The 144,179-nt window shown below is 43.7% G+C and overlaps 6 protein-coding genes and 1 pseudogene across 18 annotated transcripts; 3 read left to right on the top strand and 4 right to left on the bottom strand.

Annotated features, from left to right (window-relative positions):
- Window positions 1–38,813: 38,813 nt before the first annotated feature.
- LOC125539930 (transmembrane 9 superfamily member 11-like) lies at window positions 38,814–41,572 on the bottom strand. The gene has a single exon (XM_048703476.1). It carries the CDS (start codon window positions 41,433–41,435, stop codon window positions 39,423–39,425), a length of 2,013 nt encoding a protein of 670 aa, XP_048559433.1. The 5' UTR covers window positions 41,436–41,572; the 3' UTR covers window positions 38,814–39,422.
- A 145-nt stretch (window positions 41,573–41,717) lies between these two features.
- LOC125539932 (protein UXT homolog) lies at window positions 41,718–46,623 on the bottom strand. 2 transcript variants are annotated; one of them, XM_048703478.1, is made up of 9 exons: window positions 46,212–46,623; window positions 46,029–46,092; window positions 45,318–45,794; window positions 44,700–45,076; window positions 44,120–44,337; window positions 43,871–43,972; window positions 42,984–43,091; window positions 42,018–42,072; window positions 41,718–41,918 (listed from the first exon to the last, which is right to left on the bottom strand). In XM_048703478.1, exons 4-9 carry the CDS (start codon window positions 45,000–45,002, stop codon window positions 41,874–41,876), a joined length of 831 nt encoding a protein of 276 aa, XP_048559435.1. In that variant the 5' UTR covers window positions 45,003–45,076; window positions 45,318–45,794; window positions 46,029–46,092; window positions 46,212–46,623; the 3' UTR covers window positions 41,718–41,873. The 2 variants fall into 2 exon arrangements, with proteins under 2 accessions (XP_048559435.1, XP_048559436.1); XM_048703479.1 differs by lacking the exons at window positions 45,318–45,794; window positions 46,029–46,092; window positions 46,212–46,623 and having other exon boundaries at window positions 44,120–44,352; window positions 44,700–44,863.
- Window positions 46,624–46,765: 142 nt separating this feature from the next.
- LOC125539931 (pentatricopeptide repeat-containing protein At3g62890-like) lies at window positions 46,766–49,507 on the bottom strand. The gene is made up of 2 exons (XM_048703477.1): window positions 47,281–49,507; window positions 46,766–47,186 (listed from the first exon to the last, which is right to left on the bottom strand). Exon 1 carries the CDS (start codon window positions 49,456–49,458, stop codon window positions 47,551–47,553), a length of 1,908 nt encoding a protein of 635 aa, XP_048559434.1. The 5' UTR covers window positions 49,459–49,507; the 3' UTR covers window positions 46,766–47,186; window positions 47,281–47,550.
- A 22,713-nt stretch (window positions 49,508–72,220) lies between these two features.
- LOC125534235 lies at window positions 72,221–75,116 on the top strand (annotated as a pseudogene).
- A 4,019-nt stretch (window positions 75,117–79,135) lies between these two features.
- LOC125539929 (molybdate transporter 1-like) lies at window positions 79,136–83,698 on the top strand. 2 transcript variants are annotated; one of them, XM_048703474.1, is made up of 3 exons: window positions 79,136–81,166; window positions 82,593–83,111; window positions 83,209–83,698. In XM_048703474.1, the coding sequence occupies exon 1, from the start codon at window positions 79,318–79,320 to the stop codon at window positions 80,704–80,706; it is 1,389 nt and encodes a 462-aa protein (XP_048559431.1). In that variant the 5' UTR covers window positions 79,136–79,317; the 3' UTR covers window positions 80,707–81,166; window positions 82,593–83,111; window positions 83,209–83,698. The 2 variants fall into 2 exon arrangements, with proteins under 2 accessions (XP_048559431.1, XP_048559430.1); XM_048703473.1 differs by having other exon boundaries at window positions 82,375–83,111.
- Window positions 83,699–85,305: 1,607 nt separating this feature from the next.
- Window positions 85,306–93,232, top strand: LOC125539927. Of its 11 annotated transcripts, none has more exons than XM_048703465.1 (17): window positions 88,472–88,591; window positions 88,719–88,955; window positions 89,132–89,328; window positions 89,445–89,660; window positions 89,779–89,845; window positions 89,971–90,176; window positions 90,294–90,383; window positions 90,489–90,626; window positions 90,772–90,885; window positions 90,991–91,104; window positions 91,230–91,503; window positions 91,688–91,829; window positions 91,953–92,066; window positions 92,179–92,286; window positions 92,361–92,461; window positions 92,602–92,792; window positions 92,899–93,232. In XM_048703465.1, the coding sequence occupies exons 2-11, from the start codon at window positions 88,757–88,759 to the stop codon at window positions 91,473–91,475; spliced, it is 1,587 nt and encodes a 528-aa protein (XP_048559422.1). In that variant the 5' UTR covers window positions 88,472–88,591; window positions 88,719–88,756; the 3' UTR covers window positions 91,476–91,503; window positions 91,688–91,829; window positions 91,953–92,066; window positions 92,179–92,286; window positions 92,361–92,461; window positions 92,602–92,792; window positions 92,899–93,232. The 11 variants fall into 11 exon arrangements, with proteins under 11 accessions (XP_048559429.1, XP_048559428.1, XP_048559422.1 ...); XM_048703463.1 differs by having other exon boundaries at window positions 92,155–92,286; XM_048703469.1 differs by lacking the exon at window positions 92,179–92,286 and having other exon boundaries at window positions 92,361–92,452.
- A 385-nt stretch (window positions 93,233–93,617) lies between these two features.
- On the bottom strand, window positions 93,618–98,279 carry LOC125539926 (protein FAR1-RELATED SEQUENCE 5-like). The gene is made up of 8 exons (XM_048703461.1): window positions 97,781–98,279; window positions 97,526–97,566; window positions 97,223–97,405; window positions 97,066–97,140; window positions 96,890–96,964; window positions 96,749–96,802; window positions 93,971–96,634; window positions 93,618–93,866 (listed from the first exon to the last, which is right to left on the bottom strand). The coding sequence occupies exons 7-8, from the start codon at window positions 95,493–95,495 to the stop codon at window positions 93,772–93,774; spliced, it is 1,620 nt and encodes a 539-aa protein (XP_048559418.1). The 5' UTR covers window positions 95,496–96,634; window positions 96,749–96,802; window positions 96,890–96,964; window positions 97,066–97,140; window positions 97,223–97,405; window positions 97,526–97,566; window positions 97,781–98,279; the 3' UTR covers window positions 93,618–93,771.
- Window positions 98,280–144,179: the final 45,900 nt, after the last annotated feature.

Here is a 144,179-nt window from a genome sequence, read left to right as displayed (position 1 = left end):
ATATGCCGGCTCAGTCTTTCGGAGGTACTCATAGAAATAGGGTGTGCATGTGTGCGTCCATAGGAGTGAGTGTATGCGCGTGTATATAAGTGCTTACGTTTGTCCCGTGTTAAAAAAAACTTCAAATGCTATAACATCATTTGTGTATGACGGCGAATGGCGAAGCAACAGTGAGACTTCAGTTTCAGGGCACGTCTAGCCACTAGTAGAAAACAGGGCTTTGGTTCGGACCTGGCCAGTCCATTAGTCCCGGTTCAGTCACAAACCGGGACCCATGGGGGTATACATCCCGGTTCGTGAGCCCGGGGGCCGGCCGGGGCCTCGTGGGCATTGGTCCCGGTTCATCTGGATCCATTTGTCCCGATTATAGGCATGAACCGGGACTAAAGCTCCACCTTCTGTCCCGGTTCGAGCCACGAGGGGAGGACAAATGAGCTGCCTATATATATCCCATCGCCGCAGCAGAGCACTCCACAGTGCTCTGTTTTTTCTAGCCGACGAGGGGAGGGCATTTGGGTGCTCTAGCTCACCTCCTATGCACATTAGGTGTTCGATGAAATGCCCGAGCCACACTAGTTAAGCTTTCTTCTCTAAAAGCTCGACCTCCAAACTCCATTTTCTCTGAGATTTGCATAGGTTTAGCGGTCCGTCACGTCCTATCCCCGTCTTCACCGCCGTCGATCGCCGGCGCCGATCTCGTCGCCGGCACCACCGTGGTGAGCCTCTTGTCTTATCTTCTTTCTGAAAGAAAAAATATTCTTACTTTAGATATATACTTGTCTAATTTTCTTATTTTTATTATTGCTTGTTATTATATAGTGCGATGGTTTTGGTATCCGCCCCCGTCGGCCCTCGTCCTAGCTATGATTCGGATGTGGTATATATTATTTTTTTATAACTATTTGGTTCATTTATTGTTTATTATAATTATGCCGACCAATGTGACATGGATTTTATTTATGCAGGAGGTAGTTGAACCAGAAATTCCAACCGACCCTATTGTCGAGAGGTTAAATTTAGTTGAAGAAGAAAACAATTACTTGAAGGAAAAAATAAAAAAATGAGGAGGAGAAGATGATATTGGAGTTGCATGTTTCGGATGTCGTCGATGATCACAAGATCAAGATGGATGCAATGCGGTTGAAGATGAGAAAGATTAGAAAATATGCCATTCATACCGAGGCTTGGTATCATTATGCCGTTGGATCAATTGTTACCTTGGTTGTGATTATGATCGCATTTGTTGTTGCATTGAAAGGATTTACATAGTTCCAATGTATGGTCTAAGTAGATGCTCTGGAGAGCAATATGTTGTTCAATTTGAACTATGTATGTACTTTGATTTTAATATGATGATGAACTTCTATTAATTTGGTCACTTATCTATCCATGTGATTCTGTAATGGTTTTTGACACACATAATTATATATAATGCAAGCAGATGAACCGGCAATGGATGTACGGTGACAGACACACATAATTATGTTTCTCGAAGTGGCTGAGGCAAACAAGCAAAATGGTTGCATGAAAAATAACAAATGAAGTCAGAAAGGGTTGAAAATTGATAATGTGGCTATGAATGGTGCATTTTCAACACACAAAAAGTCTGGAGTTCAAATAAGTTCAAAAAAATGAAATCCCTTTGTAACAGATGAGTTTTCGTCTAAAACCCTGATACTTCGAAAGAGATTCTCCATTTTGTACACTAAGTGCATCTAGTTTTTGCCGTAACCATCTCTACTTTTTACCAGATCCTATGTGGGTGAAATGATGATACCATACCAACTTTCAACCTTTTCAGAGTTAATCTGTAGTGCTTTTCAATTGTAGGGTCATTTAGTGCAAAAAATGAACTAATAGCAAAAACAATGAAATAGAAAACTTTTATGAAACTCTGATAGAAGAAATAATAAACTAAAAGAATGAACTAGAAAAAACAATGAACTAAATTTTTTAATGAAACTCTAATAGCAAAAGGAATCAACTAAAAAGAATTAATCAACCTCTAGTATTATTGAAACTAAAATTATATAAAATTTATGCAACTAAAATTATCAAAGTATTTTCTGTTCAAAACATTATAAGCAAAAAGAAATTTCATAAATAACTTTTTGTTAGAAACTTTAATAGCAAAAAGAATTATCATAATTTTTTTAGAAACTAAAATAACAAAAACTGTTTTTGAATATAATGGTAAAACACAATAATATTAAATAGCAGGAAAAAGAATCACTCCAAAATCTATTTTTATAATAAAGTTAATCACAAATTAGTGATTCACACAAATTTCAAAGAATTCAAATATAAACTATTCAAATTGGAAAACTAATGGCACTAACAGAAAATTTATTATTTTTATTACCTAAAATGAAAAAGAATTACTAAAAAACATTAAGTATTTTATTTTTATAGTAAAGTTAATCACAAACTAGTGATTCACGCAAATTTCAAAGAATTCAAATATAAACTATTCAAATTGGAAAACTAATGGCACTAACAGAAAGTTTATTATTTTTATTACCTAAAATCAAAAAGAATCACTAAAAAAGAGTAAGTATTTTATTTTATAGTAAAGTTAATCACAAACTAGTGATTCACACAAATTTCAAAGAATTCAAATTTAAACTATTCAAATTGGAAAACTAATGGCACTAATAGAAAATTTATTATTTTTATTACCTAAAATCAAAAAGAATCACTAAAAACAGTAAGTATTTTGTTTTTATAGTAAAGTTAATCACAAACTAGTGATTCACACAAATTTCAAAGAATTCAAATTTAAACTATTCAAATTGGAAAACTAATGGCACTAATAGAAAATTTATTATTTTTATTACCTAAAATCAAAAAGAATCACTAAAAACAGTAAGTATTTTGTTTTTATAGTAAAGTTAATCACAAACTAGTGATTCACACAAATTTCAAAGAATTCAAATTTAAACTATTCAAATTGGAAAACTAATGGCACTAACAGAAAGTTTATTATTTTTATTACCTAAAATAAAAAAGAATCACTGAAAAACAGCAAGTATTTTGTTGTACGTAGAAAAAGATAAAAAAAATAAAGCAACACAGATAACAAAAAAGCAGGAAAAGAAATAAAAAAAAATGCCACCTACTGGGCCACCACGGCCTGAATACGACTAGAAACTCACCCATGGGCCAGGATTCAGGCCCGCATTAGACCCAGTAGGCCCACAAGCAGATAAAGTGACTTTAGGCCCGTAAGCCTGCATTAGAGAGGAGCTCGATGTGGTCAGCGCAGCAGCGCTTATAAACCACTGCCGAAGCCTCTCGGCTAGCGAGGTGGGACTAAACATCCCACCGCACCGCGACAGTTCCAGCACAAGACCATTGGTACCGGTTCATGGCTCGAACCGGGACGAAAGGTGGCCTTTGGTCTTAGTTCTTGGCATCAACCGGAACCAATGCCACCCCTTTAGTCCCGGTTGGTGCCACCAACCGGTACCAAAGGCCTCTGCTTCCCGCCCTTTGGGTTGCTGAAAAGAGACCGGGACCAATGCTTCGTGTATATAAGCAAGACTTGTGAAAATTTCCACTTCTCATCTCGCAGTTTCCTCCCCGACGACGCCGACGACATCGACGCCGCCAGGCTGCCGCCCCCGACCGCCGTCTCCGTCGTCGCCGTCGCCCCGGCCTCGCCGCACCCTGCCCCGACCTCGACGCGCCCTGCCCCGACCTCGCCGTCGCCGAACCCTGCCCCGACCTCGCCACGCTGCCCCGACCTCGCCGTCGCGCACGCCGAGCGCCCTGCCCTGACCTCGCCGCCGCTCGCCTGCACTGTGAGCCTCACCGCGCCATTCCCCCTCCTCCCCCCCCCCGCGCCCCAACGCCGCCGCCCGCCCCGACGCCGACGACGAAGGCCCTGTTCACATATATAGATTTTTTTTCATATTGTAGTAGTAGATGATGACGATGATGATGTATGTATGTTCATATGCAAAAGTTAGGATTTTTTTCTGTTCACAGAATTTTTTTGGTGATATTATTGTAGAATATGCAAATGTTTCTATGTTCATATGCAAAGAATATGTCATTTTTAATAGAATTTTAATGATTTTTTTCTGTTGTAATTTTGTTCATACAATTTTTATTGTTTTTTCTGTTGTAATTTTGTTCATAAAGTAATTTTTATTGTTTACGTTTAGTTTAGGAAGAAGGAAAAGAAAAAGGAGAAGAAGAGGAGAAGAAGAGGAAAAAAGGAAAAAAAAAGAGGATAAGAAGAAAGAAATAGAGGAGAAGAAGAAAAAAATTGGGTATGTCGTTGTCGATATACCCCCTCCCGATAACTTCAACACGGGGGGGGGGGGGGCGATATACCCCCTCCTGATAACTTCAACACGAGGCGGGGTCGATATACCCCCTCCCCGATAACATCATTTTCCCATGTATCCATCTGTCATTGTCAATATAACCCCCTCCCGGATAACTTCGAAATGAGGGGCGGTCGATATATATATACCCCCTCTCGACCGTGATAACTTATACCACGGGAGCACCCCCCGGCGCTCTCGCTCGACCAAAACTCTCGAGGAGACCTGATACGTCTCCAACGTATCTACTTTTCCAAACACTTTTGCCCTTGTTTTGGACTCTAACTTGCATGATTTGAATGGAACTAACACGGACTGACGCTGTTTTCAGCAGAATTGCCATGGTGTTATTTTTGTGCAGAAATAAAAGTTCTCGGAATGACCTAAAAATCAACGGAGATTATTTTTGGAATATATAAAAAAATACTGGAAGAAGAATCCACGTCAGGGGGCCCACAGCCTGTCCACGAGGGTGGGGGCGCGCCTACCCCCCGGGCGCGCCCCCTGCCTCGTGGGCCCCTGATGCTCCACCGACCTCAACTCTAACTCCATATATTCGTGTTCGGGGAGAAAATAATCAGAGAGAAGGATTCATCGCGTTTTACGATATGGAGCCTCCGCCAAGCCCTAAACTCTCTCGGGAGGGCTGATCTAGAGTCCGTTCGGGGCTCCGGAGAGGGGAATCCGTCGCCATCGTCATCATCAACCTTCCTCCATCACCAATTTCATGATGCTCACCGCCGTGCGTGAGTAATTCCATCGTAGGCTTGCTGGACGGTGATGGGTTGGATGAGATTTATCATGTAATCGAGTTAGTTTTGTTAGGGTTTGATCCCTAGTATCCACTATGTTCTGAGATTGATGTTGCTATGACTTTGCTATGCTTAATGCTTGTCACTAGGGCCCGAGTGCCATGATTTCAGATCTGAACCTATTATGTTTTCATGAATATATGTGAGTTCTTGATCCTATCTTGCAAGTCTATAGTCACCTACTATGTGTTATGATCCGGCAAGCCCGAAGTGACAATAATCGGGACCACTCCCGGTGATGACCGTAGTTTGAGGAGTTCATGTATTCACTGTGTGTTAATGCTTTGGTCCGGTACTCTATTAAAAGGAGGCATTAATATCCCTTAGTTTCCAATAGGACTCCGCTGCCACGGGAGGGTAGGACAAAAGATGTCATGCAAGTTCTTTTCCATAAGCACGTATGACTATATTTGGAATACATGCCTACATTACATTGATGAATTGGAGCTAGTTCTGTGTCACCCAGGCCCGGCCCATAGGCCGGGCAAATGGGGCACCCGCCTGGGCCCCGAGCAGGCAGGGGCCCCAGCCCAGGTAATGTTCCTTAACAAGTACGACGATAAACAGCGGGAAAAAAGGCCCAAGTCGACAGCCCCACGAAGGAATCGATGGCTAATCAGAGTCCGCCGTTTGCACTGCACCCAGGACCATCATTCTCTATTTACTCCGGGACTCCTCTACTTCCTCAAATCGCGAACTCCTAGTACAGCGCCGCCCCTCAAACTCCTCTTCGATTCCAAGGTCTCATCTAGCCATTAATGGATACATAAGGCGTGAATTCATTCCCCGGTTGATTCTCCTTCCTTCTCAACGTTCTGCTCACTCCCCATCAACTAGATGTTGGAGAGACCGAGATGGTACATGTTCTTATTTCCTGTAATCTTGTTCCTCAATTCAAAGATTCCACATAGCCACATCCGCATGGATCTTCTTTTGCTCTTGGTCAGGACCTTACGATAAGGAGCAATTTTATTCACTTCATGGTATCATCTTCTTGTTCGTGATGACTATTGTGGCATGCCGATCAAGCCAGCTATGTAGTACATCAACATAAATCCGTTTCCACGTGCTTTTGTTACTTGTATTAAATATTTTAATGCAGCTTATTTAGTTACATGTCTTCAAGAAAGTATTTTTCTACTAGTATCATGTTAAGTTCTGATCGTCATGGTATTGGTATAAACATGAAATACTCAGTTTGATTTACTATGCCTTAAGTTGGATAGTTTGGAAGAGATGAGTTATTCGTTTTTTATTCAAGAACATGGATATTTACTTTGTTATTGAAGTACAACAATATTTTTGAGCCTTTGTGCATGAAGAAGGGCCCCTTATTCTTAACTTGCTCCTGGGCCTAGTATAGTTGTGGGCCGGCCCTGGTGTCACCCTATGTTATGACTGTTACATGATCGATCGCATCTGACATAATTATCCATCACCGATCCATTACCTACGAGTTTTTCATACATTGTTCTTCGCTTATTTACTTTTCCGCTGCTATTGTTACAATCACTACAAAACCCAAAAATATTACTTTTGCTATCGTTACCACTACTATCATATTACTTTGCTACTAAATACTTTGCTGCAGATATTAAGTTTCCAGGTGTGGTTGAATTGACAACTCAGCTGCTAATACTTGAGAATATTCTTTGGCTCCCCTTGTGTCGAATAAATAAATTTGGGTTGAATACTCTACCCTCGAAAACTGTTGCGACCCCCTATACTTGTGGGTTATCAAGACTATTTTCTGGTGCCGTTGCCGGGGAGCATAGCTCTACTCTTTGAGTCACTTGGGATTTATATCTGCTTATCACTATGAAGAATTTGAAAGATCAAAGAACCAAGATTTTCCCCTCAACTACGAGGGGAGGTAAGGAACTGCCATCTAGCTCTGCACTTGATTCACCTTCTGTTTTGAGTAAGCTTGCGACACCTAAACTTGCTTCTGCTATTAATTCTGATATGTCGCATGTTATTGATGATGCCACTTCTGCTATGCATAATACTTATGATGAAACTACTTCTATGCTTGATACTACTGTGCCACAAGGTGAATTTCTTGATGAACAACTTGCTAGGGCTAGAGAGAATGAAATTATTGAAACTGATAATATTAATGAAAGTGATGATGAAGATTCTCACCCTAGATATGAATTTCCTGTTGTTCCTGAGGGTTATGTTATGGATGAAGAAACTGCTAGAGACTTTCTTGCCTGCAATGATAGAAGTGATCTTAAGAAACTATCAGCTAAGTTGAAAGAAAAATCTCTGAATGCTAGAATAAAATATGATCCTGATTATGCTACTTCACCTATCTTTATTACTGATAAGGATTATGATTTCTCAGTTGATCCTGATATAATTACTTTGGTTGAATCTGATCCTTTCTATGTCTATGAATCTGAAACTGTTGTGGCACATCTTACTAAATTAAATGATATAGCTACCCTGTTCACTAATGATGAGAAAACTCGCTACTATTATATCCTTAAATTATTTCCATTCTCATTAAAGGGTGATGCTAAGATATAGTTTAATTCTCTTGATCCTGGTTGTGTGCGTAGTCCCCAGGATATGATTTACTACTTCTTTGCTAAATATTTCCCCGTTCATAAGAAACAAGCTGCTTTAAGGGAAATATATAATTTTGTGCAAATTGAAGAAGAGAGTCTCCCACAAGCTTGGGGGAGGCTTCTCCAATTACTTAATGCCTTGCCTGGTCATCCTCTCAAAAAAAATGAAATACTTGATATCTTTTATAATGGACTAACCGATGCTTCCAGAGATTACCTGGATAGTTGTGCTGGTTGTGTTTTCAGGGAAAGAACTGTTGATCAAGCTGAATTGCTATTGAAAAATATGTTGACTAATGAAAATAATTGGACACTTCCTGAACCAACTCCTAAGCCAACTCCGAAGAAAAGGGGTATTATATTTCTCAGTCCTGAAGATATGTAAGAGGCAAAGAAATCTATGAAAGAAAAAGGTATAAAAGCTGAAGATGTTAAGAATTTACCTCCGGTTGAAGAAATACATGGTCTTAATTCACCACCTATTGAAGAAACACACGGCCTTGATAACCCGACACAAATAGTAAAGGTAAACTCTCTCTATAGATATGATAAAGCTGAAATCCCTCCTGCTAAGTTTGCTAGCCAATGTTTAGATGAATTTGATAACTTTATTGTTAGACAAGAAAACTTCAATGCTTATGTTGGTAGACAATTGAAACAGAATGCTTATATGATTGAACACTTGGGTGATTATATGGCTAATGTTAAAGGTGAACTTAAACTTATTAGTAAACATGCTTCTATGGTTACCACTCAAGTAGAACAAGTGCTTAAAGCTCAGAATGATTTGATCAATGAATTAAATAATAATAAAAATGATAATGTTGTTAGAGTTATGACTAGAGGGGTTAAAATGACTCTGGAACCTTTGTGTCATGAAGGCCACCCTAAGAGAATTGAGCAAGATTCTCAGAGAATTAATATTGATGCACCTAGTCCTTCTAAAAGGAAGAAAAAGAAAAATGATAGGACTTTGCATGCTTCTAGTGAACCTGTTGTTGACACACCTGAGAATCCCAATGATATTTCTATCTCTGATGCTGAAACACAATCTGGTAATGAACATGAACCTAGTGATAATGCTAATGATGATGTTCATGCTGATGCTCAACCTAGTAATGATAATGATGTAGAAATTGAACCTGCTGTTGATCTTGATAACCCACAATCAAAGAATCAACATTATGATAAGAGAGACTTTGTTGCTAGGAAGCACGGTAAAGAAAGAGAACCATGGGTTCAGAAACCGATGCCTTTTCCTCCTAAACCATCCAAGAAAAAGGATGATGAGGATTTTGAGCGCTTTGTTGAAATGATTAGACCTATCTTTTTGCGTATGCGTTTGACTGATATGCTTAAAATGAATCCTTATGCTAAGTATATGAAGGAAATTGTTACTAATAAAAGAAAGATACCGGAAGGTGAAATTTCCACCATGCTTGCTAATTATACTTTTAAGGGTGGAATACCAAAGAAACTTGGAGATCCAGGAGTACCAACTATACCATGCTCCATTAAAAGAAACTATGTTAAAACTGCTTTATGTGATCTTGGAGCCGGTGTTAGTGTTATGCCTCTCTTTATATCGTAGACTTGATTTGAATAAGTTGACACCTACTGAAATATCTTTGCAAATGGCTGATAAATCAACTGCTATACCTGTCGGTATTTGTGAGGATGTGCCTGTTGTGGTTGCAAACGTTACTATTTTAACGGACTTTGTTATTCTTGATATTGCCAAGGACGATAGTATGTCTATTATTCTTGGAAGACCCTTTTTGAATACTGCAGGGGCTGTTATTGATTGCACCAAAGGCAATGCCACTTTTCATGTTAATGGTAATGAGCATACGGTACACTTTCCGAGGAAACAACCTCAAGTCCACAGTATCAATTCCACTGGAAAATTTTCAACAATTACTATTGGTGGTTTTGAATTTCCTCTTCCTACTGTCAAGAAGAAATATGATATTCTTATTGTTGGGGATGTGCATATCCCCGTTGAGGTAACCTAGTGTTATTCAAAAATTCTCCAGTTTCATGTTATTCAAAATGAGTTTGTTAATAAGACCGGATCTACCTTGTTAGTGGATTCCTTTTGATGAGCATGAGATGGATGAATTTATAAAACACAACTCTCTGTACCCTCTTTTTACTTTCTGTTATTTATATTAGATAAAGCAAAAATAGTATATCCTGTCTGTTTTCTGAATTATCCATGCAATAAAAAATACCCCAAAAATAAAAGTTCTCCAAATGCCCTGAAATTTAAATATGATTTTTTGGAATATTTGAGAATATCTGGCACTGAGAACATATCAGGGGGAGCAAGCACCTGGCCACGAGGGTCTAGGGCGCGCCCACCCCCTAGGCGTGCCCCCTGCCTCATGGGCCCATGGTGGCTTGCTACCTCTTGAGCACTGCGTTGGATTTCCCCGAAGAGGAGAGGATGATGCAGCAAAGTAGCGTAAGTATTTCCCTCAGTTTTTGAGAACCAAGGCATCAATCCAGTAGGAGGCTACGCACGAGTCCCTCGTACCTACACAAAAACAATAGCTCAACGCAACCAACGCGCTTAGGGGTTGTCAATCCCTTCACGGTCACTTACGAAAGTGAGACCTGATAGAGATGATAAATAATATTTTTGGTATAGAGATGCAAAGTAAAAAGTAAAAGCAAAGCAATAATAAAGTGATGGAGATTGATATGATGAGAAAGAGACCCCGGGGCCATAGGTTTCACTATTGGCTTCTCTCAAGAGCATAAGTATTCTACGGTGGGTGAACAAATTACTGTTGAGCAATTGACAGAATTGAGGATAATTATGAGAATATCTAGGTATGATCATGTATATAGGCATCACGTCTGAGACAAGTAGACTGACTCCTGCCTGCATCTACTACTATTACTCCACTCATCGACCGCTATCCAGCATGCATCTAGAGTATTAAGTTAAAAACAGAGTAACGCCTTAAGCAAGATGACATGATGTAGAGGGATAGTTTCATGCAATATGATAAAACCCCCATCTTGTTATCCTCGATGGCAACAATAAAATACGTGCCTTGCTGCCCCTTCTGTCACTGGGAAAGGACACCGCAAGATCGAACCCAAAGCTAAGCACTTCTCCCATGGCAAGAACAACCAATCTAGTAGGCCAAACAAAACTGATAATTCGAAGAGACTTGCAAAGATAACCAATCATACATAAAAGAATTCAGAGAAGATTCAAATATTATTCATAGATAGACTTGATCATAAACCCACAATTCATCGGTCTCAACAAACACACCGAAAAAATAAGATTACATCGAATAGATCTACACGAGAGAGGGGGAGAACATTGTATTGAGATCCAAAAAGAGAGAAGAAGCCATCTAGCTACTAACTATGGACCCGTAGGTCTGAAGTAAACTACTCACACTTCATCGGAGAGGCTTGGATGATGATGTAGAAGCCCTCCGTGATTGATGCCCCCTCCGGCGGAGCTCCGGAACAGGCCCCAAGATGGGATCTCGTGGATACAGGAAGTTGCGGCGGTGGAATTAGGTTTTTGGCTCCGTCCCTGATCGTTTGGGGGTACGTAGGTATATATAGGAGGAAGGAGTACGTCGGTGGAGCTTCGAGGGGCCCACGAGGCAGGGGGCGCGCCCTAGGGGGGCGCCCTCCACCCTCGTGACCGCCTCGTGGCTTTCTTTACGGAGGGTCCAAGTCTCCTGGATCTTATCTGATGAGAAAATCACGTTTCGAAGGTTTCATTCCGTTTGGACTCCGTTTGATATTCTGTTTCTCCGAAACACTGAAATAGGCAAAAAAACAGCAATTCTGGGCTGGGCCTCCGGTTAATAGGTTAGTCCCAAAAATAATATAAAAGTGGAAAATAAAGCCCAGTATAGTCCAAAACAGTAGATAATATAGCATGGAGCAATCAAAAATTATAGATACGTTGGAGACGTATCAAGCATCCCCAAGCTTAATTCCTGCTCGTCCTCGAGTAGGTAAATGATAAAAACAGAATTTGTGATGCGGAGTGCTACTTGGCATAATTTTAATGTAATTCTTCTTAATTGTGGTATGAATATTCAGATCCGAAAGATTCAAGACAACAGTTCATATTGACATAAAAATGATAATACTTCAAGCATACTAACTAAGCAACTATGTCTTCTCAAAATAACATGGCCAAAGAAAGTTCATCCCTACAAAATCATATAGTTTAGTCATGTTTCATTTTCGCCACACAAGAATGCTGTCATCATGCACAACCCTGATGATAAGACAAGCAATTGTTTCATACTTTAGTAATCTCAAACCTATAAACTTTCACGCAATATATGAGCGTGAGCCATGGACATAGCACTAGGGGTGGAATAGAATATAATGAGGGGGTTATGTGGATAAGACAAAAAAGGAGAAAGTCTCACATCAACGAGGCTAATCAATGGGCTATGGAGATGCCCACCGATTGATGTTAATGCAAGGAGTAGGAATTGCCATGCAACGGATGCACTAGAGCTATAAATGTATGAAAGCTCAACAAAAGAAACTAAGTGGGTGTGCATCCAACTTGCTTGCTCACGAAGACCTAGGGCACTTGAGGAGGCCCATTGTTGGAATATACAAGCCAAGTTCTATAATGAAAAATTCCCACTAGTATATGAAAGTGATAACATGAGAGACTCTCTACTATGAAGATCATGGTGCTACTTTGAAACACAAGTGTGGTAAAAGGATAGTAACATTGTCCCTTCTCTCTTTTTCTCTCATTTTTTGGGGCCTTTTCTTTTTTATGGCCTTTCTCTTGTTTTGGGCCTTCTCTTTTTATGGCCTTTTTTTAATTCCTCACTTGGGACAATGCTCTAATAATGATGATCATCACACTTCTATTTATTTACAAGTCAATGATTACAACTCGATACTAGAACAAAGATGACTTTATATGAATGCCTCCGGCGGTGTACCGGGATATGCAATGAACCAAGAGTGACATGTATGAAAGAATTATGAATGGTGGCTTTGCCACAAATACTATGTCAACTACATGATCATGCTAAGCAATATGACAATGATGAATGTGTCATGATGAACGGAATGATGGAAAGTTGCATGGCAATATATCTCGGAATGGCTATGGAAATGCCATAATAGGTAGGTCTGGTGGTTGTTTTGAGGAAGATATAAGGAGGTTTATGTGTGAAAGAGCGTATCATATCACGGGGTTTGGATGCACCGGCGAAGTTTGCGCCAACTCTCAATGTGAGAAAGGGCAATGCACGGTACCGAAGAGGCTAGCAAGGATGGAAGGGTGAGAGTGCGTATAATCCATGGACTCAACATTAGTCATAAAGAACTCACATACTTATTGCAAAAATCTACAAGTCATCAAAAACCTCGGCACTACGCGCATGCTCCTAGGGGGATAGATTGGTAGGAAAAGGCCATCGCTCGTCCCCGACCGCCACTCATAAGGAATACAATCAAATAACACCTCATGTTTCAAATTTGTTGCATAACGTTTACCATACGTGCATGCTACGGGACTTGCAAACTTCAACACAAGTATTTCTCAATTTCACAACTACTCAACTAGCATGACTTTGATATTATTACTCCATATCTCAAAACAATCATCAAGCATCAAACTTTTCTTAGTATTCAACACAGTCATAAGAAAGTTTTATTATTAATCTTGCATACCAAGCATATTAGGATTTTAAGAAAATTACCATGCTAATAAGACTCTCAAAATAATCTAAGTGAAGCATGAGAGATAAATAGTTTCTATAAAACAAATCCACCACCGTGCTCTAAAAGATATAAGTGAAGCACTAGAGAAAAACTATAAAGCTCAAAAGATATAAGTGAAGCACATAGAGTATTCTATCAAATTCCAAATCAATTATGACTCTATCAAAAGGTATGTACAGCAAGGATGATTGTGGTAGACTAACAAGCAAAGACTCAAATCATAAAAGACGCTCCAAGCAAAACACATATCATGTGGTGAATAAAAATATAGCTCCAAGTAAAGTTACCGATAGAAGTAGACGAAAGAGGGGATGCCTTCCGGGGCATCCCCAAGCTTTGGCTTTTAGGTGTCCTTAGATTATCTTGGGGGTGCCATGGGAATCCCAAGCTTAGGCTCTTGCCACTCCTTGTTCCATAATCCATCAAATCTTTACCCAAAACTTGAAAACTTCACAACACAAAACTTAAAGTAGAAAATCTCGTGAGCTCCGTTAGCGAAAGAAAACAAAAGACCACTTCAAGGTACTGTAATTAACTCATTATTTATTTATATGGGTGTTAAACCTACTGTATGCCAACTTTTATATGGATTATAAACTATTTTACTAGCCATAGATTCATCAAAATAAGCAAACAACACACGAAAAACAGAATCTGTCAAAAACAGAACAGTCTATAGTAATCTGTAGCTAGCGCAAGATATGGAACCCCAAAAATTCTAAAATAAATTCCTGGACGTGAGGTATTTATCTATTAATCATCTACAAAAATAATTAAGTAAATAGCACTTTCCAAATAAAAATGACAGCAGTTCTCGTGAGCGCTAAAGTTTCTGTTTTTTACAGCAAGTTCAACAAGACTTTCCCCAAGTCTTCCCAACGGTTCTACTTGGCACGAACACTAATTAAACACAAAAAAACAACCAAAACAGAGGCTAGATAAATTATTTATTACTAAACAGGAGAAAAAAGCAAGGAATAAAAATAAAATTGGGTTGTCTCCCAACAAGCGCTATCGTTTAACGCCCCTAGCTAGGCATAACAAGCGAGAATAGATCTAGGTATTGCCATAATAGTAAGATAGATTATTAAAACCCATTTCATATTATCTACGTTGAACTGGCCAGACCATTGCCGGACTTGGTTCTTCGGGGTTGGCGGAACCTTGGACCCTGTATCAGGGAAGTGCCGTTGGACGAACGAGCAACTACGAATACCCGTCACGAAGCTTCGGCAGTATATCGATGCAGCGCAGCATGGGACGTTCGTTCCAGACAAAGAGAACAACGAGCTCACAATGGCCCTCGAGAATACTAAGGACCCTAGACGGACACGAGGCACGCCAGGATCCGTTTCGTGGAAGGCTGGGTTTCCGGACGCAGGCGGTTACAAATGCCAGGAGAGGAGGAAGAAGTGGAGCAGACCCAAATGAAGATGTTGCACGCAAGGGTACAAGCGATAGAGGAACGAGAAGCACATCGCAGCAAGCAACCTGCCGACGCTTCCCCCGAAGCTACCCCGCCATCTCAGCGGAGAAGCAGTGTGGCTTCCACCGAGCTGCTTCAGCTGGAGCCTGTCTTCACGGCTCCTGCTAGCTACCCCGTGGACTTAATCAAGGAGTCTCAACATTGCTACCTTATGACGCAACAGATGAAATTGAAAGTCAAGGCGGCTGTTGGCTCTGTTGCACCTCCTGAACCTGGCGCAACTTTTTGTTGGAAATATGCCCTAGAGGCAATAATAAAATGGTTATTATTATATTTCTTTGTTCATGATAATTGTCTATTGTTCATGCTATAATTGTGTTATCCGGAAATCGTAATACATGTGTGAATACATAGACCACAACACGTCCCTAGTGAGCCTCTAGTTGACTAGCTCGTTGATCAAAAGATAGTCATGGTTTCCTGACTATGGACATTGGATGTCGTTGATAACGGGATCACATCATTAGGAGAATGATGTGATGGACAAGACCCAATCCTAAGCTTAGCTCAAAGATCGTGTAGTTCGTTTGCTGTAGCTTTTCTGAATGTCAAGTATCATTTCCTTAGACCATGAGATTGTGCAACTCCCGGATACCGTAGGAGTGCCTTGGGTGTGCCAAACGTCACAACGTAACTGGGTGACTATAAAGGTACATTACAGGTATCTCCGAAAGTGTCTGTTGGGTTGGCACGAATCGAGACTGGGATTTGTCACTCCGTATGACGGAGAGGTATCTCTGGGCCCACTCGGTAATGCATCATCATAATGAGCTCAATGTGATCAAGTGGTTGATCACGGGATCATGCATTACGGTACGAGTAAAGTGACTTGCCGGTAACGAGACTAAACAAGGTATTGGGATACCGACGATCGAGTCTCGGGCAAGTAACGTACCGATTGACAAAGGGAATTGTATACGGATTGATTGAATCCTCGACATCGTGGTTCATCCGATGAGATCATCGTGGAGCATGTGGGAGCCAACATGGGTATCCAGATCCCGCTGTTGGTTATTGACCGGAGAGTCGTCTCGGTCATGTCTGCATGTCTCCCGAACCCGTAGGGTCTACACACTTAAGGTTCGGTGACGCTAGGGTTGTTAGGAAGACTTGTATGTGATTACCGAATGTTGTTCGGAGTCCCGGATGAGATCCCGGATGTCACGAGGAGTTCCGGAATGGTCTGGAGGTAAAGATTTATATATGGGAAGTTGTCATACGGTCGCCGGAAAGGTTCGGGGGCATATCGGTATTGTGCCGGGGCCACCGGAGGGGTTCTGGGGGTCCACTGGGAGGGGCCACCTCTTCTGGAGCGCCTTATGGGCTGTATGGAGAAGGGAACCAGCCCAAGTGGGCTGGGGCGCCACACCCCCCTAGGGCCCATGCGCCTAGGGTTGGGGGAAACCCTAAGGGGGGTGCCCCCTTGCTTGGGGGGCAAGCCCCCCTCCCCTTGGCCGCCGCCCCCCCTCTAGATCTCATCTAGAGGGGGCCGGCCCCCTTCCCCCTTCCCCTATAAATAGATGGGTGAGGGGTGTTGGGTTTCGTAGTAATTTCAAAAAAATTCCTACGCACACGCAAGATCATGGTGATGCATAGCAACGAGAGGGGGAGAGTGTGATCTACGTAACCTTGTAGATCGACAACGGAAGCGTTAACTTGGTTGATGTAGTCGTACGTCCTCACGGCCCGACCGATCAAGCACCGAAACTACGGCACCTCCGAGTTCTAGCACACGTTCAGCTCGATGACGATCCCCGGACTCCGATCCAGCAAAGTGTCGGGGAAGAGTTCCGTCAGCACGACGGCGTGGTGACGATCTTGATGTACTACTGTCGTAGGGCTTCGCCTAAGCACTGCTACAATGTTATCGAGGACTATGGTGGAAGGGGGCACCGCACACGGCTAAGAATATGATCGTGTGGATCAACTTGTGTGTCTAGGGGTGCCCCTTGCCTCCGTATATAAAGGATCCAAGGCGGGTGCGGCCGGACCTAGTAGGAGGCACGCAGGAGGAGTCCTACTCCTACCAGGAGTAGGACTCCCCTCCCTTTCCTTGTCCAAGTAGGAGAGGGGGAAGGGGAGAAGGAAAAGGGGGGGCGCCGCCCTTCCCTCCTTGTCCAATTCGGACTAGGGGGAGAGGGGGCACGCGGCCTGCCCTGGCAGCCCCTCCTCTTCTCCACTTTAGGCCCATGAGGCCCATTAACCCCCCGGGGGGGTTCCGGTAACCCCCCGGTGCTCCGGTTTTATCCGAAACTTCCCCGAAACACTTCCGGTGTCCGAATATAGCCGTCCAATATATCAATCTTTATGTCTCGACCATTTCGAGACTCCTCATCATGTCCGTGATCACATCCGGGACTCCGAACTAACTTCGGTACATCAAAACTCATAAACTCATAATATAACTGTCATCGAAACCTTAAGCGTGCGGACCCTGCGGGTTCGAGAACAATGTAGACATGACCGAGACATGTCTCCGGTCAATAACCAATAACGGAACCTGGATGCTCATATTGGCTCCTACATATTCTACGAAGATCTTTTATCGGTCAGACCGCATAACAACATACGTTGTTCCCTTTGTCATCGGTATGTTACTTGCCCGAGATTCGATCGTCGGTATCCCATATCTAGTTCAATCTCGTTACCGGCAAGTCTCTTTACTCGTTCCGTAATACATCATCTCGCAACTAACTCATTAGTTGCAATGCTTGCAAGGCTTATGTGATGTTATTACCGAGAGGGCCCAGAGATACCTCTCCGACAATCGGAGTGACAAATCCTAATCTTGAAATACGCCAACCCAACATGTACCTTTGGAGACACCTGTAGAGCACCTTTATAATCACCCATTTACGTTGTGACGTTTGGTAGCACATAAAGTGTTCCTCCGGCAAACGGGAGTTGCATAATCTCATAGTCATAGGAACATGTATAAGTCATGAAGAAAGTAATAGCAACATACTAAACGATCGGGTGCTAAGCTAATGGAATGGGTCATGTCAATCAGATCATTCACCTAATGATGTGATCCCGTTAATCAAATAACAACTCTTTGTTTATGGTTAGGAAACATAACCATCTTTGATTAACGAGCTAGTCAAGTGGAGGCATACTAGTGACACTCTGTTTGTCTATGTATTCACACATGTATTATGTTTCCGGTTAATACAATTCTAGCATGAATAATAAATATTTATCATGATATAAGGAAATAAATAATAACTTTATTATTTCCTCTAGGGCATATTTCCTTCAAGGGGAGGGTTGCATACAACATCCAAGGCGCAGCCCCTCCCCTCCCCAACACCTCTCCTCCTCCATAAGAGCTTGGCGAAGCCCTGCCGGAGTACTGCAGCTTCACCACCACCACGCCGTCGTGCTGCTGTTGGAGCCCTCTTCCTCAACCTCTCCCTCCTCCTTGCTGGATCAAGGCGCGGGAGACGTCCTCGCTCGGTACGTGTGTTGAACGCGGAGGTGCCGTCCGTTCGGCGCTAGGATCTTCGGTGATTTGGATCACGTCGAGTACGACTCCATCAACCCCGTTCTCTTGAACGCTTCCGCTCGTGATCTACAAGGGTATGTAGATGCACTCCTCTCTCCCTCGTTGCTAGATGACTCCATAGATTGATCTTGGTGATGCGTAGAAAATTTTAAAATTCTGCTACGTTCCCCAACAGTGGCATCATGAGCTAGGTCTATGCATAGTTACTATGCACGAGTAGAACACAAAGCAGTTATGGGCGTCGATATTGTCAATTATCTTGCTGTTACTAGTCTTATATTGATTCGGCGGCATTGTGGGATGAAGCGGCCCGGACCAACCTTACACGTACGCTTACGTGAGACCGGTTCAACCGACTGACATGCACGAGTTGCATAAGGTGGCTGGCAGGTGTCTGTCTCTCCCACTTTAGTCGGATCGGATTCGATGAACAGGGTCCTTATGAAGGGTAAATAGAAATTGGCAATTCACGTTGTGGTTTTGGCGTAGGTAAGAAACGTTCTTGCTAGAATCCTATAGCAGCCACGTAAAAAACTTGCAACAACAATTAGAGGACGTCTAACTTGTTTTTGCAGCAAGTGTTTTGTGATGTGATATGGCCAAAGGATGTGATGAATGATATATGTGATGTATGAGATGATCATGTTCTTGTAATAGGAATCACGACTTGCATGTCGATGAGTATGACAACCGGCAGGAGCCATAGGAGTTGTCTTTATTTATTTATTTATGACCTGCGTGTCAACATAAACGTCATGTAATTACTTTACTTTATTGCTAAAGCGTTAGCCATAGTAGTAGAAATAATAGATGACGAGATAACTTCAAGAAGACACGATGATGGAGATCATGGTGTCATGCCGGTGACAACGATGATCATGGAGCCCCGAAGATGGAGATCAAAAGGAGCAAATGATAATGGCCATATCATGTCACTATTTGATTGCATGTGATGTTTATCATGTTTTACATCTTATTTGCTTAGAACGATGGTAGCTTAAATAAGATGATCCCTCGTAGTAATTTCAAGAAAGTGTTCCCCCTAACTGTGCACCATTGCGAAGGTTCGTTGTTTCGAAGCACCACGTGATGATCGGGTGTGATAGATTCTAACGTTCGAATACAACGGGTGTAAGCCAGATTTACACACGCAATACACTTAGGTTGACTTGACGAGCCTAGCATGAACAGACATGGCCTCGGAACACAGAAGACCGAAAGGTCGAGCATGAGTCGTATAGAAGATACGATCAACATGAAGATGTTCACCGATGTTGACTAGTCCGTCTCACGTGATGATCGGACACGGCCTAGTTTACTCGGATCATGTTATACTTAGATGACTGGAGGGATGTCTATCTGAGTGGGAATTCATTTAATAATTTGATTAGATGAACTTAATTATCATGAACTTAGTCTAAAATCTTTACAATATGTCTTGTAGATTAAATGGCCCACGTTGTCCTCAACTTCAACGCGTTCCTAGAGAAAACCAAGCTGAAAGACGATGGCAGCAACTATACGGACTGGGTCCGGAACCTGAGGATCATCCTCATAGCTGCCAAGAAAGATTATGTCCTAGAAGCACCGCTAGGTGACGCACCCGTCCCATAGAACCAAGATGTTATGAACGCTTGGCAGACACGTGCTGATGATTACTCCCTCGTTCAGTGCGGCATGCTTTACAGCTTAGAACCGGGGCTCCAAAAGCGTTTTGAGAGACACGGAGCATATGAGATGTTCGAAGAGCTGAAAATGGTTTTTCAAGCTCATGCCCGGGTCGAGAGATATGAAGTCTCCGACAAGTTCTTCAGCTGTAAGATGGAGGAAAATAGTTCTGTCAGTGAGCACATACTCAAAATGTCTGGGTTGCATAACCGCTTGACTCAGCTGGGAGTTAATCTCCCGGATGACGCGGTCATTGACAGAATCCTTCAGTCGCTTCCATCAAGCTACAAGAGCTTTGTGATGAACTTCAATATGCAGGGGATGGAAAAGACCATTCCTGAAGTATTTGCAATGCTGAAATCAGCAGAGGTAGAAGTCAAAAAGGAACATCCAGTGTTGATGGTGAATAAAATCACTAAGTTCAAGAAAGGCAAGGGTAAGAAGAACTTCAAGAAGGACGGCAAGGGAGTTGCCGCGCCCGGTAAGCAAGCTTCCGGGAAGAAGCCAAAGAATGGACCCAAGCCCGAGACTGAGTGTTTTTATTGCAAGGGAAGTGGTCACTGGAAGCGGAACTGCCCCAAATACTTAGCGGACAAGAAGGCCGGCATCACGAAAGGTATATATGATATACATGTAATTGATGTGTACCTTACCAGTACTCGTAATAGCTCCTAGGTATTTGATACCGGTGCGGTTGCTCACATTTGTAACTCAAAGCAGGAGCTGCGGAATAAACGGAGACTGACGAAGGACGAGGTGACGATGCGCGTCGGGAATGGTTCCAAGGTCGATGTGATCGCCGTCGGCACGCTACCTCTACATTTACCTACGGGATTAGTTTTAAACCTCAATAATTGTTATTTAGTGCCAGCTTTGAGCATGAACATTGTATCAAGATCTTGTTTAATACGAGATGGCTACTCATTTAAATCCGAGAATAATGGTTGTTCTATTTATATGAGAGATATGTTTTATGGTCATGCTCCGATGGTGAATGGTTTATTCTTAATGAATCTCGAGCGTAATGCTACACATATTCATAGTGTGAATACCAAAAGATGTAAGGTTGATAATGATAGTCCCACATACTTGTGGCACTGCCGCCTTGGTCACATAGGTGTCAAACGCATGAAGAAGCTCCATGCAGATGGACTTTTAGAGTCTCTTGATTACGAATCATTTGACACGTGCGAACCATGCCTCATGGGTAAGATGACCAAGACTCCGTTCTCAGGAACAATGGAGCGAGCAACCAACTTATTGGAAATCATACATAGTGATGTGTGCGGTCCAATGAGTGTTGAGGCTCGCGGTGGCTATCGTTATGTTCTCACCCTCACTGATGACTTGAGTAGATATGGGTATGTCTACTTAATGAAACACAAGTCTGAGACCTTTGAAAAGTTCAAGGAATTTCAGAGTGAGGTTGAGAATCAACGTGACAGGAAAATCAAGTTCTTGCGATCAGATCGTGGGGGAGAATACTTGAGTCACGAATTTGGCACACACTTAAGAAAATGTGGAATAGTTTCACAACTCACGCCGCCTGGAACACCTCAGCGTAATGGTGTGTCCGAACGTCGTAATCGCACTCTATTAGATATGGTGCGATCTATGATGTCTCTTACCGATTTACCGCTATCATTTTGGGGCTATGCTTTAGAGACTGCTGCATTCACTTTAAATAGGGCTCCGTCGAAATCCGTTGAGACGACACCGTTTGAATTATGGTTTGGGAAGAAACCTAAACTGTCGTTTCCAAAAGTTTGGGGATGCGATTCTTATGTCAAGAAACTTCAACCTGAAAAGGCCGAACCCAAATCGGAAAAATGCGTCTTCATAGGATACCCTAAAGAAACTGTTGGGTATACCTTCTACCTCAGATCCGAAGGCAAGATCTTTGTTGCCAAGAAAGGGTCCTTTCTAGAGAAAGAGTTTCTCTCGAAAGAAATAAGTGGGAGGAAGGTAGAACTTGATGAAGTATTACCTCTTGAACCGGTAAGTGGTGTAGCTCAAGAAAATGTTCCTGAGGTGTCTGCACCGACTAGAGAGGAAGTTGATGATGATGATCATGAAACTTCAGAACAAGTTGCTACTGAACTTCGTAGGTCCACAAGGACACGTTCCGCACCAGAGTGGTACGGCAACCCTGTCTTGGAAATCATGTTGTTAGACAACGGAGAACCTTCGAACTATGAAGAAGCGATGGCAGGCCCAGATTCCGACAAATGGCTAGAAGCCATGAAATCCGAGATAGAATCCATGTATGAAAACAAAGTATGGACTTTGACTGACTTGCCCGAAGATCGGCGAGCCATAGAAAATAAATGGATCTTTAAGAAGAAGACAGACGCGGATGGTAATGTGACCATCTATAAGGCTCGACTTGTCGCTAAGGGTTATCGACAAGTTCAAGGGGTTGACTATGATGAGACTTTCTCACCCGTAGCGAAGCTGAAGTCCGTCCGAATCATGTTAGCAATTGCCGCATTCTATGATTATGAGATATGGCAAATGGACGTCAAAACGGCATTCCTTAACGGCTTTCTTAAGGAAGAATTGTGTATGATGCAGCCGGAAGGTTTTGTCGATCCTAAGAATGCTAACAAGGTGTGCAAGCTCCAACGCTCAATCTATGGGCTGGTGCAAGCATCTCGGAGTTGGAACATTCGCTTTGATGAGATGATCAAAGCGTTTGGGTTTATGCAGACTTATGGAGAAGCCTGCGTTTACAAGAAAGTGAGTGGGAGCTCTGTAGCATTTCTCATATTATATGTGGATGACATAGTGTTGATGGGAAATGATATAGAATTCTTGGAAAGCATAAAGGCCTATTTGAACAAGTGTTTTTCAATGAAGGACCTTGGAGAAGCTGCTTATATATTAGGAATCAAGATCTATAGAGATAGATCGAGACGCCTCATCGGTCTTTCACAAAGTACGTACCTTGACAAGATATTGAAGAAGTTCAATATGGATCAGTCCAAGAAGGGGTTCTTGCCTGTATTACAAGGTGTGCGATTGAGCACGGCTCAATGCCCGACCACGGCAGAAGATATAGAAGAGATGAGTGTCATCCCCTATGCCTCAGCCATAGGGTCTATCATGTATGCTATGCTATGTACCAGACCTGATGTAAACCTTGCCGTAAGTTTGGTAGGAAGGTACCAAAGTAATCCCGGCATGGAACACTGGACAGCGGTCAAGAATATCCTGAAGTACCTGAAAAAGGACCAAGGAAATATTTCTCGTTTATGGAGGTGACGAAGAGCTCGTCGTAAAGGGTTACGTCGATGCTAGCTTCAACACAGATCTGGATGACTCTAAGTCACAAACCGGATACGTGTATATTTTGAATGGTGGGGCAGTAAGCTGGTGCAGTTGCAAGCAAAGCGTTGTCGCGGGATCTACATGTGAAGCGGAGTACATGGCAGCCTCGGAGGCAGCACAAGAAGCAGTCTGGGTGAAGGAGTTCATTACCGACCTAGGAGTCATACCCAATGCGTCGGGCCCGATGACTCTCTTCTGTGACAACACTGGAGCTATTGCCCTTGCCAAGGAGCCCAGGTTTCATAGGAAGACCAGGCATATCAAGCGTCGCTTCAACTCCATTCGTGAAAGTGTTCAAAATGGAGACATAGAGATTTGTAAAGTACATACGGACCTGAATGTAGCAGATCCGTTGACTAAACCTCTCCCTAGAGCAAAACATGATCAACACCAGAACTGCATGGGTGTTCGATTCATCACAATGTAACTAGAATATTGACTCTAGTGCAAGTGGGAGACTGTTGGAAATATGCCCTAGAGGCAATAATAAAATGGTTATTATTATATTTCTTTGTTCATGATAATTGTCTATTGTTCATGCTATAATTGTGTTAGCCGGAAATCGTAATACATGTGTGAATACATAGACCACAACACGTCCCTAGTGAGCCTCAAGTTGACTAGCTCGTTGATCAAAAGATAGTCATGGTTTCCTGACTATGGACATTGGATGTCATTGATAACGGGATCACATCATTAGGAGAATGATGTGATGGACAAGACCCAATCCTAAGCTTAGCTCAAAGATCGGGTAGTTCGTTTGCTGTAGCTTTTCTGAATGTCAAGTATCATTTCCTTAGACCATAAGATTGTGCAACTCCTGGATACCGTAGGAGTGCCTTGGGTGTGCCAAACGTCACAACGTAACTGGGTGACTATAAAGGTACATTACAGGTATCTCCAAAAGTGTCTGTTGGGTTGGCACGAATCGAGACTGGGATTTGTCACTCCGTATGACGGAGAGGTATCTCTGGGCCCACTCGGTAATGCATCATCATAATGAGCTCAATGTGATCAAGTGGTTGATCACGGGATCATGCATTACGGTACGAGTAAAGTGACTTGTCGGTAACGAGAATGAACAAGGTATTGGGATACCGACGATCGAGTCTCGGGCAAGTAACGTACCGATTGACAAAGGGAATTGTATACGGATTGATTGAATCCTCGACATCGTGGTTCATCCGATGAGATCATCGTGGAGCATGTGGTAGCCAACATGGGTATCCAGATCCCGCTATTGGTTATTTACCGGAGAGTCGTCTCGGTCATGTCTTCATGTCTCTCTAACCCGTAGGGTCTACACACTTAAGGTTCGGTGACGCTAGGGTTGTTAGGAAGACTTGTATGTGATTACCGAATGTTGTTCGGAGTCCCGGATGAGATCCCGGACGTCACGAGGAGTTCCGGAATGGTCCGAGGTAAAGATTTATATATGGGAAGTTGTCATACGGTCGCCGGAAAGGTTCGGGGGCATATCGGTATTGTACCGGGGCCACCGGAGGGGTTCCGGGGGTCCACCGGGAGGGGCCACCTCTTCCGGAGCGCCTTATGGGCTGTATGGAGAAGGGAACCAGCCCAAGTGGGCTGGGGCGCCACACCCCCCTAGGGCCCATGCGCCTAGGGTTGGGGGAAACCCTAAGGGGGGCACCCCCTTGCTTGGGGGGCAAGCCCCCCTCCCCTTGGCCGCCGCCCCCCTCTAGATCTCATCTAGAGGGGGCCGGCCCCCTTCCCCCTTCCCCTATAAATAGATGGGTGAGGGGAGGGTTGCATACAACATCCAAGGCGCAGCCCCTCCCCTCCCCAACACCTCTCCTCCTGCATAAGAGCTTGGCGAAGCCCTGCCGGAGTACTGCAGCTTCACCACCACCACGCCGTCGTGCTGCTGTTGGAGCCCTCTTCCTCAACCTCTCCCTCCTCCTTGCTGGATCAAGGCGCGGGAGACGTCCTCGCTCCGTACATGTGTTGAACGCGGAGGTGTCGTCCGTTCGGCGCTAGGATCTTCGGTGATTTGGATCACGTCGAGTACGACTCCATCAACCCCGTTCTCTTGAACGCTTCCGCTCGTGATCTACAAGGGTATGTAGATGCACTCCTCTCTCCCTCGTTGCTAGATGACTCCATAGATTGATCTTGGTGATGCGTAGAAAATTTTAAAATTCTGCTACGTTCCCCAACACTTTTCACTGCCGGCCGATTCCAGAAGAATATGTTAGGGTGATGGTGGATGAAATAACTGACGGATTTGAGGACCTCGAGCTTGACCACCCTACGGGTGAAGGGGAGACTCGGCTGGGTTCTTCTCTGAAGACTCCATGCCTATGGCGGAAGGAGCTCATCAACCTTCCCAATTGCACGCCTCCGCCTCCTCCCCCTCCTCCGGCGAGTCAGGGCACTCCGCCTCCTCCTCCGCCTCCTCCTCAGGCGAGTGATCAGGGCACTCAGCCTCCTTCTTCGGCGCGTGGCGGCACTCCGCCTCCTTCTCCGCCTGCGCCAGCAAGGGCAGAAAAGACCCGCCGCCTCCTCCTGATCCACCTCGCTAGCAAGGGCGGAAGAGACCCGCCACCGCTCCGGCTGCTCTGGCGCGTCGTAGTCCTTCTCCTCCGCCTCGTAAGCAACGGAAGAAGACAGCCGTAGCTGCTCCGTCTGCTCGGCCGGCGTCTAGCAGTACAGCCAGAGGCAGGAGGCAATACAGATTTGGTCCATCTCTCAAGCCTCTAGAGAAGTTACCATACGAGAGAACCGTGGAGGAAACCACGAAGATCGTGCAAGCCGAAGTGAGGGAGTTCTTTGAAGGGGTGAAAGTAAAGAAACATCCACCTTCGGAGGAGAAGATAGATCTGGTGAAAGCGAAGCGCACTCTGGCTACCCTGAAGAAACCACCAAAGTCTCCGTCGAAAGGCAACTATGAGCGCATTATTGAAAGTTCATTTATTGAAGCAGAGTGGTCGGGAAGTACTATCAGTGATCAAAGGTTAAAATAACGACGAGCTGGGAAAAAATTGCCTAGCTCGGCGAACAAGCGAACCAATCGTGCCCCCCGCTCAAGGTGTCTAGCGATATCATTGCTAATGATCCGAGGATGGTGCCCGGTTATACCAATCTTGGAGATTACCTGCCCGACGATGTACATTATGATTTCTTGGTGGTGGACGAACACAGATACCATTATGGGAAGCCTCTCGTCAACGATGAAAGATCTCTAACAACGATGATGCGAAGATTCCATGATTGGTACATGAAAACCTACAGAGAGTCTCGGGGGTGAATATTTTGACGCTTAGAGTTAAAGAGGAGCATGAACTCATTGGAGTTAAAGAGGAGCATGAAATAATTTGAATAAAACTCAAATAACTCCAAATTGAAAATAAATTCAAAAGAACTTTGAATTTAATTCTTTGAAACTCCCAACTCATATTTCATATAATTTGAAGAAGTCCTTTTATCTTCTCTCATGAAAATCATTGAGCTGCATGAAGTTTATGAATTGAAATATTTCCTAATGAAATCCAATTATTTTCAAATACCCTTTCATTTAATTTAAAATGGAAGAAGTCATATCATCTTCGCTCAAGGGTTTTGTATTTGAAAAGAATTTGAATTCATGGAGATCAGAAAGCAAATATGAAAGTTTGGGAAAGTCCTTTTATTCCCTCTCATTTAACTTTCAAAAAGTTTCGAATTCACTCACTTTCAGACAATCAATCAAACAATCAGTCAAATCTATCTATTTATTATAACATTCCAAAATTTAGAATTTTGGGATGTTACAAACCTACCACCCTTAAAAGGAATCTCGTCCTCGAGATTCGGAGAGGCTAGCAAGAAATAGGTTAGGGTTTGGGGGTCTCCTCAAATTCCATCAATCATCACCAGGGTCTGGGGTGCTACCACCCTTAGAAGCATGGTTACAGCTCCATCGAAACTCATATACTTCATCCATAATGTTAACAGTGTCGGTCTTCTCAAATCCTCGGAAAATTCCTTCTCTGGCTCTTCCGGTAGTGGCATAACCTTTTTCCTCAATTCTTCTGTCTTTCATCTAGGTAAGGTTATTCCGAGACTGGGTCTTCTTAGCTGACGGGTCTGGCGCCAAAACTAAACGACTATCGATATCTCATGGTGGTCAACAATTTATGGTTTCTCCTGCAGGGAATGGGTCTGGGTTGATCCTCACCGTATAACCTACGGTTGACAAAGCTGCCTTGTACAAGGGAAAAATACCTATACCATTCTAAGGTTTAAACAAGGTTTAATATCGTCGTCTCTCTACTACAGGCAAGTCACTCAGATTTACCATCCCATATAGCAAGGCGAATAATAAGAGTAAGTCGGTATGGTGATCAATCCATCCCGCACCCAAATCATTACCTTGTATATAGTTTAGCGAATCTCGCATTCTAACACTCGGTCATCCTCACAAGCATTGCAGAATTTCTCTTGTCGACGAACCAAGTTCGGATAAATCCATTGATTCTGCAAGCCAAACAAACATCTATCGTTCCTTCACAACTCTTAGGTTTTGTGTAAACTCCTATAAAATCGTCTGTCGACAAAGGTATATCCACTTCCAGTTTTTTTCCTTCAGCAAGAATGTGCTTGCTTCTTGGCAGGTCCTGGGGCCTGTGGGTTATGGCCCATCTCATCACTTGTAGTCCTTGAACTCATCAGCTGGGCAACTGATCATTATTCCAACATCCAACATCCAACTTCCAGCTTCCTAGCATACTTACAATCCATACAATTGTAATGTCTTTCTTCCTTCTATTGGCAGCAAACTAGGACATGATTACTCAGACTCATCATGGAATTTTCATTGATCCATATTTCCAACATCATACCTCCTTTATATCCAATAGTAATTTATCTCTTCATCCTCGTGGAATATCCCTCATACCGAGATAAAAACTTATACTTATGAAGTCCATATTCCACTTCGTGGAACATCATTATCCTTTCCGCGGTCAAGCGTCCTTACAGGGGAATATTGGCCATCTCTGCATGGCACTTCTTCAACTGGGAACCGTGAAACACATCCTAAACTCCTGACAGTCCTTCGGGTAACTCCAACTTGTAGGCCACTTCTCTCATACGCTTCAAAACTCGGTATGGTCCTACAAATCTCGGGGCTAACTTTACCTTAACTCCAAATCATTTAACTCCTCGCAGAGGGGTCACACGAAGACATGCTCTATCTCCCATTTCATAAACTACCTCCTTGAGTCTACATAACTCTTCTGCCTGGACTGAGCTACCTTCTGTCTATCTCAAATCAACTTAACATTCTCTTCTGACTCCTTGATCACATTTGGTCCAAACAACTGACGGTCTCCAACTTCATCCCACATACTCTTGGGGCATCACACATATCGAGACAAAACTCATATTCATTTTGTCCGAAATCCATTACAGGGTACTACCACCCTTAAAATGCACAAATCTTCCATAGACCATATTTCTCATATCCTCAAAATGGTCAAAATTCTTCTTCATGGAGTAACAACTCATAGAATCCATATCAGTACCAACGATGCTACTTCATTCATTCTCAAATGATTACAATCTCTCGCTTCTCCATTACATGTCTCAACTCAACACCTCAATATAAAAGAAAAATGTTCTCACTTCTACTACTCCATTTCTTTTGTTGCAAACTCAACTATCTATCACAAGTTTCCTTCTCCTTGGGGCATTCTCTAGCAAAGTGCCCTGCTCCTTTACAACTAAAACACATTACTTCTGACAAGTTTCGAGGTTCCCTTGTAATTACGTAGCCTACTTGGGTCCTTGGCTTCCTTTTTGGGCAATTGCTGAGGTAGTGCCCTGACTCCTTGCACTTATAACAAGTGACATGACTCAGATCCTTCCTGGAATCCAATCTACTTCTCTTCCTGGACTTTTCCATTCCAATCAGGGCTTCTATCTCCTGTGGGTCATATTCTACTTCCTCTGTCGGGAATTCTACTAGATCCACATTCATACAATTCTGGGAGATGTGTCCTTCTTCTCCACATGAATAGCAAGACTTGGTGCAGGGTTTAATTGGTTCTTCTTTGGGTGTGTCCTCCACATCTTCCTTCATCACAGGTTCTTCTAAACTTTCCATAAGGGCTCCTTTCGTTGCTTCTTTCTTCTGCTGGATGGTTCGTTGTACCATGGGGTAAATGTGACACTGAGCAGGATAGTGGGTAGTCCCTTCACACAAGAAACAAGTAATCTGCATAGTGGGGCATTCTTCAACTGGGTGACTTCCTTCACAATTAGGGCATTCATCCTTGTGTTCTTTATGGGTGTGTCCTATTTCTCCACAAATCTTGCATGCACAAGGTTTCTTCATAACCTTTCCATAAGGCTTCAACTTCTGGGACACAAGCCGAGACTTTGGCAAAGTCAACTTAAATTCTTTCCAAGTGGTTACTCCTTGCCATCCATTGATGGTTTGGTACATCCTCCACCAAGTAGCAGCACCTCTTTCAAAGCATTGAAGAGCATGCTGGGCCATATCCTTTCCGACTATAGGGTTGTTCTCCATATGATCCTCCATGTTCTGAATCCATCGGTCTGTCTCCAATTGACTCATCGGTCCAGAAAATACAAGCTCATCTCCATTCATCCTCTATTGGGTCCAAGGGTTTTGGGGTGAGATAAGAGGGATAGAGAGGGATACACACAATGCAAACAACAGTTTTGAAAAGACAGATTTTTGTTGTGGCTGTCGAAAACATCAAACAAATGACAGCTCACAAACGTCGCATCTAACGTAGGTATATAACAGGGGTTTGGTCTTCTAAGGTCAATAAATCTTCAACGCCTCCAAACTCTTCAAGCCTTGTTTATGTCTCCAATGGCTTCTTCCGGTCATACTTGTCTTTCTCAAGTCCTTTTTGCCAGCTCATCTTTGTTGTCGCAAAGTCTATCGTGTCGTCCCTTAATATTTCTGGAGTTGCATTCCAAACTTCCGGGTTTCAACATCCTTGGCATGAACCATGATCAGACTGTCCTTCAGTTCCTGACGAATCTCCGGTATCTAGAGGTTTTGCTCCTCCAGCTTAGCTACTTCAGCTTCTTGCACCTAAATTCTTCACGAAATGCTTCCCTGTCAAAATACGGCTTCCTGGAGCTCCATCTTAAAATTCTTGATGTACTACTCTAGATTCTGGCGATACACCAGCTAAGGTTAAAACTTCATCTTACTGTTAGGTGCTCCATCAACCTTCTACCATCCAATCCTTCCGAAGAAATGCATGCTTAGCTCAGCTCGGTGACCATAGTATCAGTGGCGATGACATCACGGATAACCGTGTTTCTGCCCTTGTCATTGCCATGAGCTATCTTCCATAGTTGATATCTCCTACCTTAGGGTTTTCTTGACAAAACTTTGAGTTCTCCATTCTCCATGTTCCGCTCTTTCTCCCATACACCTTGATCTCGGGTGTTGACAACTTCCATAATCTGTTAAGTTCCATCAGGGTAGCCTTCCTAGGTCATACAAATCTGGGGATTCTTCAGAGCCTTCAAATTCTCCTAGTCTTCAGAGTCTTCAACCACTGTAGTTTCCGTTATCATAATGTATGGTAAAATCCTCTTCATTCCGAATGGTCTTACTTGTCTGATATCTTGTACTTCTTGGAGTGATCTCTTCAGTCGAATCCTTGTGTGGTCAAAAGGGAAAAAGGGATATGGTCTCACTAAAAAGGAATTTTTGAATAAGCTCAGAAGAGAAGAGAGGTAAAAGATCTTTTTGAAAGGGAAAGTTGTAGAGAAAAATCTTTGCTATGGGCTTGCCAGTTTCTAGGGTCACGTCCTACAGTCAACATGTGCTCTAATACCATCTTGTAGCGACCCGACCCGAATGGATCAAGTCTCTGTGCTTAAGTGTCATCCCTGGATCGGTATGCTGACACACACAGTACTCGAAGGATTTATAACAGAGGTAAATCACATGTATAGAGTAACGTAAATACTATTACCTCAATCCATATAGCGGAAGCAACAAGGTTGTGGATTCCCATCAACACCAACGGCAAAGTTGAGTGTAGAAATCATAACCCTAACGTATCACTTACTCGTCGTAAGAAACCTGCAACATGAGACGTTGCAGCCCGAAACGGGTCAGTACATTGAATGTACTGGCAAATTCACACCATAGAGAATGATGAACAATGTCTATCACTACATGCATATTTGGCTGGTGGAAAAGCTCTATGGTTATAAGGTTTTTGCGAAAAGCCAATTTTTCCCTACTGCAAAGGAATACATTTTAATTAACTATCATGGTGGTTGTTGAACATTGAGAATGGTTGACAGCATTCTCAATCCCAATTAAGTAACATCATTAAACCCAACAATATTCATTTAAAGTAACATGATGAGATCAACAGGATAATCCAAGAACTAGATACTCAAGATGTCCATAACCGGGGACACGGCTAATCATGATTAGCTGCAGAGGTTTGCGCACTTTTCCCCACATGACTCGATCGCCTCCGTTTGTTTTCTCGCACTACATGGTGTTTGAGAAACGGATGACCGAGACATAGTCTTTCAGAAGCGCTAGCACCTTACGTGTGGGGTAGACCGTACCACCTACAACCCCTACATCTGCTAGTCCACCCCGTAAGAGTTCGCACAACTTAGTCAACTATGCCAGAGCCCATAGTAGCATGTGGCTGCACACGGAAGTTACTAGCATGAATTATCTTATGATCCCTTTGAGCCTGGGTGGCGGTCCGAAAAAAAACAGGCAAGTCCTGATAGACATCAGGTGCCTCAATCCACCCAGATGTGTGTTTAAGTTGCCACCTTAGATAAACCATTAATTAACCATACTCACATCTGTCATGGATATCACTCACCCAATCCACGTCTACTAGCATAGCATGGCATAATAAGCAAACGTAGAAGTAACTCCCAAAGGTTTCATAATAATACAGGTGATAGGTACTACCTCATCTACTTCCCATCCCACAGTTTAATTAGATCCTAATCATGCAATGTGAGAGGATTGATCTAATGCAATAAAACATGGGTTGTAGAAAAGGTATGATCAAAGTGTGAACTTGCCTGCAATGTTGATGAAGATGATTCGCACTCAAAACTCTTGATAGCTCTACTCGTCACACTCCGGTCAATCTATCGTAAGCAAACAATAGTAACCACACATAAGCCATCACTCAAAAGATCAGAAAGAACGAAGAAGTCGATTCGGAAAACATCAAAACCAAGCAAATAGCTCTTGCAACATAAAACAATTTCTAACAGTACCAAAATTATATGAATTTGGCCTTATTAGAATGTTTAGGTCAAGAGCTTCGATTTACAAAAAGAATCAACTCAAACGGAGCTACGAAACTCAAGTTATGATCAAACGAAGTTTGAATTCAAATCTGATCTAATTCAAATTTTAAAATTTTCAAAAACATGTTTGGGTTGGATTAATGGATATAGGGGATCATAACGAAGACGTGAGCGTTGGTTTCGTTTGATTTGGATAAACGAGTAAAAAGTTGTGATAGATTGAAGATCAGGGACTAAACTGTGAAGAAACTAATTACACATGGGTCCCTGGCTGTAAATAAACAGAAAAAGAAAAATCTATCTAACGAACGTTCGCTCTAGAAGCTTATAAGACAAAAACCGTTCACTCCAAAGGCATAACTAGTAAACGCTCACTACATAACTAAACAAAAAAAATCAGATCTAGGTTTTCTGTGGAAAACCGATCTAGGTTTTTTTTAACCGAAAGAAAAAGAAAAAAACGGCGGCTTTTACCGGCTCGGGCGAAATAAACCGGCAGCGGTGGCGGTTTTCCGGTGGCTCTCCGGCGAGGCGGCGATGGCGGCGGTTACGGTGGATCTCCGGCGAGGGCGGCATGGCTCCGGCGATGTGCAGGCGACGACGGCTACGTGAGGCGGCGGCGTCGGCGGCGCTAGGAGATGCGGCGCGGGGCGGTGGCGTGGCGCGGACAGCAGCGGCGACGGCGGCGGCAACAGCAGCAAAGGGCGGCGGCGCTTGGTGGCGGCGATCTCCGGCTGCAGCGCGACGGGGAAAAGAGGAGAGGAGGCGGGGCCCGGGGCGGATTTATAGGAGGGGAGGGGAGGCGAAGGCGTGGGGAAGGGGCAAGGCAAGGCGGCGCGGAGGCGGACTCCGGGAAGGAGACGGCGGCGGTCGTGCGGGGTTCGGTCTCCCGCTGGAGATCGGGGACGACCCGGTGGTGGGCTGGGCCGCGGCCTGGCCTGGGAGCTGGGCCGGCCCAGTCGGCGGCGGGGAGTATTTTTTTTAAACAATTTCCAGATAAACATAATCATAAAAACAAAAATAAAAGAAAATTTTTATATAGGCATATAATATATCAAAATTTTCAGAAAAAGATTTCCAACAACATGGACATTTTTATAACTTCAAATAAAATCCACACAAATTCAGATAAATCAAAGAGTGCTACTGGTCTATTAAAATCCAACTAAAATCATTTTAAAAAATACCAAAATGATTTCAAATTAACTTTTCTCCAATTTTCTATTGTAGGGAATCATGTTACCCTAATTTCCATATATTTTATTTTTGGAGAAAAATAATTTGAATAAAACTCAAATAACTCCAAATTGAAAATAAATTCAAAAGAACTTTGAATTTAATTCTTTGAAACTCCCAATTCATATTTCATATAATTTGAAGAAGTCCTTTTATCTTCTCTCATGAAAATCATTGAGCTGCATGAAGTTTATGAATTGAAATATTTCCAAATAAAATCCAATTATTTTCAAATACCCTTTCATTTAATTTAAAATGGAAGAAGTCATATCATCTTCGCTCAAGGGTTTTGTATTTGAAAAGAATTTGAATTCATGGAGATCAGAAAGCAAATATGAAAGTTTGGGAAAGTCCTTTTATTCCCTCTCATTTAACTTTCAAAAAGTTTCGAATTCACTCACTTTCAGACAATCAATCAAACAATCAGTCAAATCTATCTATTTATTATAACATTCCAAAATTTAGAATTTTGGGATGTTACATTTGTTCATTTCCTGATATCAAGTAATTGTTTTCTTTGTCTAGCAGGGTTTGGACAAAATTCACCTCAAAAGCTCCAGGGCTGCCGAAGAAGCTACAATTTAGACATCCGAAAGTAAGTACTACTAGCATGTTCCACGCATCTCCTAGTGATTCAAGCGCTAGTTTCATCAATACCATTTATAGCATGCTTGCTTTTCAGTTTGATTGACCTCTATTTCTTGTAAAGTGGTTGTGGCAGGAAGCCGGGAATAATTACTGTGGATACTACGTTTGCGAGTCCATCCGCCATACGACCTGTGAGCGGGGCTACTCTGACAAACAATATGAAGTGCGTAAATAATAATATTCACAATTTTATTTTATTACCATCATTTGTGTTGAGTTTCATTTATTCATATATATATATATATATGTATGTATTGACCCCCTTCTTCAAATTAGATGTTTCGGATGCGAGATGAACTCCTACCACCAGATCGTATGCGAGCAATTCAAGAGGAATTAGCGACATTCTTTCTTGACCATGTGATTGATAAAGACGGAGAATATCATATGGAACCTGAGTTCATATATAATTAGAAGATTATATTGTAAAAGATCTTATATTGTATATATGTAGCCAGTAGCGTCGGATAGATATACGAAAACTTGTTGTTCGACCAATCTCTCGGAGAAGGAGAGGTGGTCGATATCACTTCTCTCTGTATGCATATGTTCATGATGATCTTCTGTTTTCTTCATTTGCTTACTAGCTAGCGTGTCGAGTCCTCTCTATATGTATAGTACGTAGCGTCGACCAAGCACGAAGATAAGAGAGGACACTTCTCTCTATTAATTAGCTAGCTAACACAATATATGAAACAGCTAAATTAACCCCCCAAAACCCCTAAACCACCCCCTTAAAAAAACAAAAATCTCGGCTCCTGCCAGCTGCTGACGCGTGGACGCCTATTGATCCTCGGTTGGTGCCACCAACCGGGACCAAAGGGCCGCCTGCCTGGGCTCGCCGCACCGGCCATGTGGAGGCCCATCTGTCTCGGTTCGTGTAAGAACCAGGACTAAAGGAGGGCTTTAGTAACGATCCTTTAGTTCCGGTTCAACAACCGAGACAAATGGCCCTTACGAACCGGGACAAATGGCCCTTTTTCTACTAGTGAGCCCTGCTAATCAGTTACATCAGCTCGTTACCAAAGCAGAGGACCAGCTTAACTCCAAGTGCCTTTCTTTTCATTTTCATGGAGAGCATTATCCTAGTGGCTTGGTCAATTTGAAATACTCCCTCCATTTACTTATACAAGGCACTATAAAATATATGTTTTGCATTTATAGAAGGTCACCAGTAATCGAGACAAAATTAATGATATTTTCTCGTACTAGTAACCTATTTAATAGTTGCATGAATGCAGTCATAATGACAGTCAGCTACTTCCTCCTCCTAGTAAACGAAAAGAAAAGCTGACTTGCAAAGCAGGCATTAAAATTTACATTGGTATCTATAATTTAAGTTTGTGGCCTTATATATAAAAATGGAGGGGATACGATAAATGCATGACTGCATTTTAAAGGGCAACAAGCCAAACCTATTAATGACTAGCGTAGCTTATTAGTACTTCCTCTCTCCCAGTTTACAAGATGTGCATGTACCCCTAGGTCGTCAATTTGACCAACCTAATAGAAGTTATATATTACAAAAAACATACCATCATAAACTTCAGATGTTCTATTTTCAAATGGTATAATTTTTGTGTTATATAGTTTATATTACGGTGGTAAAATTGGTAACCTAGGGTACGCGCACACCTTGTAAACTGAAACGGAGGGAGTATGGTTTTTCTACCCTTGCACATTTTTTTAGGATCCAACACTCGCTAGATTTTTCCACATATTAGACAGTAGCAATACTTACATGCACCACATAAGCAATAAGGATAAAAATGAGAGAAAAAAGAGGAACGGAAAATAAGGCTATTAGAGCAACTCTAGCAGACCTCGCATCCCGCCCCAACCCGCAAAATAACCGCCAAAGTGCGGGTTGGGGCGGGAAAATCTGCCCGATCAGACCCCGCATCCCGCCCCGACCCGCAAATTGTTTTGCAGGGCGCGACAAATATTCTCCCCAACCTCTAGTTTCACGGGCTGGGAGGCCAACACGAGCTCAGCCCCTATCCGCAGCGAGATTTGGCGGGAGGGACATTTCTGTGCGTCCTTTCCCGCTCCCCCCATCCTCCGCCACCATTGCCCCGCCTCCCCACGCTTCGGTGCTTTCTCCCTGGCCGTCCCTCTCCGCCATGGACGACTCCCTGCTGTCCCCCGTCACCGTCAAGGTCGCGCGCTCCTTCCCCTCGGGCGGATCTCGTCACCGGCCATGTTGGCCCCGCCGCCGCCGCCCAAGCTAACGACGCGCCTGCTCACAAGTGGCAGGGAAACGTGGTCGTGCAGGGCGGGAATCCGGCTACCCCCGCCGCGAAGGCCCGCGCTCCGGGCGCCAACGCCGCAGCGCGATCCCCGCCGACGACGGAGAATGTCGGCAAGGTCGCCGGCGTAAAACGGAGGAAGATTCCGGCTACAAAGAAGCCGCCTTGTTGGGAGTTGCTCAAAAAGTGCGAGAAGTGGAAGTTGATCGACAAAGAATCCCCACCAAAGAGAGGCTCCCTTAAAAACATGGATGAAGATGAGGATGATGATGGCCCAAGAAATTTGCACAAGCCCGATGGCGACAAGAAGACTAAAGAGAAGATGAAGAGAGAGCAAGAAGCATCGAGCTTGAGGGAGAAGATTGATGCCATGGTGCAATCAAACGAGTTGATGTTGTTGAAGTCGTTGGAGATCAAGAAATAGTTGGCCGAGAAGCAGGCAAAGGAGAAGCAAGAAAAGTGGCAATTGCTCAAGGAAGAGAGGCTGCAAAGCTGCCATTGAGGAGAGAAGAGCACGCGCTGCAGAAAATAAAGCCATGTCCAAGCTGCTCGCCGAAGAGAACAAGATCATGTCAATGAACCGCAATGACATGGACGATCTCACCAAAACATGGCATAATATGGTAAGGAGAGAAATCTTGAAGAGGAGAATAGTTGCGTCGGCCGGTGCGTGCTACAGTTCGGAGATGTTTTCTCTGCTCCATATGGTGGCAATGTCGATGATTTCGGGGCGGGAGTTGGAACAAGCGCCGGAGGTGGATTCCTTGGTGGCGATGAACTTCAAGATGGACTCGGCCAAGATGGTGCGGAGTGAATATTGACCAAGATGGTGCCGGACATGGGCGTAGACTTTTGCAGGGCCCTCTTTTGCGTTTGTCGTACTGAACTTCGCTTTTATTTGCGCGTAAAACTGTGTTATGTCGTTTGAATTTGAACTTATTTGTGGAAACCTATGTCAAATGCGAGAATTGTCGTTTTTTGTTTGCGGATCGTCACGGCGGTGTCCGAGCAGAACCCACAGAAGTCGACCCGTAAAAAAAATATTCACGGAATATACTTTTTTACGTGTCCGTTTGGGGGGTCTGCATTTGTGGCCGTCCGAGCCAGCCCGCAAAAGCGGTTTTCCACGACATGCAAACGCGTTTTGCAGGCCGGCCGGATGCGGAGTCTGCTAGAGTTGCTCTTAAGGGCATCTCCAACGGCGACTTATAAATTTCCTCCCGCATCTGTCCATGGACAGGGGTCAGTCCGCAGACACGGATGCGAGAGACCGCCATCCAATGCTATCCGCATACATGTCAACAACTTTTTGAACCAAGCGAACAAAATTCATGCAAACACGGTAGATTTTATACAAACTGGACGAAAATATTTACATTTTGAATATATTTTTAACCGAAAACGATACCGAACTAAGATAAAACTAGTATACGGCCGAATATTCATTCTGACGACATTAAATCAAACTTATTATATTCGGTGATCTACAAGTTTTATGCAGAATTTTATGACTAACCATGTGAATGATAAATTCCTATTATAACTCTATAATAGATATAAATGAAACATGAGAGTTTAATTCTTTCTATAAAATACTCGGCTAAGCTCTAACAAATATAAGTGAAGCAAGAGAGTATTCCACAAATAACGGTGTTCGAAATGTAGATAAGCGGGCATCCAAACTTGAAAAGATACAAGTGAAGCACATGAATCATTCTATAAAGTCATACTCAAAAGATATAAATGAAGTGCAAAGAACATTCAATAAATTAATCAAGGACTATTTCATACCAGGATGGTGCATCACTAAAATAAAATAAAATAACACAAGGCGCTTCAAGAATTTACGCATATCATGTGAACAAAACAAAAATTGTTACATACCAATAATTATTAAGGAAGAAAGATGTGATGTCATCTAGGGCATCCCTAAACTTAGATGCTTGAGTGTCCTTGAATATTTACTTTGGGTGCCTTGGAAATCCCAAAGCTTGAACTGCCGCCTCTCCTTATTCTTCTCAAATCAATTTCCTCGGCCTTCGAACACTTCATCCACATAAAACTTAATCAAACTTTTTAAGTACATATAAAATCAAATCCTATCATGTCTTGATGTAACAATATTGTATAATTATAATTCAACATTACCTATTGTATGCTAACCCAATTATAATACTCCCACATCAATGGGGCTTGGCAAAATTGCAAACACAAGCAGATAAAGAAACTATAACAACAATGTGTGAAACACGAAAGTTTGTAAAGATGTAGATTGTACATATACGAACGATTATTATGTCGATCAGGTTGATATAGTGATCATGCTGTATCTGTTGTGAGTTCTTCGTCAGAGTCATTAGGAGAAGCAACTGTAGTTGCTACTGCTGTGGCGTTTTTCGAATAGGAATTTACCCCTGCTTATTATCTTTGCTTCAATGAGTAGTTTTTTTACAACAGAGATTAAAATCTGAAATGTTACCGTCAGGCAAAAAAAAAAGATAATCTAAAATGACAGGAAACAACACGGGGGTCATCAATCGAGCTTCACGGTGGAGAAGAGGCAGTAGACGAAGCAGAAGGAGGCGGCGAGCCCGACGGCGCCGGTGGCCAGCATGACGGCGAGCGCCATGAGCAGCGAGTACCCGACGTAGAGCGCGGCGGACACCGGGCCGCTGAGGCTGTGCAGGTCGAACACGAGGTAGTACACGGCGTACCCGAGGATGTAGGCGGCCACGGAGCCGGAGGCGAAGAAGGAGCGCCACCACCACCGCCAGTCCTCCACGCACAGCCCCATGTACGTGAGCACCACCGACACCTCGGCGCACACCGCCACCAGCAGCCCCAGCACCACCAGCAGGAACCCGAACACGTAGTACACCCGCCCCAGCCACAGGCTCGACATGATGAAGAAGAGCTCGATGAAGAGCGTCCCGAACGGCAGCGTGCCCGCCACCGCCACGAAAACCCACGGCGAGCACTGCGCCGCCGGCACCTGCCGCGCGATTTTGTTCGTCTTCACGGGGTACTCCACGTGGCCGCGCACGCGCGACGCCAGGAGGCCGCCGGCCAGGGTCAGCGGCACCGACACGAAGAACCAGAGCAGGATCAGCACCACGAACAGCGCGAACGGCACGGCGCCCGTGCTGCCGTTGTGCCACAGCACGCAGTTGAGCGCCGTGAAGACGGAGAACCCGACGCCCGGGAACACGAAGGAGGCGCGCCATGCCACGGCCTTCCACCCGGCGCTGTCGCCGTGCCGCACCGTCTTCCAGAGGCGCACGGAGGTGTACCCGGCGGCGAGGCCCAGGACGAGGTACAAGCAGAGCATGCCGCTGACGAGCGCGCCCCGGGATGCCGGAGACATGAACCCGAGCGCCGCGAAGAGGATGGTGACCATGCCCATGCCCAGGATGCGCACGCCGTCGCCGACCATCACACACAGGAGCACCGGGTGGCTGGGCTCCCGGAACGCGTCCCCGGCCACGAGCTTCCACCCGGCCATGTCGTCGGCGTGCGGGGCCGCCTCGCTGCCGAGCTCCTCGTACTGCGCGAGGTCGCGCCGCACGGTGCGCAGCAGGATGACCAGCACGATGGCCGCCAGGAACGCCACCACCACGATGGAGTTGAGGATGGAGAACCAGTGCACCTGGGCGCCGCCCATCTCCAGGTACGCGTCCCACCGCGACGGCCACTCCACGGCGCTCTCCACGAAGGCAACCTCGTAGGAGAAGGCCAGCGGCCTGTTGACCTGCACGCGCATGCCGACCACAGAAGGGTCGCATCCGGCGGCCGCCTTGGACGAGAAGCCGTCGTACATCTTCTTGTCCCCGATGGCCGCCTCGTCGTGCTCCACGCTGCACGGCACGACCTCGAACCCGACGACGGTGTACCCGCCGCCGCCGCCGCCTGATAGGCTGATAAGCTCAGACGCGTCGGCGGTGGCCATCAAGGCCTCCACCCTGGTGGTGCCATTCTTCTGCTTGTTGACCAGGACCGTGAGCCTGAGGTGGTTGTACACGTAGTACTCCCCGTCATCGGCGCGCACGCCGACGGGGAAACCCGTGGACCGGAGCAGCACCTCCGGCGCGATGGGATTATTCACGTACCGGACCACGGGGAGCGTGTCGAGGAGGAGGTTAACGTGGTAAGCATCGTCGATGCGGGACTTGATGAGGTCAGCGGCGGCGGGGGACACCGGGTCAGTGCGGCAGAGGAACAAGGCGGCGCTGCTGTTCTCGAGCATGGAGAAGCGGTAGGGCGACGTCTCGATGCGGTCCCCGAGGAGGAGCTCGCCGAGGCTCTCGGCGGCGCGGCTGACGCCGCCTTGCGGGGCGCAGAAGGGGAGGGAGTAGTAGGGGAAAGGGAGCTTGGAGGACGGCGAGGTGAGGGAGTTCACCTTGGCGGCGAGGGCCTCGCCGGGGAGGTAGCGGTGCGGGTAGCTCCCCGGGAGGTAGAAGGCCGTCGCCGGAGAGGTGTTCAAATGCATCAGGAAGAGAAGAAGGGTGGAGAGGATGGTGGACGTGGTGGGGGAAGCCATTGCCGCCATTGCCTTGGGCTTGCAATGCAGGAGCAGGAAGAGGTCGCCGGTTTGCTGCTCGATCGATGCTGTTTGCTGGGCGATGAGATTCTGGGTGTGAAACTCTTCTTATTGATGACGTCTGCTTTCTTGAATACTACTGTACTTTGCAAGCAAAGGGAAGGAACGACCCAGCTCCACTCCACTGAATCACTCATCCGTCCAAGAACAGAGAGTTGACATCACTCATGCACGCCACGCCACGATTTATCTCCCAGACTTACGAAAAGGAGGCACGCCCGGGCAGGATGCTAGATCAAGCAAAGTATTCTCTTTTGCCACTTCTTTCACCTATACTTACACAATGCCTCCTGATCAACATTGGGATTTGGGACCCTAAAACAAAAACATTGGGATTTGGGAGAGCTGCGTTCTTGGCATACATTCTTGGCATTGGGACCCTAATGCTCACTCCGCTGCTAACTGCAGGAGTTCACGGATACCTTCACACACCTGCATTTAAACAGTATAAGAGGGAGTACCATCTGAACATAAGCAGATTATAACATCATCTATACTGCATAAACGAAGCACGCAGTTTGTTCTACATACCATCTTGATCTGTGCTTTTATGCTCGCAATGAGGTGTGTGTACTCATCTATCTGTCTGCAAACACGCAAAAGTTTACAACTTTAACATGTGAGTGAATGGATGTCAACTACAGAGAATCAGGAGCTTTACAAGAAAAAAGGGGCACGTTCAAGCATAAAAATTAAAGGGAAACCATAACAGCATATGAATGTGTCGTACAAGGGCTCAACATTGAGAATGGCAGTAGCTGTAGTACAAACAACCTATTATAAAGCAAGCAGGGCAGGCTATACCTGAGCACACGCACACAGAATGGAATGATGTGGCTACACAACTGGGCCCGTACTAGTTAGCCGATAAACATAAAGGCATTCAAGAGTCGAAACATCTAAGATGATACATATATGCTATGAGCCACAAAGGAGGCGACCCACTAGTATGGTCTGACGGCGAATAACAACAGTTTACAATGCTATTGAATGCTACATAAGCATGTTCTCTTCCTGAAATTTCTACGGGTGTCTACGGAAGCAAACATTAGATGCAGATAAGTAACACAAACCAGATGAACAGAATCAGCTTTGCCTCTGTATAAAATGTATTCGGCATCTGATGGCTAAAGCGAGCATCAAGCTCCAACAAGGAAATGGATACCATGAATAGGTAAATACTAATATCATCTAGAAATCTAAGAGCCATCACAAGGCTCGAGAATACCATCTCTTTCTGTTCTCCCTGATTCACAAGAAAAGGAGAATCCAAGCACTTCACCTAAACCAACATTTTCAACCAAGTACAATAATATGGCTAAAACAAGTATATACTATCAACACAAACTGTGTTGAACAGAGCATAAAGCACCCAAACCTCCCTGAATCATCAACATCTCTTTAGCATAACTCCATTCTCACAAACATGTGCTGCACGCGTAATAAAACTGCTGCGCAGAAGCAAGATCTGATATTCAAATGTTTGAGTTGAGTTACCTGGCCAACCTTGCTTCTCGTACAGATATAAACTGCAGAGCCTCTTGCCAAGTAAATTCCACATGAAAACCTAGACCGATATCCACAAAAATGTGCCTCGTGTCCGGCCTGCAGAAATCACAACAGAATAATGCAATAAGATCTCAAAAGTTCAAGAAATCTGAAGGTAGGCTTATGTTCGAAACAGTCAATTCTCATTAGCACTTCACAATAATGATCTGAAGCTATTCCAACCTTTTAAGGTTAAGCTAACAGCTGGTTAAACAAATGTAGTTAAAATAAGAAGCAGCATAAGGACATATCAAAGCAAGTTCCTTGTTTGCTTGCTATACTGTCTAATGATCTGAAGCTATTCCAACCTTTTAATGTTAAGCTAACAGTTGTTAAACAATTGGAGTTAAAATAAGAAGCAGCATAAGGACATATCAAAGCAAGTTCCATGTTTGCTTGTTATACTGTTTAATGGCCAACTGCATCCTTCCAATTTGTGAAGTGAACATCAATCTAATTCATTTGCATGCTGTCTCCCTATGCGAACACCACTTTTTTCTTACAAAGGCAGCCGACCTTTTCGTATTTTTCAGATGCATATAGAAACGCCTTTCTCATGTCTATCCTACTGCAAAAGCTATACATCAAGCATAGATGCACTCCAGTTTACATGCATACTGACATTATTGGATTGAGTAATATAATCTGGCCTATAAAGAGTAAAGAGTGCAAACCACCGACCTAATAATATTATTTTTATTTGATGGTCTTTGGTTTTTCTTAAATTGGGAATAGGATAGAGAAATTCCTTTTCTAGAGATTACAGAGAAAGTGAGAGAGTTTATGTTACTATACTTCAGATTATTTAGGCAGGGGAGAGGGAAAAGGATGTTTACACTTCTGCCTGCATGTACACCTCTGAGCCAAGATTGACCATGGATCGCATGCTCGTTACACCATTCTTTTCCAAGTTTTCGATGTTCTTCTTCAAATCCAAGCTGCCAACACCCCATAAATAAAGGTTCATTGATCAGAATGATGATCAGTATTAAGGCCATATATTTGAATAGTTGGAATCAGGGGGCCTGAATGTTTCAGTACAGCTACAACACGAGGGAAGACGAGGAGAGAACTGAGTAGCTTACAAAGTCTTCTGCTGCTGGAACAAGTTATCACGCTGGGCTATGGCGTTCACAAGGTCAGGCTTGAGCCGCCGGTCAACGAAATCTTCGAACTTCTTCACCTTGTCCTGCCGGAGACGCGCCTCCGCCACGGCCATGGCCATGCCCCCCGCGGTTTCCTTTGAGGTTCGTGAGCCGCAAGATATATAATGCCGTACTGGACAGCGGCTGCGGCGACACCTCTGTCACCGCCAAGGCTATAAAATTTTAGTATCAATATATAGGTTAGGGTTGTCATTTGTTGATGTAGCATAATCTTCAAACTGATATGTTGTGTATGCAACCATGCTACAATAAGCAGCAACTGAGGACATGGTGTGTGTACGAACGTAACCCTTATACTACAGCGTCAGCATATATCAGAATAAGCTTAACAAATTGTTACAAATAGCAAATAGTATATATCATAGCTACAATCAAATCGGTACACGTAGCACGCACACAGCACGCCGAGCACACCCGCAGGCCACACAGGCAACACGCCGCCGCGCGCGCTGTGGGATCGGGGGAGGCAGCCTATAGGGAGAGAGGCGGAGGGCGTTACCTTGCCGTTGGTCCGGGGCTCGGGGGCGCCTTCCGGTGCGGGGAGGCGTCCGTGGGCTCGGCGGCAGGAGGAGGTTGAAGGCGAGGCGGCGGTGGTTTCGGGGGCGAGACCAGTCAGCGGGTGGCGGCGGCCATAGGTCCGGGCCGTTTTGTGCGGAGGCTTGCTGCAAGGACGGGGGATACTGGAGAATCGGGTAGGTGTGGAGTGGACGGCCGAGATTCTACGGGCCAATGCATGCGTGGACTCTGCCACTGCCAGACGGACCAGCTCCCCCGTTGTCAGTTTCGCTCGCACTACCCACATATCGGTGAGAATCTGCAATTCTCAGCCTTCGGTTCTTGAGACGAGGTTGAGCATATGTATGGTTGATCCAATCACTTGTAAAAAAAGAAAGAAAGAAAATTCTAATCATTTGCCTTGTCTTGGCTTCTACAGTATCTTACATGTAATACAGTTCCTCAGTTAATAAGAAGAACAAAACAAATACAGTTCCTGTGTGGTAAGCCATTAACCTTTCTACAGCTTTCCGTAGAAAAAAAAAGGGAGGGGGTCAAAACTAGCTGTTGTTTGTCAGCGTATTCCACTACTAACAGTAACATCAGACAGAAATTCACATACCAAATGGCACTGTGACCGCCAATTATCTTGGCCTTCAGGCTATGATAATGTGATCACTTGACTTTTGTCGATTATCTTGGCTTTTCCCGATCACTGTGACTGCCTCGCCATCTTAAACAGCAAGGGCATGTGTGAGAAGAACCACTTGATCACTTTCCCAAACTATACTGTTCTGACACAGAAGAAATATCCTCCTTCAGGCATTTTAAGACTTCAATGTACTTTTATATTAGCATCTTTGGCTTCCGGTACTTTGAGGATTGCCAGCACTGTCTGCGTAGATTTTTTCTTTGTTTGTGTGCATCATCATTAGCCTACTACAAATTTGATACCCACCCTTTGTTGCTCTAGCTTTCTCGAGACTTCCTGATCTATCCTTGTGTAGATTATCGAGGAGATCTATCACCCACTCGATGAATTTCGCATGTGTAAAACATTCCTAACATCATGAGTAAAACTGTACTTCCATGTCCAATCCTGCAGACACACCAATGAAATTCCAGTCAGAAACTGAACACTTGCAGTACAGTTCTCTGTCCATAATGGAACATGTCTAGTTGTATCAAGTTCTGTTGTAAATCCCTTTACTCTACACAGTTACTGAAAAGGGGCATTGCAAGCTGATGGATGCATGATGTGAAGAGATCAAAACAATGCATTTGTCATCATGAAGAGAATGCAGCCTTTTGTGATACCTTGAGCTGAAAGTACCTGCTGCTTAAGAGATCGTTAAGGTATCATCGTGCGGGATATCCATCAGTAGGCCGGAAGCCGCCTGAGAAAATGACAAAAAAGGAGTAATTGTGATTTGTGAATACTTCTTCAAGAATTATGGTTCCGCTATCAGGATAAGCTTAATTGTAGGGTCTAGAAAGATGAAAACATATCTCTTACCTGCTGAAGACAACTGTCCATGACTACATTGCTAATGCTCAGAGCTTCGAGTTCTTCCATCAAGAGATCATTGTTCTGAAACAACGTTGATAGAGCCCGGCGTATTTGCTTGTGGGGCAAATCTGATCTCTCTAACAGAATCAAGGCTCTTGTTGCTTGGGAGAAAGTTTGCAAGCCAAAAATGGATGGTGGACTTGGCATCACCAACCTCACAGTTCAATAAGGCACTCCTCATGGAATATCTTCATAAATTCTACAACAATAATGATATGGCCTAGGTCAGGCTGGTTTGGAACTACTATGAAGACTCAATCCCTCATGTGTCTTGTCCCCCACAGGCTCCTTCTGCTAGCGAGACTGCTCAATCTTCACAGCAAATTCCTCCATGTGCCCTCTTGCTCTGCCGGAAGGGGCAGCACCATTGGGTTTTTGGAGTGATCACTGGCTTGGCCCCGGTACAAAGCTTCACCTTCGCTTCCCCAGGCTTGACCCCTTTGCCATCAATAACCAGATCCCTGAGCCCCAGGCCCTGGCTCACCCCGACATCTCGTATCTTTCCACCTGCCCCTCTCTGCTCAAGTTATTGACAAGCTGCAGCTCCTCAGCTCCATCCTCCAGGATGCACACCTCAAACTAATGCTGGTGACCCCTGGGGTGGTGGACTCTTCTTTCTCCGAGGTTTACGAGTGCCCCTCTCTGCTCAAGTTTTTGACTGGCTGCTTCTCATGGACATGCTCAACACCAGAGACATGCTTCAACGGAGAAATATGCACATTGAAGACGGGTACAACTGTGTTCTATGCTCTACTGAATCTCTTGAGACCAGTGATCATCTCTTCTGGCACTGTCATAGCATGGAATGCTGGATCATATCGGTTTGCCCCAGAATTCATCTCGGAATTTCTACAGCATGATTGCCTCTGCCAAATTAAACTTCCACAATCCCTTCTTCCTGGAAGCTTACATCATTGTTCCCTAGTCCATTTAGAAACAAAGGAATGTGAAAACCTTCAACAACATCTCCTCTAGCTTAGGATCTTGGTCTTTTATTTCTAAGCGGGAATTTTACCTCATCTACTTTAGAATGAAGTCTGATATTGCTGATCCCGTTTGCGTCTGGCTTGACTCAACTGCTCAAACTCCTGTATAGAATTTACTGTCGGGGCTCCCCTACAGTATTGGGTTAAAAAAAACAGCTGAAAACTTAAGCAGCAGGAGGCTGCCGATGTCAAATGAATTGGGATATGCTGCAAACTAGAACATTGATGTCAGCCACCAACTCTTTGACTCCAGCAAAATGACTGAATTCAACAACAATAAAAAACTATAAGCTGATTAACTACCAATAGTCAAGGCAAGAACATTTCCCTTCTTTCATATGATGGAATCTACTGCCATCTCTCACAATAATCTCCCTATTGAAAACCTTTGTCACCATCTTACTGAATTCATGACAATCCCCACACACCTGAAGGTTCTTAACAATACGGATTGGGTTGCCAACTTCCGTAACTATGAACCCATAAGCAATTGCCAGACGCTCGCTGTGCACCTTGACTGCATGCACCTTCTCTTCATCTCCAATGTCATGCAATACAGATGACACGTCTGGTACGTACCCTGCATCTGCCAACCTTCTGTTAATCATGTCGAGCATGTTATATATCCGAATGGAATCCTTGTGATCCATGTCTCCTACTAGAAACTTATGCACGTTTCCTTGTGCTTCCATCAAGCTCCAGCCAGCTGACTTGCTGGTACCCCGACTAGACATCAGTTTCCTGACTTCCCTGACTTCATCCCATTTCTTTGCCTTCGCATATATACTTGCAAGGAGGACATAGTGGCCATCATGAGCTGGTTCCAGTTCAATTAGCTTGCTACCAACCTTGACCCCCAAGTCCACCAGGCCATGTTTCTTGCAAGCCGAGAGTACAGTGCCCCAGAGAACTGGATCAGGTGCAATAGGCATCCCTTCGATCAATTCAATGGCTTCTTGAACAAGACCAGCCCGACCTAGAAGATCAACCATGCAGCCGTAATGCTCCATTTCTGGCTCAACACTATATTTTTCAGCCATCAATTCAAAATACTGCCGCCCCTCAGCAACAAGGCCAAAGCGGCTGCAGGCATTTAGCACGCCAACAAACGTAATGTTCGTTGGACTCAAACCCTCGCCGAGAAACAGTTCAAAGAGTTCCACTGCATCCTGTCCCAACCCATGAGCAGCAAGTCCACAGATCATGGCGTTCCATGCAAAAACATCCCTCCTCGGCATCCCATCAAAAACTTCCCTCGCCACTGCCACACAGCCGCACTTGGCATACATATCCACCATGGCAGCCCCTACATTGACACTGATCGGCATCCCTTCTTGATGGACAACCTGGTGCACAAACCTGCCATGCTCAAGCAAACCCAGCTGTGCGGCCGCCGACAATGCTGTCACCACCGCAGCCTCATTCACCCTCACGCCCTTCTCCACCATATCCCTAAACACCGCCAGTGCCACGTCCAGCTCCCCTTCCTTCACATACCCGCCCACCACGGTGCTCCAGGAAACCTCGTCTCTCACCGGCATTTCATCAAACATCTCTCGTGCAACCCTCGCCATGCCCGCTCGGACGTACCCAGCGAGGACCGCGTTCCAGGTCACGACGTCCCGCACGCGCGGCAGCTCGTCGAACACCCTCCGCATCGCTCCCACGTCGCCGCAGACGCCGTAGAAGTGCGTCAGCGCGTTCCGCACGTAGAGATCCGCCGCGGCGCCCGCCTTCACGGCCAGCGCGTGCACGTGGGAGCCCAGAGAGGAGGAGGCCGGGCCGCCGGCGCGGTCGGCGTCGAGGTGGGTGGAGAGGGAGGAGAGAAGGAAGGTGAAGGAATGGGGGTTGCGGCGCCGGAGGCCGGGGAAGAGGCGGAGCGGGAGCGGGTGGGGGAGCACGCGGAGGAGGTGGTTGGACGCGAAGGCGGAGGAGGAGTTGGAGCGGCGGAACAGGGAGAGCGGGTAGGAGGAGGAGGAGGCGCCGTCGTGGAGCGGCGGGAGGCGGGGGAGGGCCGCGAGGAGGTGCGGGAGGACGCGCGCGGTGGCGAGGCCGAGGACGGCGAGGCGGGCGTGCGCCTGCTGGACGTGGCGGGCGGTGGCCGCGCGCCGCGGCAGGAGCGCGCCGAGGAGCTGCCTCGCGTCGGCCTCAGGATGCGCGTGGAAGGTGGGGGCGCGCCGGGCGGACGCTGGCTGGTCCAACGGCATGGAGACGACGGTGCCAACCACGGGGCGGCGAGTACCTCCAAGTTTTGGACTTGAGAACGACAGACTGCGAGAGCTCATTGATCCAAAAGGTTTTTCTTGAAGGACAGGAGTATTGCAAACTTTTTGCAAGTATTATAATTTTTCTTAAGGTCTGATTTATGAAAATCAATAATTTCACACAAAACTTCACTTCGAAATAAGATTCATTTCTAGAGGTGAAACCAGTTTGGACAGAAGCGGATTCTAATACTGAAGTATGCAGATTCAAATATCGAACAAAGTGTATGCAGACATGATCATATCACATGCATATAGGAACAATATATAAATTTTTTAAACTAAAATTATAAATAAACAATGAGCAAGATACTTGTATACTCTAAGCACACATAAAACACTGGAAGGTACTAAAATATAACCTAAATAATCTCAACTATTAAAAATAAGTTGGTACCTTCACCTCCTCGCCTCTAGGTTTCCTCCCTCTACCCCCTACATTGCCTTTTCCCTCTACACGCCCCCCTTGATTCGGAATAATCTAAACCAAATCACTTCTCTTTGCGTATGCTACTCGAAGCATGTCCTACGATAACTCGATCAAATCTTATGAACAATATGTCCTTCATTAAGCCCAATAAATCAAATCAAACATTTGATGACATTGTTTGTCCAACTAATTTAGAGGTGAAGCAAAGGAAAGACGATTTTTTCTTTCTTTCGTCCCGGTTACAAAAAGAAACACACAACAATTGCAAAAATCACTCAAACCCTTTGATGACATTTCTTTTTAACCATTTTTGTTTTGCACATGAATTATTGCCTTTTGTATCCTTTATTCTTACTTCTTTGAGCAATTTGTTAAGAACCAGACTATAGGCGACCATCGCGTTATATTTTTCAGCTATGTGAAGTCTTCACAATTGCTTTTGTTCCAACGGGGGAATCAAACCTATATGTCATACTTGTATATTCCAACGACCTTTGAAAGTCACGGACTGATGCCAGGACTGTGCTAAAACACAACACAACAAACTCAACAAGAAAGATGGGTCGATCGAGATAGAGCTTGACATAGATGCCCTCATTGATGAGCGGCCGCATGATGGCCCTCATCCGACGGGGTATCCAGCAATGGTCGGGGGCGACAAGGTGGGTGTGATGGCGACTTTCAGGATCCCAATGTGGGGAGAGGGGGTGGAGTAGTCCTAGTTGAAGGAAATATGCCCTAGAGGCAATAATAAAGTTATTATTTATTTCCTTATATCATGATAAATGTTTATTATTCATGCTAGAATTGTATTAACCGGAAACATAATACATCTGTGAATACATAGACAAACAGTATGTCACTAGTATGCCTCTACTTGACTAGCTCGTTGAATCAAAGATGGTTAAGTTTCCTAGCCATAGACATGAGTTTTCATTTGATTAACGGGGTCACATCATTAGAGAATGATGTGATTGACTTGACCCATTCCGTTAGCATAGCACTTGATCGTTTAGTTTGTTGCTATTGCTTTCTTCATGACTTATACATGTTCCTATGACTATGAGATTATGCAACTCCCGTTTACCGGAGGAACACTTTGTGTGCCACCAAACGTCACAACGTAACTGGGTGATTATAAAGGTGCTCTACAAGTGTCTCCGAAGGTACTTGTTGGGTTGGCGTATTTTGAGATTAGGATTTGTCACTCCGATTGTCGGAGAGGTATCTCTGGGCCCACTCGGTAATGCACATCACTATAAGCCTTGCAAGCATTACAACTAATGAGTTAGTTACGGGATGATGTGTTACGGAACAAGTAAAGAGACTTGCCGGTAACGAGATTGAACTAGGTATTGAGATACCGACGATCGAATCTCGGGCAAGTAACATACCGATGACAAAGGGAACAACGTATGTTGTTATGCGGTTTGACCGATAAAGATCTTCGTAGAATATGTAGGAGCCAATATGAGCATCCAGGTTCCGCTATTGGTTATTGACTGGAGACGTGTCTCGGTCATGTCTACATAGTTCTCGAACCCGTAGGGTCCGCACGCTTAAAGTTCGATGACGGTTATATTATGAGTTTATGTGTTTTGATGTACCGAAGGAGTTCGGAGTCCCGGATGAGATCGGGGACATGACGAGGAGTCTCGAAATGGTTGAGACATAAAGATCGATATATTGGATGACTATATTCAGGCATCGGAAAGGTTCCGAGTGATTCGGGTATTTTCGGGAGTATCGAGGAGTTACGGGAATTCGTATTGGGCCTTAATGGGCCATACGGGAAAGGAGAGAAAGGCCTCAAAGGGTGGCCGCACCCCTCCCCATGGGCTGGTCCGAATTGGACTAGGGAGGGGGGCCGTCCCCTTCCTTCCTTCTCCTTTTCCCTTCCCTTTCATTCCCTCCTACTCCTACTACTTGGAAGGACTCCTAGTTCTACTAGGAAAGGGGGAATCCTACTCCCGGTGGGAGTAGGACTCCCCTAGGGCGCGCCACAGTGAGGGCCGCCCCCCCCCTCCTCCACTCCTTTATATACGGGGGCAGGGGGCACCCCAAAGACAGAACAATTGATCTCTTAGCCATGTGCGGCGCCCCCCTCCACCATAATCTACCTCGATCATATTGTAGCGGTGCTTAGGCGAAGCACTGCGTCGGTAGAACATCATCATCGTCATCACACAGTCGTTCTGACGAAACTCTCCCTCAACACTCGGCTGGATCGGAGTTCGAGGGACGTCATCGAGTTGAACGTGTGCAGAACTCAGAGGTGTCGTGCGTTCGGTACTTGATCGGTCAGATCATGAAGACGTACGACTACATCAACTGCGTTGTACTAACGCTTCTGCTTTCGATCTACGAGGGTACGTGGACAACACTCTCCCCTCTCGTTGTTATGCATCACCATGATCTTGCGTGTGTGTAGGAATTTTTTTGAAATTACTACGTTCCCCAACAGTGGCATCCGAGCCAGGTTTTATGCGTTGATGTAATATGCACGAGTAGAACACAAGTGAGTTGTGGGCGATATAAGTCATACTGCTTACCAGCATGTCACACTTTGGTTCGGCAGTATTGTTGGATGAAGCGGCCCGGACCGACATTACGCGTACACTTACACGAGACTGGTTTTACCGCCATGCTATGCACATAGGTGACTAGCGGGTGTCAGTTTCTCTAATTTTAGTTGAACCGAGTGTGGCTACGCCCGGTCCTTGTGAAGGTTAAAACAGCACCAACTTGACAAATTATCATTGTGGTTTTGATGCAGGTAAGAACGGTTCTTGCTAAGCCCGAAGCAGCCACGTAAAACTTGCAACAACAAAGTAGAGGACGTCTAACTTGTTTTTGCAGGGCATGTTGTGATGTGATATGGTCAAGAAGTGATGAGATATAAGTTGTTGTATAAGATGATCATGTTTTGTTGAAGTTATCGACAACTAGCGGAATCCTTATGGTTGTATCTTTATTGCATAAGATGCAAGTGCCAAATAATTGCTTTACTTTATCGCTATGCGATAGCAATAGTTGCAAGAGCAATAGTTGGCGAGACGACCATGTGACGACACATTGATATAGATCAAGATGATGGAGATCATGGTGTCATGCCGGTGACGATGGAAATTATGACGATGCTTTGGAGATGGAGATCAAAGGCACAAGATGATGATGGCCATATCATGTCACACATTTTGATTGCATGTCATGTTTATCTTTATGCATCTTATCTTGCTTTGATTGACGGTAGCATTATAAGTTGATCTCTCACTAAATTTCAAGATAAAAAAGTGTTCTCCCTGAGTATGCACCGTTACCAAAGTTCGTCGTGCCCAGACACCACGTGATGATCGGGTGTGATAAGCTTTACGTCCATCTAAAACGGGTGCATGCCAGTTTTGCACACGCAGAATACTCAGGTTAAACTTAACGAGCCTAGCATATGCAGATATGGCCTCGGAACACTGAGACCGAAAGGTCGAGCGTGAATCATATAATAGATATGATCAACATAGTGATGTTCACCATTGAAAACTACTCCATTTTACGTGATGATCGGTTATGGTTTAGTTGATTTGGATCACATGATCACTTAGAAGATTAGAGGGATGTCTTTCTAAGTGGAAGTTCTTAAGTAATATGATTAATTGAACTTAAATTTATCATGAACTTAGTCCTGGTAGTATTAGCATATCTATGTTGTATATCAATAGCTCGCGTTTAGCTCCCCTGTTTTATTTTTGATATGTTCCTAGAGAAAACTAAGTTGAAAGATGTTAGTAGCAATGATGCGGATTGGATCCGTGATCTGAGGTTTATCCTCATTGCTGCACAGAAGAATTATGTCCTTGATGCACCGCTAGGTGACAAACCTATTGCAGGAGCAGATGTAGATGTTATGAACATTTGGCTAGCTCAATATGATGACTACTTGATAGTTTAGTGCACCATGCTTAAACGGCTTATAATCGAGACTTCAAAGACGTTTTGAACGTCATGGACCATATGAGATGTTCCAGGAGTTGAAGTTAATATTTCAAGTAAATACCCGAGTTGAGAGATATGAAGTCTCCAACAAGTTCTATAGCTAAAAGATGGAGGAGAATAGCTCAAGCAGTGAGCATGTGCTCAGATTGTCTGGGTACTACAATCGCTTGAATCAAGTGGGAGTTAATCTTCCAGATAAAATAGTGATTGACAGAATTCTCTAGTCACCATCACCAAGTTAGTAGAACTTCGTGATGAACTATAATATGCAAGGGATAACGGAAACGATTCCCAAGCTCTTCGTGATGTTGAAATCGATGAAGGTAGAAATCAAGAAAAGCATCAAGTGTTGATGGTAAACAAAACCACTAGTTTCAAGTAAAGGGATAAAGGGAAGAAATGGGAACTTCAAGAAGAACGGCAAACAAGTTGCTGCTCAAGTGAAAAAACCCAAGTATGGACCTAAGCCTGAAACTGAGTGCTTTTACTGCAAATGGACTGGTCATTGGAAGCGGAACTACCCCAAGTATTTGGCGGATAAGAAGGATGGCAAAGTGAACATAGGTATATTTGATATACATGTTATTGATGTGTACTTTACTAATGTTTATAGCAACCCCTTAGTATTTGATACTAGTTCAGTTGCTAAGAATAGTAACTCGAAACGGGAGTTGCAGAATGAACAGAGACTAGTTAAGGGTGAAGTGACGATGTGTATTGGAAATGGTTCCAAGATTGATATGATCATCATCGCACACTTCCTATACTTTCGGGATTAGTGTTAAACCTAAAATAAATGTTATTTAGTGTTTGCGTTGAGCATGAATATGATTGGATCATGTTTATTGCAATACAGTTATTCATGTAAGTTAGAGAATAATTGTTGTTCTGTTTACATGAATAAAACCTTCTATGGTCATACACCCAATGAAAATGGTTTTTTGGATCTCGATCGTGGTGATACACATTTTTATAATATTGAAGCCAAAAGATGCAAAGTTAATAATGACAGTGCAACTTATTTGTGGCACTGCCGTTTAAGTCATATTGGTGTAAAGTGCATGAAGAAAATCCATGTTGATGGGCTTTTGGAATCACTTGATTATGAATCAGTTGATGCTTGCGAACCATGCCTCATGGGTAAGATGACTAAGACTCCGTTCTCCGGAACAATGGAGCGAGCAACAGATTTGTTGGAAATCATACATACTGATGTATGTGGTCCGATGAATATTGAGGCTCGCGGCAGGTATCATTATTTTCTGATCTTCACAGATGATTTGAGTAGATATGAGTATATCTACTTGATGAAACACAAGTCTGAAACATTTGAAAGAATTTTAGAGTGAAGTGGAGAATCATCGTAACAAAAATAAAAGTTTCTACGATATGATCGTAGAAGTAAAATATTTGAGTTACGAGTTTGGGATTCAGTTAAAACAATGTGAAATAGTTTCACTACTCACGCCACCTGGAACACCACAGTGTAATGGTGTGTCCGAACGTCGTAACCCTACTTTATTAGATATGGTGCGATCTATGATGTCTTTTACCAATTTACCACTATCGTTTTGGGGTTATACATTAGAGACAGCTACATTCACATTAAATAGGGCACCATCTAAATCCGTTGAGACGACACCATATGAACTATGGTTTGGCAAAAAACCTAAGCTGTCGTTTCTTAAAGTTTGAGGTTGCAATGCTTATGTGAAAAAGTTTCAACCTGATAAGCTCAGACCAAATCGGAGAAGTGTGTCTTCATAGGATACCCAAAAGAAAATGTTGGGTACACCTTCTATCACAGATCCGAAGGCAAGATATTCATTGCTGAGAATGGAACCTTTCTAGAGAAGGAGTTTCTCTCGAAAGAAGTGAGTGGGAGGAAAGTAGAACTTGATGAGGTAACTGTACCTGCTCCCTTATTGGAAAGTAGTTCATCACAGAAATCTGTTCCTGTGACTACTACACCAATTAGTGAGAAGCTAATGATGATGGTCATGTAACTTCAGATCAAATTACTACCGAACCTCGTAGGTAAACCAGAGTGAGATCCGCACCAGGTGGTACGGTAATCCTGTTCTGGAGGTCATATTACTTGACCATGACGAACCTACGAACTATGAGGAAGCGATGATGAGCCTAGATTCCGCGAAATGGCTTGAGGCCATGAAATCTAAGATGAGATCCATGTATAAGAAGAGAGTATGGACTTTGATTGACTTGCCCATTGATCGGCGAGCCATTGAGATTAAATGGATTTTCAAAAGAAAGACGGACACTAATAGTAGTGTTACTATCTACAAAGCTAGAATTGTCGCAAAAAGGTTTTCGACAAGTTCAAGGTGTTGACTATGATGAGAGTTTCTCACTCGTATCTATGCTTAAGTCTGTCCGAATCATGTTAGCAATTACCGCATTTTATGAAATCTGGCAAATGGATAAACAAAACTGCATTCCTTAATGGATTTATTAAAAAAGAGTTGTATATGATGCAACCAGAAGGTTTTGTCAATCCTAAAATTACTAACAAAATATGCAAGCTTCAGCGATCCATCTATGGACTGGTGCAAGCATCTCGGAGTTGGAATATACGTTTTGATAAGTTGATCAAAGCATATAGTTTTATACAGACTTGCGGTGAAGCCTGTATTTACAAGAAAGTGAGTGGGAGCACTACAACATTTCTGATATGTATATGTGAATCGGAGATAATGTAGAATTATTCTGCAAAGCATAAAGGAATGTTTGAAAGGAGTTTTTCAAAGAAAGACCTCGGTGAAGCTGCTTACATATTGAGCATCAAGATCTATAGAGATAGATCAAGACGCTTGATAAGTTTTTCAATGAGTACATACCTTGACAAGATTTTGAAGTAGTTCAAAATGGAACAGTCAAAGAAGGATTTCTTGCCTGTGTTATAAGGTGTGAAGTTGAGTAAGACTCAAAACCCGACCACGGCAGAAGATAGAGAGAGAATGAAAGTCATTCACTATGCCTCAGCCATAGGTTCTATAAAGTATGCCATGTTGTGTACCAGACCTATTGTATACTCTGCCCTGAGTTTGGCAAGGGAGTACAATAGTGATCTAGGAGTGGATCACTGGACATTGGTCAAAATTATCCTTAGTGGAATAAGGATATGTTTCTCAATTATGGAGGTGACAAAAGGTTCGTCGTAAAGGGTTACGTCGATGCAAGTTTTGACACTGATCCAGATGACTCAAAGTCTCAATCTGGATACATATTGAAAGTGGGAGCAATTAGCTAGAGTAGCTCCGTGCAGAGCATTGTTGACATAGAAATTTGCAAAATACATACGGATCTGAATGTGGCAGACCCGTTGACTAAACTTCCCTCACAAGCAAAACATGATCACACCTTAGTACTCTTTGGATATTAATCACATAGCGATGTGAACTAGATTATTGACTCTAGTAAACCCTTTGGGTGTTGGTCACATGACGATGTGAACTATGGGTGTTAATCACATGGTAATGTGAACTATTGATGTTAAATCACATGGCGATGTGAACTAGATTATTGACTCTAGTGCAAGTGGGAGACTGAAGGAAATATACCCTAGAGGCAATAATAAAGTTATTATTTATTTCCTTATATCATGATAAATGTTTATTATTCATGCTAGAATTGTATTAACCGGAAACATAATACATGTGTGAATACATAGACAAACAGTATGTCACTAGTATGCCTCAACTTGACTAGCTCGTTGAATCAAAGATGGTTAAGTTTCCTAGCCATAGACATGAGTTGTCATTTGATTAACGGGGTCACATCATTAGAGAATGATGTGATTGACTTGACCCATTCCGTTAGTATAGCACTTGATCGTTTAGTTTGTTGCCATTGCTTTCTTCATGACTTATACATGTTTCTATGACTATGAGATTATGCAACTCCCGTTTACCGGAGGAACACTTTGTGTGCCACCAAACGTCACAACGTAACTGGGTGATTATAAAGGTGCTCTACAGGTGTCTCCGAAGGTACTTGTTGGGTTGGCGTATTTTGAGATTAGGATTTGTCACTCCGATTGTCGGAGAGGTATCTGTGGGCCCACTCGGTAATGCACATCACTTAAGCCTTGCAAACATTGCAACCAATGAGTTAGTTGCGGGATGATGTATTACGGAACGAGTAAAGAGACTTGCCGGTAACGAGATTGAACTAGGTATTGAGATACCGACGATCGAATCTCGGGCAAGTAACATACCGATGACAAAGGGAACAACGTATGTTGTTATGCGGTTTGACCGATAAAGATCTTCGTAGAATATGTAGGAGCCAATTGAAGGAAATATGCCCTAGAGGCAATAATAAAGTTATTATTTATTTCCTTATATCATGATAAATGTTTATTATTCATGCTAGAATTGTATTAACCGGAAACATAATACATGTGTGAATACATAGACAAACAAAGTGTCACTAGTATGCCTCTACTTGACTAGCTCGTTAATCAAAGATGGTTATGTTTCCTAACCATGAACAATGAGTTGTTATTTGATTAACGAGGTCACATCATTAGTTGAATGATCTGATTGACATGACCCATTCCATTAGCTTAGCACCCGATCGTTTTAGTATGTTGCTATTGCTTTCTTCATGACTTATACATGTTCCTATGACTATGAGATTATGCAACTCCCGTTTGCCGGAGGAACACTTTGGGTGCTACCAAACGTCACAAAGTAACTGGGTGATTATAAAGGAGCATTACAGGTGTCTCCAAAGGTAGATGTTGGGTTGGCGTATTTCGAGATTAGGATTTGTCACTCCGATTGTCGGAGAGGTATCTCTGGGCCCTCTCGGTAATACACATCACATAAGCCTTGCAAGCATTACAACTAATATGTTAGTTGTGAGATGATGTATTACGGAACGAGTAAAGAGACTTGCCGGTAACGAGATTGAACTAGGTATTGGATACCGACGATCGAATCTTGGGCAAGTAACATACCGATGACAAAGGGAACAACGTATGTTGTTATGCGGTCTGACCGATAAAGATCTTCGTAGAATATGTAGGAGCCAATATGGGCATCCAGGTCCCGCTATTGGTTATTGACCAGAGACATGTCTCGGTCATGTCTACATTGTTCTCGAACCCGTAGGGTCCGCACGCTTAAGGTTACGATGACAGTTATATTATGAGTTTATGCACCGAAGGTTGTTTGGAGTCCCGGATGTGATCACGGACATGACGAGGAGTCTCGAAATGGTCGAGACGTAAAGATTGATATATTGGAAGCCTATGTTTGGACATCGGAAGTGTTCCGGGTGAAATCGGGATTTTACCGGAGTACCGGGAGGGTTACCGGAACCCCCCGGGAGCCATATGGGCCTTCATGGGCCTTAGTGGAAAGGAGAAAGGGGAAGCCCAAGGTGGCTGCGCCACTTCCCCCTCCCCTAGTCCTATTAGGACTAGGAGAAGGTGGCCGGCCCCCCTCTCTCCCTTCCCCTCCGAGGAATCCTAGTTGGACTAGGATTGGGGGGAGGAATCCTACTCCCAGAGGGAGTAGGACTCTCCTGCGCCTCCCCTCCTTTGGCCGGCCAGCCTCCCCCCTCTACTCCTTTATATACGGAGGTAGGGGACACCTCTAGACACACAAGTTGATCCACGTGATCTATTCCTTAGCCGTGTGCGGTGCCCCCTGCCACCATATACCTCGATAATACTGTAGCGGAGCTTAGGCGAAGCCCTGCTGCTGTAGTACATCAAGATCTTCACCACGCCGTCGTGCTGACGGAACTCTTCCCGACACTTTGCTGGATCGGAGTCCGGGGATCGTCATCGAGCTGAACGTGTGCTCGAACTCGGAGGTGCCGTAGTTTCGGTGCTTGATCGGTTGGATCGTGAAGACGTACGACTACTTCCTCTACGTTGTGTGATCGCTTCCGCAGTCGGTCTGCGTTGGTACGTAGACAACACTCTTCCCCCTCGTTGTTATGCATCACATGATCTTGCGTGTGCGTAGGAATTTTTTTGAAATTACTACGAAACCCAACAGTGGTATCCGAGCCTAGGTTATTTATGTTGATGTTATATGCACGAGTAGAACACAAGTGAGTTGTGGGCGATATAAGTCATACTGCCTACCAGCATGTCATACTTTGGTTCGGCGGTATTGTTGGACGAGACGACCCGGACCAACCTTACGCGTACGCTTACGCGAGAACGGTTCCCTCGACGTGCTTTGCACATAGATGGCTTGCGGGCGACTGTCTCTCCAACTTTAGTTGAACCAAGTATGGCTACGCCCGGTCCTTGCGAAGGTTAAAACGGAGTCTATTTGACAAACTATCGTTGTGGTTTTGATGCGTAGGTGAGATTGGTTCTTACTTAAGCCCGTAGCAGCCACGTAAAACTTGCAACAACAAAGTAGAGGACGTCTAACTTGTTTTTGCAGGGCATGTTGTGATGTGATATGGTCAAGGCATGATGCTGAATTTTATTGTATGAGATGATCATGTTTTGTAACCGAGTTATCGGCAACTGGCAGGAGCCATATGGTTGTCGCTTTATTGTATGCAATGCAATCGCGATGTAATGCTTTACCTTATTACTAAACGGTAGTGATAGTCGTGGAAGCATAAGATTGGCGAGACAACAACGATGCTACGATGGAGATCAAGGTGTCGCGCCGGTGACGATGGTGATCATGACGGTGCTTCGGAGATGGAGATCACAGGCACAAGATGATTATGGCCATATCATATCACTTATATTGATTGCATGTGATGTTTATCTTTTTATGCATCTTATCTTGCTTTGATTGACGGTAGCATTATAAGATGATCTCTCACTAAATTATCAAGAAGTGTTCTCCCTGAGTATGCACCGTTGCGAAAGTTCTTCGTGCTGAGACACCAAGTGATGATCGGGTGTGATAGGCTCTACGTTCAAATACAACGGGTGCAAAACAGTTGCACACGCGGAATACTCAGGTTATACTTGACGAGCCAAGCATATACAGATATGGCCTCGGAACACGGAGACCGAAAGGTCGAGCGTGAATCATATAGTAGATATGATCAACATAGTGATGTTCACCAATGAAACTACTCCATCTCACGTGATGATCGGACATGGTTTAGTTGATTTGGATCACGTGATCACTTAGAGGATTAGAGGGATGTCTATCTAAGTGGGAGTTCTTAAGTAATATGATTAATTGAACTTAAATTTATCATGAACTTAGTCCTGGTAGTATTTTGCAAATTATGTTGTAGATCAATAGCTCGCGTTGTTGTTTCCCTGTGTTTATTTTGATATGTTCCTAGAGAAAATTGTGTTGAAAGATGTTAGTAGCAATGATGCGGATTGGATCCGTGATCTGAGGTTTATCCTCATTGCTGCACAGAAGAATTATGTCCTTGATGCACCGCTAGGTGACAGACCTATTGCAGGAGCAGATGCAGACGTTATGAACGTTTGGCTAGCTCAATATGATGACTACTTGATAGTTTAAGTGCACCATGCTTAAACGCTTAGAATCGGGACTTCAAAGACGTTTTGAACGTCATGGACCATATGAGATGTTCCAGGAGTTGAAGCTAATATTTCAAGAAAATACCCAAGTTGAGAGATATGAAGTCTCCAACAAGTTCTATAGCTAAAATATGGAGGAGAATCGCTCAACTAGTGAGCATGTGCTCAGATTGTCTGGGTACTACAATCGCTTGAATCAAGTGGGAGTTAATCTTCCAGATAAGATAGTGATTGACAGAATTCTCTAGTCACCATCACCAAGTTAGTAGAACTTCGTGATGAACTATGATATGCAAGGGATAACGGAAATGATTCCCAAGCTCTTCGTAATGCAGAAATTGACGAAGGTAGAAATCGAGAAAAACATCAAGTGTTGATGGTAGACAAGACCACTAGTTTCAAGAAAAGGGCAGAGGGAAGAAGGGGAACTTCAAGAAGAACAGCAAGCAAGTTGTTGCTCAAGTGAAGAAGCCCAAGTCTGATCCTAAGCCTGAGACTAAGTGTTTCTACTGCAAAGGGACTGGTCACTGGAAGCGGAACTACCCCAAGTGATTGGCAGGTAAGAAGGATGGCAAAGTGAACATAAGTATATTTGATATACATGTTATTGATGTGTACTTTACTAGTGTTTATAGCAACCCCTCAGTATTTGATACTAGTTCAGTTGCTAAGATTAGTAACTCGAAACGGGAGTTGCAAAATAAACAGAGACTAGTTAAGGGTGAAGTGACAATGTGTGTTGGAAGTAGTTCCAAGATTGATATGATCATCATCGCACACTCCCCTATACTTTCGAGATTAGTGTTGAACCTGAATAAGTGTTATTTGGTGTTTGCGTTGAGCATGAATATGATTTGATCATGTTTATTGTAATACGGTTATTCATTTAGTAAGAGAATAAATTGTTGTTCTGTTTACATGAATAAAACCTTATATGGTTACACACCCAATGAAAATAGTTCATTGGATCTCGATCGTAGTGATACACATAATCATAATATTGAAACCAAAAGATGCAAAGTTAATAATGATAGTGCAACTTATTTGTAGCACTGCCGTTTAGGTCATATTGGTGTAAAGCGCATGAAGAAACTCCATGCTGATGGGATTTTGGAATCACTTGATTATGAATCACTTGATGCTTGCGAACCATGCCTTATGGGCAAGATGACTAAAACTTTGTTCTTCGGAACAATGGAGCGAGCAACAGATTTGTTGGAAATCATACATACTGATGTATGTGGTCCGATGAATATTGAGGCTCGTGACAGGTATCATTATTTTCTGATCTTCACAGATGATTTGAGCAGATATGAGTATATCTACTTGATGAAACACAAGTCTGAAACATTTGAAAAGTTCAAAGAATTTCAGAGTGAAGTGGAGAATCATCGTAACAAGAAAATAAAAGTTTCTACGATATGATCGCAGAGGTAAAATATTTGAGTTACGAGTTTGGCCTTCAGTTAAAAACAATGTGAAATAGTTTCACTACTCACGCCACCTGGAACACCACAGTGTAATGGTGTGTCCGAATGTCATAACCGTACTTTATTGGATAAAGTGCAATCTATGATGTCTCTTGCCGATCTACCACTATCATTTTGGGGTTATGCATTAGAGACAGTTGCATTCACGTTAAATAGGGCACCATCTAAATCCGTTGAGATGACACCGTATGAACTATGGTTTGGCAAGAAACCTAAGCTGTCGTTTCTTAAAGTTTGGGATTGTGATGCTTATATGGAAAAGGTTTCATTCTGATAAGCTCAAAACCAAATCGGAGAATTATGTCTTCATAGGATATCCAAAGGAAACTATTGGATACACCTTCTATCACAGATCCGAAGGCAAGACTTTTGTTGCTAAAATTCGGAAACTTTCTGGAGAAGGAGTTTCTCTCGAAAGAAGTGAGTGGGAGGAAATTAGAACTTGACGAGGTAACTGTACCTGCTCCCTTGTTGGAAAGTAGTACATCACAGAAAACTGTTTCTGCGACACCTACACCAATAAGTGAGGAAGTTAATGATAATGATCATGAAACTTCAGAACAAGATACTACTGAACCTCGTAGATCAACCAGAGTAAGATCCGCACCAGAGTGGTACGGTAATCCAGTTCTGGAAGTCATGCTACTAGATCATGATGAACCTACGAACTATGAAGAAGTGATGGTGAGCCCAGATTCCGCAAAGTGGCTTGAAGCCATGAAATCTGAGATGGGATCCATGTATGAGAACAAAGTATGGACTTTGGTTGACTTGCCCGATGATCGGCAAGTCATAGAAAATAAATGGATCTTCAAGAGGAAGACGGACGCTGATAGTAGTGTTACTATCTACAAAGCTAGAATTGTCGCAAAAGGTTTTTGACAAAGTTCAAGGTGTTGACTACGATGAGAGTTTCTCACTCGTATCCATGCTTAAAGTCTGTCCGAATCATGTTAGCAATTGCCGCATTTTATGAAATCTGGCAAATGGATAAACAAAACTGCATTCCTTAATAGATTTATTAAAGAAGAGTTGTATATGATACAACCAGAAGGTTTTGTCAATCCTAAAGGTGCTAACAAAATATGCGAGTTCCAGCGATCCATCTATGGACTGGTGCAAGCATCTCGGAGTTGGAATATACGCTTTGATAAGTTGATCAAAGCATATAAGTTTTATACAGACTTGCGGTGAAGCCTGTATTTACAAGAAAGTGAGTGGGAGCACTACAGTATTTCTGATAAGTATATGTGAATGACATATTGTTGATTGGAAATAATGTAGAATTATTCTGTAAAGCATAAAGGAGTGTTTGAGAGGAGTTTTTCAAAGAAAGACTTCGGTGAAGCTGCTTACATATTGAGCTTCAAGATCTATAGAGATAGATCAAGACGCTTGATAAGTTTTTTCAATGAGTACATACCTTGACAAGATTTTGAAGTAGTTCAAAATGGAACAGTCAAAGAAAAAGTTTCTTGCCTGTGTTACAAGGTGTGAAGTTGAGTAAGACTCAAAGCCCGACCACGGCAGAAGATAGAAAGAGAATGAAAGTCATTCCCTATGCCTCAGTCATAGGTTCTATGCCATGCTGTGTACCAGATCTATTGTATACCCTACACTGTGTTAAGCAAGGGAGTACAATAGTGATCTAAGAGTAGATCACTGGACAGCGGTCAAAATTATCCTTAGTGGAATAAGGAAATATTTCTCAATTATGGAGGTGACAAAAAGGTTCGTCGTAAAAAGTTACGTCGACGCAAGCTTTGACACAGATCTGGATGACTCTAAGTCTCGATCTAGATACATATTGAAAGTGGAAGCAATAAGCTAGAGTAGCTCCGTGCAGAGCATTGTTGACATAGAAATTCGCAAAATACTTACGGATCTGAATGTGACAGACCCGTTGACTAAAATTATCTCACAAGCAAAACATGATCACACCTTAGTACTCTTTGGGTGTTAATCACATAGCGATGTGAACTAGATTACTGACTCTAGTAAACCCTTTGGGTGTTGATCACATATCGATGTGAACTATGGGTATTAATCACATGGTGATGTGAACTATTGCTGTTAAATCACATGGCGATGTGAACTAGATTATTGACTCTAGTGCAAGTGGGAGACTGAAGGAAATATGCCCTAGAGGCAATAATAAAGTTATTATTTATTTCCTTATATCATGATAAATGTTTATTATTCATGCTAGAATTGTATTAACCGGAAACATAATACATGTGTGAATACATAGACAAACAAAGTGTCACTAGTATGCCTCTACTTGACTAGCTCGTTAATCAAAGATGGTTATGTTTCCTAACCATGAACAATGAGTTGTTATTTGATTAACGGAGGTCACATCATTAGTTGAATGATCTGATTGACATGACCCATTCCATTAGCTTAGCACCCGATCGTTTAGTATGTTGCTATTGCTTTCTTCATGACTTATACATGTTCCTATGACTATGAGATTATGCAACTCCCGTTTGCCGGAGGAACACTTTGGGTGCTACCAAACGTCACAACGTAACTGGGTGATTATAAAGGAGCATTACAGGTGTCTCCAAAGGTAGATGTTGGGTTGGCGTATTTCGAGATTAGGATTTGTCACTCCGATTGTCGGAGAGGTATCTCTGGGCCCTCTCGGTAATACACATCACATAAGCCTTGCAAGCATTAACTAATGAGTTAGTTGACGGGATGATGTATTACGGAACGAGTAAGAGACTTGCCGGTAACGAGATTGAACTAGGTATTGGATACCGACGATCGAATCTCGGGCAAGTAACATACCGATGACAAAGGGAACAACGTATGTTGTTATGCGGTCTGACCGATAAAGATCTTCGTAGAATATGTAGGAGCCAATATGGGCATCCAGGTTCCCGCTATTGGTTATTGACCGGAGACGTGTCTCGGTCATGTCTACATTGTTCTCGAACCCGTAGGGTCCGCACGCTTAAGGTTACGATGACAGTTATATTATGAGTTTATGCATTTTGATGTACCGAAGGTTGTTTGGAGTCCCGGATGTGATCACGGACATGACGAGGAGTCTCGAAATGGTCGAGACATAAAGATTGATATATTGGAAGCCTATGTTTGGATATCGGAAGTGTTCCGGGTGAAATCGGGATTTTACCGGAGTACCGGGAGGGTTACCGGAACCCCCGGGAGCCATATGGGCCTTCATGGGCCTTAGTGGAAAGGAGAAAGGGGCAGCCCAAGGTGGCTGCGCCACTTCCCCCTCCCCTAGTCCTATTAGGACTAGGAGAAGGTGGCCGGCCCCCCTCTCTCCCTTCCCCTCCGAGGAATCCTAGTTGGACTAGGATTGGGGGGAGGAATCCTACTCCCAGAGGGAGTAGGACTCTCCTGCGCCTCCCCTCCTTGGCCGGCCAGCCCTCCCCCTTGGCTCCTTTATATACGGAGGCAGGGGGCACCTCTAGACACACAAGTTGATCCACGTGATCTATTCCTTAGCCGTGTGCGGTGCCCCCTGCCACCATATACCTCGATAATACTATAGCGGAGTTTAGGCGAAGCCCTGCTGCTGTAGTACATCAAGATCGTCACCACGCCGTCGTGCTGACGGAACTCTTCCCCGACACTTTGCTGGATCGGAGTCCGGGGATCGTCATCGAGCTGAACGTGTGCTCGAACTCGGAGGTGCCGTAGTTTCGGTGCTTGATCGGTTGGATCGTGAAGACGTACGACTACTTCCTCTACGTTGTGTGATCTCTTCCGCAGTCGGTCTGCGTTGGTACGTATACAACACTCTTCCCCCTCGTTGCTATGCATCACATGATCTTGCGTGTGCATAGGAAATTTTTTGAAATTACTACGAAACCCAACACCAATATGAGCATCTAGGTTCCGCTATTGGTTATTGACCGGAGACGTGTCTCGGTCATGTCTACATAGTTCTCGAACCCGTAGGGTCCGCACGCTTAAAGTTCGATGACGGTTATATTATGAGTTTATGTGTTTTGATGTACCGAAGGAGTTCGGAGTCCCGGATGAGATCGGGGACATGACGAGGAGTCTCGAAATGGTCGAGACATAAAGATCGATATATTGGACGACTATATTCAGACATCGGAAAGGTTCCGAGTGATTCGGGTATTTTCGGGAGTACCGGGGAGTTACGGGAATTCGTATTGGGCCTTAATGGGCCATACGGGAAAGGAGAGAAAGGCCTCAAAGGGTGGCCGCACCCCTCCCCATGGGCTGGTCCGAATTGGACTAGGGAGGGGGGGGGGCGCCCCCTTCCTTCCTTCTCCGGGAGCTACTAGTTAACGAGCGCTCCTTCGGGAGCCTCGCAACGATCAGCGCCACTTGGCGCACTCTCAGCCATTCGCCACGTGTCGCGCTCTGGACACTCTCTTCGGATTTTGTTTTTTTATTTTTCCGCACGCGTTTTCGGCTTTTTAAATGGTTTTTTCAACGTTTTGGTTTTCCCCGGTCTTTCTTAGCTTTTCGATAAAAAAAATTCAAATTTTTTTTGCGAAAAAACGTGTTTTCTTTTTTTTTCTTTTGTGAAAGTCACGATTTTTCTTCCGCGAGAGGCACGGTTGTGCTTTAGCGAGAGTCACGGCCGTGCCTCTCGGAAACGAAAAAAATGCGTTTTCTGTTTTTTTTCCTTTCGCGAGAGTCACGGTTTTGCTTTCGCGAGAGGCACGGTTGTGCTTTCGCGAGAGTCATGGTCGTGCCTCTCGGAAAGGGGAAAACAAAACGCATTTTCTATTTTTTTGTTCGTGAGAGTCAAGGTTTTGCTTCCGCGAGAGGCACGGTTGTGCTTACGCAAAAGTCACGGCCGTGCCTCTCGGAAAGGGAAAAAATACGCATTTTCTGTTTTTTTTTTTTTCGCGAGAGTCACGGTTTTGCTTTCGCGAGAGGCACGGTTGTGCTTTCGCGAGAGTCACGGCCGTGCCTCTCGGAAACGAAAAAAAACACATTTTCTGTTTTTTTCCTTACACGAGAGTCACGGTTTTGCTTTCACGAGAGGCACGGTTGTGATTTTGCGAGAGGCACGGGCGTGCCTCTTTCGAAAAGGGAAAAAACCGTGCTCCCGGTTCGGTTTTTTCACCCGGTTTTTTTCGTCCGTTTTTTTGTGAAAAAAAGTTCGTCAAAACCTATCAACATGGGATCTAGTTTTGAAGATCTCGACGCGAAGAATCCAATGGTGAAAACGGTTCGAGATTTGGACGCACGGTTTAAGAGATAAAACGTTTTGAATAACGGATCTACGAAAAAAGGGAAAACTCCCAGGTTGCGACAAGTGGCGCGCTGGATGTGCGCCACTTGTCTTGACCTGGGAAAGTGGAGTGTTCTTTGCAACGAGTACTCCTTAATTAGTGATTTCGTCCTTCTCCTTTTCCCTTCCCTTTCATTCCCTCCTACTCCTACTACTTGGAAGGGCTCCTAGTTCTACTAGGAAAGGGGGAATCCTACTCCCGGTGGGAGTAGGACTCCCCTAGGGCGCGCCATAGTGAGGGCCGGCCCTTCCCTTCCTCCACTCCTTTATATACGGGGGCGGGGGGCATCCCAAAGACAGAACAATTGATCTTTTGATCTCTTAGCCGTGTGCGGTGTCCCCCTCCACCATAATCTACCTCGATCATATCGTAGCGGTGCTTAGGCGAAGCCCTGCGTCGGTAGAACATCATCATCGCCACCACGCCGTCATGCTGACGAAACTCTCCCTCAACACTCAGCTGGATCGGAGTTCGAGGGACGTCATCGAGTTGAACGTGTGCAGAACTCGGAGGTGCCGTGCGTTCGGTACTTGATCGGTCGGATTATGAAGACGTACGACTACATCAACCGCGTTGTACTAACGCTTCCGCTTTCGGTCTACGAGGGTACATGGACAACACTCTCCCCTCTCGTTGTTATGCATCACCATGATCTTGCATGTGCGTAGGAATTTTTTTTAAATTACTACGTTCCCCAACACTAGTAGGATATTGGATAAGGTTAGTATATGTGGCCGACGTGGTGGACAGTCCAGACTCCCCTACTCCTCCCATTCATTTGGGATCATACTAGGTGATATCTGACATTCAAGATTGTCCATACCAAAATGAGGAAATCCACTGGATGGTGCTTTCGGTTCGGACAATCCGATTCAAAACTATAGGGATTATATAGGGTTACCCATGGGAGATGCCCTATAAACTAGCATTCTCATGTAAACAAAATCACCAAAAAAGATCACTGTCGATTCTACCTCGATGATGACACTCTTTCTTTGCGTTTAGATCTTCTAGGGAGGAAGAGATAATGACTTCCATGCATGTGACGATAATGCATGGCTGTTTGGGAAAGTGACCATTCAGTTTGAGTTTTTAACTACCTAGGGAGGTATACTGCCTGCAATGACAGTGTTGGCCCCGTGCCTATTTGACGAGTGAGGCAAGAAGGTGTCGACTAGGGTGCTAACTTAGAGCAACTCTAGCAAAGTCGCGTATTCACAATCTTCATAATGTATATAAAGTGTGCTTCATGATGTTTTGGAGGTTGAGGAGGCTAATACAAACACAGAGTCGCCATAATGCGGACTTCATATTATTATTATTACCCAATTACATCAATTTAGATCAAATAATTCAACAAATATTATTACAAACCACTAATGTGAATACAACAAAATGATCCAAATTAACAAACGCTCCAGATGCAACAAATAACCCAAGAAAGAATCGTTTAAGTAAAAATAAATGAGTTCTAAGAAATCAACACATTATCTCCTAGTTAGCCGCCTGTGGTGCTTAATGAGATCTTCCTTCTGCTGATGATGGGAGCTCCGGTCTTCAATCTTTCGGTACACCTCATGAAATGCTTGAATGCGGTTTGTGTATCTACGAGACATGACAATAGTGCCAATATTTTCATAGTCAATGGGACTTGACATATCCTTCCCATCTTCGATGTGTAGGATCAGACAACATGTAATGAACACTCCACGGTTGCAAACTCTCACCACAATTTCAGCTAACACTTTCATGAACTTTATACCTGTGTCTTCAGTCATTCAAAGATACTCATCCAATGCATCTGCAAGAGTACCATATGCAATCATCTGATGTGTCGCAACCCTCTTATGGAAAGAGGGGAAAGCCAACAAATCGGTGGCATTTCTCCGTTGCGGGAAGAACAACTCATTGGATCCATGCCGTCAATAATTCGACAGAACAACAGTTCAATCACGCGGAAGTGTCAGCGGAACACATAGACAGAGAAGGTGCAACCCAACAAATAGAAGTCGCTCATGAGCTTGTCATGGCCTTCGATTCTATTCAGGTGAATCATCATACACTTGTTTCTGTTATTTATATTTATTTTGATTCACCCACAAAAATATATATTTATTTTGTTTTTTCTTGTTTCTTGTTGATACAGCAGCACAATACTAATTATCTCCCACCAGATCACTTAGATGTATCTTTTCCTAATAACAAATGGGTTATTGCTTCTGGTCATCCGTCATGAAAATTGCCCCCGAAGTTGCCATAAATTATCCACTATGCCATCCATAAGTAAAAGGATTCGATTTTATTTAAAAATCGCTGCTGGGTTTGGGTCTTATACATTGATACACTCATGAAACACAAGCACACAGGCAGCCCAATGGCTAATGCGTTACCACACGGGAGACCAGGGTTTGATCCTTGGTTCCTACCCCCTTCCCCCCTTTTTTTCTCAGTAGGAAGCGCGCCTCCTCCTCCCACACGCGCTAATGGGCCGGCCCATGTGCGGGTGGTGGAGCCCCTTGTTTTATATTTTGTTTTTTGCTTTTCATTTTTTCATATTTTTTGTTTTTAAGTTAATTCGGGATTTTCAAAAGAACCAAATTTTAAAAAGTTGCGAGCTTTAAAAATATATTGAAAAATCATAAAATGCTTGTGAATTTAAAAAATAATTGAAAAATCATAAAATGTTCATGATTTCAAGAAATTGTTCGCATATTATAAAAATATTCACAATCTCAAATAGATGTTTGTGAATAAAAATGTTCATGATTTTTAAAAAATAATATAGTATTCAAAATTTATTCAGGAAATAGAAAAAATGTACATGAAACTTTAGAAAATGTTCCCAAAAATTTAAATAGGTCTGTAATGAACAAAACGAACCATCGCTTGCGTAGAAGTTTTATTAGGGGATCTGTAAAGGTCGTTTATGATTTTATTTAGTCCCTCGCACCGGGTTAAAAAAAGGTTTATGTGTTTCGTACAAGGCTGAGCCCCCCCCCCCTCCCCCCCTAGCTATATAAAAATAACTAAATGTCTATTTTACCTTCATACACAGCTATGTTTATTCTGGTACCACAGTACTGATTATGGTAAACACCGCTATGCTAAGTCAAGACGGGACATATCATTCATCAGTCTAGCTCAAGTAGGATCCATCAATGCAGTTTGCTCAGGCAAAAAATATTTCGTTGTGGCGCCTTAGAAAATTAAATCGTGATCAGACCATCGCATTTTTTGTTTTTGAAATAACTTTTTAGAAGTCTCTTATTTCATCATGACATCACTTAGACATAGTTTGTGAAATGACATTTTAAAAGTCCTTATCTCATCCTGACATTTGATTAACTTTTTTTTATATCTACCACACCTGCATAATCTCCCGTTGCAACACACAGGCATATTTGCTATTAGTAAAAAAAGATGAAGAGGGGTAATTCAATTCTACCTTTTTTGAACACCAATTCAACTCTACCTGATCAGATCAAATGGCTAGTAGGTTGATAGACTTGGAAACAATGCGGTTGTGCCATATTGAGTTATTTTTAACATAGTATAGACGCAAGCGCTCATATACACGCGCATACACTCATCCTTATGAAGACACACACGCACACCCTACCTCTATGAGCATTTTCGAAAGACTGAGTCGACACCTCGTTATTGACGGGAACGTCTCCTCCCACTGAATGCGCATCGCCGGAAATACTGAAATAAATCCAGAAATAAATGCGAGTATCACGACTTGAACCTAGTGGACTGGGATACCACAATCTCTTTAACCATCCAACCACATGTTAGTTCGCGCCATATTGTCCTGATCCTGGTGCCATATTGAATTTTTTCCATCACTTGGAAACCATGCAAAAATAAAGAGTTGTACTGCAGTACGCGGTGAACGTAGGCCGATCTGATAGACTCGGGGTTCGATCTTGATTCCTGAGGTGTTTAAAAAAAAAAGATCTTGATTCTTGAGGTATACTACCCACTCCGACCGACTCCCCGGCAACTCCGAGCTCCCGCCATGGCAGCATCGTCGGCCGGTGCCTCCTCGTCGTCGCGGGCAATCGTATCCCGCCGCATCCCCGACCCAGGCTTCTCCACCGAAGCGTCCTCCTCCTCCTTGCCCTCGTCGCGCGCTGATGGGAGTGACGGGGACGTGCTCAACCTGGACTCCCCGTGGGTGGCGGCGGCCGAGGCGGAATCCATATTGGAGGACGCGGCTGCTACGAAGAGAATCCACCTTCCCGCCGTGGAGGAGGATGAAGAGGGGATAAGAGTCAACCAGGAGCGACAGCAGGACGAGGTCCAGTACGCTACTAATATCTGATCAAACTGAATTTCTTTTAACAATCTTGTGATCAATCTTGGTCTGTGCCCTGTTGCAACGGAGCTTCCGTACGTGCTCGTAGGCTGTGGCCTTTGGACGTACGAAGGTTGCAATTTTAGTCGGTTTTTGGAGAAGCTTAATTATTTACAGCATTGACATTGTATTTTTTTAGGTGAACATTGACATTGTAGTATTGCAGGATGAATCATCTGTTTGCTGACTTGGTCTCATTGTCCGCTGCAGCTGTTGGCATTGGAAGCAATATATGGGGATGACCTGGTTGAATTGGAAAGCAAAGGAGGGCTCCGGTTTTTCCAGGTTTTGTGTTTTCGCCATCAGTTTCAGTGTTTTCTTGTTTCATCTGTTCTTGGATGTTGAAATTTGATTTTGATGGTTTTCTTTATTTTAATTCTAGGTGTACATACGCTACGACTTGCATCACGGCTCTCAACTATGCGCTAAGTTTTCTTCTGCCGATGGAGGATGCCCTCATGATGGTAGAGAAGAAGATGGTGATGAACCAGAGGAATTCTCTTGCACTTGCAACCTTGACTACTTGCCTCCTTTGGTATTGACATGCTTACTTCCTCAGTGTTATCCTAGCAAAGACCCCCCATATTTTACAATCACTGCCAAATGGATGGATGGGTCCCAAGTTTCTCAGATATGTGAGATGCTCGACGCCATCTGGGCACAACTCCCGGGGCAGGAGGTGGTATATCAGTGGGTTGAGTGGATCCGCAATTCGTCGCTGTCACACCTCTGGATTGATGGCAAAATAATATTAGGTCCAGACAGCCCAGCACACAAATCAGATAATCGTGCTATCTCAAGAGGTCTCCCATTGAATTATGTAATCCCTTCGATGCTCAGCTACAGTAGTAAGAAGCGTCGTAAAGCTTTTCTTGATGATCTTCATATGTGCCTGATATGCCTTACAGAGAGCAATCGTCAGCCTTTACCCTTTTCAATTTTTCTATATATTGTGCATTCATACCAACAGATTATTCCTTGATATTTAGTGAACTGTTTGTGTTCTTTGGTTCATGATAAAAAATAAGAACCGGTGGGCCTGTTTTTCCTTTCCAACAAAGCTTCTTAAGTTCTTAGGTAACTGAATTTTGCGAATAGAAGTTTGTTCCCCGGTGAACTAATTTGAGCTCTGAAACAATTAGGTTCAAACTTCATCCAGCTGCCATGCCAGCACTTGTTTTGTGTCACGTGCATGGAGACCTTGTGCAGGATACATGTGAAGGAAGGTACTGTGTTCCAATTGGTGTGCCCCGGCACCAAGTGCAACATTTCTATTCCGCCGTATCTGCTAAAGAATCTTCTCAGGGAAGAAGAGTTTGAACGTTGGGATAGGCTTCTTCTTGACAAAGCATTGGGCTCAATGTCAGACGTGGTCTACTGTCCAAGGTGTTCGATGGCTTGCTTGGCAGACGAGGATAAGAACGCGCAATGTCAAAGTTGTTTCTTTACCTTCTGCTCAGCTTGCAAGGATCCACGCCATCTAGGGAGACAGTGTTTAACACCAGAACAAAAGCTCAAGGTATAGAAATGAAACTAAAATCTCTTCTGCATTTGCATTGGTCTTAAAACTTGCATATTTTGCTATACTAAGCAACTTGATTCCATACACATCATCCTAGCTAGTACTAATAACCTGTTACCAGCAGGAAAACACATTGTGGTTTTGTTAGTAAATCCTTCAAAGATAAAATATACATTTGATGTGCCATAAGCTTTGGATGCACCTACATACATTGAGTTACATATTGTCTGTTTGGTGAAGCGCAAATCTTTTGCACTTTCTAGAAACATAATAATTCAGTCTTCAATTTAATGTTTGCAGGCATCAGGCAAGTTAACTGTGAGGGAGATGGTGCAGGAGATGCTGATGATCAGAAGTTTATACAACGATGCTAGAGCATGTCCAAACTGCCGAATGGCCATTAGCAGAAGTGAAGGGTGTAACATGATGTATTGTGTGAACTGTGGCAAGTCATTCTGCTTCCGTTGTGGCGAGGCCATGACTGCTAGCAATTATAACCATTTCAGGTAGGCTATCGATCCTATCCTAAGCAATCAAGAGGCCTTTTGTCTTTGAAAAGAGGGGGGTTGTAGGCATCCAAGATCTCGGGCCTATCTTATTCTTAATGCATGCATGTATGCTTTGCAGTAAATGTGGGCTCTTTGCGCCGCAAAAAAAGGACTATAACACAAATGATTTGGAGAAGCGACTGAAAGAGCTAGAAACCGCAGAACGCGTGGCTCGAATGCATCCGTTAGGCAGTACCATCGAATGCCCAAAATGCCGTCAGAAAATTTTCAAGGTAAGGAGACCTGTCTTATTCAATCTGCAGCATGGCTTGAATCTGCAAGGGATGATGACCAATTTACTGAGCACTAGCCTGCTTCTCCTATGAATCTATCTAACGACCTTATGTATGTGTCCAGGATGATGATGAATATGTTTTCTGCTGGGCCTGTCAAGCCAGGTATTGTACGCTGTGCGAGAAGCGGGTCGAGTTTACAAGGCAACATGGGGCAAGGGGGCACTGGGGCTCGCCGGAATGCGTGGGGATAACTCTCTAGTACCGTCGTAGTTTTTCATAGTTTGCAAATTAAACACTTGTAATTTTGGTTTGAAACGTACATGTTGTCGGTGTTGTAAATTAAAGACCAGCCAGGCAACCAGGTAGAAGAAACCAAAGTACTGCTAGTATAAGACATGGTACTCTTTCTTGGTGATATAAATCAGAGGAACCAACCAATAATGATACTGTTTGGTCAATTCAATTATTAAGCCCCAACATTTTTAGTATATTCTATTTTCATTTCTAAATTAGCTGATATGCGAACCGATGATTCAAAATTTTAAGCCAGTTGAATGTTGATTTCTTTCGTATTGCCAACATATCAATGCTATTTTTTAAACACCTTTTGTAGTAGAAGAAAGTGTCAAGATGTCGAAACTAACAAAAGCACTGATTTCTTAACAAAGGAACCTCAAATAAATTCCAAAAGGAACTTCAAATGGCCCCAAATCAAAGGAAAACATAACCGTACAGATATATTAAAACCTAATATATCATGTTGTTTCATCCCCTTGTTTGATCACCAGCTTTTTCGTCCTCCTCATGCTCCAATCATGGCTCTGCCCCTGACGTCTTGTCACCATGAAGTCGAATACTCGCTTGATCCACAATTGGTAATTAAATTAAGAAATGTTTTTGCTCGTCTCCATCCTACTATCACCATTTTCCTGTAGAGACTGTATATATCAAAGGCCTATGCATCGAGCGGCACATGTATAACCTCCATGTAAGTATGCCGTATCTCGAATTCTCGATCAGTGAAGATGAAGAACCTTGCTAGTTTTTTTAGGATTGGAGAACCTTGCAAGTTTTTTTAGCTTCTAGCATGAGAAGTAGAATATATGCACTTAGTTAATTAATTTTTCAATAAAGGGAGCTTTTATGAACTCAAAATGTAGCATCAATCGGATACGAAATATGATGAGCCACACCTAAACTCTGCATAGTTAAGATGTACACAACCCACAATCTGATAAAAGAAAAGATAAAATCACATATTGGCAACAGTAAAGTCATATACGACCGACACTATGCCTATGTTGCAGGAAAGGTGCTGGACAGATCCAAAGATTAATTAAGTGAAGCCGATAGTTTCGTACCCACAGAGGCAAGCATTCGGTAGCTGTCGTTAATCTATCTATCTGAAATCTTAGTACTACGTATACTATTTAGTATACACATACATATACTGGGTACATATATATGTCATCCTTGTCCTTTTGTATTCTATCCTAAGTATTTTTTTGCGGGGATATTCTACTTAGTATTCTGTACTAAGTAGTATATGTAAGATAACACAAGATGCTTTAGGCTCAAGCTCAAGCTCTTCTTGATCACGACTTGTTCCTTGTTCCTTGTACCCAGTAGTATCTAGCTGCTGGCCGGGCTGTTTCACAAGATGACGCTAATGTTGGCATTTCTTTCTCCCCTGTTCCTGTCTGTAATGCGTATGCAATATAGACTTGGCAGTAAGATTTATCAGACTCTGGTTGAGAAAAACCAAACTTAGCAGTGGGGAGGACTGACGCTATCCCCTCGCGTCGCCCCCGCCTTGGGCGACTCAGGGGCCTCCAACCCTAGGCACCGCCGCCGCCCTCTCCTTCTTCCCTCCTCGCGCCGCCGCCGGGTGACGCCGCCGGGTGAAACCCGCGTGGCAGATGGCGGCGGCGGGGGGACTCCCTCTCCCGCCTCCCCTTCTTCCGCGGGCGGCGGATCTAGGCGGCAGGCGGCGGTGTCCTGCGACGGCAGGCCTCGGCGAGCGGTGGCGGGGCACGGGGCACGCGGCGGCGAGCCTCGGCAGGCGGTGGCGGCTGTGCGCGGGGCTGACTCCGGGGCGGCGGCGCGGGCTTGGATCCATCGCGGATCTGACCTGTGGGCGCGGCCTCGGCCTCCCCTGCTCGGCCGGCGGGTCTTGGTGGGGGGGGCTTCCCCGTGCTGAGATCTGCCATGCGGGATCATCCAGATCCCGACAAGGACGGCGGCGACCCGTGCACGAGAGATGGAGGTCTTCGATCAGATCTGGGTGAAAACCTGCTATTGGCTATTGCCAAGGCCGGCGATGGCGACGCTGTCTGCACCGTTCCCTTCCTGAAGGCATCGTTGTGGAGATGTTCAAGGCCACTCTCTGCTATCTCCGGGGAAAACCCTAGATCAGTAGATCGGATGACGGCGGCTCTCTGGTGTCGTTTTCCCCCATGGGGGCGTCATTCTTGGAGGTGCACACGGACTCGAGGGACTAGAGGACGGCGACTCTGGTGGAGCGGTGCTTCATCTTTCCCATTGAAGATGGCGGATCTCAGCAGCGTGGTGTTGTTGAGACTCGGCGTCTGATGCGCGGAGATGGACTCGCGCAGGAGGAGGTTGCCGTCTGGCGTCATGGTGACGTCGATGGCTGAGTGGCCAGACAAGGTAGAAGCCTCAATATGACTTGAAGATGGACTTGTGAAAGATGGCGGCGACGACACACGAGTGTGTCTGACCGGATTGTGTCCCAGACCCGGTATGTGGCTCGGCTGGGGCTTCCGAATATGTTTCGGCTTCCGGCTTTTGTGTTAGGCTTAGGTGAGTGGTTTGGATAGTGGCCCAGCTAGCACCCCTTCATCATTTTGGATAGGAGTAGCGGCATGTGTTGCCAAGATGGTGGATTCAGGCACATTGTTGTAATACATTGTAAGGTCCTCGAGAATAATCAATAAAGTGGCCGTATGCATCTCCCAGATGCAGAGGCCGGGGGTCATCCTCCTTTTCTAAAAAAAAAGATTTATCAGACTCTTACTTTTCATGAAAAAAATTAATACAAGCAGTAGGGCCGGGATACTGCTTTACCCCTCAATTTTTTTTTGAGAGAGAGCAGGGTTGAGATCAAGGTCGCTAGGGTGAGATCAAATAGTCGCCCATTTTCAATGTCCTACATGCGGTATAGGAGCGGAGGATACCAAACACCTGTTATTCACTTGTGCAAAAGTTAAAGAAGTATGGCGGCTACTGGGTTTGAGCTTTTCTACTAATAAAGCATGAGCTGTGGATCATGCGATGAGAAGCTGTGCTAGAATATTTATTGCTAGAACCAGTTGAAAAATGTGTGGTCCTTGGTCTGGGGATTCAGCGGAAGCAATTACTATTGGTTCCTGGTATTTATAATGGGAGAGGAGAAAGTTAGTGCATAATGAAAAGGTCCACGAACCTAAGTTGATAGCAATGACAATCAGAACTTTGGTTGCTAACTATGCTATGGCGAGTGATGCAAAGGCGATGATCAAGCAACATGGCTGGGAAAGATCAAAGAGCAACTATGTGAAGCTAATCGTGGATGGGGCTTTTGACCCAGACTTACTCAAGGGCTCGTATGGCGCTATCATCGGAGACTCGAATGGCGGATTCGCCGCATGAGGAAACAAGGAAATCGATTGGTGCGAAGATGTGCTTATGGCCGAGGCACCGACTTTACGGTTTGGTCTCAGTTTGGCAACTACAGCCAATGTAATCGCATAGAGGTGAACTCCGACAACATCGAGATGATAGAGACAATGAAGAATGGAGGTCGCTCTTTCAATCTATTGGCAACAGTTTTTGATGATATATATCACCTTGCTTATGATTTTTTGTATATTATTTTTGAGCATGCTCCTAGAAAGGCTAATTGTGTGCTCATGATTTAGCCAAACTAGGTAAAAGTAAGGTGTATGCGGTTCCCTTCACCCATAGAGATTATTGATGCTTTAGTAAAAGATAATATGACGATCATCTTGCAATAAAGAGTACTTTAGTCGCCCATTTCCAAAGTCTGAGCAGATGTCAAAGAACTCAAGGTATATATCGTGACAGTTACTTGTATTAGTATCTTGCCTGCGGTTGCCGCTGCAGGCAAGAGAACTCGCATAGTCGTATGCAGGGGAGGGCGCTTGTACGTAGCACAGTACATATTATATGTTGCGGTCAACTCTGGAGGAGCAATACAATACAGAGCGACATGAGCTTGGCAGGAAGATCTCCATGGTCGTCTCTTGGCGCGCCAATGGGCCACCCATCTCCCATGGCAAGCACTACAAAAACAGTAGTACAAAACAAGCAGGCAAGCAACACCAGTAACACACTGCACTAGTCCAGTAGTACAAGCATAAAGTGCTCGGCGAAGAAAGGAATCGGGTCAAACAGGACAGGCCGGAACCGGGGAGGGACGATCGACCGGCCATGGCCACCACCGTCAACCCCGCGGATCCGGAGGCGCTAGAAGGCGGCGACGGCGACAGGAAACCGATCAGGGGCGCCGCCATGTCCCTGCTTGTCCGGGCGCGCGACAACATGGCGTTCCGGTCGGTGTGGTCGGAGCTGAACGGCGCCATGGGCGACCTGGGCACGTACATCCCCATCGTGCTCTCGCTGGCGCTCTCCCGCGGCCTCGACCTCGGCACCACCCTCGTCTTCACCGGCGTCTACAACGCCGTCACGGGCCTCCTCTACGGCGTCCCCATGCCCGTCCAGCCCATGAAGACCATCGCCGCCGTCGCCCTCTCCGACGCCTCCTTCGGGGTCCCCGAGATGATGGCCGCCGGCATCCTCACCTCGGCGTTCGTATTCGTCCTCGGGGTCACCCGCCTTATGAAGCTCGTCTACTGGTTCGTGCCGCTCCCCGTCGTCCGCGGCATCCAGCTCGCCCAGGGGCTCAACTTTGCCATGGCCGCCGTCAAGTACATCCGCTACGAGCAGGACCTGGCGAAGAGCAAGTCCCTCGGTCGGCGCCCCTGGGCTGGGCTCGACGGCCTCGCCCTCGCCATCGCCGCCATCTTCTTCGTCGTCCTCGTCAACGGCGCTGGCGACGATCACAGCACCGCCGTCCAAGAAGAAGAAGTGGGACGAGATCGGGAGGAGGATAGCTCTTCTTCCCTCTGGCGTAGCTGGAGGAGGCGCTTGCGGTCGGCGACGATCCCGTCGGCGGTGATCCTGTTCGTGCTGGGCGTGGTCCTCGCCATCATCCGGCACCCGGCGGCGGTGAGGGAGCTGCGCGCGGGGCCGTCGCGGATGCGCGTGGTGCGCATACCGAGGGAGGCGTGGAAGCAGGGGCTGATCAAGGGCGCGATCCCGCAGATCCCGCTCTCGGTGCTCAACTCGGTGGTGGCGGTGTGCAAGCTGACGCGCGACCTGTTCCCGGAGAAGAAGGAGGCGTCGGCGACGTCGGTGTCGGTGACCATGGGCGCCATGAACCTGGTGGGGTGCTGGTTCGGCGCCATGCCGTGCTGCCACGGCGCGGGCGGGCTGGCGGGGCAGTACAAGTTCGGCGGGCGCAGCGGCGCGTGCGTGGCTGCGCTGGGCGGGCTGAAGCTGGCGCTGGGGCTGGCGCTCGGCGGCTCCGTGCTGCGCGTGCTCGCCGCGTTCCCCGTGGGGCTGCTGGGCGTGCTGCTGCTGTTCGCCGGCGTGGAGCTGGCCATCGCGGCCAGGGACATGTCGTCCAAGGCGGAGGCGTTCGTCATGCTCGTCTGTACCGCCGTGTCGCTCGTCGGCTCCAGCGCCGCGCTGGGGTTCCTCTGCGGCATGGTCGCGCACGGCCTGCTGCTGCTCAGGACACGCGCCATTTCCATCTGAAGATCAAAGCACTCGTGCTGATCCATGCATGTACATCTCGTACATCCATCGTCATCCCATCTGTATGTTTTACATGGACTGCGTCGCGTGTGCACTTCTGTGCTGTAGCAAATGGTTGGACTGAGTTTCAAGTTTGGTCTCATTCACTTTGTGAACCGTCGGATTTTTTTGCGTAGCGATTCGTGCTTTGTTGCGGCTGGACAGGTTGTCTCCTGGTTATCGCGGCCCGTATCGTGTTGGGCTTTTCTTGTCTTTTTTTTCTCCACTCCCCCGCCCGTTGCACTCCCCCCTCTCCTCTTTTATTTAAGAGACCGAAGCGTCCTGATTCTGACTTGACTCCATTCCCCCCAGCTCCTCTGTTCGTCTTCTGACTCCCTTCCCCAGAGCGCTCTGTTCATCTTCGAATCGGGATACAGAAGGGGAGAGCTGAAAGTGGAGAGGAGATCCCCGTTTTGTTCAAGTAACGCATTCTTCCCACGTTTTTCCTCCCCCCACTGTTTTTATGTTCTTGTTTGTAGTTCTAGGGTTAGTGCAGATGTAATGAATAGAATGGGGAGGTTTGTTAGGGTTAGATGTAGATTTTGTTTTTTGTTTTCTCTTTTAGATAGGTGAGCGGATGAGATTAGGGGGTTGATACATTTGTTGTAGATCTAGGGGTTAGTGCAGATGTAATGAATAGAATGGGGAGGTTGTTAGGTATTCATGTAGGTGTTTGTTTTTGTTTCTTTTTTAGATGGGTGGGCGGATGAGATTTTTAGGGTGTTGACACATGGTTTCTGACTAGGTTTTTGTGTCTTAGATAGGCAGTAGATTCATGTTTTGATTACATGGTTTTCCTGTTTTTCTATATGATTGTAGGTGGATCTGGTTTTTTCAGTTAGTATGTTGTCCTTTTTATTTTTTGAGTATTCTACATCTGTGTCCTAATTTTTTGATCTATCTGAATGTCTATATATGTAGAAGCAGATATGTTTTGTTCTGTGATACATATCGGTAGATGATTTTTTTTAGTCTGAAGGTCATTTCTTAGTGTTGGCCTAGTAGTTTATACTGTTAGATGAATGCAGTAAGGTCTGAAGGTCTGTATATTTGTGGTGTGTTAAAATCAATGAAACTCACATTTTTCCTTGGAAGTTGAGTTAAAATCACGTTAAAAGAAGTAAACCTAGCACTTCTTTTCTTTTTGCTTTTTGGATTTTGATTTTCAAAATCACATTTAAAATGTTCTGAATTTCACCAGCGGACAGTAGACAGTTAACTGAAACTGTTGATAGGTTTAAACTGAAAGTTGACAATAAGTGACAGTGGGTACCGTCTCTAGCACTGTGTAGACATTTTTGTAGAAGTATGAGTTGAATAATTTTTCACTTTTCTGTACTGACACCATTTTTTTACCTTTGCTTGGTTTTTCATATACTGACATGATCTTTCAGCAGTATCAAACTATCGATGCTTTTTGTTTGGTTTTTCATACTGAATTTTTTTGTATAGTTTTTCATACTGAATTTTTTCATACTGATTTATGTAGTTTAGAAGGCATTTTTTATACAGCATCAAATTCATGTGTGTGTTTATTAATCATGTGCGTGAATGTTTTCTATATACCTATTATACTCAAAAGTATTTTTTGATAAGATGTTTTTGTTCTTAATTTTTTTATATGGTCAGGATGGTTTGCGCGGTCTGCCACTCATACTGTGGCAACAACACTGTAGAAAGATGGGGAAATTTTGTCAACAATGGCGCCAAGGAATTTGCAGTGTTTTTTTTTACTTTTTCATCGTGATGATCTTTTTGAATGTCTCTATTTGTGTTTTTCACTCCGCAGTTTTTTCCTAACAATTCTTTTCAACCCTGTTTGTCCTGTTTTTCTTTTTTTTTTGAAGATCATACCATGCACTGTAAGGGACAGTCTGAGCCACATAGCTGGAGGATTCTTCAGTTTCAGAGCTCACGGGCGAAGGTATTCGTTGGATGTGCTCAGCGGGTCTGAGACCACCGTGATGGGCGGCGATGACTGGGTAAAGTTTGTCTCGGACTACCATCTTGGCGGTGGTGAGTTAGTGGTTTTTGACACATCTCGGCGCATGGCCAAGGCATATGTATGCTATGTTGGTTGCATGCGTGTTGCAAATGATGGGGGCCCAGCTGAGCACACGATTGTTGATGAGGATGCGGGAGACCAGGGCGCTGCTGCAGGTGGGATCAACATTGGGTCTGATGATGAGGCCCTAAATGATGTACATGAGGAAGTAGCTGCTCCACTAGTTGTTTTCACAAAGGGCATTGTTCTAAGTTATGATGAAGTATCAAAGTTGGATTTGGTTCTTACCAACAATGATGGGTACATTGGATGCCCTTTCGTGCACCGTCTCACAACCACGAACGTTGTAAGCAAGCAGATGGTAAATGTGCTTTTTCAATCTGATTTTTTTTGTTCGCTCATTTTTTTGTCCTATATATGTTTTTATTGTCTGATGTTTATCTTCTTTTTTTATGTAGAAAATTCCAAGGAAGGTGATTGAAGGGTTGAACTTGCTACCAGAAGGTGTTGTTGGAATTTGTTTTGAAGCTGAAGATTACATGAATGTTGGATACCGCCAAGATCGTGGTGGACGCATGGTTTTCAGCAAGCAATGGGGTGTCTTTGCAACCCAGAACAACCTTCAAGAAGGAGACGGAGTTGTTTTCAATTTCAAACCCAGCAACCAAGGGGGCGTAAACATAACATGTGTTGTGGACAACCTGAGAACAACAACATAATGAAGGAAGGGATGCCAAAAGACAGCAAGTTCAGCAGCGCAGTGTTCAGGAACCATCAGCCCTCGTTAGGAACTTTTTATGTTTGCGCTTTTTTATGTGTCAATCAGACCAGCTCCTAAGTAGTATTAGAGATCTAGACTTCTATGTTCCTTTCTATCTATCTACTAAATGCTACCATGTGTGGGTTCCAACTCTTTTTTTTTGCAAATGCGATGCCCCGTGTGAAATCCATCTTCTTTTTTATCCATATTTTCTTTTTAATGTTTTCAATGTCTTTTATTGGGTGACCTTGTATTTCTTTTTCAACCTCGAGACGCATTTGCAAGGTTTTTCAACCTCGAGACACAACTTCCAAGTTTTTAAACTTGAGGGGCAAGTACAAGGTTTTCAATGTCCGGGCTGATTTTGAAATGTTTTTCAATCTCGAGACACAACTGCAAGGTTTTCAACCTCGAGGCGCAACTGCAAGTTTTCAAACTCGAGCCGCAACTGCAAGTTTTCAAACTCAAGCCGCAACTGCAAGTTTTTCAAACTCGAGTCGCAACTTCAAGTTTTCCAATGTCGATGTTGCATTTTTTTGCGAGGTTGCAATGTCTAGACGCAACTTTTCAACCTCGGAGGCACTCAGGGTTTCCATTGTCGGGGGTCGCAACTGCAAGTTTTCAAACATGAGCCGCAATCAAACTCGAGGGTGCAACTGCAAGTTTCCAATGTTCAGTCGCAACTGCAAGTTTTCAACCTTGAGGCGCAACTGCAAGTTTTCAAACTCGAGCCGCAACTGCAAGTTTTCAAACTCGAGCTGCAATCAAACTCAAGGGTGCAACTGCAAGTTTCCAATGTTCAGCCGCTACTGCAAGTTTTCAACCTCGAGGCGCAACTGCAAGTTTTCAAACTCAAGCCGCAATCAAACTCGAGGGTGCAATTGCAAGTTTCCAATGTTCACTTTTTTGTGTTTCTCTTCCTTTTTATTTTCTATATTTTTTATTTTTCGATTTTCACATTTCATTTAGTTTTTTCATTTATTTTAATTTTTCATTTCATATTTTTTGTGTCTTCTTATTCTAACGACATCATTACTCAAGTCGGGGCACAACTGCAAGTTTTTAAATGTGGTCGCAATTGCAAGTTTTCAAGTGGGGTCGCAACTGCAAGTTTTCAACCTCGAGGCGCAACTGCAGGTTTTCAACCTCGAGCCGCAACTGCAAGTTTTCAAACTCGAGCCGCAACTGCAAGTTTTCAAACTCGAGCCGCAATCAAACTCGAGGGTGCAACTGTAAGTTTCCAATGTTCACTTTCTGTGTTTCTCTTCCTTTTTATTTTCTATATTTTTTATTTTTCAATTTTCACATTTCATTTAGTTTTTTCATTTATTTTAATTTTTCATTTAATATTTTTTGTGTCTTCTTATTCTAATGACATCATTACTCAAGTCGGGGCACAACTGCAAGTTTTTAAACGTCGACATTAGAAAAATGCAACTGCAAGTTTTCTAACTCAAGCCGCAACTGCAAGTTTTTCAAACTTGAGTCGCAACTTCAAGGTTTCCAATGTCGACGTTGCATTTTTTTGTGTCTTCATTTTATAATCAATCACATATTCATTTTGCCCACATTTTTTCTAATTTTTTTAATAAACTAATTTCAAAACATGCCATATTTTTTTATGTGTTATTTTTCTCAATTATTAATTTTTGTGCCAAATTATATATATTCATGTCGTACCAAATATTTTTCAATGCACGTTTTTTTAAATTTTTTTCTACTCCCACTGTACTGTGGACCAACCTCTATTCTTTTTTTTAATTACTTTTCCATTTTTTTGCCCAAAGCCGACAGCGCACCTGACTGTTTGAAATGGAGCAGAGAGAGGCCAACACGGCTGTACCTATCTCTAAACGGGAAGCCGCTCAAGGCGGCAACGGCGACATGGAGAAGCAGGGCGGCGACCCGCCAGGCGGCGCGCTCCCATCAAAGGTAAGGCTCCCACCGCCGGAAGGAGGCCGCCCCTCCCCCCTCCCCCAGTTTCCGCCGTTGATTTTTATCGGTCCAGTCCTGCTGCGCGCCGACGTCCATCTCTTTCTGGTGGCGCTACCGCCGCATTGAAATTGGGGAAAATCTGTGGCTAGGGTTTCTAGTTTGTTGGTCCTCCAATCGATAGCGGGAGCAATTATGGGATGGGTGGCGAGTTACAACCGGTGGATTCGGTAGCAGCAGGAGGGATGCTTTTTCGGGTTGATTTTGTCGCCATGGAAGGGGGGTGAAGGAGCAATTCGCCACGACGAAGTACGAGTAACCTTTTTTGTCCATTTTTTAGGCGTTTAGTGCAGGATTGAGGGCCGAATTGCTGTGGGAAGGGACAGAGGGATAAATGAACCAGCTACTGATGCTGCGGTGGGAAACAACTAGAATGTGCGCTTTGAGAACGAACAGAGTGTGAATCAAACCATGGCAGTTAGGTGGAGCTGGAGTTTCTGTGTGTTTTTTTCATGTTTTTTGTGTGTGTGTCCTGAATCTCTCACATATGTGTTGATATATGAAGTGTAAAGTTTTTTGTATCTGTACAATTTTTTGAATCTGTTGAAGCCATGGTGAGTGCAGCTTATCAGTAGCTATCATGATGGCTCGTTAGGACTTTTTTGATGAGTAAGCATGATGAAACATGCCTGCATGATGACGGTTTTGGTTCTGGGGTGAATGTTTCATTGTTTTTTCATTTTTGTGTTAACTACTACATGAAATTGTTGGCGTTCTGGTCCGCCAGTTGCAGTTTTGTGGCTGCTGTTTTATTAAGTGAAGGTGGTTTTGGCATTTTGTGTAGGACTGAATCTGAACCTGAGTGAATGTAGTAAAGGAAACTGGACTGAATTGAATTGAATTGTCTTTCAGTAAAATGCATGTAATTGCACTTGCATTGGTTGCTTGCCCGACAGTTAGAAAGAAAAACATATGGATTTTGGAATTTTTAAGGGGTACAAGCAGTGTATGTCAGGAGAAGCATGTATCTATCAAAAAACGACTTCCAAGCTCGAACATAGCTTTCAAAATGAAGACACACACACACACATTACATTACAACAAGACATTTTATCTGTTGGTCATTCTAGCTCCTTTTCATTTTTTCAGACCTGAAATCTAAAACATGCATGTGTGTTCAAGTCATGTTTTCAGAATTTATAAATGTACTTGTTTTAGTAGGTGTATTTTTAAGCATTGATTACTCTGTTATAAAGAGTTTATAGGGACGCTTAAGATGCCCCTTTTTTTGTTGTTGTAGGGGCCCGTTACTGTGCTGAGTGCATCACATGAGGATAAACACAACAGTGACACGTGCTTGGAGCATGATGAAATTAATAAAGCCCATGGAATATTGTTTGAAGAAAAAAGAGATCCCGAAGATATGGACGGTCAACATCTATATGAGGAACAGGGGCCAGAAATAGATGATGATTTAACTGAAACTGAAGTGTCAGGTAGTCTACTGTGCGACGGTGTGATAAATTTGGTAACCACTCTTTTTTTGGATTTTTGCTTTGATGAATGCAACTCAAAGAGTTATCTCATAGACAATTTTTTTTGTCTCTGATGTTTTGTCTTATGATTTTTTCTTGCAGGTAAGAAAGAGTATTGAAAGGAAACAAACTCGTAAGATAATACGAAAGCAAACAACCAAGGTAATCAGTGCTAGTTGTCTATTAGTTTTTTCTTTCTACAGATCATAAGTACCCAACATCGGAACTGAGATCGTTTTGTGTATATATTTATATCTTTCTTCTTTTAGATCATTTTTTAATACATATGTATGGGTATTTCTCGTTTTTCTACGATACACCATTAATGGTCATGTAATTTTTTTAATCTTTTTGTGTTTTTCCCGTTTATCTTATGTTGTTGTTTTTATAAAAAACAGAGACCTAGAAATATCGAAGAGCCTGTCAACAAACCCCGTGGTCACGTCGGAGCCAAGGCATACAGCAGATGTAGTCTGCCATACTTTGTTGATGTTGTCAAGTCCACATGCAAAAGTAAAGAGAAAGTACAACTCGTCAGAGGTATTGGCTTCGGTTTCACGCTTGAGTTTGATGAGTGTGTCGTACCAAGGCCATTTGCGCAATGGATAGCTGATAACGTTTGTGTCAAGGATGAACAAATTGTATTCAATCAGAAGGTGATAACACTCAATGCAGAGTCAGTGTCCCATGTTCTTGGGATTCCAGCAGGCGAAAACAATATCAGCATAACTGATGATGGAGGAAAAGCTGAATTTCTCGCGTTGTTTGGGCTGTCAGAAGTTCCATCAATCAAGTATTTTGGCAACAAGATCATCAAGGAGGAGGAGCTATCTGATGAACAATATATCCGTTGTTATATGATCGTTATGCTTGCAACCTTCTTATGCCCAACATCAAACACTAAACCAAGCACCAAGTATATGGGAGCACTAATTGATGTTAGCAAGATCAAAGACTTAAACTGGTGTGAATTCACACATGCATGGTTGATGCAAGCAATCAACAAGTATCAAAAAGAAAAGGTGAAGCAAAACAGGATAACATTAACACTGGGCGGATGCATTTTTCACCTTGCGGTACATATTTTTTCATGCTTTTCCTATTATTGTTTTTGTAGTTTTAGTATTTTTTTCCATTTTCCCCTTTTTTTATAAGTATGAGTTTTCACCCGTCTTTATGTTTACTTGGCAACACAATGTCTGAAGTTTTGTTTGTTTGCTTATTGTAATTTTTTAGGTCCGGTGCCTTGATTTTGTTGACTTTGGGACCATACAACTACAGTGTACATTGCCAAGAATCTGTATATGGAAGGGGAACCTAATAAAACTTTTCAGCGAGATGCTCTTGGATATGGAGGTTTCAGAGTAAGAGGCTTAGGTTTTCTTTCTGTCGTTCATTTTTTCATTTCCACTTTTCAAGGAATTAAGGAACATTTTTTATTTTTCCTATAGATATATGTAAATCTTTTTAGTTTCTGACTCTTTTTGCTCGCAGGTTAAGAATGAGTCTGAAACTTGTTATGGCCAACAAACACATGAATGGGCTAGCACTGAAAAAAATTCATACATGAAGGATGCTATTGAAAGAAGATTCGGCAATTCTCTGAGCGTGAAGGTGTGTTACCCTTCCTATTTCTAGTCCTCTTTTTTTTGTTTGTACTGTTTTCCCTTTTTCTTTTTTTTCTATCTCATCTTTTTTTGACTAATTTTTTTGTGCCTAATACTCTACTGAACAAGAACAGGTAAAAGAAGATATATATATATAACATTCCAACAGTACATGAAAGATGAAGGGCCCAGCACTTGCTCCAAAGTAAAGGAGTTGATCTTACAAACTCTTAAAATAGTGACATCAGCGAATAGCGATTCCGAAAAAACAGTGAAACTCGATTCAAGCAACGAATACATATCAGCAAATGCTAATATTGATTCAGAGACAACTGTTAAGGTCAATTCAAACGAAGAATATGATCATGATGGTAAACATTTCTTCATATATATCTAATCCACTTTTTACATGCTTTTTTCCCTTTAATATGTTTGTTTTTTCTGTTTTTTTAGTAACATCTATATTAGCTGTTATTGCAAGCAGATTTTTAGTAATATGTTTGTTGTCTATAGGGAGTAGCTGATTTTTTTCTGTTGCTGCAAGCAGATATAATATCTAGAAAGAAAAGAAGGTTAGGAGATCAAATAGAAAGGCCAACACACGAGGAGCCACAAACTTCTATAATTAAAGGGAAAAATTTAAGTCAGCAGTCATGTGGGTCTGAAGGAACACACAGCAAGGCGCAGCACAACATGGTAGTTGATGAACAAGGGCCACAGTTAGCCCCAATTGCTACTACATTCGTAAGTTGATTGTTTTTTTTTGTAATTTTCCCAGAAATCCTTATTTTTTGTTTTTCTGTTTTTGCTAAACAGCAACCATGTTTTGCCACAGTTAACACCTCTCTCACTGTTAACAGGAAGCAAGCAAAACCATAGAGGACTTACAACCCACCACCCAAGCTATACTTCAAGAAGACAACTATACGCATTCAAAAACAGTGACCACAGCAAGTTTTGATTATATGCTATGTCCTCAGAAATTTGAGTCTACTTCATACCAACAGCAAGAACAAGAAGTCACAATAAGCACACCATCTTTTTGCGGTTTCAAGAACAATACCAGCACTCAAAAGGTATTTTTGAAGGAAATCTCATAATCAACCAGTTTTTTAATGAAAATTTTTTATGCCTCTTTTTTGCTAAGTGGTGTACTGACTCTTTTTTTGTTTTTTTACTTTTTCTATTTTTGAGGAACCAACAAGTGATCAATTTCCAGAGAGCAAAATGAGCATAGATATTAACAAAGTTTTTGTGCCAGGTATATTTCATTGTGAGACTTTTTTTTCAACACAGCCCCCATGTGTTTCTTCTTTTACTTTTCTTTTGTTACTTATGTATTTCCTTTTTCTTGCATGACTTTTTTTTTTCTTTTTGTTCAAAAAGATGAAGAACTAGCTCACACACAGACAACACAAACATCTTTTGCACGCTATCTAGATGAAGCTAGGAAAAACTACTTCTTCTACGGTGATGACATACCAACATTACGGCTCTTCAAAAACCACGATGATTGCGGGAATGAAATCAAAGAGCCCGAATTGTGGCGTCCTCTGCACATGGACTCAGAAGAGTACGAAAGAAAGATTGAGGTCAAATTTTTTCCTCTAAGAAGCTTCTTTTTTCTCATGCCCTTTTATTTGCATTTTTCTTTGTTCATTCATTTATATTATGGTCTTTACCAATCCCTTTTTTATCCTTCAAAGCAGGCTGCTAAGAGGGATGGTCCCCCAAAGAAAAACATAGAAGTGGACAATATGATGTCAAAAGACCCAGAACAGAGCTACAAAAGCATTAAGGTAGGTTTACACACATCAACCTCATAGATTTTTCCCATCTGTTGTTTGTACATGTAGCAAACTTGACCTAATAGAAGTATGACAAATAACTCTTTATTTTTTTAGCAGCATTCTCAGTATGAAATTAATAGCACGCCCAACGAGTTCCCCGTTTGTTGTGCACAACAACAAAGCCAGAGCTACTTTTGCAAAACACCCAGGCCTTCAACTGCAACAACAACAGATGCAAGCATTATAGACTTGGTTAGCAGCAAACACTTCCTTTGTTCGCGTTTAAATGAAATGTGTTTTTGTCTTCTGCGTTTTTTTTGAGGTATGCTGTTAGAGACAATGAAATCTCTATGTGGAACCAGGAACAAACGGGGAACTTACAAAATTTTCCATGCAGACCTCGCCAAATGCTTACAAAATTTTTCAGTGGAACCAGGAACAAACATGCTACTCACCAAAGAACAAGAACAGCAGTTTCTTCTCACCGAGTACATCACATGAAAGAAACATTGTAATTTTCCATGCAGCAAACCTCCTTAAGTTTCCTGTTCTATTCCAGCCATAGTATTTTTTTATTAAATGTTAACTGTGTTTGATTTTTTTTCTTTGTGAACAGGGGTCTCCTAATCAATTAATAATACCCAGAAGGTTGTTCCCTGACAAAAGCAACCACACGTATACACCAGATGGCACTGAAGAACAACCAATAGCAATAAGGGACAGTCAATCTGTAAGTGAACCCATTTTTTCAGAGGAAGCATCTAACGTCTTTTTTAATGTTTTCTTTAGTGTCGCTTGTTCAATATCTACAATCTCACTACCCTCCTTTTTTGACAAAATATATGAATTTTGTAGGCCTCCCCAGAGGTTCAAATCCTGGGGGAAAAGTCTTTGCAACAAAATTGCTTGAACTTGCTGGGAAACTCAGATGAACATTACAACACCCGTCTTTTGTTAGGGAGCTCAAACAGCTCGGTGGGAAAAGAAAATGTTCCAAACAAAAGAATTCTTAAGCCAAGCAAATACCTTTGCTCTCCTTATGACGGGTATAACAGGGGGGAAATTTTGAGCCATGAATTGGACTCTACAACAATATCATGATCTTAAGCAGTCATGCAGATTACAAGGGGTATTTTTCTCTTTTCTCCTCATTGTGTTTCTATCTTTGTGGCTTTTTTTCTTAAGTTTTGTTCTGCGTTCATCATTTGTTTATTTGCTTTTTCTAACAATAAATTTTTCACTTCTCATGTGTTCTTCCTCCCTCCCTTTTCCTCAACATACATGAAATGGGTTGTTGAAATTGATAATTGCAGGGTTTCTTTGGAACAATTGGGGAAATCTTTCAAAGAGGAAGGATGGGTAGAGTCATACGTCATAAATGTGTTCTGTAGGAAACTCTTTAGGGACAATCACCCAAGACTATCTCAAAGGCATTTCTTCTTCCACACTGCTAGTGTAAGTTTCATAATTTTCACTTTCAAGCGCAATATTTATTTTTTCATTTTTCTCCTTGTCTTTTTTACTTTCTTTTTTTTCCCTGAGAGGTTGACATTTCTTTGTACTTTTTTTTCGAAAAAGGAATACTTCCTACAAAAGTGGAAGAATGAAGCATCGAGATTGCAGTGGAGAGATAAATTAATAAAGAGCTTCACAGGAGCTGGAAAAGCAAAGGATCTTCAGCAATGTAACGAAGTATGTCTTGTCATCTTTTGTACATTTGTGCTTCTCTTATTCTTTTATTTTTTCTTTAATTTTTTTGCCTCTGCTTTATGATATGAAGTTATTTTTTCCAATGCTACACAAGTCACACTAGTTCGTTTTCCTGGTGGACCTGTGTGCCCATAAATTCATCTTCCTGGATTCAAAGTATGATGGAGATAGCACATACCACAGGACAATAAAGCACATGATGGTAACTTGTCACAAGAGAACTCTGACTTAATATACAACCTTCTCATTCATGATCTTAATGTTTTTTTAATGCAGATCGAAAACTTCAAACGAGCTTGGAATGATGCTTGTCTAAAGAATATGGGATTCAGACACTACGAAACTGCATATCCAAACTTACCGAAGCAGTAAGGATGGTTAGATGAAGATCCTTTCTCTGTACTTATATTTCCTACATTCACATGTTTTTCAATTTTTTGTAGTTCAGTGCATGTACTGATCGTTTATCATTTCTGACTTTATTTTTCTGTCAACATTTCTTTTTTCCGGAAAATAGTGATGCATGCGGGATTTTTGTCTTGAACTGGTTAGAGAACTGGCGTTCTAGGAATGCGTTGCAATCAGTCTTCACGCACGATATGGTCCAAGATGCACGTATCAGGTTTGCAGTCGATATTCTGTTCAGTGACCACAACATTCTCGATGAAGGGAAAAGGATTGTCAAGGATTTATGAAATATGAGTTAAGGTACTTCTTAATCTTCTCTGTCTCTGCTATCTTTTTTTGTATAATATATTTTTCAAAGGTTTTCTTCTTTTCTGCCTCTTTTCTGATGTATATACTCTTTTTTCAGAGACACTTTCCAGAAAACTCACCAGTGGACATACCAGTACAAAGATTAACAATTCAACTATAGTTGCGAAAATGGCAAGACACCGTCTCTTCAATTGTTTCTCTCACAAACAATGGCGCAGAATTTGAAGTTGATGCGCATGAAGCAAGGAAATGTGGTGTCAAGTAGATAACAAAACATTTTTATGTGTTTCAGATTTTTTTGTTTCGTTTGTACACTGTGGCCATGTACAAAGTACTATGAGGAAGAGAATGAATGGAAATGCGTATGCAAATATATTCGAAGTACTATGAGGAAGAGAATGAATGCAAATGAGTATGCAATTATATTCGAAGTTTTTTTTGTATAGGTCTTTTGGGTTCATTGGAGCAGTTTTCCATATTTATCACAAATAGAAAGTGCTTCGTGTACTGGATACAACAATGGCATTTTTTTACACTTTTTCTTCTCTTTTTCCTTTTTTGCAAATTTATTTTGGTGCTGATTTTTCTTCTGTTTTTCTCCACGTTTTTATAAATAAAAATCGGGCGTGAAAGTTCATACAAGATCATATCAATGGCTTACACAGGTACGACCTCATGATTTTTTCTAATCACATTGATTTTTTGGTACTGTTTTTTGAGATACCTTTTTAAATGTATGGATAACAATTTCTGACCCTCTTTCTAAAAATTTGTAGGTTGTTTCCAAAAACACACACATTTTTTGGACAGAATTCATACATCAAGGGGGGAAACAACATCAGATGCAGCAACATGAACTAAACAAAGTACAGTTATAAAGTTTTTTCTTCTCTTGCCATGCGTTATTTTGCATCCCAAAACATATGAAAATGCTATATTTATTACAATATTTTTTTTTCAAATAGCCTAGTCAGTCTCTGTCTCCTGTTGTTGTTGTGCTTTGTGTCTTGCTCTTCTTCGTCCGCCCACCTGATGGTTTATCGGTCTTTGCTGCTGTCATCGAGCCTGCTACCAACACAATAAGAGCAAACTTTCTTAGAATTGCAAGTGGGCAACAGAGAAACAAAAATCATAAATTTAACAAAACAGAGAAAAAAAATCTAGAGGACCTGAAGCACGTTTTTGAGTGCTTTTTTGTCGCTGTGCCTTGGCAACATTATCAGCAATTACTATGCAAGTAGATATGTTGTGGGTTTCGGAACCACATCGGCTACAGTGAATTTTTGGTTTCGCACGCAAAGTTTCCATGAAGGTTTTGTATCGCCCTGATTGTGGACGTCCTTTTGAGATAGCAACATCGGGATTTTGCAGGTTGTCCCCATAACCATCTGGATGCGGGCCTGTGAGTGGAACTTCTGAATTCTTTGGTCCAACACTTGTTTTCTCAGCTTCAGCAGCTTTATCTTCTTTAGTCATCTCATCCAATCTCTGTTGCACCCTCTCACTCTCCCCAACAACATATAGATATTTTCTATTTGTTGATGCGCCATCAGAGGCCATATCGTTGAGCCTGTTGGACAAAAGTGTGTACCTCAAGTGTTGACTCCCAGCAGTTAGCTCAGCAGGCACATTGAACCGCCTGTCTCGTATGTCTTTTGTATCTTTTGGCCTCCATCTGTCGATGTAGTACTTTTCAGGAAGTTTTGACATGTTCAGATGAGAAAGAACCCTCAGGACATGACTACACACAATTCCGTCTTTCAAGAATTTACCACATATGCAACTAAATTCCTGATTTTGGATGTTCACATCGACAACAAATCTCCTTTGCCTGAAATCCTTTGCAGCCAGCATTTCTGTTTTGTATACTTCATATCTCACATTCCTCACAACTTCTTCAACATGCAAATTGACAACAAATTTCAGCTGCTTTTGGAACCTATAGAAGATCTTTCGGTTGTACATAGATGCTGCCTGATACTCAAGTTCACTATGAGACCAGAAAGTTGGCTTTGTTGTTCTAGTTATGGAGTCTTGTTCTCTCTCATTATCTTGAATATTGTGAGATATCCTCTCATATTCTTCCAGGAAGCATATCACACTATGTGTTGAAGTTATGTTGTCCTTGAAAATAGCATTTGTCCCTTCACTTCTTGCAGTAGAATGAATGAATGGGAAGAAATTCTTCTTGAAGTAGACAGGAACAAACCTCCTTCTCTTCTTCCACATAATGTTGAAATAGCTGATTTTTTGTATACCATATCTCTGTATCATATCTGGCCACAACATTTCAAACTCTCCTTCGGTCAGCGAGTTGTGTATGATGTCACTGAAATCAGCATGTAGGTTTTCATGTGCTGCAAATGTTCTAGGACATTTTTCCTCAGATTTCTTTTTTATATGGAAGAGACAACGCCTGTGAACACAGTTGGGAAAAACCATCGGGATTGCCGATTTCATGCCCGCACCTTCATCTGTTATAATCGTCACTGGACTTTTGCCTCCCATGCAGTGAAGAAAAGTCTCAAACAACCACTTAAAAGTGTCAGTTGATTCATTTTGGATGATAGAACAAGCAAACAAGCAGTTCTGACTATGACCTGTGATCCCAACGAATGGAGCAAACGGGAGGTTGTATCTGTTTGTCTTGAACGTTGTGTCAAAGCTGAGACAGTCACCATACAAGTCGTACATTTTCTTGCGTAGCCATCAGCCCAGAAAATTCATAACACTTTGCTTGCCTCATCAGAAACTTTAACTGTCTTAAATGCATAATAGAACCTTGGATCTTCCGCCTGCCTTTTCCTGAAGTAAGTCAGTACTTGCATCATATCATTCTGGTTAGTTTCTTTGCCAATTGATGTCCTCACATTGCTGACGTGTTTCTTAGTGTAAGGAGTGTTGCCACCTCTCAAGAAGCTCAGGATGGTCATTATTTTCCTTGTTGGTAGCTTCATAGCATTGAATGTACGGATAAGGATCTTCTCCTCTTCTGTCATGTAGTTATGTGAACGGAGGTACTTTGACTCTGTATGAGGGCTCAACTCATGGTTATGCTCGAGGTTGATTGTTGTAACAACCCACTTGTCTGCCTTCTTTGTGATAATAAGCTGAGCCTTACAACCAGTTATCTCAATGGTGTTTGTTTTCTTTTTCCTGGGGTTCTCACGCGGGACCTGGCCTGTTTTTGCCTGTCTAGTTTCTCGTCGTTTTTTCAACCTTGCTTCCTTTTCTTCCTCTCCAATTGCACGTCCAGATCGGTTACACTTCAAAGTGATTCTTGTTGGTGCATTGCCACCTTCCTTTTTTGCACAAAAGGATGCTGCCCTCTTTACAGAGAAACCACATATGCTTGCATACTCGTTGTAGAAGCTATAAGCTGCTTCTTGGTTGTCAAAAACCATGTCAATAGTTGGCACATGATGGCTACGAACTTCATGGCTGCAAGTCTGAGCATTTTTTATGCTTTCATTTTCAAGAAATATGAGGATGTCATCTTGTGAAAGTTGTTCAACTTGAACTCCCGTCTCATTGTTATGTTGTTGTTCCACAATATCAACATCCATATCACCTTCTCTTTGATGCAGTCCAAGGTTATGATCTGATTCACTATCACTGTCAAGTTCATTGTCTGAAGGCTGCTTCTGTGCACAATCAGGTTCATCAGTTTCCCAGATCAAATCATGCAGTCCTTGTATATTTGTGTTGTCAACAAACGGGGAAGGCTCCTGATTTTGTTCAACCAAAACTCGCCCTGTGTTATCATGATTTGTTTGCCTTGGTTCTTCTGATGTTCCTCTTCCATAGCGGCCAGTTATCATGAACATGTCATTCTGAATGCATTTCACAATAACAGAATTTTTCATCAGCGACGACATAATAGTATATAAGTTTGATACAATTTTTTTTCATTTTTCTTTTTACATAAGTTCATGTACAAAACAAACCTCAGTACGAACTAGGCGTTCTTCCTATGATTGAGACAACAAATATTTTGCCCCCTGCCAGAGAATGTAGATGATCATTTTTTTTGTTCTGACTAATTAGTAGTTGGTTTGCGGTTTCAACAGAGGAAAGAAAGGTCAAACCTCTTGTTCAGCAGCAAGCAGCAGTTGCATGTATGACATAGGTGCATCGCCGGATACATTCATGAAGCTCACCCCCTGTTAAAAAAAATCAAAAAAGCATGTTTTTAATGATGATCATGTAACATTTTTTTCTTTTTCTGTCGACACTTTCTTTTTGATGTGTTTTTGGCACTCACAGTTGGCTGCATTTTTGTTGTTTCTGTAGGATGGGTTCTTGAGGCTTCAGCATTTGGACTCCTCTGCAGAAACAACTGCAAAATTCTGGAAGAGTTAAGCCAAGGTACAATATAAACACAGCCCTACAAAATCTACTGTATTTTAGTTTGTTTTTACCTCGGGCATAATCCTGTTGGTCATGTTAATCATAGGAGAGTTTGTCTGTGTGTTGTTCATTTCATTGTAGTTATAGCCAAGAGGACCAACTTCTTGCGACACCCATTGTTGCAACGACTTCCCAGGCATCGTGCTCGACTGACCACATTCCAAATCAAATTGGCGCTCATGATACATAGATAACTGCAAAAAAACATCTTGTCATTAACTTTTTCTGAATAGGGGGGGGGGGGGGGCAAATCAATTTTGATACTGAGTCTCCTTTATTTTTCTCAGCAGGCCTTCTTCCCAGGAGGAACTGACCTGATTGGCAAGCAGGTAGTCTCCATACTCCTCTGCAGTAGCTGCAGTGTGAGTAACAAATATAAAGATCAGACAAGCTTTTTGGTTCTTTGTTCTAGTTTTCTAACACTCTGACCAAGAGAGGAGTAAGAAATCAAGCTTTGCAATCAAAAAACCTGACAGATTTTCTTTTTTTTGCTGTCAAGGTTACAACTGATTGAACAAGGACTCAAAGAACAAAAAATAGGCAAAGCAAAGAGGCAATCAAAAACATACCATGGTGAGTCCTGTGCGCCCCTTTACCAGCACCCGCATCCATCTTTTTTCTTTCAAAACTGATTCCCCTTCCTTTGCTCTATGGAGAAGTCTGAAACTCTGAATTTTGCTACAGCAAGTTCACTTTTTCCCTCTCCATTGTTGGTTGATTCAAGGGGATAGATCTAGGGTTCTGGGGTTTGCTGGCGGCGGGGTTATGGGGTGGGGAGGTGTGGATGCCAGGAGGAAGAACAGAGGATGGGGGAGAAGGGCGTCAAACAGCCGGGGGCATTGGATTCTTTTTCCCTGGGGGCACGTGACCTCAGGTGTCCTGGAGGCAAAACCATCAACAGAGAAAACCATCAACACACCTGGAACAACCAGCCGGGATAACAACTTGGGCCTCCAGGCTTTTTCAAGTCAAAAAAAGAAAACGGGCCGACAAAACAACAAGACGGGCTTCCGCCACACATAGAAAAAGAAAACGGGCTGAGACAACTAGACAATGACATCAGCTGACATCAGGTGATTGAGACCATACTATAACTCAGCTAGCTGAGTTCCAGGCGCTCCCTTGATCTTATGTTGAGATTCGTGTGGATATTTTCTTTCTTTTTTTCTTTCCCTCTTTATGCTTGATTCACTCACTTAGATGTGCAATAACTAGAGCACATCTAGATGTGCCCTAGACACCCAAGAAAAAAGCCGAGTGTGAATTATGGACATGAACTAACATTCTAAGAGCTCGAAAACACTGATAGGTACTCCTTCCCCTTCCACGCCCGAGCACTCAGCCCCTTCCCTCCACCCCCCTCCTTCCTCCCCCCGCCGCCGCCGCTGCAGGTGGGCATCCCCGAATCTAGCCCGGGTGGTGCTGGCGGCGGTGAGACCTCCTTTACCCGCATGCGACTCTTCTTTCCAGGGCAGGGGGACGACGGCGGTGCGGCTCGGTTGACTGCTGCCTAGCGTCCTGGTGGTGGTGGCCGGCGACCAGTGTGGTGGTGGCGCTTCTCTTGGCGGCGGGGCGGCCGAGCATCGCGGGGTGGCTGGCGGTGTGTCCCTGGTCCAGATCTGGGACCTCCCCATCTGGGTTCTAGCGGGCTAGCTTCGGCGCGTCCTCGTTGGCTCCTGTGCGCTGTGGAGGGGAAGCTTGGACGGGGGGCGGCGACGCCGACGGCATGCTCTCTGCAGCGCACCGGTGGGGGCTTCACGGGCATTTCGGAGCCCAGCTGGGCCTAGTTTGCTCCCGCTGGCGCGTCCGGTCGGGTACCGGCGTTGACGGTGGAGGACGTGCCCTCCTGCAGGGCAACGGTACTGCTGCCCCGAGTCGCGTCTCTTCTCCTTCATTGTGCAGGCCTCACTTCGCGGTGACGTGGTGAGAGACGACATGGATGGCTTCAAGATCGTGCTCGTGCAAGGTGGTGGGCGGTATGTTGGAGTGTTCCAGAGCGCCCCGAGTGATGGTCGGGATCAGGAAAAATCCCTGTCGGCCTGTCCGACACCGACGCGATGGCGCCTGAGGGTGCCGCCGGACCTTCCTGGAGGGCGTCGAGGGCTACCCTTCCTTTCTCCTCACCACATACCGGGAGAAATCCTTGGCAGCAACGTTGTCATCGCCGTGTCCCTTCTTAGAGGTGTTGATTGGTACCAGCGCTTCGAAGTCTAGGAGCTTGGTGTGAGCTCTCCGGTGGGCGCAGTGGGCGCGAGGCTTCTTCATTTCAGTTGATCCATTGTTGTCGGCATTTGTCTTTTTTGTATTTTCTCTTTCGTTTTTTGGACGTGTCTGTGCTGCTTCCGTCCCAACACCTATCGTTGGTTGTATCGATGTTGTTGCTTTGTAATACAAAGCGCGAGGAAACCCTTTTTCGGTGGTGAATTATCAACCTCTCAGCTTACACACATGCACACCAAGTCCAAAACGTAAAACCCATCGCAAAAAAGGAACATTCATCTGACTATATCGCTGAAAGATAAGACACGCCCATAATACACTCGCTCAACATATTAAGGGAATTGTGCCTGGGTTTTAAGCCAACTCCAACGTAGACCCCGTATTGTCTGGGTCTGTCCGTTTGGGCCCAAACTGACAGATGAGCCGGCCCAACACACATCCCAATCTTAAATTGTGTCTGTATTTTGTCCGGCTTGACCCATTTCAAGCGCATAGTTGAGCGAGCTTTGTGGTCACACGGACAACGAACGGACGGGCTCACGGCGTCTTGGCGTTCGCCTCGGGCCCCGCGTGAGGGCCGTCCAACCACCTCCCATCGACCCTAGTCAATGCACACAGATGGTTGGGCCCGCAAGTCAGCCCCCCAGACGGTCCCCGACCACGTCCTTTTTGTTGGGGAACGTAGTAATTTCAAAAAAATTCCTATGCACACGCAAGATCATGGTGATGCATAGCAACGAGAGGGGAGAGTGTGTCCACATACCCTCGTAGACCGAAAGCGGAAGCGTTAGCACAGCGTGGTTGATGTAGTCATACGTCTTCACGATCTGACCAATCAAGTACCGAACGCACGGCACCTTCGAGTTCTGCACACGTTTAACTCGATGACGTCCCTCGAACTCCAATCCAGTCGAGCTTTGAGGGAGAGTTCCATTAACACGACGGCGTGGCGACGATGATGATGTTCTACCGACGCAGGGCTTCGCCTAAGCACCACTACGATATGACCGATGTGGATTATGGTGGAGGGGGGCACCGCATACGGCTAAGAGATCCAAGGGATCAATTGTTGTGTCTCTAGGGGGATGCCTCCCTCCCTGTATATAAAGGAGTGGAGGAGGGGGAGGGGGCCGGCCACCCTTGGCGCGCCCCATGAGGAGTCCTAGGACTCCCCCTTCCATGTTGGAGTAGGAGAGGAGAGGGAAGGAGAAAGAGGAAGAAAGGAAAGGGGGGAGGGGCGCCGCCCCCCTTCCTTGTCCAATTCAGACTTGGGAGGGGAGGGGCGCGCGGCTGCCCCTTGGCCGCCTCTCCTCTTCCACCAATTGGGCCCATGAGCGAAACCATTCCGGTGTCCGGATATAGTCGTCCAATATATCAATCTTCATGTCTCGACCATTTCGAGACTCCTCGTCATGTCCGTAATCACATCCGGGACTACGAACTACCTTCGGTACATCAAAACACATAAAGTCATAATATAACCGTCATCGAACTTTAAGCGTGCGGACCCTACGGGTTCAAGAACTATGTAGACATGACCGAGACATGTCTCCGGTCAATAACCAATAGCGGAACCTGGATGCTCATATTGGCTCCTACATATTCTACGAAGATCTTTTATCGGTCAAACCGCATAACAACATACGTTGTTCCCTTTGTCATCGGTATGTTACTTGCCCGAGATTCGATCGTCGGTATCTCAATACCTAGTTCAATCTCGTTACCGGCAAGTCTCTTTACTCGTTCCGTAATACATCATCTCGCAACTAACTCATTGGTTGCAATGTTTGCAAGGCTTAAGTGATGTGTATTACCGAGTGGGCCCAGAGATACCTCTCCGACAATCGGAGTGACAAATCCTAATCTTGAAATACGCCAACCCAACAAGTACCTTTGGAGACACCTGTAGAGCACCTTTATAATCACCCAGTTACATTGTGACGTTTGGTAGCACACAAAGTGTTCCTCCGGTAAACAGGAGTTGCATAATCTCATAGTCACAGGAAGATGTATAAGTCATGAAGAAAGCAATAGCAACAAACTAAACGATCCTATGCTAAGCTAACGGAATGAGTCAAGTAAATCACATCATTCTCCTAATGATGTGATCCCGTTAATCAAATGACAACTCTTTGTCTATGGCTAGGAAACATAACCATCTTCGATCAACGAGCTAGTCAAGTAGAGGCATATTAGTGACACTCTGTTTGTCTATGTATTCACACATGTACCATGTTTCCGGTTAATACAATTATAGCATGAATAATAAACATTCATCATGATATAAGGAAATAAATAATAACTTTATTATTGCCTCTAGGGCATATTTCCTTCAGTCTCCCACTTACACTAGAGTCAATAATCTAGATTACACAGTAATGATTCTAACACCCATGGAGCCTTGGTGCTGATCATGTTTTGCTCGTGGAAGAGGCTTAGTCAATGGGTCTGCAACATTCAGATCCGTATGTATCTTGCAAATCTCTATGTCTCCCACCTGGACTTGGTCCCGGATGGAGTTGAAGCATCTTTTGATGTGCTTGGTTCTCTTGTGAAATCTGGTTTCCTTTGCTAAAGCAATCGCACCAGTATTGTCACAAAAGATTTTCATTGGACCCGATGCACTAGGCATGACACCTAGATCGGATATGAACTCCTTCATCCAGACTCCTTCATTTGTTGCTTCTGAAGCATCTATGTATTCCGCTTCACATGTAGATCCCGCTATGACGCTTTGTTTAGAACTGCACCAACTGACAGCTCCACCGTTTAATAAAAACACGTACCCGGTTTGCAATTTAGAATCGTCTGGATCAGTGTCAAAGCTTGCATCGACGTAACCATTTACGACGAGCTCTTTGTCACCTCCATAAACAAGAAACATATCCTTCATCCTTTTCAGGTATTTCAGGATGTTCTTGACCGCTATCCAGTAATCTACTCCTGGATTACTTTGGTACCTCCCTGCTAAACTAATAGCATAGCACACATCAGGTCTGATACACAGCATTGCATACATGATAGAGCCTATGGCTGAAGCATAGGGAACATCTTTCATTTTCTCTCTATCTTCTGCACTGGTCGGGCATTGAGTCTTACTGAACTTCACACCTTGGAACACAGGCAAGAACCCTTTCTTTGCTTGATCCATTTTGAACTTCTTCAAAACTTTGTGAAGGTATGTGCTTTGTGAAAAACCAATTAAGCGTCTCGATCTATCTCTATAGATCTTGATGCCCAATATATAAGCAGCTTCTCCGAGGTCTTTCATTGAAAAACTCCTATTCAAATATCCTTTTATGCTATCCAGAAATTTTATATCATTTCCAATCAACAATATGTCATCGACATATAATATCAGAAATGCTATAGAGCTCCCACTCACTTTCTTGTAAATACAGACTTCTCCAAAAGTCTGTATAAAACCATATGCTTTGATCACACTATCAAAACATTTATCCCAACTCCGAGAGGCTTGCACCAGTCCATAAATGGATCGCTGGAGCTTGCACACTTTGTGAGCTCCCTTTGGATCGACAAAACCTTTCGGTTGCATCATATACAACTCTTCTTCCATAAATCCAAGAAGGAATGCAGTTTTGACATCCATTTGCCAAATTTCATAATCATAAAATGCGGCAATTGCTAACAGATACGTCTCCAACGTATCTATAATTTTTGATTGTTCCATGCTATTATATTATCTGTTTTGGATGTTTATGGGCTTTATTATACACTTTTATATTATTTTTGGGACTAACCTATTAACCCAGAGCCCAGTGCCAGTTTCTGTTTTTTTCCTTGTTTTTATCGCAGAAAAGGAAAATCAAACGGAGTCCAATTGACCTGAAACTTCACGGAACTTATTTTTGGACCAGAAGAAGCCCACGGAGTATCAGAGATGGACCAGGAGAGTCCCGGGCTGCCCACGAGGGTGGGGGCGCGCCCACCCCCCTGGGCGCGCCCCCCTGCCTCGTGGACAGCCTGGAGATCCACCGACGTACTTCTTCCTCCTATATATACCCATATACCCTAAAAACTTCGGGGAGCAGAATAGATCGGGAGTTCCGCCGCCAGAAGCCTCCGTAGCCACCGAAAACCAATCTAGACTCGTTCCGGCACCCTGCTGGAGGGGGGAATCCCTCTCCCGTGGCCATATTCATCATCCCTATGCTCTCCATGATGAGGAGGGAGTAGTTCTCCCTCGTGGCTGAGGGTATGTACCAGTAGCTATGTGTTTGATCTCCTCTCTCTCTCTCTCGTGTTCTTGAGGTGGTACGATCTTGATGTATCGTGAGCTTTGCTATTATAGTTGGATCTTATGATGTTTCTCCCCCTCTACTCTCTTGTAATGGATTGAGTTTTCCCTTTGAAGTTATCTTATCGGATTGAGTCTTTAAGGATTTGAGAACACTTGATGTATGTCTTGCCGTGCTTATCTGTGGCACTGTTTAAGATATCTTCCGATATGCCGATAAATCAGCCGATTTATCGCTTACCGCTGTCAGACCGATAAGATAAATCGGCTGATAAATCAGCTGATATGGCGATAAATCGGCCGATATGCCGATAAATTGGCTGATTTACCCCTTATCATGGGTCGACCGATAAGTTCCCGATAAGTGATATTCCCAACATTGATCTGTGGTGACAATGGGATATCACGTGATCCACTTGATGTATCTTTTGGTGATCAACTTGCGGGTTCCGCCCATGAACCTATGCATAGGGGTTGGCACACATTTTTGTCTTGACTCTCCGGTAGAATCTTTGGGGCACTCTTTGAAGTTCTTTGTGTTGGTTTGAATAGATGAATCTAAGATTGCGTGATGCATATCGTATAATCATACCCGCGGATACTTGAGGTGACATTGGAGTATCTAGGTGACATTAGGGTTTTGGTTGATTTGTGTCTTAAGGTGTTATTCTGGTACGAACTCTAGGATAGATTGAACGGAAAGAATAGCTTCGTGTTATTTTACTACAGACTCTTGAATAGATCGATCAGAAAGAATAACTTTGAGGTGGTTTCGTACCCTACCATAATCTCTTCGTTTGTTCTCCGCTATTAGTGACTTTGGAGTGACTCTTTGTTGCATGTTGAGGGATAGTTATATGATCCAATTATGTTATTATTGTTGAGAGAACTTGCACTACTGAAAGTATGAACCCTAGGCCTTGTTTCAACGCATTGCAATACCGTTTGTGCTCACTTTTATCATTAGTTACCTTGTTGTTTTTATATTTTCAGATTACAAAAACCATTATCTACTATCCATATTGCACTTGTATCACCATCTCTTCACCGAACTAGTGCACCTATACAATTTACCATTGTATTGGGTGTGTTGGGGACACAAGAGACTCTTTGTTATTTGGTTGCAGGGTTGCTTGAGAGAGACCATCTTCATCCTACGCCTCCTAGGGATTGATAAACCTTAGGTCATCCACTTGAGGGAAATTTGCTACTGTCCTAAAAACCTCTGCACTTGGAGGCTCAACAATGTCTACAAGAAGAAGGTTGTGTAGTAGACATCAAGCTCTTTTTTGGCGCCATTGCCGGGGAGGTTAGCGCTTGAAGGTATATCTTTAGATCTTGCAATCAAATCTTTTTGTTTCTTGTTTTAGCACTAGTTTAGTTTATCAAAGAAAACTACAAAAAATATGGAATTGAGTTTGCCTCATACGCTTCATCTTTTTAATATCTTTCGTGAGTATGATGGAAAGGAAAATTGTGCCAAAGTGTTAGAAGAAGAATGCATTAGAATGTTTGGCACTAAATATTTGAATGATGAGCATGATTGCAATGTTGTTAGTATGAATACCTTGAATATCCATGATGCTAATGATATGAAAAGCCACAAGCTTGGGGAAGCTATGTTTGATGAAGATGATATTTTTTGTCCCCCAAGTTTTGATGAGAAAATTTATTATGATGATAGCATGCCTCCTATTTATGATGATTATAATTATGAAAGTGGATTTGGAGAGGCCATGACTTTATTTAGTGATGAATCCACTATTCCGGAGGAGGTTCCAATTGATTATGAGAACAAAGTTGCTATCTATGATGATTATTGTCATGACTTGTATGCTATAAAGAATAATGATATCCATGAAACTTGCCATCATGATTTTAACTTTCAATTGGATTATGCCTCACATGATAGTTATTTTGTTGAGTGTGCTCCCACTACTATTCATGAGAAGAAATTTGCTTATGTGGAGAGTAATAAAATATCTATGCTTGTAGATCATGAAAAGAATGCTTTAGGTGCTGGTTATATTGTTGAATTCATTCAGGATTCTACTGAGAATTATTATGAGGGAGGAATATATGCTTGTAGGAATTGCAATAATATCAAGTTTCCTCTCTATGTGCTTAAAGTTTTGAAGTTATACTTGTTTTGCCTTCCTATGCTAGTTGATTATTGTTCCCATAAATTGTTTGCTCGCAAAATCCCTATGCATAGGAAGTGGGTTAGACTTAAAATGTGCTAGTCATATTCTTCATGATGCTCTCTTTATGTTTCAGTTCTTATCTTTTATGTGAGCATCGTTGAAATCATCATGCCTAGCTAGGGGCGTTAAACGACAGCGCTTGTTGGGAGGCAACCCAACTTTATTTTTGTTCCTTGCTTTTTGCTCCTGTTTAGCAATAAATAATTTATCTAGCCTCTGTTATTATTGAGTTTTTATGTTTTAGTTAGTGTTTGTGCCAAGTAGAACCGTTGGGAAGACTTGGGGAAAGTCTTGTTGATTATGCTGTAAAAAACAGAAACTTTAGCGCTCACGAAAATTGCTGCCATTTTTTATTGGAGAGTGATATTTAGTTAATTATTTTTGCAGATGATTAATAGATAAATTCCTCACGTCCAGAAATTTATTTTAGAATTTTTGGGATTCCAGAAGTTCGCGTTAGTTACAGATTACTACAGACTATTCTGTTTTTGACAGATTCTGTTTTTCATGTGTTGTTTACTTATTTTGATGAATCTATGGCTAGTAAAAGAGTTTATAAACCATAGAGAAGTTGGAATACAGTAGGTTTAACACCAATATAAATAAAGAATTAGTTCATTACAGTACCTTAAAGTGGTGTTTTTTTTTCTTTCGCTAACGGAGCTTACGAGTTTTCTGTTAAGTTTTGTGTTGTGAAGTTCTCAAGTTTCCGGTAAAGATTCGATGGACTATGGAATAAGGAGTGGCAAGAGCCTAAGCTTGGGGATGCCCAAGGCACCCCAAGGTAATATTCAAGGACAACCAAGAGCCTAAGCTTGGGGATTCCCCGGAAGGCATCCCCTCTTTCGTCTTCGTTCATCGATAACTTTACTTGGAGCTATATTTTTATTCACCACATGATATGTGTTTTTCTTGGAGCGTCATTTTATTTTCTTTTGTTTTGCTTGCTGTTTGAATAAAATACCAAGATCTGAAATTAGAGATTCTTCACATAGTTAAATAATTATTCAGCTACTCATTGATCTTCACTTATATCTTTTGGAGTAGTTTGTCTTTTGCTCTAGTGCTTCACTTATATCTTTTTAGAGCACGGCGGTGATTTTATTTTGAAGAAATATATGAACTCTCATGCTTCACTTATATCATTTTGAGAGTCTCTAAACAACATGGTAGTTTGCTTTGGTTATGAATCTAGTCCTAATATGATGGGCATCCAAGAGGGATATAATAAAAACTTTCATATAAAGTGCATTGAATACTATGAGAAATTTGATACTTGATGATTGTTTTGAGATATGAAGATGGTGATATTAGAGTCATGCTAGTTGAGTAGTTGTGAATTTGAGAGATACTTGTGTTGAAGTTTGTGATTCCCGTAGCATGCACGTATGGTGAACCATTATGTGATGAAGTCGGAGCATGATTTATTTATTGATTGTCTTCCTTATGAGTGGCAGTCGGGGACGAGCGATGGTCTTTTCCTACCAATCTATCCCCCTAGGAGCATGCGCGTAGTGCTTTGTTTCGATAACTAATAGATTTTTGCAATAAGTATGTGAGTTCTTTATGACTAATGTCGAGTCCATGGATTATACGCACTCTCACCCTTCCACCATTGCTAGCCTCTCTAATACCGCGCACCTTTCGCTGGTATCATACACCCACCATATACCTTCCTCAAAACAGCCACCATACCTACCTATTATGGCATTTCCATAGCCATTCCGAGATATATTGCCATGCAACTTTCCACCGTTCTGTTTATTATGACACGCTCCATCATTGTCATATTGCTTTGCATGATCATGTAGTTGACATCGTATTTATGAAAAAGCCACCGTTCATAATTCTTTCATATATGTCACTCATGAGTCATTGCACATCCCGGTATACCGCCGGAGGCATTCATATAGAGTCATACTTTGTTCTAGTATCGAGTTGTAATCATTGAGTTGTAAATAAATAGAAGTGTGATGATCATCATTCATAGAGTATTGTCCCAATAAAAAGAGAGAGAAAGGCCAAATAAAAAAAGGAAGGCCCAAAAAAAGAAAATAAAAAGGGAGAATACTACTATCCTTTTACCACACTTGTGCTTCAAAGTAGCACCATGATCTTCATGATAGAGTCTCTTATGTTGTTACTTTCATATACTAGTGGGAAATCTTCATTATAGAACTTGGCTTGTATATTCCAATGACGGCCTTCCTCAAAATGTCCTAGGTCTTCGTGAGCAAGCGAGTTGTATGCACACCCACTTAGTTTCTTTTTGAGCTTTCATACACTTATAGCTCTAGTGCATCCGTTGCATGGCAATCCCTACTCACTCACATTGATATCTATCAATGGGCATCTCCATAGCCCGCTGATACGCCTAGTTGATGTGATACTATCTTCGCCCTTTTTGTCTTCTCCAATCACCATTCTATTCCACATATAGTGCTATGTCCATGGCTCACGCTCATGTATTGCGTGAAGATTGAAAAAGTTTGAGAACATCAAAAGTATGAAACAATTGCTTGGCTTGTCATCGGGGTTGTGAATGATTTAAATACGTTGTGTGGTGAAGATGGAGCATAGCCAGACTATATGATTTCGTAGGGATAGCTTTCTTTGGCCATGTTATTTTGAGAAGACATAATTGCTTTGTTAGTATGCTTGAAGTATTATTATTTTTATGTCAATATTAAACTTTTTTCTTGAATTATGGATCTGAATATTCTTGCCACAATAAAGAGAATTACATGGATAAATATGTTAGGTAGCATTCCACATCCAAAATTCTCTTTTTATCATTTACCTAGTCGAGGACGAGCATGAATTAAGCTTGGGGATGCTGATACGTCTCCAACGTATCTATAATTTTTGATTGTTCCATGCTATCATATTATCTGTTTTGGATGTTTATGGGCTTTATTATACACTTTTATATTATTTTTGGGACTAACCTATTAACCCAGAGCCCAGTGCCAGTTTCTGTTTTTTCCTTGTTTTAGAGTATCGCAGAAAAGGAAAATCAAACAGAGTCCAATTGACCTGAAACTTCACGGAACTTATTTTTGGACCAGAAGAAGCCCACGGAGTATCAGAGATGGACCAGGAGAGTCCCTGGATGCCCACGAGGGTGGGGGGCGCGCCACCCCCTGGGCGCGCCCCCCTGCCTCGTGGATAGCCTGGAGATCCACCGACGTACTTCTTCCTCCTATATATACCCATATACCCTAAAAACTTTGGGGAGCAGAATAGATCGGGAGTTCCGCCGCCAAAAGCCTCCGTAGCCACCGAAAACCAATCTAGACCCGTTCCGGCACCCTGCCGGAGGGGGGAATCCCTCTCTGGTGGCCATCTTCATCATCTCGGAGCTCTCCATGACGAGGAGGGAGTAGTTCTCCCTCGGGGCTGAGGGTATGTACCAGTAGCTATGTGTTTGATCTCTCTCTCTCTCTTGTGTTCTTGAGGTGGTACGATCTTGATGTATTGCGAGCTTTGCTATTATAGTTGGATCTTATGATGTTTCTCCCCCTCTACTCTCTTGTAATGGATTGAGTTTTCCCTTTGAAGTTATCTTATCAGATTGAGTCTTTAAGGATTTGAGAACACTTGATGTATGTCTTGCCGTGCTTATTTGTGGTGACAATGGGATATCACGTGATCCACTTGATGTATGTTTTGGTGCTCAACTTGCGGGTTCCGCCCATGAACCTATGCATAGGGGTTGGCACACGTTTTCATCTTGACTCTCCGTTAGAATCTTTGGGGCACTCTTTGAAGTTCTTTGTGTTGGTTTGAATAGATGAATCTGAGATTGTGTGATGCATATCGTATAATCATACCCGCGGATACTTGAGGTGACATTGGAGTATCTAGGTGACATAGGGTCGCTACAAAAAAAAGACACATCCGTGACATTTTGGGTCGAATGAATTTTTTTTCTGTCATACATATGACACTTCTATGACGATAATTGTGACAAAACCCGGTATCATCATAGATGTGGTGGGCTCCTACTTCTATGACAAAAAATCATGACAGAAAATGGGCTTTTCGTCCTGGGCGGGCCGGAGACGCAGCTGCATGACATTCTTTGGGCCGTCCATGACGGAAAAAACCATGGTAGAAGCGAGGGGGAGGAAAATTTCGGGGAGTTCCCGGTTACGGTGGGAGGTCGGGGGCCGAGTGATGCGCGTTTCTCTCGTACACGTACGCGCGTGTGTGCGAGGAGTTGGCTCTAACTGAACCCGAGCGAGGCGTTGGGCTCTAACTGAACCCGAGCGATTGCACTGCAGGCTACGCGTTACTGAACCCGAGCGATCGATCGATGGCTATTAACTGAACCCGATCGAGCGATTCCTTCGCTACTGCTGCTAACTGAAGCCGATCGATGGGATGAACAGTGAGCGTTGCGGGGGCGGGGGGGGGGGGGGGGGGGGGGGGGGGGGGGGGGGGGGGGGGGTTGGATGAATAGTGAGCGATGGCGTTGCCTCTGGATGAACAGGACCCCGTGGTGTGGTGGAGGGCTGGATGAATAGTAGACGGTGGAGGGGTGCCCGTGGAGGGGTAGATGAACAGGACCCCGTGGTGTGGAGGGCTGGATGAATAGTAGACGGTGGAGGGGTGGTTGAACAGGACCTCGTGGTGTGGAGGGCTGGATGAACAGTAGACGGTGGAGGGGTGCCCGTGGAGGGGTGGTTGAACAGGACCCCGTGGTGTGGAGGGCTGGATGAACAGTAGACGGTGGAGGGGTGGTTGAACAGTAGCCGGTGGAGTAGCGCGCGGTGGAGGCTGGATGAACAGTAGCTCGTGGACGCTGGAGGGGGTCGATGGTGGAGATGAACAGTATCCCGTGGAGTCCCGTTTTGCGGTACGCCACACCCCTCCCGATGAACAGGACCCCTGTTTCGACCGTAGCGCTCCAACACAAGTCCGTTTCGTCCGTTTTGCAGTACGCCACACCCCTCCCGATCAACAGGACCCCCGTTTCGACCGTAGGAGGTCCGTTTCCTTCGTTTTGCGGTACGCCAGACCCCTTCCGATGAACAGGACCCCGTTTCGAACGTGGCCGGTCGAACACAAGGCCGTTTCCTCCGTTCTGCGGTACTCCAGGCCTCGTTTCCATCGCCTGTTTCGTCCAAGCCCTCCCGATGAACACGACGCATTCAGTTGCCTCCCCATGAACACGACGCATTCCGTTGCCTCCCCATGAACACAACGACGATGCTGTTTGTCCGTTCCGACCTAGCCATGTACACGAGCCGTCGCTGTACGTATGCGCGAGTAGGCGTTCGAGACCCCGCCCGTATGTACACATACGTGGCCGTATTTTCTTTCTTGCACCCTGGCCGTTGTACGTACGTGTAAATGCTACGTGCGCGCCTCTATTATGACATGTGCGCGCCTCTACTACGACACGTGCACGCCTCTACATCGACCAGTATGTACGTACACGTTCGCGACCAGAATGACAATGCTACGTATGCTTCAACCAGGTGGGTCCCGACTGTCAGGCACTTCCTTGCCTGCGAAGATGTAGCTGGTTGGTCCCAGCAGTCAGGGGGCGAATCGTTTTGTTTTTTTTGCCCGGACGCACTTCCTTGCGTGCGAAGATGTAGCTGGTGGGTCCCAGCAGTCAGGGGGAATCGTTTTTTTCACGAAATACGGTGGCCCGTCCGGTGGGTCCCGCTGTCAGGTGGAGGAATAATTATTTTGCACGTAATAAGGAGGCACTTCCTTGCTATGGCCGTGGACCCAGCTGTCGGCCTCTGCACGTACAGTCCACGTCCGATGGAAGCCGTTCCTTGACCACGTTGACCACGCCGCATCGAGAGCACCAGGGTGGTGGACGACGGCGAGGCCTAGGAAGGGGACGACGCGGAGCCGGGGAAGATGCAGCAGTGGATGCCCACGCGTAGAGGAGTACGAGGGTTCACTGGTTCGCTGCGGTGTGAGGCTGCCGTCGCCGCAGAATAACAGGGGGTGTGGGTGAGTAGAGGGATGGCCTGACTAGTGGTGGGAGTAGTAGGGGCGGTGAGGCCTCCGCCGCATCGCAGCCGGCCACGGGAGGCAGGAGCACGAGGCACGACCGGCGCTGGTTTGGGCGGCTGGAGCAAGAAGACCAGAGGTTGAAGAAGCACTACGGCCGTTGGATGGACATCGTACGGTCATTGGAGCTAGAATCGTGCATATTGACTAAGTTGACAAAGCCCTCCGTCCCCGTCAACTTAGTAGGCCCACAAGTCAGCCTGCCACTATACTGGGTCCCAGCTAACAGGGGGAGTATTCATTTTTTTTGTGCGTAATAAGGAGGCACGTCCTTGCGTGCGAAGATATAGCTGGTGGGTCCGAGCTGTCAGCGGCAGTAACATTTTTTTCGTGAAATACAAAGGCCCTTTCGGTGGGTCCCTGATGTCAGGTGGAGGAATCATTATTTTGCGCGTAATAAGGAGGCATTTCCTTGCGTGCGGCCGTGGACCCAGCTGTCGGCCTCTCCACGTAAAGTCCACTTCAGATGCATGTCTGTCGTTGACCACGTTGACCAGGCCACGCCGAGAGCACCAGGGTGGTGGACGACGGCGAGGCCTAGGAAGGGAATGACACGGAGGCAGGAAGACTCGGCAGTTGTTTCCCACACGGAGGGGAGTACGACTGTACGAGGGTTTACTGGTTCGTCTGCCATCGTCGAAGAATAACAGTAGGTGTGGGTGAGTAGAGGGATGGCTAGGCCAGCGATGGGAGTACGGTGGGGCGGTGAGGCTTGCGCGGCAGCAGAGCCGGCCGTGGGGAGGAGGGAGCAGGCAGTCCCGCCGGCGCCTGTTTGAGCGGCTGGAGCAGGAAGAGCGGAGATTGAAGAAGCACGACGGCCGTTGGATGGCCATCCAATAGTCACTGCTTGTGCGTCAACCTTTTTTTAGGAAAGCCTCAAATCTGTTGAAAACAGCATACAACCCATTTGCTAATTCTTAAGGGTTTTTTGGAGCCCATATTCTTTTTGTTAGCATTACAGCCCATATTGTGGCCACGGTTTAAAAATTATACGAAATTTTGCATATTTCGGTGTGGTCCGAACTGTTTTTAATCCCGAAATTTCGACTCACATTCAAACTGATTTGAAAAATAAATGTATATCAATATAAAATCCAACAAATTCTCCACGCATAAAAATTAATGTAATTTAGAATCTCAAAATGAAAAAAAGATATTTGAAACTAATTGTCGGTTTGATGTGTTTTAAAAATGTACAACCCATTTCTCCTTACTGATGGGACATTTTCTCAGCCAGCCGAATAAAAGATCTCATTGTCTTGAAATATTTGCAGCCCAACAGGCCTGACAAAGCGACTTACTTGGCAAATCACAAAAAAACTGGGCTGTGGTCGTGGACCCAGCTGTCAGTCCATTTGTTTTTTAGTCCATTTGGTGGGGTGGGTGAAACAATGATGTAGCATCTATGCAGCCCATTTAAATCCCACTAGACCATGTCGGCGCGCGTTGCTGCGCCCGTCTATTTTTTTCACTCAAATGATTGTGATTTTTGTAAATATACGAGGCATAACAAGGAAGTAACTTGTAAAAAGGATTTCACCCCAATAGAAGAGTGGAACTAAAAAAACGATTTGTTTCATGATTCTTCATAAAGCTATAGTGCTCTTCACATTCTTTGTAAGAGTTTTTGCAGAATAGCAATTGAAAACATTAGTAAGAATTGTTTCAATCATAGCCTCATTTGGCCGTACATAGCCAGTGCTCTCATCTTCTTGTTGAGCTATATATATAATTTCTTCACTGATATATATCATCCTAAGCATAAAAAATGACATGTTACATGATCATCACATGGATATGCAAATTAAGTAGCTATTGCTTAGAAGAATAAATGAACTTGTTATACTGCATTCCTAAAATGTAATACATGCATACTGTAATAAAAAAACAGTCGCTTGCAGGAAATATCTGTAAAGACAGTCATAAGATGGATCTGGTACCAGAAAACTACAAATCACTTGCAGGAAAGGGTCGGGTAGGTGTATTCCAGACGTAATAATCATTGAAGATACATACTCTAAAAGTCTGCAACCTGTAATAACACACCCGAGTTACACATTATGAAGGCAAAGTGCATAGGTTCAATCTGAAGAAATGATTTCCCTGAAAGATAAACCGAGGAAAGTACTTGGAGTATGGACATAGGATTTATCTCTTAGCAATTCCTTTTCATATATAAAAGAGAAAAGTCCTTCATTGCGCTTTAGGACCTGCAGTAACCAAAAACTATTGAGCCGGCGGTGTCTATATTGATACTCGCGTGTTGGCCTAAGATGACATTAAATTGATCTATGAGTAACATCCAGATTGAATATTTATTTGAATAGACAAATATACTATAGCCAGGAAAGTCTAATTTGTCAATGTCATGGAAATTTATATTAAGGCTAACCAATCATACGTCTCTGCATAATCTTACTTCAGATCAGCGATTTTGTCGTCGGAGCAGTGGCCCTGCCTGTCTAGCTCTATCTAGCGAGGAACAGAAGCTCGTCTAGGATTATAAGGAATCCAATGGCCAAAGACATCCAAAATTTCAAATCCGACAGCTAAAATCGCTGATAGCCTGAGAGGGCTGGATTAATACGCGGTTTTAATATGCTTCAGAAAATCAAAGGTATATATAAATACTTCATAGTTGGTTTTTTATGTCTAGATTGACGTATTTTTCTGGTGTCTTGGAACAGTCCATGTGAAGATGTGTACATCGTATCAGCTAAAATTATTTGTACCACCCAGAAGACAAATAATACTTAATAGAGAACAAAAATAACATGTAATTAAACCGCAAGAAGTTACAAAAATAAAGCAGTCAATATGTGCAGGAATCTGTGCAATGTTTTGAAGGTAAATCTGCACTGAAGTGGAAATAGTGAAGCATTCCATGACCTCTCGGCAGATCAAAACCTATATTATCTTCCTTACACTCTTGCTTGGATTGGCATTTAGTTCAGCACCTACAGGGTTACAATCTACACTACTTCCGCAAATGATTCCTAAGCATTTGAAATTGAAGGAAGAAACATATGCATATAATTTGACCATATACATGCAGTAGCTTCTGAAGGGCCTTCTTTTTTGGCAAGAAAGCTGCTGAAGAGCCCATAGTTTTCTAAATCTCTAATAATAGGTAGGCATACAATTTACTTTTAAAAGCACACTTAAGCGACTATAGTAGTGCCTAGTAATAATATGTGGTACAGTACAGCCACAACAACTGATCTAGTATCATAATACGGATCAGGTATTGTCTACAGAACACAAAAAGGAAACAGAGTTAGTGTATCCTCGCAGAAGATCATTGGACCAAAAGTGGAACTACTGTATCATAATATTAGAAGCAAAATACACATGACGCATTATCTGCAATACCCATGTGTCAGTTGCAGCGTCAGATCGCTAGTGGGAGGGGCTGACTGAGTCTTGCGGTGAGCGCTGCCGCTTAAAGTGGAGATCGATAAAAGAATACGCTGGTAGTGGCTGGGGAGGCCACGCACCATGACCGGCCGACACCTGGATCAATCGGCCCTCGGTTCACCCGCATCTAGCGCTTCCGCTTGATCCCCTCGAGCTGGATTCCCTCGCGAGTGGCACAAGGCGGTCGCCCACTTCGCCTGAATTGAGCGGCCGCGGCATCCGCCTTGGTTAGGGTTAGCGAGCACACCAATCGCCCAAGACTGATTGGTTCGATGCTTTTCGGACCGTTCATGGAATGCTCCTTCGCTATGTGGGCTGTTTGGCCCAATTAACCAGATTAGTCAGAAAAAGTTACGGGAGTAGCTGCCCTCACCGAGATGCGGCTTGCGGGGACGGGAGCTTTGCATCCAACGGCTAGAGATGGCCATAATGTGAAATCAGACGACTCCGAAGGCTGATACCGTGAGGGAGCTCCTAGGGTGCCCAGTTTTAATGTCTTAAAATTTGCATTTTTCTCGAAAGCCGCGGACTTGCTGGGCTGGGTGAAAATATCATGTTGGGCTAGACGGAGAAATGTTATAAAAACATAAACACATGATTGCACGTCAGTAAAATCTTTGCAAGTTTATGTACACAATCACTAGGAGTTAACTTGCCAAGTTATATATAAACAATTATTATTATTATTTTGTAAGAACTTTCAACTTACAAAATAAAATATCATTTTAATTTGATGAGTTAATAGTATGTGGGGTATTATTATTTTTTAGGCTAGACGTGGGAAAGTTGAGTTGGTTCTAGGGGAAAGTACTGGGATAAAACTCAGTTTACATCGAAAAAGAAAGTGGGAGAAAATTTAGAGACCTGCTGGGTCCACCTGAGGAGGGGAATATGTTGGGAGGAAGGAGATTCAAAGCACGGCAGCCGAGTGAACTAGTTTTTTTACAGACAAGTGAACTAGTTTACATACATAAGAAAATTGCCACTAAAAAAAGCAATTATGTTAATGGGTTCTTAAAAGAAATATTTCGGACAAAACAGATAATTACGACACATAGTCTAACGCATGAAACACTCACATGATAAAGGTGCTTATAAACAGATAAAGTACAACATCTAGACCTTCCTGGCACGCTTGATCATGACGCTGCGGCTGTCCGTGTACTCATCGGTTACGGGAAGCAGACACACCCTCATGTCCAAGATCTGCATGTACATGTCGTAGCATGCGTATGCGCCCTTGGCCGCGTAGGTTATGTAGGCTAGATTCAGAGGTACCTCCCACGTGTTCAGGTCGTCTTATTTCATGTTGGCGTATCATGGGTCGATGATGGTCTCAGCGAGGTCAACCACGGAGTCCTCCTACCCGTTGCTGATGATCTTGTATTGCTTCTGGATGTCGACAAGCTTGTTGCACCAGATGGCCGAATCATCGCGTTCTTCCTTCTCTCCACCGTAGCGAAGGTGTAGTCGGCGCTGCCGATGAAACGGGCGAATGCTCCAGAACCTGGTGCAGCCATAGGACTGAGGCGAGGCAGAGCTTCACCGAGTCCGTATCGTTGGTGTACATCACATTCAACTTGGTGCAGCCATAGGACTGAACGGCAAACTCAAAGGGGAACTCCTTGCTGAAGTCCATATCCAGCAGGCTCACGCCTCGGATCGCCATTGGAGTCTCTTCGAGTGAACGAGTGTGTAGGCGGCGGCAGCAGTTCGTTTTTCAGCTCTTGGGGAACTGGATTCAACAGTAAGCTAAGTGTGTACATGCGACAACAGTTACTACCCCTCCCTCATTCGCTGCACGCCAGGCAGAAGATGCACCCTCGGCCACACGTCGGTTCACGAGCGGGTCTGTATTGGTACTGTAATAACACGAGTTAGTGGTCACTTTACTTAAATTTAATTAGCTTTAATAGAAATTTGTACTTAAAACAAGAAATGCATTCGCTTGTTCTGTCAGTGCCATAGGATCAACATGCACAACAATTAGAACTATTATTCTCAGGACGCACACGATCGTCACATTTGTTGCACTTTCACAAAAGATAATACTACCGAGTTTGAACTGTTTGTTATGGTTGTTGTCCTCTACATCATCATGCCATGTTTCCCAGCTTGCAAGATTCAGAACCAACAAATAAGATCCAACTAATAAGTACAACAAAGATGCCTACACATCTCATTGATTCCCAGCTTGCAAGATTCAGAACCAACAAATAAGATCCAAATAATAAGTACAACAAAGATGCCTACATATCTCACTGATTCCCAGCTTGCAAGATTCAGAACCAACCCATTAGAGCCTTTTAATAAAGTGAATATTGGGATTAAATCCATCTTGGCTAGCCATGTCATACAATCGAAGAACTTGGCAAATGCTCTTGACCATCACAACATCTGTAGTTGAGTATTCCTGTTTGCACAGCATGTTTGCACAACACAAACAAGGAGACAGGAGAGCATGATTTCGCTTTAATAGCGGCCTCCTTGAATTCAACCTCCAGCTCTACTTGGATGAGGTCTACCTGGAGTTCCATGATTCAATTCATGCGCCTTTTTCTACAGTTCACCTAAAATGAAGCAAAGATTGCATCATTCAGCTGGCAAGAAGTACTTGCTCTTGTGAGCTGGCAGGTTCTTCTTTAGTAGTTGCACTAAAATTGAGGAACATTAAGGTTGGCTGTCCGGCTCATGTAAGGTGCAACTATAATTTTCTTATCGTTTTGTGCAGTTCCACTAAAATAAAGTGCCATTGTGGTGACAGTGACGGCTCCATCTTGCAAAGGCTAATAAAATGTTGCACGAGATTACCAGCAGAACTTGACGGAGATTTTGGAAACTCCAATCACCATTTTGTGCAGTTCCACCAAAATTGAGAGATGTTGCCCACGTGACATTTTGGTTGAACTGCACAAGACACTCATTCCAAAAAAAGTGTTTTCTGCAGTTCACCAAAAGGTCACAAATAGCAACAAGGTGAAATGGATATCCCTATCTGCACAAAAAGATAGAAAGTAAACAGTTGCTGGTCAATAAGAATATACGAAACATATACAAAATGAAAAGAAGCATCTTAATTATGTTCATGGCAATCACGCAAGGACAATAGAAAGTTTAAAACATCAGCGATGCTTCATGTTACCAGAAGCATTACGATCAACAATGAGATTCCTCAAATATGAGATTACTTTAATGGTGGCATTGCTTGTTTACCAGACACAGTAAATCAACAGCAGCTAAAGAGTTGGTTTAAGGGCATGTGACTGTGGGGACACCAGGACACTCAACAGCGTAAAGGAGCAACTTACTTATCATACTGAGGAAAACAACAGGAGTGCCATTGTACTATGTGAGGGCAGCAAATCTAATCCTGGAGACCTTTTACTATGTGAGGGCAGCAAATCTAATCATGGAGACCTTTTACTATGTGAGGGCAACAAATCTAATCCTGAGACCTTTTACTATGTGAGGGCAACAAATCTAATCCTGGAGACCTTTTACTATGTGATGGTAGCAAATCTAATCCTGGACATACTCTGTTGACTTGTCCACCAGCCGCCACTTTCTATCCTTTTTTCAACCAATAATAGATCTGTTCCTTATCCAGTTTGTACTGCGTTTTCCCATTATTTCCCTTTTCAACCAAGAGACCGGTTGGGTATCCGGTCTCTACTACTTTCACCATATTATTTCCTCTTTGAATCAAGTCCTAGATTCATGCTACAACTTTCCCCCCTTTCTTCGTTGTTTAAACAAAGCCCTAGATTCGAATGCATGAAGTAGCTTTACCTTTAATAATACTAAAAATTTAGGTGGCTTTGGAAGAGCTGATGGGAGTAGAAAAAGATGCACATGCAGACACGTGGGGAGCTGGGGCAGTAGAGCAAGGCCGCTTTCGAAGAACTTATACCTGAGGGTCGCCGGGATGTCGGCGGCGGCAGGTCAGATTTGCGGACAATACGGCAGGGAGGAAGAAGGGTCGGAGGACCTCCCGAGCCGGCCATGTGTCGGAGAGAACGGCACGGGCAGAGGATCGGGCCCCTCTGGTAGCTGTGGGTTTCCTCCCTCGGCGGCGATGACCGCGTGAACGATGCACCTTTTAGTCCTCTACACACACCGGCCGAAGGGATCCGACCGGATCTGTGACCAGCGGTGAGCAGAGAGAAAATGTCGCTACCGCTGTCTTGTTTTATATCCGGAGAGGATTAGAGAATGAAGAGAGAAACCCTAGTAAAGCAAGCGCTCAGGCCCCTGCGTCCATATATAGTGGAATGATTATCTTTTTTCTCTCCACAACAAGCGTTTCAATTTGTGTACGTGGCATTAAAGAAAAGAAACTCTCTATTTAAGGTGACTACTGTACGACTCCTACTTACTACTAGTAGTACTACAGTATTGTTCACTTGTGCTCCCCGCCCCTCCATTCATTGAACAACCCCATGGGTGAATAAACATACACTAAGTACTGTATTTATATAGAACGAACAAGCTTGAACAGTTTTCGTGTAGTTAAAAGTTGAGGGCGGGGCTTTTCCCGGGCAGTACACGCGGCAGTTTTTGGGTAGGGCCAGAAGACTATTTTATTTTTTTTAAAAAAACTTTGAGACAGCCACATAGCATGGAGTCGACCCCAATGATTTTAAGCTTACATGCATGGTACACGCTATCCTAGACTACTATACACATGAAACTGCCACACGAGCGTCCGGGCTACGCTTGGCTCTTCGCCTCTTCGGGAAGTCGAACAATGATGGAATATTACAGCACTGGAGGAGTACTACAGTACGCTTCTGGCCATCTGACACCGATTGAACTGCTGCATGTCCACCACGTGCGGGAGGGAGAGCGTGTAGCGAAAGCTTCTCCTAGTCTTGCCAGCCACCACGCTCATGGGCGAGGGAGGGACGCTCCTGCCTTTGCGTGTATGACAGGTGGGCCCTACAGGTGTGTGGCCAACCTGTCATACAGCCAAAGGCATGTGCAGTTAAGTCCGCGAGGGAGAGGATAATCAAACTTCTCGTTGATGTACGAGTTGACGCGACACATCAAAGCACTGCACTCGATATATTTCAATAATTTGCGTGTGTGACTGATACGTCTCCAACGTATCTATAATTTTTGATTGCTCCATGCTATATTATCTACTATTTTGGACTATATTGGGCTTTATTTTCCACTTTTATATTATTTTTGGGACTAACCTATTAACCGGAGGCCCAACCCAGAATTGCTGTTTTTGCCTATTTCAGTGTTTCGAAGAAATGGAATATCAAACAGAGTCCAAACGGAATAAAACCTTCGGGAACGTGATTTTCTCACCGAACGTGATCCAGGAGACTTGGACCCTGCTCCAAGGAACAAAAGAGGCAGTCACGAGGGTGGGGGGCGCGCCCCCCTAGGGCGCGCCCTTGCCTCGTGGGCCCCTCGGTGCTCCTCCGGCGTACTCCTTCCTCCTATATATACCTACGTACCCCCAAACGATCAGAACAGGAGCCAAAAACCTAATTCCACTGCCGCAACTTTCTGTATCCACGAGATCCCATCTTGGGGCCTATTCCGGAGCTCCGCCGGAAGAGGGCCGTCATCACGGAGGGCTTCTACATCATCCTAGCCCCTCTGATGAAGTGTGAGTAGTTTACCTCAGACCTTCGGGTCCATAGTTAGTATCTAGATGGCTTCTTCTCTCTCTTTGAATCTCAATACAAAGTTCTCCCCCTCTCTTGTGGAGATCTATTCGATGTAATCTTCTTTTTGCGGTGTGTTTGTTGAGACCGATGAATTGTGGGTTTATGATCAAGTCTATCTATGAATAATATTTGAATCTTCTCTGAATTCTTTTATGTATGATTGGTTATCTTTGCAAGTCTCTTCGAATTATCCGTTTGGTTTGGCCAACTAGATTGGTAGTTCTTGCCATGGGAGAAGTGCTTAGCTTTGGGTTCGATCTTGCGGTGTCCTTACCCAGTGACAGAAGGGGCAGCAAGGCACGTACTGTATCGTTGCCATCGAGGATAACAAGACGGGGTTTATTTCATATTGCATGAATTTATCTCTCTACATCATGTCATCTTGCTTAAGGTGTTACTCTGTTTTTAACTTAATACTCTAGATGCATGCTGGATAGCGGTCGATGAGTGGAGTAATAGTAGTAGATGCAGAATCGTTTCGATCTACTTGTCACGGACGTGATGCCTATATACATGATCATGCCTAGATATTCTCATAACTATGCTCAATTCTGTCAATTGCTCAACAGTAATTTGTTCACCCACCGTAGAATACTTATGCTCTTGAGAGAAGCCACTAGTGAAACCTATGGCCCCCGGGTCTATTCTCATCATATTAATCTCCATTACTTTAATCCTGCTTTGCTTTTTTACTTTGCTTTTACTTTTTACTTTGCATCTTTATACCAAAAATACCAAAAATATTATATCTATCAGATCTCACTCTCGTAAGTGACCGTGAAGGGATTGACAACCCCTAATCGCGTTGGTTGCGAGTAGCTATCGTTTTGTGCAGGTACGAGGGACTTGAGTGTGGCCTCCTACTGGATTGATACCTTGGTTCTCAAAAACTGAGGGAAATACTTACGCTACTCTGCTGCATCATCCCTTCCTCTTCGGGGAAAACCAACGCAAGCTCAAGACGTAGCAGTGACTCCTAGATGCAGAGGCCGGGGGTCATCAACCTCCTTTTCGAGAAAAAATAGACGCGTGTGTGAGTGGACAAGTGCGTGTGTGCACCTGTTCTCTTCCTGTATAACGTACTACTATACTCAGAGTACAAGTTTTTGTGGGTGGCATGCGTGCGAGAAGTCCCGAGAGATAGGTTTAATGCATTAATTGCAATGCATGCATGCATAAAGTACATGCATTGGTCAATTTTCTCTTAATACTTGCATGCAATGATTTAATGCAGCTTGGAATCTGAACATGTGTTGGGGACAACCAAATTGAGCCTTATAAAATGGAAAAACTAAAATTTTGAGATAAGCCCTATAAAACCGGAAAGGAGGGAGTAGAAAAAGAAGTACTCCATCTGGGAATAGTGCCGCACTTCGAAACTAGAACCGTCAATAAATTTTGAGCTTGCGTCTCGTCACATTCCAAATTACTCCATGCTATATTGAATTGCAAACCTGTTCACACCGATCACAACCTAAACGGTTTCCCACTTAGGAGCGTATTAGTACTCGGTTATAAGTACTAGTATGCCAAGATGACTGCACATTCCTCCTCAACTCCTCATCCACAAAAACAAACAAGTCATTCAGCATCCTTCCCTTGTGTCTGCCATGGCTAGCGTGAGTTCTGGGTCGAGAGATTGCCACCAGGGAGAGGCGAGCATGGAATCGGAAGCACGAGAGATGTCCTGCCTCGCTATGAGAGCAGCCGACATGTCCCGCCGCGCGGGAGTAGCAGCACAGATGTCCCGCCGTGCCGCTGAAGCAACATGGAGGTCCCGCCGCACCGTCGATGCAGCAGACTGGTCCGGCCGCACCGCGGAAGCAGCAGAGATGTCCTGCCGCGCCACGAATGCAGTAGAGATGTCCCGCCGCGCCGCGGCGGCCTGGGAAAATTTCTCGCGGGCACGCGATGACTGTTACAGGCGCATGCATGCGATCGTCCATAGCCAGACGGATCAGATCTCCCGCTCGACGAGGTTGCAGGACGACATGATAGCCTCGTTTGAATAGGCTACCGGCATCATCCGGCAACTAAGGGAGGGCAATGAGAGGCTCCGGGCCGAGCGCGACCTGTTGAGGGAGAAGATCGTCCGAAGTGCAGACCTGCAGGAGGAGACTAGTGCCTTGTTGAAGAAACTTATGGACAAGAATGACATGCTCCGCAACGAGCGCCAAAGGCTGGTGGAGGAATCCATGGATGTTCTCAAGCAGCGTCTTGAGGACACGAAAGAGCTCATTGCCGCTCGCCGCGGAGACTAGTTTCCTGGTTTCTTTTGATGTAATAATCGGTTTAGGATGTGGATTGTGCCGTCAGTTGTGAAATGTTGGGTTCTAGCATGGATGTTTGGCCTTTGTTGGCCTATTGAGATGTTGCAATTTCAATCTGGTAGCTTTTAGTCCTTCGTGTTAGGCTGGAGTTGTGCTGAACTTCTTGTGAATTGTGGTGTTTTTCAGTAATGAAAATCGGAAGGGGAAAACCCTTCTTTGATCAATTTTTTTTTAATCGTCCTTATATATTCACCAGTCTTGCTATAAGTCGCAGTAGATGCTATATAGGTCCGTCGGATCTTACATCAAGATCCGTGCTTTCAGATTTTCTTTTTTCTCTCTTAAATCTCAGTCGAGTGAGACATAGCCACGCCATTAAATAGAGGCTCGGGCACCATTAATGGAGACCTTGGGAGAGAGGTGGATGGCAGATGGAGGTCAAAGGGCTCTCCTCCCGATAAGCACGCGCATGGGTCTGATCGCACGCCTCTCGTACTCAAATAGTTACCCTGCATGTCGCCTCCTAGCTAATAAAAAGGGGACGCGTGGCGGCATGTAAATGGTACTAGTAAGTAGAACGCCCACGGTTTCAATAATACTTGTGTTTCCGATTGTAACGTGACAACACTTCTTCTAAAATGACTTTGTTGATTGTTAATGTGTGCGCCTTCGCAAATCAGACTGCAAATTTACCACAGCATGTTGGTGCCATGTCATGGCACCAAGCCAAGTTTCATTATTTTCATGCGTGTTTTGGATTTACATGAATTAAAAAACTAAGTTTCTCAATGTTTCCAACCCAGCCACGACGCCCAGAATTTTGAATTTCATTCCCATTTCTTGCATGGAACCTAGAAATTTACCCGAGGACACACATGTGATTTTTCAACCAACTTTGTTGCACTGGAACATGTGCTTGTATTTCAAATTTGAATTATGCACACAAAGGTGACGCGTTCCCTCCCAGAACCACGAGCCTTCTTGAGAGAAGCTCCGATTTGCAAGAAGCTTATACCAAAATTTGTTCCTATTCGGCCAATTTCTTTTACCAAGGCATGGTACTACCATGACATGACACCATGCCAAGTTTCATGATTTTAAAACCAAGTTTCTCAATCTTATCGACCGAGCCACGATGCCCAGATGTTTGAATTTTATTCTCATTTTTTGCATGGGACCTACTCCCTCCTTCCATCTATATAGGGCCTAATGTGTTTTTCAAGAGAGCCTTTGACTATTGACAAGATTAATAGCACATGAGATGTATACTATGCAAACTATATTATTGGAAGCTCCTTTGACATACAAAATTGAAGGTATGCTTTGTGTAAGTTGCATGTCATATATTATTGCTCTAACATTTGGTCAAAGTTAGCCTCGAAAAATGCATTAGGACCTATATGTATGAGAGGAGTCGACTTCGAGAGAACGTGTTTGTTCGAAAGACACCGAGGAAGACTACCATATATCGATGGTGCATGTAGGCGGGAATTAAACTAAGGGATGATCTTATTGGTTTCAGGGATATAGGGGAAGAGTGAGGGGGGGGGGGGGGGGGGGGGGGAGCTAGAAGGAGATTGTTAAGTGTGAGTGTGTGTTTTACCCATCTAGGCGGAAGTTATGTGCACAAAAGAGGAGAACGATTCGATGTGGAGTTAGGATTGAGGGTAATTAACTACGTATGGAGACATAGAGACCTTGAACGTGCATGTGTGAGAGGTATACATGTATACGTGGGATGTGTGTGTGTGTGCGCACACGCATAATCGAGATAAAAGAAAGAAGACATAAGTCATAAGATCAACGACATGGGAGAGACAGATCGGTATGACAATATGCATGCATGTGAGAATGCATGGAAGAAGTCCCGACAATTGAGCATGTGTTTTTGTCTTTAAGAGATAGTGGCGTGGGCTGGAGCATGCATCTATGGCAAGCAGAGGGAGTGAGGCGCAACGATTGTGCAAAAGAGACCAACCTATAAATGCATATGTATGGAGAGACATATATAGTGTGGGTGATAGGAAGCAAGACTCCGTGCGAGAAAGAAATGTTGACGGAGAAACTACAGATAGATATAGAGATGGAGATGCTAGCTAGAGGGACATCCGCTAGTTTGGGTGTTGGAGATGACCGTCGGGTGGTTCAAAGGGTGAAGTTATATATGTGTGTGAGAGGGCACTTGACTGCATGTAGAGAGAAACATATGTAGTGTGCGTGATAGGAATCAAGAGTGAGGGCGAGAAAGAAGGTTGATGGAGAAACAGATAAATAGAAAGATAAAGATGCTAGCTAGTGTGCGTTAGAGATAGGAGTCGAGTGGATCAGAAGGCTGGGTTATGTGTGTGGGTGTGAGAAAGATAGAGAGAGGGTGCATGTGAGTCACATACAAACAGATATCAGAGAGAAATGAGATCCAGAGAGACGGAGTTTTGTGTCTGCGAGAGAGAAAGATATTTCACAACGAGAGTGATAGCTAGAGAGACATACGAGGGAACACAAGATATCTCTAGGGAGAGACGGTGTGTGTGAGCGACATACAAGAGAACAATGGAGAAATATGAGACCCTGGGAGACAGAGTTTGTGTTTGTGTGAGAGAAAGAGATATTGATGAGGAAGAGTCGTAGGTTCTCATATCTAAGGAGCGGAAGACATCTCTGTATGAGGGGTGTGTGAGTGGCACACATGGGAATAGTAGAGAGAAATGAGACCCCGGGAGACAAAGTTTTGTGTTTGTGTAAGAGAAAGAGATTCCACATGGAGAATCATAGTTAGAGACACATAGCAGGGAGAGAGATCTACTTAGAGAGAGATAGAGTGATGAAGGTCGAGGGAGAGAGCACCGTCAGTGTGTTACGAAGATAAAAGATCATTGTCGACATACAGGTAGCACGAGAGATACCTGAGAGACGATGAACGCGTATAGGTCCAGAGAGATAGTCCTATATAAGCATGAGTGATAGCTATATGAGACGAATATCTGGATTAAAGGGGATTCAAATATTTAAACTAGAGATCACGACATCGATAATATCATAATGCAAATTGGTGTATCAAACATGCATATTCATTTGAATTTGGGCACACGTGTAGTGTTATATAGTTTATTAATATTGGTGATCCATAGATTCTTAAATTACAAACAATGCATGGTTTATATGCAATTAATGTCTAAACGGGATTACACTATATGTTGCGTGTGTGAAAAACATTATACATGTTTGAGAATTAAAAAAAACCCGCATGAAACACACATTAATTGGAGACAGTTAGCGAGGAATGCATACATTGGATTTCAACATAAAGTGGTTTCAAATATTTGAAAATCCAAATTGATGGATACAACCTTATGAATCTGAGATCATGCCATTTGTAAACCATATTTATGTATAAATGGTGTTGTGCTTTTGAAAGTATATATAAAAAATGATGTATATAGAATGTAATTCCAATTGAAAATGGATCCCGCCCAGAAAAAAATAGAATAAGAACGGGATTCGAATTGAGTTGGCACGGTAAACGTGCACTATGCAAAATTTGAACGAAGCGGGGAAAGTCGCAGTAACCAACTGGAACCAAAATCTGCGAGATGGAAATCGCTGCTGCCTATCCCTGCCACGCAAAGCCTATATGCTGGATTTCTATAGATTTCGATATGGGTAGGTTTGTAATTTCACCCAAACGTGACGTAATCGCCTCTCACCCGGATTCATACACGGTGGGCGCCAAAACACAGTGTGTCCTCGGTCGAAATCGACTCCCTCCCCGATTCATATTCATACACAGTGGGCACCAAAAACAAACTCTCGTCGGCAAATATTCGGTGTATGCGAGATTACCATCCTATCCCCGACCGACTAGTGTTGCTGTGATGTAGTAGAAATTTGAAACGGGGGCTAAGTTTGTAAATTTCCTCGCATTTGAGACAAGCGCGCCCTGAATACATGGTTCCCCCTTCCTCTCTACCTCCCTTTTCCCCATTCATACTCCGTGGGCGCCAAAACACCCTCTCCACCCCACTTCCTCCGTCCGCTGCCGTCCGCCATCCCATCCACCGCCGTCCTCCTCCACCATGCCGGAGCTGATACCCCGATGCCACCGTCCATTACAATAGATCGACCTCTCTCATCCACGGCTTCGGACCGGGATCCTTGCATCTCGTCCTCTCGCTTCATCCCCGCCGTCGCCCACCTTGCCGGCACCGCTCCTACGACCGTCTCATCCACCGCGCCCCGCCGCCACCGTCTACCCTCCTAGATCTGCTTCCACGCCGCCGATAGCCATCGCTACCGCATCACCGTCCTCTCAGTAGATGCGTACACGGCGCCGCACCAGAGGCGGTACTCTTTTGTATCTGCTCAACTTATTTATCGTAGCAAGAAAATAGATCGCCACTGCTTTACTCGGATTTCTTGTCTTGGTTGCGAAGTTGCCTTTGTCCGGTTTGCACCTTCAGATCCGCCATGGCACGCTCAACACCATACTCGCAATGCTTATGGTTTTCCCCTTTTATATTCCACACTAGTTAAATCACAGTAGACTAAATTTCAAAATTAGGTCAGTCGATTTTTCAGAGCTCGCCAGAGTTCACCGGTGCGATCGAAGGGGCTCGGGTGGTTGTGGGGCCTCACCGAACGAAGAAAACTCGACGCGGGTGGGGGTTGGGGTGGGGGTGGGGGATGGGGGTGGCGGAGGAACACAGGCGGTGGGGTCCGGTGGTCCGGCCGACGGCCCGTGCGGTGTTCTGTATGGGAAGAATCAGAGACGAGGAAGAAGAAGGGTTAGGAGACGTAGGATCTTCATCCAACCGCCTGAAATGGTCGAGAGACAGCTAGGAGTTGCATTCTTAATGCGCTCTGGTTCATCATGTGTGGGCACTGTGCAACCAACATTTTATTATCCAAAATCTGCTTGCTCTTCTTTACCATGTTCCTCTTCCATTCTTCTTTAATATGCACTCTCTCCGTTCCTAAATACAAGTCTTTGTATAGATTCCACCATGGACTACATATGGAGCAAAATGAGTGAATCTACACTCTAAAATGTACCTGGATACATCTGTATGTGATCCATAGTGGAAATCTCTACCAAGACTTATATTTTGGAACAGAGGGAGTATGATAGTAGTACAGTATGTTCCTTGTACTGAAGATGAGCAGGGACATTTGCAGTGTAGAGGTCTATACGGTCGGTTGTGATGGACACTTTGAGCATCTTTGATTCGTAGGATCTTGTAAACATAGGAATAGGATTTGTAGTGGCCTGCCCACTTGAATCCTATAAGAATAGCAAGGAAATGCGAGGAGCTGTGTTGCCTTTGAGAGTTACATTGATATTAACAGTACCGCACCTTCACTTGAAGAGAGCTGGTATCCGAAGCCTTTCTAGCCGTACCGGCAATACTAGCACATATATTCCAGCAAGTTCCACTTTGCTGATTTTACTCTGATGCTTAAGGTTTTCCCGTTATATCTACACTATGATCTGTGTAGCTGCTTTGTGTCGCACTAGCAGCAGTCCACTCTTGAAGCTAAACACTGCAATGACTTACAAAATTGGCACCAAGGCATTGAGTGCCATTCTGGATGCAATGAAACTTATACGCTCCCCACATGTTGATTCTTGTTCAGAATATCATCCTAATGACTATTCTAACCTCGAGGAGTCAAAGGTAGATGTCCTGTCCTGTTCACCCATCAAGGTGCCTGTTCTAATTTGGCAATGTTTTATTGATTGCGGGTATCTTGCATATGTTGTCTTGCATTTCTTCTACTTTGTTGCACCGCCATCTGCTTAGTTTACTCATCATATATGTCAAGATGCCATGCCCATCCATTATCAATACATATTCCATCTGTCATCATACCATGTTTTTCCACTCAAATGCTGTTCTTGTGCATCAGACATCAAAAAGGAAGAGGGTGATTGCCGAACCTGAAGGAGCACCAGCAAAGTCATTGAAAAACGTGGTGGTGCCGGAGAAATCAGACAGCACCCCACTTATATTGGCTGTACAACGAGTGACACAAAACGTAGGACCGACTCCAGCAGACTGTACCCATACTTCACTGGCCACACCACTAGCCCCACCACACAGGACCTGCACTCCAGCAAAAGGTATACCGATTTCATTTTCCATAGCACTAGCTGTACCATAGAAAAATCCCACTCCAGCAAAAGACGACCAATTCATGCAAATTGGAACTCCATTCCATTTATTCCCAATTTAAAAGACAATGATTTCAATGTTGTTAAGGACTACGTGCATATATTCCCATCATGGGAAGATTATTGTGAAGACAAACACCATTTTCACATCTTCCTGTCCAACTTACGTGTAAGTGCTATTATTCATGGTTATTATTTTCCTGTTTTCTGCTGATTGAACACATGAATGATTTACATTACATTGTTGTAACTAGGCGAGGGTCAATCTATATAGTCATGACGAGCAAAACTTGCTTGTGCTTTTCAAGGAAGCATTGCAGCAGTATCGGTGTTACCTGAGGAAATCACACTTTGATGGCAAGTCTATAAACGAATTTCCGGTGAAGTCTCCTGTGCTAAATTTAGAAGACATTGAATGGAAAAACCTTTTTATGCACTGGTCTCGTTCCCAGGATGAGGTACTGTCTATGAAATCACATGACAATTTGAACTTCTACTTTTCCGCATGTGCCTTATGGATCGTTTTTGCAGGAAATCTGCTCGAAGAAGAATTCCAGTTTGACAAGAATGACAGGATATCACAAATATGCTGCCCGCTGCTTTGCTCTTATTAGTACCTGTTGTCCTGTATCACTGTACTTGCATACATACCTGGTTCATTATGTGACAGCAGTATGCATGATAGCTTGCTTATCAATTGTTCGCTCCAAATTATCTGATCTGTATGAATGGTTACATTAGTGTAGAATATATCCAATGCCAATGTTTTTTTAGCTCTACATTGTTCTTGTAAGTACATGCCGTCCTTTATCAGTGTACTTATAATGACAGGTAGTTGTTCATGTACCATCACTCTGCAGCTTATTTTCCTTTGCACTCTATTTTCTACACATCAGATCTATATTTACTCTTACCATAAGGTTGGTACTGAAGAAGTTTAGCTGTGCATTGCTCTTGGCTGTACCTTTTGCCTGTATCGTTGCACTTACATTTATAGCTACTTGGTTATGTAGCATCACTCTTCATCTTATCTTAAATGTTCTCCATTTTTTCGTATATTATCACATCTATATTTACTCTTAACAAAATGTAGAATAAAGGCAATGCTTTTGAAGAAGATTTTGTGGTAAACTTCTTGAATTGCCCCCCCATCAGCATGGACAAGGCCTTTATAGAGCCTGTCTTCACTAATAATGTAAGTTTGTCCATCTCAAGCCTTCAAACTTTGTTGTATATATTTGGTTAGGCATGACTGCAACAGCTGTTTATTTTTGGTGTTTGCATCAAATTGCTTGTTTAAAGTTTATTATGTAGTTCATAAACAAAAGTTTGTCCTTTCTCAATTTAAGTTTTCAGTTGTACAACCAACTTCCTTCTTCATACCATGTAAATTAAACTATACAAAGCAAGTGATCTTCTTTTGCACTGCATGTATGCTTCTGTTCTTCATCCGTAATCCAGTGGTGTGGTGAACCTACCCACCACAGCACAATGTCATATTCTGCAATGTCTTAACTATGAACAATGTCATATCATTCTACTATTATTTAAACCGTCTCTTTATTTGCCAATCTGAAATGGTATAAATTGACAGCACACTAACCATTGATACTTATGAGTTCTTGATCTGTAATCCAGTGGTGTCGTGAAGCTGCCAACTCCTTCACAATGTCATTTCCTGCCATGTCTTGACCTGAACAATACCATATTGTGTTAATGCAAATTTAAACTGTGTCACTTTATTCGTCAGTAAGAAATGTGATGAATTGTCAGCACTGATACTTTTATGTGCAAAACCTGTCATCTGTCTGCTTGTTTATCTTTCAGAGTGAGGAAGATATAAGTGTTGAACAAGCGCAGTCTCATCATCTTGCTCAGCTGCTTGCGCTGCAGCTCCCCAGCAGGGCTAACCTTTCTTGAACTCTATTGGAATGTTGTCGGTTTTGTATATTATTTTGTCGGCGTGTTTATTTGCACTGGTGGCGATCTTTGATGCCCAGTGTGTGTAATCTGCTGTCTGCTTAGGCTTTATTATCATAGTGGCAAACTTTGATGCCCAGTGGATGTAATATGCCATAATTTCTTTATTGTATAGTATAGGTTTTTTTCTTATTCACGATGCTGCAGTTATTTTACTATATATATATCCTGTCTTCGCAGTAAACTGGCCAAACCGTAAAATTATGGTACATAGTCGGGCCGTCATGCAATCACGATGTAGGTTGGGCCTGAAACGTGCCGATCAGCTCACGGGCCGGCAGCAGCCCGAAATGAACCCCGGCCCATGATTGTGCGAATCAAATCACGGGCTTTTAACAGGCCAAAAAATTGTCTCGGTCCTTGTTTGGCCCAATCAGATATCGCTGCGAGCAGGCGGATGCAAACCGGGCCGTAGTTAGGACCAACTATATGACGGGATTTTAACAGGCTGAAATTAATATAGGGCCGAAATGTTAAACAGGCCCTTAACAGGCCAAAACTAATATCAGGCCGAATTACTAAGTGGGCCTTTAGCAAGTGGGCCCAAAAGCATAGTGTCCAGTTGACGGGCCGAATCCGATATGGCCATAATTAGGCCCAAAACCTCTTAAAGGGCCGGACCTGATCTGGGCCGTAATTTGGCCCAGAACGTGGTAGGCTTTTAATGGGCCGGATCTCATATGGGCCACTATTAGGCCCGGAGCATGGTAGGCCATTAATAGACCGGATCAAATATGGGCCGGCATTTGGCCCAAAACATGGCAGCCAGTTAACGGGCCGTCCTACTAGGGTCCTCAAAATCTTGTGGGCCTACAGCTGGGCCGGCCCATTAATGTCGGTAAAATCTCGTGGGCCTTTAGCTGGGCCGGCCCATTATGATCCGCAAGAATTTTGTGGGCCTTTACCTAGGCTGGCCTATTATGGCACACAAAAATCTTGTGGGCCCTTACCTTGGCCGGCCCATTATGGCCCGCGAAATCTTGTGGGCCTTTAGCTGGGCCAGCCCATTATGGTCCACAAAATCTCGTGGGCCTTTAGCTGGGCCGGCCAATTATGGTACGCAAAATCTTGTGGGCCTTTAGGTGGGCCGGCCCATTTAAACTTGTTAGGCCGTGCCACGTGTCGACGTATCATAGGCGCATTCTGTCCAGTGAGTGGATGACATCTGTCCCGACGATGAACCGACACGTGTTTCCTCTAGCCAATGATGATTTTACACGTGGAAAATCCGCATTGGTCGGGGCTGTTAACGGGTTATCGGATCCAAAACCTGACCCGATAGCTTAACGGCGTTCCGTTACGGTGGATGCCACGTGTCGGTCATCCTTGACGAAAGCACTTCTGTGACGCGCGATTTATCGTCATGGAAGTGGACACTTCCATGATGATAATTTTGGTAATGTCATGGAACACTTCTACGACAACACATGTATGACTATCTTGATTCTGTCATAAATTTGTCATGGATGTACATGCATGACAAAAAAAGCGACCTACTGTGACAAACGCGTATCATCACGGAAGTGTATTTTTTTGTAGTGGCTTTTGGTTGATTTGTGTCTTAAGGTGTTATTCTAGTACGAACTCTAGGATAGATTGAACGGAAAGAATAGCTTCGTGTTATTTTACTACAGACTCTTGAATAGATCGATCAGAAAGAATAACTTTGAGGTGGTTTCGCACCCTACCATAATCTCTTCGTTTGTTCTCCGCTATTAGACTTTGGAGTGACTCTTTGTTGCATGTTGAGGGATAGTTATATGATCCAATTATGTTATTATTGTTGAGAGAACTTGCACTAGTGAAAGTATGAACCCTAGGCCTTGTTTCAATGCATTGCAATACCGTTTGTGCTCACTTTTATCATTAGTTACCTTGCTGTTTTTATATTTTCATATTACAAAAACCATCATCTACTATCCATATTGCACTTGTATCACCATATCTTCGCCGAACTAGTGCACCTATACAATTTACCATTGTATTGGGTGTGTTGGGGACACAAGAGACTCTTTGTTATTTGGTTGCAGGGTTGCTTGAGAGACCATCTTCATCCTACGCCTCCTACGGATTGATAAAACTTAGGTCATCCACTTGAGGGAAATTTTCTACTGTCCAACAAACCTCTGCACTTGGAGGACCAAAAACGTCTACAAGAAGAAGGTTGTGTAGTAGACATCACTAACATGATTCGTACAAACTTAAGCATCGCTACGGGTGAGAAGGTCTCATCGTAGTCAATCCCTTGAACTTGTCAAAAACCTTTTGCAACAAGTCGAGCTTTATAGACAGTAATATTACCATCAACGTTAGTCTTCTTCTTGAAGATCCATTTATTCTCGATGGCTTGCCGATCATTTGTCAAGTCAACCAAAGTCCACACTTTGTTCTCATACATGGATCCCATCTCCGATTTCGTGGCCTCAAGCCATTTTGCGGAATCTAGGCTCACCATCGCTTCTTCATAGTTCGTTGGTTCGTCATGGTCTAGCAACAGAACCTCCAGAACAGGATTACCGTACCACTCCGGTGCGGATCTTACTCTGGTTGACCTATGAGGTTCAGTAATAACTTGGTCTAAAGTTTCATGATCATCATCATTAACTTCCTCACTAATTGGTGTAGACGTCACAGGAACCGATTTCTGTGATGAACTACTTTCCAATAAGGGAGCAGGTACTGTTACCTCATCAAGTTCTACTTTCCTCCCACTCACTTCTTTCAAGAGAAACTCCTTCTCTAGAAAGGATCCATTCTTAGCAACGAATGTCTTGCCCCCGGATCTGTGATAGAAGGTGTACCCAACTGTTTCTTTTGGGTATCCTATGAAGACACATTTCTCCGATTTGGGTTCGAGCTTATCAGGTTGAAGCTTTTTCACATAAGCATCGCAGCCCCAAACTTTAAGAAATGACAACTTTGGTTTCTTGCCAAACCATAGTTCATAAGGTGTCGTCTCAACGGATTTTGATGGTGCCCTATTTAACATGAATGCGGTCGTCTCTAAAACATAACCCCAAAATGATAGCGGTAAATCAGTAAGAGACATCATAGATCACACCATATCTAGTAAAGTACGATTACAACATTTGGACACACCATTACGTTGTGCTATTCCGGGTGGCGTGAGTTGTGAAACTATTCCACATTGTTTCAAATGTAGACCAAACTCGTAACTCAAATATTCTCCTCCACGATCAGATTATAGAAACTTTATTTTCTTGTTACGATGATTTTCAACTTCACTCTGAAATTCTTTGAACTTTTCAAATGTTTCAGACTTATGTTTCATTAAGTAGATATACCCATATCTGCTTAAATCATCTGTGAAGGTGAGAAAATAACGATACCCGCCGCGAGCCTCAACATTCATTGAACCACATACATCAGTATGTATGATCTCGAACCAATCAGTTGCTCGCTCCATAGTTCCGGAGAACGGCGTTTTAGTCATCTTGCCCATGAGGCATGGTTCGCAAGTACCAAGTGATTCAGAATAAAGTGATTCCAAAAGTCCATCAGTATGGAGTTTCTTCATGCGCTTTATACCAATATGACCCAAATGGCAGTGCCACAAATAAGTTGCACTATCATTATCAACTCTTCATCTTTTGGCTTCAACATTATGAATATGTGTATCACTACTATCGAGATTCATCAATAATAGACCACTCTTTAAGGGTGCATGACCATAAAAGATATTACTCATATAAATAGAACAACCATTATTCTCAGATTTAAATGAATAGCCGTCTCGCATTAAACAAGATCCAGATATAATGTTCATGCTCAACGCTGGCACCAAATAACAATTATTTAGGTCTAAAACTAATCCCGAAGGTAGATGTAGAGGTAGCGTGCATTGCATACAATAAAGCGACAACCATATGGCTCCTGCCAGTTGCCGATAACTCGGTTACAAAACATGATCATCTCATACAATAAAATATAGCATCATGTCTTGACCATATCACATCACAACATGCCCTGCGAAAACAAGTTAGACATCCTCTAATTTTTTGTTGCAAGTTTTACGTGGCTGCTACGGGCTGAGCAAGAACCGTTCTTATCTACGCATCAAAACCACAATGATAGTTCGTCAAGTTAGTGCTGTTTTAACCTTCTCAAGGACCGGGCGTAGCCACACTCGGTTCAACTAAAGTTGGAGAAACTGACACCTGCCAGCCACCTATGTGCAAAGCACGTCGGTAGAACCAGTCTCGCGTAAGTGTACGCGTAATGTCGGTCCGGGCCGCTTCATCCAACAATACCGCCGAACCAAAGTATGACATGCTGGTAAGCAGTATGACTTGTATCGCCCATAACTCACTTGTGTTCTACTCGTGCATATAACATCAACGCATAAAACCTGGCTCGGATGCCACTGTTGGGGAATGCAGTTGTATTTGCTTGTGACAAGTTCAGATCTTATATTGTTGATTCTAAAGTAACTAGTCAAACTGATCATGCTGCTATTAAATATCTTATGGAAAAGAAAGATGCTAAACCTAGACTTATTAGATGGGTTCTCTTGCTACAAGAATTTGTTTTGCATATTGTTGATAGAAAGGGAGTAGAGAACCCCGTTGCAGACAACTTGTCTAGGTTAGAAAATATTCTTGATGACCCACTACCTATTAATGATAGCTTTCCCGATGAACAATTAAATGTTAGAAGTACTTCTCGTAGTACTCCATGGTATGCTGATTATGCTAATTATATTGTTGCTAAGTTTATACCACCTAGCTTCACATACCAGCAAAAGAAAAAGTTTTTCTATGATTTAAGACATTACTTTTGGGATGACCCACATCTTTATAAAGAAGGAGTAGATGGTGTTATTAGACGTTGTGTACCTGAGCATGAACTGGAACAGATCCTACGCAAGTGTCACTCCGAGTCTTATGGAGGACACCACGCTGGAGATAGAACTGCACATAAGGTATTGCAATCTGGTTTTTATTGGCCTACTCTCTTCAAGGATGCCCGTAAGTTTGTCTTGTCTTGTGATGAATGTCAAAGAATTGGTAATATTAGTAGACGTCAAGAAATGCCAATGAATTATTCTCTTGTTATTGAACCGTTTGATGTTTGGGGCTTTGATTATATGGGACCTTTTCCTGCCTCTAATGGACACACACATATTTTAGTTGCTGTTGATTATGTTACTAAGTGGGTAGAAGCTATTCCAACTAGTAGTGCTGATCATAACACTTCTATTAAAATGCTTAAAGAAGTTATTTTCCCAAGGTTTGGAGTCCCTAGATATTTAATGACTGATGGTGGTTCACACTTTATTCATGGTGCTTTCCGTAAAATGCTTGCTAAATATGATGTTAATCATAGAATTGCATCTCCTTATCACCCACAGTCTAGTGGTCAAGTAGAGTTGAGCAATAGAGAGATCAAATTAATTTTTGGAAAAGACTGTTAATAGGTCTAGAAAGAATTGGTCCAAGAAACTTGATGATGCATTATGGGCTTATAGAACTGCATATAAAAATCCTATGGGTATGTCTCCGTATAAAATGGTTTATGGAAAAGCATGTCAATTACCTCTCGAACTAGAACATAAGGCATATTGGGATATTAAAGAGCTCAACTATGATTTTAAACTTGCCGGTGAGAAGAGGTTATTTGATATTAGCTCACATGTTGAATGGAGAACCTAAGCTTATGAAAATGCCAAGTTGTTTAAAGAAAAAGTTAAAAGATGGCATGACAAAAGGATACAAAAGAGTGAGTTTAATGTAGGTGATTATGTATTGCTATACAACTCTCGTTTAAGATTTTTTGCAGGAAAACTTCTCTCTAAATGGGAAGGCCCCTATGTTATCGAAGAGGTCTATCGTTCCGGTGCCATCAAAATCAACAACTTCGAAGGCGCAAATCCGAAGGTGGTAAATGGTCAAAGAATCAAACATTATATCTCAGGTAATCCCATAAATGTTGAAACCAATATTATTGAAACCGTAACCCCGAAGGAGTACATAAGGGACACTTTCCAGAACTTTCAGACTCCAAAAAGGAATAGGTATGTGGTACGGTAAGTAAACCGACTCCAAAACAATTTTAAGGCAATATTTCTCCGTTTTGGAATATTTAGAAAATTAAATAGCAGTCCGGGAAGGACACGAGGGCCCCACGAGGGTGGTGGGCGCGCCCTACCCCTGGGCGCGCCCCCTATCTCGTGAGCACCTCGTGTGCCTTCTGGACTCCATTTTCTTGCACGATACGTATATTGGTCATTAAAAATTCATTATATAACCTCCCGAAGGTTTTGACTCCCGTATCACGCAAACCTCCTCTGTTCTTGTTTCGAGCTGTTTTATGCCAGGGTTTTCCAGGCTAGGCATCATGTCGTCTCCCTCCTCCAACAATGGTTGAAAGAACATGTGGTGCCCCCATGTTTGGTTTTGGTAATTGATGACAATCTCTATGGACTAATGGTTGCCTTGAGTTATATTTGAAGGTTTTGTCCATAGGCTTTTCTTGGAGTACATGTGTTGGTTTCAAGGAGAGTTTGTGTCGACCAAGGTGCTATTCAAGGAATTACCTAAAGATTGGTCTTGTGAGAGGTTGATCAAGACTAAGTTAAAGAGTGAATCAAGATGATCAACCCACAAAGCATAGAAGATGTACCGAGAGGGATCAAGTGATCCCATGGTATGGTAAGCATTGTCAATTACGCTTTGTGTACTAACCCATGGTCTTCATGAGGGTTCTTTGTGGGGTTAGGTTGCGGTGTGCAAGTTCAAGTGGAGCACCACGAAGAGATCAAATGCTTGAAGCTTGTTGTCCTTTGTGGTGACAATGGACCTGTGAAGATGTGCGGAAGAGTAGCTCGCCCATAGTAGAGTATGGGGGAGCAATCAACTAGTCTTCATCGACTCAACACAATCAAGAAAGGTTGCGGTGCAAGTTCAAGTGGATCATCACGAAGAGATCAAATGCTTGAAGCTTGCCATCCATTGTGGTGACAATGGACTTGTGAAGATGTGCGGAAGAAAGGCTCACCCGTAGTGGAGTATGGGGGAGCAATCAACTAGTCTTCATCGAGCCAACACAATCAAGAAAGGTGGTCCAACTTGAGGGAGTCAAGATCGTCATCATCTAGCTCAAGCGGACCATGTGCAAGGCAAAGGTTTGCCCTTGATAGGTTTTCTATTTTACCGGTCTCATGATGGTAGTTGGGAGACCGGGTTATAGGATCGATTGCCATACTATCAAGGGGGGCTCTCAATGAGTAGCTTGATCGTATCATTTGTTGAGAGCTCAAACCATTGCATCCTTGCATCATCTTTCTTGGTTCTTGTTTGGTTCTCTTTGTGAGTCTTAGAGCTTAAGGTCATCTTGTTGACAAGCTTGAGTTCATCGAAAACGGAGTTCGCTTACATCTTCTATGATGTTTTCGATGTTGGAGGTTTTGCCGGTTCTTCTCGGTTGGAGCTTTCACTCCTCTTTTTTTAGGCATACCTCCCCTACCTCTTAGAGCTTAGTAGCTGTTTTGATGCTACTCGTCATCTTGTTTCCAACAAGCTTGAGTTTGCTCAATTCGGAGCTCATATGCAGACGTTATGGCAGTTCTAGTTTTCTTGAGTGTGGTTTTTGTCAGGGTCCCAGCGGTAGTACCGTGGTACCCAGCGGTAGTACCGCTGAGGAGTCACAAGCGGCAGTACCGCTCCGCAGCGGTAGTACCGGCGGTGACTCCGCAGTAGTACTACCGTTGGCTTACCAGGTCCCTACCGCGTCGATTCGAGGGGTCTTTTTCTGTGTCGGATTGTGCGGTACCTCACTGCGGCAGTAGTGCGGCAGTACCGCTCCTTAGTGGCAGTACCGCCCTTCCTCCGCGGTAGTACCGCCCGATTCCCTCATTCCCTTTACCCTTCATTCTGCGCGGCAGTACCGCCGAAGGGTGCGGTAGTACCGCCTAACCCAGCGGTATTACCGCTATCTCCTACGGTACTACCGCCCCAAGGTTCATGTTTTGTTGCTCCTTTTCCCTATTTCTTCTGCCTGAGAGGTAGTACCGCTCGTGGAGCGGTAGTACCACTCGTGTGCGGGCTGAGCACATAACGGTTGGATTTCCCCCCTCCTATAAAATGGGGTCTTCTTCCCCAATGAATCTTATCCTTTGAGCTCGTGTTCTTCCCCCATCGTTGACCTTCTTCGAGCTTGCTAACTCTCGATCCCTCCATGGATTCTTGCTAGTTTTTGAGGGAAAAGAGAGAGGAGATCTAGATCCACATTTCCACCAATCACTTTCTTCTCTATGTGAGGGGAACCCCTTGGATCTAGATCTTGGAGTTCTTGGTGTTCTCCTTCTTGTTCTTCCTCTCATTTTCCTCCCTAGCATTAGTTGCTTCGGTGGGATTTGAGAGAGAAGGACTTGGGCACTCCGTGTGCCCTTGCTATTGCATTTGGTGCATCAGTTTGAGTTCTCCACAGTGCTACATGGAAGTGAAGTTTGAGAAGCTTATTACTCTTGGGTGTTTGGGCACCCTAGAGCTTGTTCCTCTTGGGTTCCTTGGCGCCCTAGACGGTTGGTGTTGTTCGGAGCTCAATCATTGTGGTGTAAAGCTTCGGGCAAGCGTCGGGGTCTCCAATTAGGTTGTGGAGATCGCCCCGAGCAATTTGACGGGTACCGGTGACCGCCCCCAAGGGTTACCAAAGTGTACGGGTTCGGTGACCACCCCCAAGGGTTGCCAGTTGTATGGGTTCGGTGACCGCCCTCAAGGGTCCCTTAGTGGAATCACGGCATCTTGCATTGTGCGAGGGCGTGAGGAGATTACGGTGGCCCTAGTGGCTTCTTGGGGAGCATTGTGCCTCCACACCGCTCCAAACGGAGATTAGCATCCGCAAGGGTGTGAACTTCGGGATACATCGTCGTCTCCGCGTGCCTCGGTTATCTCTTACCCGAGCCCCTTCACTTATGCACTTTACTTTCTGATAGCCGTATTGTTTCTTGTCATATATCTTGCTATCACATAGTTGCTTATCTTGCTTAGCATAAGTTGTTGGTGCACATATGTGAGCCTAGTTGTTTTAGGTTTTGTGCTTGACAAATTAACCCCTAGGTTTATTCCGCATTTGTTAAAGCCTAAACTGTAATTATTTTAAAACGCCTATTCACCTCCCTCTAGGCGACATCGACGATCTTTCAATGGTGACAACGATGCTTGGCCAATCAAGATAGATCTGAAGAGGGAAGAACCCACGAAGGTCAACAAAGATGAAAGGATCAAGAAAGCCACGGAGGATCAAGCTCCAACAGCAAAAGACACCCTTCAAATTGATCATAACCTTCTTACCCCAACTGAGATCGAAGCTTTCAAGATGATTGAGTTAGCTCGTATACAAAACAAGTATCTCACACAAGCAAATATTTTGTTCAAGGAGCATATTGTTGCACTCAAGGGCACTATTCGCAAGCTGGAGGACCTCTTACGCTCGATGTGCGATTATCCGTCACCTCCACCTTCTTCACGAACAAAGGAGATATAATCACTGTTGGGTTTCGTAGTAATTTCAAAAAATTTCCTACGCACACGCAAGATCATGGTGATGCACAGCAACGAGAGGGGAGAGTGTTGTCTACGTACCCACGCAGACCGACTACGGAAGCGTTGACACAACGTAGAGGAAGTAGTCGTACGTCTTCCCGATCCGACCGATCCAAGCACCGTTACTCCGGCACCTCCGAGTTCTTAGCACACGTACAACTCGATGACGCTCCCCGGGCTCTGATCCAGCAAAGCTTCGGGGATGAGTTCCGTCAGCACGACGGCGTGGTGACGATGATGATGTTCCACCGACGCAGGGCTTCGCCTAAGCACTACAATGGTATGACCAAGGTGGAATATGGTGGCAGGGGGCACCGCACACGGCTAAGGGACGATCACGTGGATCAACTTGTGTGTCCTAGGGTGCCCCCTGCCTCCGTATATAAAGGAGCAAGGGGGGAGGCCGGCCGGCCCTATGGGGTGCGCCAAAGGGAGGGGGAGTCCTCCTCCTAGTGGGAGTAGGACTCCCCTTTCCTAGTCCAACTAGGAAGGAAGAGGGGGAAGGAAAGAGAGGGAGAGGGAGAGGGAAAGAGGGGCCGCGCCCCCCTCCCTAGTCCAATTCGGACTCCCCATGGGGGGGCGCGCCACCTCCTGGGCTGCTGCCCTCTCTCTCCCCTCACGCCCAATAAGGCCCATTACTTCCCCGGGGGGTTCCGGTAACCCCTCCGGCACTCCGGTTTTATCCGAAATCACCCGGAACACTTCCGGTGTCCGAATATAGTCATCCAATATATCAATCTTTATGTCTCGACCATTTCGAGACTCCTCGTCAAGTCCGTGATCACATCCGGGACTCCGAACTAACTTCGGTACATCAAAATACATAAACTCATAATAACTGTCATCGTAACGTTAAGCGTGCGGACCCTACGGTTCGAGAACAATGCAGACATGACTGAGACAAATCTCCGGTCAATAACCAATAGCGGGACCTGGAAGCCCATATTGGCTCCTACATATTCTACGAAGATCTTTATCGGTCAAACCGCATAACAACATACGTTGTTCCCTTTGTCATCGGTATGTTACTTGCCCGAGATTCGATCGTCGGTATCTCAATACCTAGTTCAATCTCGTTACCGGCAAGTCTCTTTACTCGTTCCGTAATACATCATCCCGCAACTAACTCATTGGTTGCAATGTTTGCAAGGCTTAAGTGATGTGCATTACCGAGTGGGCCCACAGATACCTCTCCGACAATCGGAGTGACAAATCCTAATCTCAAAATACGCCAACCCAACAAGTACCTTCGGAGACACCTGTAGAGCACCTTTATAATCACCCAGTTACGTTGTGACGTTTGGTGGCACACAAAGTGTTCCTCCGGTAAACGGGAGTTGCATAATCTCATAGTCATAGGAACATGTATAAGTCATGAAGAAAGCAATAGCAACATACTAAAACGATCGGGTGCTAAGCTAATGGAATGGGTCATGTCAATCAGATCATTCAACTAATGATGTGACCTCGTTAATCAAATAACAACTCATTGTTCATGGTAGGAAACTTAACCATCTTTGATTAACGAGCTAGTCAAGTTGAGGCATACTAGTGACATTTTGTTTGTCTATGTATTCACACATGTATTATGTTTCCGGTTAATACAATTCTAGCATGAATAATAAACATTTATCATGATATAAGGAAATAAATAATAACTTTATTATTGCCTCTAGGGTATATTTCCTTCAGTCTCCCACTTGCACTAGAGTCAATAATCTAGTTCACATCGCCATGTGATTTAACATCAATAGTTCACATTACCATGTGATTAATACCCATAGTTCACATCGTTATGTGATCAACACCCAAAGGGTTTACTAGAGTCAGTAATCTAGTTCACATCGCTATGTGATTAATATCCAAAGAGTACTAAGGTGTGATCATGTTTTGCTTGTGAGGTAATTTTAGTCAACGGGTCTGTCACATTCAGATCCGTATGTATTTTGCGAATTTCTATGTCAACAATGCTCTGCACGGAGCTACTCTAGCTTATTGCTTCCACTTTCAATATGTATCTAGATTGAGACTTTGAGTCATCTGGATCTGTGTCAAAGCTTGCGTCGACGTAACTTTTTACGACGAACCTTTTGTCACCTCCATAATTGAGAAATATTTCCTTATTCCACTAAGGATAATTTTGACCGCTGTCCAGTGATCTACTCTTAGATCACTATTGTACTCCCTTGCTTAACTCAGTGTAGGGTATACAATAGGTCTGGTACACAGCATGGCATAGAACCTATGGCTGAGGCATAGTGAATGACTTTCATTCTCTTTCTATCTTCTGCCGTGGTCGGGTTTTGAGTCTTACTCAACTTCACACCTTGTAACACAGGCAAGAAATTTTTCTTTGACTGTTCCATTTTGAACTACTTCAAAATCTTGTCAAGGTATGTACTCATTGAAAAACTTATCAAGCGTCTTGATCTATCTCTATAGATCTTGATGCTCAATATGTAAGCAGCTTCACCGAGGTCTTTCTTTGAAAAACTCCTTTCAAACATTCCTTTATGCTTTGCAGAATAATTCTACATTATCTCCGATTCACATATACTTATCAGAAATGTTGTAGTGCTCCCACTCACTTTCTTGTAAATACAGGCTTCACCGCAAGTCTGTATAAAACTATATGCTTTGATCAACTTATCAAAGCGTATATTCCAACTCCGAGATGCTTGCACCAGTCCATAGATGGATCGCTGGAGCTTGCATATTTTGTTAGTACTTTTAGGATTGACAAAACCTTCTGGTTGTATCATATACAACTCTTTTTTAATAAATCTATTAAGGAATGCAGTTTTGTTTATCCATTTGCCAGATTTCATAAAATGCGGTAATTGCTAACATGATTCGGACAGACTTAAGCATGGATACGAGTGAGAAACTCTCATCGTAGTCAACACCTTGAACTTGTCGAAAACCTTTTGCGACAATTCTAGCTTTGTAGATAGTAACACTACTATTAGTGTCCGTCTTTCTTTTGAAGATCCATTTATTTTCTATGGCTTGCCGATCATTGGGCAAGTCAATCAAAGTCCATACTTTGTTCTTATACATGGATCTCATCTTAGATTTCATGGCTTCAAGCCATTTTGCGGAATCTGGGCTCATCATCGCTTCTTCATAGTTCGTAGGTTCGTCATGGTCTAGTAGTATGA

Source organism: Triticum urartu, chromosome 2 (genome assembly GCF_003073215.2).
Source record: "Triticum urartu cultivar G1812 chromosome 2, Tu2.1, whole genome shotgun sequence".
Taxonomy (NCBI): Eukaryota; Viridiplantae; Streptophyta; class Magnoliopsida; order Poales; family Poaceae; genus Triticum; species Triticum urartu.
Note: the sequence above shows the minus strand (reverse complement) of the source record. Positions and strands in the feature narration are given on the sequence as shown.

Excerpts from the sequence above, each read along its gene's own strand:
- LOC125539930 (XM_048703476.1), bottom strand. The coding sequence starts at position 41,435 with ATGGCGGCAATGGCTTCCCCCACCACGTCCACCATCCTCTCCACCCTT.
- LOC125539932 (XM_048703478.1), bottom strand. The coding sequence starts at position 45,002 with ATGTGGGTAGTGCGAGCGAAACTGACAACGGGGGAGCTGGTCCGTCTG. Across the intron at positions 44,338-44,699 it reads AGCCCCGGACCAACGGCAAG|AGGTGTCGCCGCAGCCGCTG; the intron begins GTAACGCCCTCC and ends TGGCGGTGACAG. Across the intron at positions 41,919-42,017 it reads TAAAAGCACAGATCAAGATG|GTGTGTGAAGGTATCCGTGA; the intron begins GTATGTAGAACA and ends GTTTAAATGCAG.
- LOC125539931 (XM_048703477.1), bottom strand. The coding sequence starts at position 49,458 with ATGCCGTTGGACCAGCCAGCGTCCGCCCGGCGCGCCCCCACCTTCCAC.
- LOC125539929 (XM_048703474.1), top strand. The coding sequence starts at position 79,318 with ATGGCCACCACCGTCAACCCCGCGGATCCGGAGGCGCTAGAAGGCGGC.
- LOC125539927 (XM_048703469.1), top strand. The coding sequence starts at position 88,757 with ATGAAAGATGAAGGGCCCAGCACTTGCTCCAAAGTAAAGGAGTTGATC. Across the intron at positions 89,846-89,970 it reads TAACAAAGTTTTTGTGCCAG|ATGAAGAACTAGCTCACACA; the intron begins GTATATTTCATT and ends TTGTTCAAAAAG. Across the intron at positions 90,627-90,771 it reads ATGCAAGCATTATAGACTTG|ACCTCGCCAAATGCTTACAA; the intron begins GTTAGCAGCAAA and ends TTTTCCATGCAG.
- LOC125539926 (XM_048703461.1), bottom strand. The coding sequence starts at position 95,495 with ATGTACGACTTGTATGGTGACTGTCTCAGCTTTGACACAACGTTCAAG. Across the intron at positions 93,867-93,970 it reads CACTCAAAAACGTGCTTCAG|GCTCGATGACAGCAGCAAAG; the intron begins GTCCTCTAGATT and ends TGTTGGTAGCAG.